Below are 143,084 nucleotides of genomic sequence, written 5' to 3'. Positions count from 1 at the left end.
ATAATTCAGGGAGGGTGCTGTGAGAGGGAGCCCTGGAAATCCCCCAGAATGACAAGATTATGAAAGCAAGGTGTGGTATGGGGCTGCCTTTCATGTTTGTTATCATGGCATTGCACAGCAAAAAGCAGAGAGAGGTGACTGCAGCTACAACAGGGAAGAGAGAGAGAGAGGTGTCAGATGGAGAATCCAAGCTCTCTTAGAGCTGCATGTAAGAGAGTAATAGCCACGAGAAGCCTTCAAAACTCATAAACACAACAAAGTATTCTTCCAGTAGGATTGATGGAATCAGAATATTTTGGGAATCCTTACAAGACTCCTTGGCTGGTGTGGGGAACTCTTTTACGTCTATTCTGTTAGGTGTGCTAAGGTTTTCTTTTCCTGCCTGATACTTACTCACCCTTTCTCCATTCAGAAGTCTGTGGCAAGGTTTTTTAAGTTTTGCTTGCATAGAGATGAGAAAGAGGTATAGAAACATAAATGAAGTAGTGATAGGACTAGGGGGAATGGATCCCAGCTAGAGGAGGGCAGGTTTCAGGTTTAGATTAGATATAAGGAAGAAGTTGTTCCCCATGAGGATGGTGAGACAGTGGCACAGGTTGCCCAGGGAGGTGGTGGAAGCCAGGCTGGTAAAGGCCAGGCTGGTAAAGGCCAGGCTGGATGTGGCTCTGAGCAATCTGAGGTAGTGTGAGGTGTACCTGCCTGTGGCAGGGGGTTGGAACTGGATGAGTCTTGAGGTCTCTTCCAACCCTGACAATTCTGTGATCACTGGAAATCTCTTGCATCCCCAGGAAATAGCATCTACTGTCCTGTTTTACACTTTTAGGGCAAATATACCAGTTCCAGGGCAGAAGTTAGGTGACTGTAGGTGTCTATCTTGCAGAATGATGAGCAATAATTGCCCCGCCCATAGGTCAAAGCCAGCTTTTGGCACTGCTGCAGCCTTACAGCCAGGCCTTTGACCAAACTGGGGTACATTCAGTTGGGTTTGTATGTTGGCAGCAGGCTCCTGGAAAAAAAAGTGTGAAGGGCCTTTAATCTCTCTGCCAGTTCAGTAGGAACTCTAAGTGTGTTCAGACCTTTGCAAGCTCAACCCTTGGCAGACCAATTAAAAGAACTCCCTGCCTGGATGCAGGTGTTATGGGCTATTGAAAATGCTTGCTGCAATTCCTTTTTATTGCATAAAAATGGATGAATTTTCAAAAGCCATTATCTTCATCAAAACCAACCTGTTCTAATTAGCCATACTTCACTTCAGGAGTAGCTGCTGCTCATTTGTTCCTGGTGCCATCTGCTTTTACTGCCACAATAGCTGTTCCTGGGAAATTGAATATGGTAATGCTTCTTGTCTTAGCCCTGGTGTAACAAGAACTTATTTTAACATCTTGATTGGGCTTTGTGTTCTAAAGGTGTTTTCCAGTTTGAACAATTCTATGGTTCCATGCTCATATTTGAAAACCTCTGTTGGAGAGCAGTGAAGGGGAAAAGGACCTGGGGGTCCTAGTGGATGGGAGGTTGACCATGAGCCATCAATGTGCTCTTGTGGCCAAGAAGGCCAATGGCATCCTGGGGTGGATTACAAGGGCTGTGGTTAGTAGGTTGAGAGTGGTTCTTCTTTCCCTCTACTCTGCCCTGCTGAGGCCACATCTGGAATATTGTGTCCAGTTCTGGGCCTCTTAGTTCAGGAAGGACCTCAGGGAAATGCTTGGGAGAGTCCAGCAGAGAGCCACAAAAATGATTAGGGCAGTGGAACATCTTCCTTATGAGAGACTGAGGGAGATGAGGACTCTTCAGAGAAGAGACTGAGGGGTGACCTCACTCATGTTGCTAAAGATATGCAGGGTGAGTACCCAGAGAATGGAGCCAGGCTCTGCTGGGGGATGCCCAATGACAGCACAAGGGGGGGTGGTGGAAGCTGAGGCATAGGAAGCTCCATGGAAACAGGAGGGAGAATAATTTCCCTGTGAGGGTGACAGAAGACTGGAACAGGCTGCCCAGGGGGGTTGTGGAGTCTCCCTCTCTGGAGATATTAAAAGTCTGCCTGGATGTGTTCCTGTGTGATATGGTACAGGTGGTGCTGCTCTGGCAGGGGGGTTGGACTGGATGAGCTTTGGAGGTCCCTTCCAGCCCCTAACACTCTGTGATTCTGTCATCCTTTTCTTCAAAGCAAAGGAGAAAATGTGTGAGAAGACTTTATCTCTTCAGCTGTCACTAGTAACCAGCTGCTCTAAGTAGTTTGAACTTGTGTGTTTTATTTCCTAAATATCTTGCAGCAGTCAAAAGTCTTATGAAAGATGTCAGGCTATCCATTTTTATTACTCCTAGAGGGTAAAGCCTCTATGTCTGTGTACCCTGACAGCTTTCCTCTTTAGACTGATGCGTATCAAATGCCCTTTCAGTGTGAAGCCCCAAAACAGATAGCTTTCGAGAATGTGAAGCAATGGAAGGGAGCACAAACCACATAGAGTAATAAATCAGCTGAGGCCTGGGACACTGTTACAGAAAAAGGAGATAAGTGATAAGGGCTGACGAAGTGAGCATGATTCAGAACCAGAAAGGTCAAACTGACCCTAACAGCCTTGTCCAGTCAGTAAAACTAAGCCAGGCACACCAGGAATTGACCACCAAGAAGATCCTCAAAAGAGATGTCCCTGCCCACGCTCCGCCTACACCACGCCTCTTATGAATATGTATGCAGAGATATGATTATGTATGTGATCTGATGCAATACCACATCCAAAACTGTATAAAAGACATGCTTTTGTTACGGGAAAGGCAGAAATCCATTTAGTGATTTCTCCAACGCGTTGCTAATAAAATACCTCCTGTCTATCTGACTTAAACTGAGTCTCTTAGGCAGTTATTCTTGCCTTTTGGGGCAAAATTCGGCATCAAGTGCAAGAGTGAAACTCTTCTGCTTCCACCTGACTGTTTTCAAGCTGGTTCATCTGAACACCTGATTCTAAAGGCCTGTAGTGATAGGATGAGGAGCAATGCCTTCACACTAGAGAAGAGTTAGGTTGCAATTGGATGTTAGGAACAAGTTCTGCACCATGAGGGTGGTAAAACACTGGAACAGATTGCCCAGGGTGGTGGTTGGGGCTCACATCCCTGAAGATGTTCCAGGTGAGGCTGGACAGGGCTCTGGGCATCCTGAGGATGTCCCTGCTGACTGCAGAGGGGGTTGGACTGGATAAGCTTTGGAGATTCTTTCCAACCCACACCATTCTATGGTTTTGATGTTATTTTTAATAGCTTCTGTTGAAGGCAGAGAGCAACATCACCATCTGACCTTGTAGCTAAACATTACAGTAAGAATTAATGTATATGAAGTTGGGAGGCAGCCACCAGTCAGATTGGCTGAATGCCTATAGCATCCATTGCTGGCAGGTTTACTTTCAGGTCATCATTTTTAACCAAAGGTGTGGGGGACCTTAAGAACTCATGATGCAAATCGTGTGGGCACCTTAAGAAATCATGATGCAAATTAATATACACAGCCTGATTTCCTAAGGGGAATAAAAAAACAATCAAAAAGGTTTCTGCATCAGACCACAAAGGAGGAGGCATTCATTTACCAACTGTTTGCTGTTCAGCTCCACTTCCACCTCTCCACATTGATTTTCTTTCACACTGACATACTCCTCATCACTGACAAGTCAATTCCAAACACCAAATCCACTTTTACAAGTGTTCAGCTCATGTTCCTCTTGGGCTTCAGGAATGCCTGGCTGGATTCAATATGAGGAGCTCAGAGTTTCCCTCTGACAGACCTGTCTGATTTGCTGATTATCTGGGATGCTCTGTCAATCACCAGGAGAAAAATTAACTTCCCATTTGGACAAAATACCTGATGAAATAAATGTGGGCTAAAAACAAATGAGTTAGCTCTAAGCTCAGTGGCGTCCTGGCTTGGATCATGAATAGTGTTCCCAGTAGGAGCAGGGAAGTCATTCTGCCCTGGACTCAGCACTGGTTAGGCCACACCTTGAGTCCTGTGTCCAGTTCTGGGCTCCTCAGTTTAGGAAAGATGTCAAGATGCTGGAAGGTGTCCAGAGAAGGGCAACAAAGCTGGGGAGGGGTCTGGAGCACAGCCCTGTGAGGAGAGGCTGAGGGAGCTGGGGTTGCTTAGCCTGGAGAAGAGCAGGCTCAGAGGAGACCTTACTGCTGTCTACAACTCCCTGAAGGGAGGTTGTAGGCAGGTGGGGGTTGGTCTCTTTTCCCAGGCAAGCAGCACCAGAACAAGAGGACGCAATCTCAAGCTGTGCCAGGGGAGGTTTAGGCTGGATGTGAGGAAGAAATTCTTCCCAGCAAGAGAGATTGGCCCTTGGGATGTGCTGCCCAGGGAGGTGGTGGAGTCACCATCCCTGGAAGCGTTCAAAAACAGCCTGGATGAGGCACTTGATGCCATGGTTTAGTTGATTAGATGGTGTTGGGTGATAGGTTGGACTCGATGATCTCTGAGGTCTTTTCCAACCTGGTTAGTTCTGTATTCCCATGTCAAGGTCTGGCATGAAAATGCTGTTCTTCCTGCACTGTCATTGACCCTGTAGAGCCTTCCAAAGCTTTAGGTTAGATTTTGTCAATTCCATATCCAAATAAAATGGGGCAAATAAGAGAAGAGGGGAAAAAAGAAGGGGGGGGGGGGGGGGCACAAATAAATACAGAGTTTGGCAGGTGGCAAAGTTCTGATCTTTTTCTGAAGACTTCTCCTGAATCTGGAATATTCAAATCAGAATATCAGAATTCTAGATGTGAAGGAGCTCTTGCTTTTAAACTTCTTTCTATTTCAATAGGATTATTGTCAATCAAACTCTGTGTTTCTGCTGATCGCTTTCACTCTGGTGTTTTTCATGCAAGTGTGGCTCCAGTTCAGGAATCCTCCAAAGCATGGCTCTGCTGCAATCTAGTTCAGTGCAACAGCTGCAATGGATTTTGAGATGACAGTTTGACTTGGTCATGTGCTTAGAGTGTGGAATTGTTTCATTTCCTTGACTTGCTGGTCTTGTTTGGAGTCTCCAGGCTAGCCTAATACAGAGCCACACCTCAGCCACCAGTGTGGGAAGCAGATATGGCTTGCTGAAGGCTGAATTCCCACCCTAGGACACTTGTTTTTAGGACATTTCCTAAAAAATTCCTATTACAGGAAGGATCTGGAGGTGCTGGAAGGTGTCCAGAGAAGGGCCACAAGGATGAGCAGAGGGCTGGAGCTGCTCTGCTATGAGGACAGACTGAGGGAGTTGGGGCTGTTCAGTCTGGAGAGGAGAAGGCTCCGAGGAGACCTAATTGTGGCCCTCCAGTATCTGAAGGGGGCTGCAAGAAAGCTGGGGAAGGACTTCTGTGAGTGTCAGGTAGTGATAGGACTGGGGGGAATGGAGCAAAACTAGAAATGGGTAGATTGAGATTGGATGTTAGGAAGAAGTTCTTCCCCATGAGGGTGGTGAGAGACTGGCATAGGTTGCCCAGGGAGGTGGTGGAAGCCTCATGCCTAGAGGTGTTTGCAGGCAGGCTGGATGTGGCTGTGAGCAACCTGCTGTAGTGTGAGGTGTCCCTGGCCCCAAGAGTACCAGAGACTGTGCCTTCAGAAGGGCATACACAGAATGGCTCAAGCTGGAAGAGACCTCTAAGCTTTTTGAGCCCAACCATTAGCCCCACCTTACTAGATCACCACTATCCATGCCTCTCAGGACCACATCTGTGTCTTTGTCAAATACCTCCAGGGATGGTGACTCCACCACTACCCTTGGCATCCTGTTTTCAGGGCTTGAGAATTCTCTTGGGGACGAAATTTTTCCTGTTGTCTGACCCAAACCTCCCCTGGTGCAACTTGAGGCTGTTTTCTCTTGTCTTGGGAGAAGAGACCAATCTCCACCTTGCTCCAACCTTGTTTCAGGTAGTTGTAGGGAGCGGGAAGGTGTCCCTTTTCTCCAGGCTAAACAACCCCAGCTCCCTCAGCTGCTCCTCAGGAGCCTTGTGCTCTAGACCCTTCACCAGGATTTGTTGCTCTTCTTTGGATGTGCTCCAGTGGAAGGATGGGTAAGGAATGAGTGTAAGACTGTCCAAGCACCCCTTTTTTCACTCAAAAGCTGTGTTTTCTCATAGTATGAAAAAGAAGCATGGTGATTCTCAGCAAGTCTGTGTGAGAGAGCCTTCTCCTGGACACGGGTTTTTCTTCATTAGTGTAGTGAGACCTTCTCTTCCCATTGCCTCCTGGCTTGCCCTGCAAACTCAGGGTGGCTGTTCTCATCACTGTGGGGGAAAGCCAGAAAGAAGCAGCAGGGCTTGGATCTGGGAGAAGAGCCACTCCTCTCCCACACCATTCCACTGGAGTGCTGTCAGGAGCTCTCACAGGGGCAACACTAGCACTAGTAGTGTGGTCACCAATCATTACAGGCATTTTCTTCCCACTGGATAAGCTGCAGTCTCCAGTAGCTAGGACAATTGAGGCAGTTGTTCCACATCTCTAGTATTTAAGCTGGATTTTCAGTGTTAGAAAGTGATTGTCACACTGAAAGCCCTTGATGACTGTCACTGAGGAACTTCCTGAATGAAAAGCCCATTGCAGACCTGAGCCTCGTTAAAGGCTGGGAATGCCGAGCACTCTTTCTAGCTCAAGAGAAAGAGCAATCAGGACCCATTCTATAGGAAAATCAGCAGTGGATTGCAAGAGTGGGGCAGAGTTAAATGCTGGAAATTCACAAACCAAGCACTTTCTCAGACTGGGCAGAGGCAACCAAGTAGGGGCTGGCCAACCAAGATGCGTAGCAGCTAGTGTCAGAGGATAGGTCATGGCCACTCTCTGCTTTAGCCAGCATAGTGACAATCCTAAAATGCATGAGATCACCCTCAATTGCTCATCTGAGAGACCAAGTGCTGGTTGAGGTGGGCTGGAAGCTGGTAGGGCACTTGATGATGCAGCTGGGAGCATGCACAGCAGGTGGAAGATAGACTTCCTGGTACCAAACAGGCTTGTTTTAAAGATAGTTCTAGTTGCTACCTGAGAAAGTCCAAGGGAGGGCTACAAGGATGAAGAAGGGATTGGAGCACTGCCTTAGGAGGAGAGGTTGAGAGACCTCGGGGTGGTTAGTCTGGAGAAGACTGAGAGGGGATCTGGAAGGAAGAGACAGGGACAGACTCTGCTCAGTTGCACCCTGTGACAGGACAAGGGGCAATGGATGGAAACTCCAGCACAGGAGGTTCCACCTCAACATGAGGAGGAACTTCTTCACTGTGAGGGTCACAGGGCAATGGAACAGGCTCCCCAGAGAAGTTGTGGAGTCTCCTTCTCCAGAGACTTTCAAGAGCCATCTGGATGTGTTCCTGTGTAACCTGTGCTCTATGGTCCTGCTCTGACAGAGGGGTTGGATCTCCAGAGGTCCCTTTCACCTTCTAACATCCTGTGATCCCTGTTGCTTTCAGGTTGTGTTTATATGGAATTACAATGAACCTACTTCTGTTTGTTTGTTTTTATACTGTCACATCAGAGTTGTGCTGCTGGATGCACTCTTAAAAGAAGCAGGAGGAGGTACTGCTGTCTGGTTTCAAAATAAGTAATGGCCCTAAAGCCATACAAAAGAACATACTCAAAGAAACAAATAACAACCAAAAAACCCCCCACCCAAACAAAACCACACACAAAACCCCCACCCAACCCCAAACCACCAGACAAACCAAACAAAAAGCCAAACCCCCAACCAACCAAAACCAAAACCCAAACTAAACCAAATAAAAAAAAGCCTGAGCCAATCTTAAAATGCTCCCATTAAAAGGAAAACACACACACACACACAAAATAAAAGTCAAACCAAACCCCTGGAACAACTATAAAACAACCTCAAATAAAGAGAAACTCAGGTGAAAAATTCTTGCGTGTAAACCAGGTTCAGCAATGCCTGCTCAGGAGCTTTTTGTGCTCCTGTTCTTCCTTCTCTTTGGCACAGGTGGGCTCCTGTTGGTTTCAGCTGCCTGTTCTGAGGGCAGCTGATTCATGGAATCATAGACTGCTAGGAGTTGGAAGGGAGCTCGAGAGATCAGAGTCACTGCAAAGCAAGGGTGCTTAGGGCAGGTCACACAGGAGTGCAGCCAGGTGGGCTCTGCAGATCTTTAGAGGTGGACTCTACATGGCAGGTGTGCCTCTGCTTTGGGGTTTTCAGCCTTTGCTCCTGGATGTGGTGGAGATGTGGTGCAGTGGGCATGGTGGTGTTGGGCTGACAGTTGGATTTGATGATATTAAAGGTCTTCATGACTCCAGTCTTCATGACTCTCTGTTGAGCTCTCTGAGCTCAGCCATGGAGGAGTGCAAGGCAGGTGCCTGCTAGTGTGCCCGGGTCCTATGGAAACACTCCTTTGCAAAGCATGCACTGAAGATGAGGTTCAGATCAGACATTGACTTGAACCTCCACACCACCTATGGTCTGCAGCGGGGCTGTGGCAGAAAATCTGCTTTTGCTGTGGCAGGGAGCAAGCTCCTTTTGATCTGGTCCTCAAACCTCTGGTGTGGAGACCCCTGCCAGTGACTTCGAAGGGCATCCTATTCCAGGATTAAGTACTCTGGTGAAAAACTGTTCATGGTAAACACAGACATGTTTCTATGACATTCAGAGGGGGAAAAGATGAAGTTTTAACTATGGCTTTCTATGCACACACTGCACTGTGTGGCCAGAATGCAAAAGCTCTTGCCCCAATACAGTAAACTTCCCAGCTAGCAGAAATATGGATCAAAGTCATCCCTGTGCTGCCTGCTTTTCCAGAGGTCTCGAAAGCACTCAGTGTGGATGTGTTAGGAGAATAAGAAAGCATTTCAAAGGTTCTAAAAAGAAATCTGGCAAAGTCAGAGGCATTCCAAATCCACCTCGATGTGTTCCTGTGTGACCTGCCCCAGGTGATCCTGCTCTGGCAGGGGGGTTGGCCTGGGTGATCTTTCAAGGTCCCTTCCAATCCCTAACTGTGATTCTGTGAAAGCCTTATGGCTTTAGATGTAGGCTTGCAGGCTGGAGTTATCCAATGTGTGTCTGGGTCACAGGGAGTTCGCTTTTACTTAGACTAGGGTTGGTGTAATAAATACTTGCTATATAGGGTAAAACTGTAGTGCTCTTACAACCATTTTTGTGGCTGTTTATTCAATGACACACTGAGAGTGGCAGGTGTTTGCTTACTGATCAAGTGTGTAGATCTGTCTGCAATGGATATAAACTCCAGCACAGGAGGTTCCACCTCAACATGAGGAGGAACTTCACTGTGAGGGTCACAGAGTACTGGAACAGGCTGCCCAGAGAGGTTGTGGAGACTCCTTCCCTGGAGACTTTCCAGCCCTCTCTGGATGTGTTCCTGAGGGACCTGTGCTGGATTCTATGGTCCTGCTCTGGCAGGGGGGTTGGACTTGAAGGTCTCCAGAGGTCCCTTCCAACCCTTAACATCCTGTGATCCCTGTTGCTTTCAGGTTATGTTTATGTGGAATTAAAATGAACTTGTATTTTCTTTGTACTGCTACTTCAGACTTGTTAGAAACACTCTCAAAGGAAGCAGGAGGAGGAGGTTCTGTTGCCTGGTTTCAAAACAAGTCAAGGCACTAAAGCCATTCCAAAGAACATACTTGAAAAATAAAGAGCCCTGTGCACCAATTTCTCTAGAAGCAACTAAGTATTTGATTAACTAGAAATGGTTGTGGAGCTAATTGTCCAAAGGACCTTCCACTGAGCACAGGAAAACTTTCACCCCACGACAAGTATTCTCACTGGCCAGCTGTACAGCTCCTGTGCTCAAGTCCCCTCAAGCAACCTCCAGGGTACAGCCAGTGTCTCTGGAAGGCTTTTGTGTTTAACATATAGCCCCTCTCAGCCACTCTTATCTGATTCAATTTCCTTCTGACGTTCTGGCTCTGGGACTTTTTAATTTTCCAGGATGTGGGTTTTGTCTTTCAGCAGCCTATCGCTCATCACAGAGAGCTGCACTCCATATCTCTGTGTGCAATAAACCTTTGGGGCCGAAGGGAAGAAGCATCCAGCTCTCGGTGACACTTCCTTTCATCAGCTCTGCCAGCTCCCTAAATATCCTGAGTATTCATTGAGTCATTCCAGCTCATTAAGGGTCTGTGACTTCCTCGTAACCCAAGGCTCCACTTTCCTCAGTTCTCTGCCAGGTACCAACCGCTTTGCAGCAGCTTTCTCAGCTTTTCACGCAGTTCCCCTGCTCTTTGAAAGTCAAATTTGATTCTGGGCTTAAAAGCACTTCCCCCCACCTCCACCGTACACAGAGAGGTTTTTCTATCAGTGGTAGTTTGAAATAATAAGAATAAGATTAATAACAACTGGAGGAAGAAAATGGCTTCTGAAAGGGTTGTGTTCCCATCATATCTATTTGCTGCCAGTCTCTTTTGTAGCCTGACTGGCATGAAAGTCACCTGCTGGCAATACTATCTTGTTGTTAATGCCTCTTTCATTACTGCCTCTGTCAACACCTTCAGAGTATTCAGCTGATTTCCTCAGTGGAGGGCTGTGGTCCCCACTGCTGCAGACTGATCTCTACCAGCCAGCTCACTGGCAGGTCTGAAGTCATGCCAGCAGTTCTTTAATAGCCATTTATTCCTGCTTATGCCCACAGGTGACACCTCCAAAGCTGTACTGTTTTGTGTCATTGATGCTAATTGATTCTCCTAAGCTCCTGTGGCATAGTTAAGAAAGCAGAGTGCCACCTCTGCCTCAGACTTGCAGGAGGCAGGGGATTAAACCAACTTGCTCTCACCAAAATTCTGCATTCATACAGCAGTGACCAATGAATGCTGCTTGCTCCAGGGCAAACCCCTTCCAGACCCTCAGAGTCTGAAGGTGGTGAATCCTCATTCCTTCTGAAACAGATCCAGGTACATGGGGAATACTCTCAAGACTATCATCATCTTTGGCTTTCAGCAGTGATAAGCCTTTGGCAGAAGCTCCTGTGGAAGCCACACTGCTGCTGGCTCCCAGGGACTACCTGAGGTGAAAGCTGGCTTAGATGTCTCCAGCCACAGTGGTTTGGAACATTCTGTCTTCTGTTTCACTGTATCAGACAGCTCTGCATTGCCATCAGAAATCTTTTTTTCACTGGTAACGATAAGAAAAAAGATCTATTTGGATAAGCAAAGCAGTGAGGAGTAGATTTTAATTTTTGGGGTCACATTTTGCACTAAAGCTGATCAGAACCAGAGATTTTTTTCTTCAAGATGAACCCTATTTTGATGGCACTTCCCACACCCCTTTTTTTTTTTCCAGGAAGGTTTTCCACATCCAGGATGGATAAAAAATGAAAGATAAAAAATGAAGTAATCTGACCCCAAAAAATCCAAGACTACTGCTGCCTGCTCAAACAGGATTTAACTGTTAACAGACACACACATATATCCAAATAAGAGCAAACCCCCTGCTTTGTTTGAAACCACAGCTTGCTAATTTCTTACTGGCTGTAGGGAGCTGATATAAAATCACAGAATTGTCAGGGTTGGAAGGAACCTCAAGGATCATCCAGTTCCAACCCCCCTGCCATGGCCAGGGACACCTCACAGTACAGCAGGTTGCTCACAGCCACATCCAGCCTGGCTGCAAACACCTCCAGGCATGAGGCTTCCACCACCTCCCTGGGCAACCTGTGCCAGTCTCTCACCACCCTCATGGGGAACAACTTCTTCCTAACATCCAATCTGAATCTACCCATTTCTAGTTTTGTCCCATTCCCCCTGGTCCTATCATTATCTGTCACAACAAAACATGCTGCAAAACCTAATGAAAGCAATTATTGGTTTAACTCTAGGTCAGTTATCACAGTCCTCTTGCATCCACAGGCACCAATGTGTGTGCATCAATATTGTCTGGCCAGTGGCATTGGTATGTGACACAGAGCAAGGTTCACCAATACCTACCAATCTTTTCATAGTATCATAGTATCATTCAGGGTTGGAAGGGACCACAAGGATCATCTAGTTCCAACCCCCCTGCCATGGGCAGGGACACCCCACACTAGATCAGGCTGGACAGAGCCTCAGCCAGCCTGGGCTTAAACACCTCCAGGGACGGGGCCTCGACCACCTCCCTGGACAACCCATTCCAGGGTTTCACCACTCTCATGGGGAAGAACTTCCTCCTCACATCCAGCCTGAATCTCCCCACCTCCAGCTTCATTCCATTCCCCCTAGTCCTATCACTACCTGAGATCCTGAGAAGTCCTTCCCCAGCTTTCTTGTAGCCCCCTTCAGATACTGGAAGGCCACAATTAGGTCACCTGGGAGCCTTCTCTTCTGCAGACTGAACAGCCCCAACTCCTTCAGTCTGTCCTCATAGGAGAGGTGCTCCAGCCCTCTGATCATCCTTGTGGCCCTTCTCTGGACACCTTCCAGCACCTCCAGATCCCTCTTGTAATAGGGGCTCCAGAACTGGACACTCTGTTCTGGAGCTCCGGCACATGGATATTTCCATTCCTGCTTTTATCCAGGCCAGTTCTAAGGTTTCTCATCTGCCTCTGTGCAATGCTATGATTTTCTCCACTGGTCAGGGCTAAAATCATGGCAAAGGAGCAAGGCATAACTTTCCTAACTAGGAAATGCTGTGCTGTACTGAACATCTTTTTATTGAAATAGGCAAAGAGGTGTAGGATGTGGTTGGAGAAAACTGCTGTCTACAACTACCCGAAGGGAGGCTGTAGGCAGGTGGGGGTTGGTCTCTTCTCCCAGGCAACCAGCACCAGAACAAGAGGACACAGTCTCAAGCTGCACCAGGGGAGGTTTAGGCTGGATGGTCGGAAGAAATTCTTCCCAGCAAGAGAGATTGGCCATTGGGATGTGCTGCCCAGGGAGGTGGTGGAGTCACCATCCCTGGAGGTGTTTAGGAAGAGCCTGGATGAGGCACTTGATGCCATGGTTTAGTTGACAAGATGGTGTTGGGTGATAGGTTGGACTCGATGATCTTTGAGGTCTTTTCCAACCTGGTTAATTGTATTCTATTCTAAAACTTCTTCTGGTTATAAAATGGGGGGGGGAGGAACCCAAAACCCACTTCAGGAGGAGACTTGACAGGGTGCATGGTTGCATGGTTTAGGTGGTTGGGTGTTGTTGGATGATAGGTTGAACGCAATGATCTTGAAGGTCTCTTCCAACCTGGTCTATTCTATTCTATTCTATTCTATTCTATTCTATTCTATTCTATTCTATTCTATTCTATTCTATTCTCAGAACTTATTGGTATTCCTAAATCTTTGACCATATTAGCACAAGTATCTATGAAGAGATTCTTTCTGTGCCGAGCAATTCACCACTAACACATCTGGACTGCCTATGTGCACTTATCCCTGAAAGCATGCCTTAGGCACAGGGATGAGTTCAGTGTCATAGATGCTTGGACAGCCCATCTCTTCCCTAAGGTCATAGACTCTTGGAATGTTTTGGGTTGAAAAGGACCTGTAAGTGTCATTTAGTCCAACTCCCTTGTAGTGAGCAGCAACACCTTTAACTAGATCAGGGTGCTCAGAGCTATACCCAACCTGACCTTAAATGTTTCCAGGGATGGGCCATCTGCCACCTCTCTGGGCAGCCTGGGGCAGTGTTTCACCATCTTTATTGTCAAAAAAAGGTATTGTGAAGTTCACTACATCAATATATATACAGCAGATTTGTATCTGCTTCTGTGGCTTCTGAGCTGGGTGTGTAAGATCCCACAGATTGTTGTGTCCTGAGCTACCTCTTCTGCATGTCCCTTTAACCTGCTCTCATCCACAAACTGGGAGGTTAAGAGAAGATCCTTGCTTGGTTCTGTATTCCTTGAACAGCCAGGGTGAATCAGATGCTTCCCAATGCCTGCTTTGGGGATGCTGCATCCTCTTGCTGGGAGGTGATCTGCTCCTCTCCCTCTCTGGCAGAGCATTTTTGAGCAGAACGAATCGCGACTTCTGCAGATGGCAGAGATCAGGGCTCAAAGCTTGTTTGTGTGATAAACCATTTTCATGTAATCAGTTTGCTGGCAGCAGCAAGTGGGACTGTGGGACAGGGCTGAGCTCTGCTGTGGCATGTTAAGTAAGGGATTGGGAAGGGAAGGGAAGGTTTTTAATTAGTGCTGATGACTGAGAGCTGCTGCAGCCCAAGGGAGTTTGTCTGCAATGAAAAAGCCAGTAAATGCCTGGTGAAAACAGAGTGCCACCCATACCAGGAGCTGCCTCACATCTCACCTCTCGAGTGTTAGGGGAATATTGGCCATTGGAATGTGCTGCCCAGAGAGGTGGTGGAGTCAACATCACTGGGTGTGCTTAGGAAGAGCCTGGATGAGGCACTTGGTGCCATGGTTTAGTTGATCAGATGGTGTTGGGTGATAGGTTGGACTCGATCTCAAAGGTCTTTCCAACCTGGTTAATTCAATTCCGGGCAGTAAAATACATTTGTTGGGTCTAGATGTCTTGGAGGATTTAGATTCAAAGTTCTCCCCTGTAGCTGTCATGGTGGGGGATTATTTTTTTGGTTTGGTAGGGGTTGAGGTGGCTTTGTTGGGGGTTTGGGTTTGTAGTCATCAGGTGGTTTTGTTTGGTTTTGTTTGGGGTTTTTTGTTTATTTTAGGAGGTGGGTTGGTTGGTTTGTTTTGTTTTATTCCTGAACCAGCCAGAGCTAATTCATTCATCAGCCTTTGCTCACCCTGAGCCTTCTGTAGCTTAAAAAAATGACAAAAATCCATTGCAAGACTTGTGATGGATGCACTCACAGCCGGACACAGTGTGGGCAGGGCTTTATCACGGTTTCTTAAGGCTAGGTAGAGGAGACTGTGTCATTTGTCTTTGTGGGAGGACTCTGCTGTCCTTTGAGGGGCCTCCTCTCATTAGGAGTGGGACCAGTGCTAGGGAGCATATATGAGAAGAGCCTGAGGGAGCTGAGGGCTCTTCAGCTTGGAGAGGAGGAGATTGAGAGGTGACCTCATTCGTGTTGATAGATGTGTGGGGTGAGTGCCAAGGGGATGGAGCCAGGCTCTGCTGGGTGATGCCCAATGACAGCACAAGGGGCAGTGGTGGAAGTAGAGGCATAGGAAGTTCCATGGAAAAAGAAAGAAGAATTATTTCACTGTGAGGGTGACAGAGCCCTGGAACAGGCTGCCCAGGGGGGTTGTGTAATCTCCCTCATTGGAGATATTCAAGACCTATCTGGGTGTGTTCCTGTGTGATCTGTCCTGGGTGCTCCTGCTCCGGCAGGGGGGTTGGACTGGATGGTCTCTCAAGGTCCTTTCCAGCCCCTGACATTCTGTGATTCTGTGAGGGTGTCCATGCTGTCCTTGACAGAGGTCACTTGGCCTCAGCTGGACACATAAATAACTGGTCTTCAGCTGCCATACTCAGGGCTGTGTGCCCAAGGTGGTGTCTCTTTTGGATGTACCAGCTGGTGCAATAAAAGTTACTGCATTTTCCTCCAAACTCTGCTTGCCTTAGTGTAAGGACATCTGAAGAGGAAAATAACAACCCCCCCAGCTGGCTCCCTATGTCTTTAATTAACACACATCTTCAGGCACTGTACCAAGAAATCCAACCTCCCCTTACTTTACTCTCAATACTCCTATTTGACTAGAAATTACTGTAATTAACTCCAGATTTCAAAATATCAACATGTGGAAGTGTTTGTGTACCCTCTAAATGAGTGTTGCTGGAAGAGCACAGCCATTACAAGATGCTGAGATAATTCCCATTCACCAGGCAAAGGAAGGCATTAAGGACGTGAAAAATAAATGGGAAAATAGAGCTGTAAAATTATCTTAAATGGGGAAAATCTGAAGGTAAAATGAAACCATTATACTGAAACAGAATTCAGCCTAATGGGGACACCCTTATTTGATTACAAAGCAAGCCAAGGCTGTTATTCATTATTGCATATGCCATTATGGTAGCACTGAGTGTATTTACCTTGAGTGCAGGCACAGTAATGAAGCTGAGAAACTGGCCAGGTCTAAAGGCTTGCTGTGTTCACTTTGGTGGAAAGATGTGGTTTTTATAGCTCCTGGAGACTTAGATATGAACAATCAATATGTAGTTGAATAGTGCTATGGCAGGGGGGGACAGGCAGAGATCCCAATCTCTTGCAAAGAGTCTCTGAGGCATCAGCCAGCTCAGGAAAGAGGCTCACAGCTAATGGCTTTAATTTGCTCTGCCTTTTCCTTCATGTTCTCTTCAATTCTTCCTGGACCTCTTTTCTAGGACCCAAAGCTGACCCTTTCATTTCACACCCTATTGGCAGGTCCCAGCTCTTTTGTGTATCTCTCACCTTACCTAGAACTGTAGGTTCAGGGGCTTGTACAGGAATAATCCCAGCTGAGGAGAGCTCACAAGTATCTTGGACACCAAAACTCTGGATCCTGGCTGTGGCAGACAGGAATAATTATAGTAGATGATGTAATAATAGCCACTACAGAGGTGTTTTGATTCCAATCAAAATATTAGCACAGAGAACAGATAAAATGGTAAAAAATGAAGGAGAGGGAGGGGGCTCAGAGAACACAGAGCTGGCTTCCATTATTGCATCTAATGGCTAACATATTTTATGAGAAATAAAAAGTGTAAAGGTGTCTGATATTATGTCTGCTACTAATGGTTGGGCATAAGGACTCCTCTGGTGTAAGGCCAAGCATCAGTTAGAGGAGCACAGAATCAGCTCTGCTGTTAATGATCTGGCTGGAGTGAGTGGAGTGGGAGAACTGGGGAGCTCTGTACCCAACAGGCAGCAGATGATGGCTGGATGAGCCAGCACTTGGAAGGAAAAGAAAATAACACAACTGAGCCACAACAAACAAACAAATAAATAAATAAATAAATCTGCTCTGCTTTCATATTGCTTTCCCTCTTGGAGGGGTAGAACTTACCACACTGACATCCTGGGTTTGATTTAGAAAACAATAATTAAAGCCTAAGCATCAGACTGACGCTGAGTGTTGCACCAGGCAGTTTTATTGTGACTGACAGAGCTACTTGATCAACACAAGGATCTGAAATCTCTCCAATGGCATGCAGGCCACTTGAGGTAAAGTAGTGGAATGAAAGATGGAGAGTAAGTGTTCCATTCCCTCAGGTGTCTGCTTCCCTTGGTCTACTTTTGAGCCTTCCCAGTGCTTTCAGCTGACACTTTCATGAGTTTTCTTCTCATGCTGATTTTCAGTATTGTCCTACCAGACATTTCCATTTCCTCTCCCACTGAAAAGTTTTTCTTTCCTGTATGTGCTGCCTAGAATCCAGCAATCTGCCAGCCTAATTCAGGGCAGCACAATGCCAGCCTGAGGCCACCTGAACTCATAGTGCTGTGCCTCAGATGTGAACCAATTTATCAAGGGGCACAGAGCACTGGAGCAGGCTCCCCAGAGAGGCTGTGGAGTCTCCTTCCCTGGAGACTTTCAAGGCCCATCTGGATGTGTTCCTGTGTGACCTGAGCTAGATTGTATGGTCCTGCTCCAGCAGGGGGCTTGGACTCGATGATCTCTTTGGGTCCCTTCCAACCCCTGACATCCTGTGAGCCTGTGAACTGAGCCACCACTGGCAGGTCCTCAATTCTCATTACTCATCTCTGAGACCAGTATAGAGGATGTCAATTCCTAGAGGAGGCTTTGGATGGAATCCAGAGGAATTGCACAGCTTGCTTTGAGCTGTTGCAGCCAGCACACGGCAGAGATGCTTGCAGGGCACGTGTCACTGTTTGAGGCTGTCCCCTTAAGAAAGGGAATATGGTGGTCGGAAGTTGGTAAACGAAAAGAAGGATCTAAACTAATTTCATTGGTAGCATGGCATGGGTAAAGCTCACCTTGTGTCTCTTTTATGTTGAGAATTGTCTAATGGAATGATGGTGGAACTCAAGGGCCAGCTTACAAGGTGCAGGAAGACTGTGTGACAGGGGGTGGAGTCATCCAGTTAACCTGCCAGGGTCTTTAGGGCATGTCAGAGAAACCTGGGCATGCAGTGTAGGAACTGTGGATCTGAATTCTTGCTCTGCCCCTGGCATGCCCTCCTGCTTCTGCTGCTGCACACAGAAAACAGCCAGCTCATGAATGCTCCAATGCTTTAAATGTGCAATTGCCATGGTTTAGTTGATTAGATGGTGTTGGGTGATAGGTTGGACTCGATCTCAAAGGTCTTTTCCAACCTGGTTAATTCTGTGTTCTGTAAAATGGAACAAGTTATGGGGGGAAAAACAGCAACACCCTAACAAACAAACAAAACCCCCACCAAAACCAAACAACAAACCCAATCCATAGTAACCAGTTCTTCATGAGTTCTGTAGACCTTTCCCATACTCTTTGTCATGGAAAGTTACTCTGAATGCAGAAGGGAAAAATATTATTCTTCTAGCCCTGTTAAACAGATTAAGTTCTAGGGTGTGGAAATGCAGAGCAAACACTTCTAGCCTCTTCAAGGAAGCTGTGCTAACAGGATTTTTTGGAGACTAGGGGTTTGTACACCATCTGCCCAGCCATTATCAACAAGCAGCATTCTACATGCACCAAGAAAGAACTGAGTATTAATGTGTGAGATTTAGCCTGGGTAATCCTCTTTGGACTTCTTTTGAAGTTCTGTGTTTCAATTCACATGCAGAAGTTGAGGAAAACTTCAGGTTTTTGCCATCCAGACAAACGGAAACTGTCCTGAGAATGAAGGACGCAGAGCTTGTTTGCAGCTCTGCATCTAATCTTCTTAATCAGCAGACAGCTCAGGAAAGCAGATTTCTTCAGTGGGTTTCTGGCTTTAATGAGTTTTCCTTGTGACAAGAGTGTCTCTCCTTTGCTGCAGATACTGCAGATGCTCAGCACACAACCTCGAAGTCATTGTCTGGTTGGGAAAACTGCATTTGAAACTGTTGAGCAAATAGCTTAAGGGCACAGCCGAGGAAGGGAATGAGCACAGATTTACAAGTGCTTTGCTGCCTGCTTTGGGGATAAAGACTCCTTCCCCTCCTGAAGTAAAACTGAATTGTTTGTAGCCCAAAAAAATGCATCCCCTTTCTGTTTCCAGGCAAGTTTTGGTCAATGTTTTTTGCTGGCTTTTTTAATATCTAAACTATTTTTACCCTACCGTATTTTTCCCCATGTTAATATCAAATCTTTCTTCCATGCCTGTGCTGTAGTTTCCACAGTGTTCATATGTAAGTTATTCTGATTCACCATTTAAAAACTGAAGCCTTAATGATAATTTAGCAAAAAGCTACAACGGGATGTTAGGATTTGGAAGGTCATCGAGTCCAACCCCCCTGCCAGAGCAGGACCATAGAATCTAGTACTGGTCTCACAGGAATGCATCATGACAGGGCTTGAAAGTAGCCAGAGAAGGAGACTCCACAACTTCTCTGGGCAGCCTGCTCCAGTGCTCTGTGACCCTCACAGTAAGGATGTTTCTCCTGCATGTTGAGGTGGAACCTCCTGTGCTGGCGTTTCCATGCATTACCCCTTGTCCTATCACAGGGTGCAAGTGAGCAGAGTCTGTCCCCTCCCTTTTGACCCCCAGCCCTCAGATATTGATAGACATTGATCAGATCCCCTTTCAGACTTCCCCTCTTCAGACTAACCAGCCCCAGGTCTCTTCAGCTTCTCCTCACAGGGCAGTCCAGGCTCCAGTCCTTTCATCATCCTTGTAGCCCTCCACTGGACTCTCTCAAATAGAACCCTGTATAAATCCAGTAATAGGTATGGGCGGCTCAGTTGGTAGTGCATAAGACCCTTAATGGGAAGGTCGTGAGTTCAAGCCTGCAGTGGGCAGTAGTGTCCTCCCTCCTCTAGTCATGAGGTCTGCGGTGACAGGTTGGACTCGATGATCTTTGAGGTCTCTTCCAACCTTAGTGATACTGAAATATGGAAATACAGCTCCTCTCACATTACTTTTCCTACACCTCTGGTATTTATCCCTGGAGCTCTGAAAGGACAAACTGTAATTCCACCTGCTGCTGCTTTCCTCAATTAAATTTCTTTGTCAGTGTGAGGAGGAAAGATGCCAAGCTTTATGGTAACTCACATCAGCAGCTAATTCAAAGCTGTCAGTATAGTACCACAAGTTGACATGGAGCTACCCCTGGGAAAACCTTTGTCTGCTTACCTCCTGAAGACAAGAGATGACAAACAATAATGAAGTGTACACTGTTGTCAAGAGCAGTCATGGAAGATCTTCTGCTAATTGCTTCCTCCCAGTACCTTCTGGAAAGCTATTTATTTATTTAGCCAGATAAACCAGCTGATTCTAAGTGGCTGGATGGAAGCAACATCATCATATCCCTACAGAAAGACCCTGAGTAGATTCATATTCAGATATCAACATGTGAAGGACAACCAGGTGAATGGGAAGTGTAGTGAGATATTTACAAGAAAAAAAGGCAAGAGTGTTCTTTATTCTCTCTCTTTATTCTTATTTTTGACCTCTTCAACTGGCCAAAAGATTCTTTGTGTTAACTTTCCCTGTAATGTTGCCTGGGATAGCCACAAGCTATGGTAAGAGCTGCAGGCAAGGCAAGGAAGGGAAAGTCGGGGCAGCTTCCCTTTACTTTATTAGAATAAACTTTATTAGAATAAACCAAACCAGGTTGGAAGAGACCTTCAAGATCATCGTGTCCAACCCATCAACCAATCCAACCCACCCAAACAGCTAACCCATGGCACCAAGCACCCCATCAAGTCTCCTTCTGAACACCTTCAATGATGGCGACTCCACCACCTCCCCGGGCAACCCATTCCATAGCGCAATCACTCTTTCTGTATAGAACTTCTTCCTAACATCCAACCTGAACCTCCCCTGGCACAGCCTGAGACTGTGTCCTCTTGTTCTGGTACTGGGTGCCTGAGAGAAGAGACCATCATCAGCCTGTCTACAACCTCCCTTCAGGTAGTTGTAGAGAGTGATAAGGTCACCCCTGAGTCTCCTCTTCTCCAGGCTGAGCAACCCCAGCTTCTGAGTACAAAGGCAAATCATCAGCTGTGGGAGTTAGTCCAGCAGATATGGAAGTCCAGGGCAGCTAGAGGTGAAAAGCATTGAAATACCTGACTGTACCAAGAGCTGCAACAAAGGTTTGCTTTTCAATCAAAATAATTAGTAGCAAAGCCCCAAACCATTGCAGCACAGAGGTTTTTTCCATCCTCCTTAATTACTTTCCATAGGGAAGGCATTAAAAATTCAAATGTTGCTTATCAGAAGGCTACAAAATTGATGGCACAAGCACCCCAGGCCTGGCTGCTCAAACACAGACTGCTACAGTGAGATCGAACCTTTTTGTCTCCAGCATTTTTCTTTCAGCTCTAGGCTGGTATCTGCTTGTTGGCTTCCATCCACGCACAGCCTCAGCATTTGCTTTCTGTGACAGGCAGGTTGTAATGAATGGCATTGGCACCTGAGAACTGAAATCCTCACTTTGTTTAAACTGAGAGCCCATCATCATTAGGCAAAGCTGTATCCCAGAGAAAATGAGCCATAGAAATACATAATCTGATGAGAAGCAATCAAATAATGCTCTAGAAATCTCCAGGGTGGTTAAGAGTGTAGTGTATGAGACGTGGAATTTGGCTTGTTTGGTGCTGTTCACAAGGGGAAAGCTTTTTGTTTGGTGGTTCCCAGCCATGCAGACAAATATGCCCTCTCCTGGAAAGCACATTTTGCAGCCTAATGACAAGGGGCAAGTAAATGCATTAATTAGCCATTGGAATGGCTTCACAGCCCGAATCAGAGCACATTGGAGGGGAAATGGAACAAAAGTAGGCCTGGGTAGATTCAGATTGAATGTTAGGAAGAAGTTGTTCCCCATGAGGGTGGTGAGAGACTGGCACAGGTTGCCCAGGGAGGTGGTGGAAGCCTCATGCCTGGAGGTCTTTAAGACCAGGCTGGATGTGGCTGTCATCAATCTGGTGTGGTGTGAGGAGTCCCTGGCCATGGCAGGGGGTTGGAAGTAGATGATCCTTGAGGTCCCTTCCAACCAGGGAAGATTTATCATAGAATCACAATCCTGTGATTCTATGATAAATCTTCCAAATGCAATTAAAATACCAAAGTTACATAGAGTGAGTTTATAGTTTTCCAAGTAACTATGGGACAGCAGGGATGGGATAGGAATAAACTCTAGTATTGCATCTAAATTGAGGAACTGTGGCTGCTTGAAGCAGAGGAGGACAATGAAGAGTGCAGGCTGCTAAGATGCTGGCAGCTGAATCAGAGCAAGCAGTTTTGTGTGGTTTGAAAGTTGTTTGTGTTACGTGGCCCCAGGAGAAGGATGCTGAGTGAAGCCAAGGCCAGAGGAGACCCCTGTGCCCCAGACTCCCAATATGGACTCCCAATGGAAACATGGAGTACTTCCTCCCTAAAGTCAGGGAGGGGTTATTGATTAACCCATTCTGTCCCCCTGGAAGAGCAGGGTTATAGTAAGGAAGAACTGCTGCTGCTTACCCATTTTAAGTTGCAGTCACAGTTAAAACGACAGAACCATGCACTGCTAAAACCACTTCACTGCTCAATTCATTTCTTGACCCCCATGACCTGTGAACATCAGAGATAAGCTCAAATCTCTGAAGTCCAGAAGAGAATTCTCCTAGAGTAAATGAGCCCTGACAGGAAAATCTGTGATACCTAGAGAATGAAGGAACCAAAGTCCTAACCACAATGCTTAAAAGATTATCTACTTATTTAGTTAGTTTTAATGGATGCCTGCCTACAGAAGAAAACAGCTCAGAGGATGTTAGGGGTTGGAAGGAACCTCTGGATGTCTTTGAGTCTAACCCCCCTGCCAGAGCAGGACCATAGAATCCAGCACAGGTCACACAGGAACACGTCCAGACAGGGCTGGAAAGTCTCCAGAGAAGGAGACCCCACAACCTCTCTGGACAGCCTGTTCCAGTGCCCTGTGACCCTCACAGTGAAGAATTTCCTCCTCATATTGAGGTGGAACCTCCCAGATACTCTCTTCATAATGAACATGCAACCATCTGTGGGTTATTTTTGTGTGCGCTGCTAATAATTCTATTTACCTAGCAGTCCAAAATATCTCCTTGCAGAGGTGTGTGTCTGAGGGCTATGGAGGTGGCAAACAGCTTCTCAGACACAGGATGCTCTGCAAGCATGAATGTAAAATATGCCTCTGGTTTATGTTACTTATTAGAACCATTGTGTGCTGCAGCTATAAAGCAACTCATGCTTCCTTTTGCTGGCAATTTTAAGGAGTGAGAGAGTTATGATGCTATTTACAGCCTCTGAATCTACATACACCAGATTACAAAATCCCTCAGCAGAACACGGCTCTAGCTGCTTGTGTCAATTCTGGCTTCCATCAGACTGCATCATGTTTAAATTCAAGATATGCTGAAAAATCTTCCCTGAGGGCAATAGTTCTAAACTAGAGCAGGGTAGATATTAGGCTGGACATCAGGAGGAAGCTCTTCCCAGTGAGGGGAGTGAAGTACTGAAACAGGTTACTCAGAGATGTAGTGGAGGTCTTCAAGGTCAAGCTTGATGGGGCCCTAAGCAACCTGATCTAGTTAGAGATGTCCCTGCTCACTGCAGGGAGATTGGACAATATGACCTTTGAGAGTCCCTTCCCACCCAGCATTCTGTGGTTCTGTGTCAGGAATTAAACTGTTAATGATCAATGACTGCTAGTTAAAATACAGCTTCCTCCTTGTCTTGGTATTTCTGTGGCTGGCTGCTCCGGGTTTGCTATCTCAGTACATCATTGCTCTGGGAAAGTGCTGCTGTTATTTTCTTGAAGGATGGAAGTGAGCAGTGAAAAAGAATGCTGGAAATAAGCAAAGATTCTCATTAAAAATATTCCTTTAAAACAAAACACCTCTCTAAACCTGAAGGCAAATAATTTTCCTGTGTCCCTGGCTCCGTGTGTGTTAGTCCAGAATCAACTGCATGTGACTTGTGCTTTTAATTATTACCTGATATGGGAATAACAGCATTGCAGCTGCACCTCATGCTTACTACAGAATCACAGGGGCTGGAAGGGTCCTCGAAAGCTCATCTAGTCCAACTCCCCTGCCAGAGCAGGATCACCTACACCACATTACACAGGAACTAGCGAAGGCTGAAACATGATTTTTGTTGCTGTTGTTTACTGCTTAATTACAGCAACTCCACACACTGATTTTGAATAGAAAACCATGCCTACACCTTTATTGCTTAAAGGGCAGGAACCCAGCTGAAGGTAGGAAAACAAGATCTGCACCAAGCAGTGCTGGGAGTCAGGGAAGAAATGGCTGTTTTGCTAATAGCATCATTTTGGCCCTCTTTTACCTTTGCCTTTGCCCACAAAGCCAGGTGCTGTGAACAGGAGCTGGTGGTGGGCAGTCAGCTGCTTTGGGATTATCAGTGAGTGGGTTTTAAGGTACTGAAAACAGAGAAACAAATGGGAGCAGTGAGATCCTGGTAAAGCAGGGGTCCATGGGCAGGCTCCAGGAAAGTGCCTGTCTTGAGTTTAGTCTAAATCTTTTCAGACTAAGAAAGTGGGGAAGCTTAAAAGTCACAAGAAGGTTCCATCCTTACATAAAACCCAGTACAGCCATTCTCCCTGCCTGTGGTTTTCATCTTTTTCTTTCTCTGCTTGAGCACTTTGTTGGTTTTCTTTCCAATTCTCTCTTTCCTTCCAACTCCCTCCCTTGGGCTATTTTTCCTTCTCTGTAAATTCTGTTGTTTTTGTCTCTTTTCACAGTCTTTCAAGTATATGTGATTTCTCTTGGTAGTTTAATCTCCACTTAGCCACCTTTTTTCTTTTCAATTATTTCCTTTTGCTTCTTTAAGGAGAGGTTTTTAATAGTGATTTTCAGGATTCCTGTCCAGAATCCTTCCCTTTTCCTCTCTCTCACCTTTTATTTCTCTCACCTCTTAACTCTGTCATCTCCTTTTCTTCTATGTAATTAACTTTATTTTATATACACCTATTTTATCAAGGGCCATAAGGATGATCAGAGGGCTGGAGCTCCTCTCCTATGAGGACAGACTGAGAGAGTTGGGGTTGTTCAGCCTGGAGAAGGGAAGGCTCTGAGAAGACTTCATTGTGGCCTTCCAGTATCTGAAGGGGGCTACAAGAAAGCTGGGGAGGGACTTTTCAGGGTGTCAGGGAGTGATAGGACTGGGGGAAATGGAGCAAAACTAGGAATGGGGAGATTCAGACTGGATGTTAGGAAGAAGTTCTTCCCCAGGAGGGTGGTGAGAGACTGGCACAGGCTGCCCAGGGAGGTGGTGGAAGCCTCATGCCTGGAGGGTTTTGCAGCCAGGCTGGATGTGGCTGTGAGCAACCTGCCGTAGTGTGAGGTGTCCCTGGCCATGGCAGAGGGTTTGGAACTGGATGATCCTAGAGGTCCCTTTCAACCCTGACAATTCTGTGATTCTATCTCCTTTCACTGCATTCAGGTAATTCCCATCTTCTTTCATTATGCATCCTGGCCATGCTGGAAGCAAACTGCATTCCAGAATGTAAAGGTTGTTTTGAATTCCACCTCCTTTGTCCTGTGCTGTGATTAATATGGTAGATATTTATTTTCAAGCTAAAGAATATTTTTGGCCTCCTCATAAGCTAAAGCATGCCTCAACTCTGCCTCAAAGCTAATAGAATTAAACAGGTTGGAAAAGATGTTTGAGATAATCATGGAGGAATTCTTGTGTGGCACCTCGTTCAGACTGTTTGTGAGGTTGTGACTCTAAATTATCTGGAGGGAGGGAGAAAGAAAAAAGAAAAGGAAAACCAGACTGGAAATTGTAGACAAATGACATTTGTCTTGTATTTGACTTGTTGGAGCGTGTCCAGAGAAGAGCAACAAAGTTGGTGAGAGGCTTGGAACACAAGCCCTATGAGGAGAGGCTGAGGGAGCTGGGGTTGCTTAGCCTGGAGAGGAGGAGACTCAGGGGAGACCTCATTACTCTCTACAACTACCTGAAGGGAGGTTGCAGACAGGCAGAGGTTGGTCTGTCCTTCCAGGCAACCATCACCAGAACAAGAGGACACAGTCTCAAGCTGCACCAGGGGAGGTTTAGGCTGGAGGTCAGGAGGAAGTTTTACACACAGAGAGAGTGATTGCCCTTTGGAATGGGCTGCCTGGGGAGGTGGTGGAGTCACCACCACTGGAGGTGTTCAGGAGGAGACTTGATGGGGTGCTTGGTGCCATGGGTTAGTTGATTAGGTGGTGTTGGATGATAGGTTGGATGTGATGATCTTGAAGGTCTCTTCCAACCTGGTCTATTCTATTCTATTCTATTCTATTCTATTCTATTCTATTCTATTCTATTCTATTCTATTCTATTCTATCCTATCCTATCTGGGGATTTAACTTGTTGGAACTTTAAAATTATCTGGTTCTGTCCTCCATCCCGATCAGCTCTCTGAAGCAAGTCTGCACAGCAATTTCTTCTTTGATTACTCTTTGCTCTATAGGAAATATTTCTGCATATTTGGTGCTTACTCTTCTGTGTCAATGGTGGAAGTGTAGCTTTTATATTACCTTGTGATCCTTCTTTAATATTGGTTTTTCTGTGATATCTGCTTGCCAAGCTTCTAGCTGAAAGTTAAGGCTGTAGTTAGATCACTATTATTACCACTTTTCTTACAAGGAGAGAAAATAAAGATGAAGTCAGTGCTGATTTCTCCAAGGTCAGGGGGAAAAGGAGCATACTGGGGGCACTTAAGGGATTAAAAATAAAGTAGAAGTCACCACAACTGACTTTCCACTATCCTGTTAAAATCACCAACCTGCAGCATCACTGATGCCATTCAGCCTCTGTGCAAAAAGGCCACTGATGGAATCACTCACTGAAAGCTGACAGCTGCCCTTTGAAGCTGACCTTTTGTTGTACCAATTCTCCCTGCCTCAGATGGTAATGCATGAACATTTCCCATTTCAGGCACCTGGATGTGGAGCAAAGAGTCCAGGAAGTTACTAACAGTGAGAAGAACCTCCAGCAGCAAAAGGCAACATTTCTGGAGTTGCTACTCAACCTTTCTTTTTTCTGGAGAGGTCAAAATTGGTGTTTTGTTTAGGTCAGGATTGAGCTTTTTGGAGAATAAATCTTATGTTTGGTTGGGAAAAGAGGAGGCTGAGGGGAGACCTCATTGTTGCTTATAACTACCTGAAAGGACATTGTAGAGAGGCTGGTGCTGGTCTCTTCTCACATGTAATTAATGACAGAACAAGAGGGAATGACCTCAACCTGCTGCTGGCTAGGTTTGAACTGGACAGTAGGAAACATTTTTTCAGGGCAAGAGTGGTTTGGGATTGGAATGTGCTGCCCAGGGAGGTGGTGGAGTCCCCAACCCTGGATGTGTTTAAAGGTGATTTGGATGTGGTGCTTGGGGCTGTGGTTTAGGGGTGAGCCTTGTAGAGTAGGGTTCTGGGTTGGACTTGGTGATCCTTTTCAAATAAATAAAAACAGGAGGTGTGCATTCCTAACACCAATGGGTGTCTAGTGCACTGCACCACAGGGAAGGATGTAGATTGACAACAGCAGATCCTCAGACCAACCACTCTGTTGTGGTGACCATCTCCCACTACATAGTGCTATTCACTGATGTAGACACAGACTGCAAAAAGAAAGTACCCAGCTCAAATGAGTTACTGAGTTTATAAGTGAATGATGTTCTTCATAGGCTCACAGGATGTTAGGAGTGGGAAGGGACCTCTGGAGATCGAGTCCAACCCCCTGCCAGAGCAGGACCTTAGAATCTAGAGCAGGTCACACAGGAATGCATCCCAATGGGGCTGGAAAGTCTCCAGAGAAGGAGACTACACAACCTCTCTGGGCAGCCTGCTCCAGTGCTCTGTGACCCTCATAGTGAAGAAGTTCCTCCTCATGTTGAGGTGGAACCTCCTGTGCTGCAACTTATGTCCATTGCCCCTTGTCCTATCCCAGGATGCAACTGAGCAGAGCCTGTCCCCTCCTTCCTGACCCCCAGCCCTCAGATATTGATAGACATTGATCAGATCCCCTCTCAGTCTTCTCTTCTCCAGACTAACCAGCCCCAGGTCTCTCCTCATCAGGCAGTCTCCAGTCCCTTCTTCATCCTTTTAGCCCTCCCTTGGACTCTCTCCAGCAGATCCCTGTCCCTCTTGAACTGGGGAGCCCAGAACTGGATGCAATATTCCAGGTGAGGTTTCTGCCTTCCTGCTTTGTTCTGACCTGCATTTGAACATGGTCAGTGTCTTACACAGCTTGTTGGGATGTGTGGAGAGTCATGTCAAGACTCTATAGTTTCTGGCAGAAACTACTTCCCAGGCACACGTTTCCTGTGCAAAATAGGAGCTGTAGATGCTTGCAGGTTGGGCTCAAAGTCTTTATGCTGTGTAAGAAGTAAGCTTAGGGTATCTGTTAAGCAGGCATAAGGCTTTGTGCCTGTTCTTCATCTGGCCTGTCCATGTTGCATGAACAAGCATGGAGCTGCCTCAAGAGACCTCAAACATTTTCCCTCTAGCAAGCTTGAAGGCTCGGGTGGACTGTACTGTGTGCTTACTACATCTGATATGGGTAATAGCACACAGCTGAAGCACATGGGAAAGGGCTCAGACTTCCATTTCAATGACTGCAGTGTCTTATTCAAGGCTCTCCAGTGAGGCCATTAACTAAAGTTGGAATGCAAGAAACATTTTGATCCAAAGGAGACAAAAATAGAGAAGCCTGCAAGTGTGACTGTGGCAGTTGGACACATCAATATTTGTCCTTTGGGCTACATCTTTGAAAATCTACTCTGACATATGTAGAGGAGCTAGGAGAGCAGGGCTGGCAGGGCCATCTGCTTGCCCTTCCACAGCAAACTACAAGAAACCTTCCCACTGGGCCTCTTCTGTCTCTCAACTCTGCTTCCAGGGAGGACACTGGGACTGGGCCAAGGCTTTGCAGTCTTGACCCAGATAACAACACAAAGAGGGCACTGACCTTGTGGTCAGATTGCTGCTTCTAAAGTTCTCCTCACAGTATTTGTGGTGTTGTTACTTGGGAAAAAAAAAATCCCCCCTCACTCTGTCTGGAAAGTGCTTCACAAAATCCCCCATGAATATGTAATTCAGGGAATTGTGTTATAAAAATGCTAGATTTCCTGATAGGACGAGGTAGGGAACGTGAGTGATGAATTCCTGGGGGTAATCTGTTTTACATGCAGTACTTCAAAGCACAGAGCATTACCAGCTGCCTCCTGTGCTCCCGGGAACTGCATAAATAACAACAATAATCGGGATTAGGGGAAACTAATGCAGTAAAGGTCACGTGTGCCTGAAATTACAAGGTAATACATCAGCCTGCAGAGCAAGACAATGCTTTAAGGTTGAAGGAATACATTGTTGTGAGCCAACTGCCCTGGAGGAAATGATCAGAACACAGAATAACTGGTGGTATTTATAACAAATCTTGTATATGAGAGAGCTGCAGCATGTTAAAATATAGCAATCAGTGTCTGGATCTGGCTTGAGACTGATGGAGTGTGGATGCTTGTACCCGGAGGTCTGTTCTGTATGGGTCCTGGGTGCAGATGCTTATTTTTTTTCCCCTCCTATTGATTTAAATAAGGATTTCTCAGCTCTTTTATGTATTCCCAAGCCTGATCTAAAGCACTCTAGAATCAATGGAAGTGTTTGAGAGGCACCAGATGAGACCCACTTGAGATGAGTCCTCCTCAGCTGGCCTCTTTTGGGGATGAAACTCTGATATTTGGGGGTGTCTCATTCTTGGTGGGGCTTGCTCTGCATGCCAGATTAGGGGGAATGGAGCAAAACTAGAAATGGGTAGATTCAGAGTGGATGTTAGGAAGAAGATGTTCCCCATGAGGGTGGTGAGAGACTGGCACAGGTTGCCCAGGGAGGTGGTGGAAGTCTCATCCCTGGAGGTTTTTGCAGCCAGGCTGGATGTGGCTGTGAGCAAGCTGCTGTAGTGTGAGGTGTCCCTGCCCATGGCAGGGGGGTTGGAACTGGCTGATCCTTGAGGTCCCCTCCAGCCATAACAATTCTATGATTCTAAATCAGCCTCATTTTAAACAAGGGCTACTTAACTCTTAACTGAGACCTAAAAGTCCAACACTGTAGGCTTACACTGCTACATCATTCAATATTCCATGTCTGCCACTTCTCAGATGTCAAGTGCTCAGTCCCTGTTGCCTGTAGCAGCCCTGAATTCAATCTTATTTGATGTGGATGTCTTCAAAGATTATGTTGTAAGGGTCAGAACCTCTCTCCTCTCTGGGGGAAGAGAACTGTGCTGTGCTGGTCAGTGTTTCCCTCTGCAGTGAATATCTATTCAATATTTCTGTTGTAAAGGATTCAGTCCAAGGTATGAGTGACATAGCCTTTGCTAATCAGAAAGTGCATTGAATGATGTCCTGGCTGACAAATGACAGCAACTTCTAATGTGGCTGGGAGCAAGAAATTTCAGTAAGTGCCAAGAGTTAATGATGTGAATAACTGGGCTGGGAGAGGAAAAGAGCAGTGTTGATGCACAGAGAACTGTGAAAATGACTACAGCTAAAGTAAGTCTTTGGGGAAAAGCTTGAGCTGGGAAGATTCTGAGCTAACAGAAATGGCCTCTGTCTGCTTGTAACAGGGAAGTGCTTTGGAATATTCGGAACATTTTCCTTACAGATGTCAAATGTTGTCCAAATGGACAGGTCTGGGAGTGGTATCAGGAAATCTCAATGCTGTCAGGGATCTTCTCCTCCTTTTATTTACCTATCTGCAGCTGTAGGTCACATCAGGGCTTCGTAAGTTTGTACTAGAACTTGGAGGAGGGGGTGGGGGGAAAGGGGGAGAAATGAGTAGAAGTGAAGGCAGCAGACAATCCTCCCAGGTTACCACTGACTGCCAGTAGTTGGTCTGACTTCTACCCTAAAGATAGTTCTGCCCCAGTCTCATGGCTTTATCCCTGCAGGCTCTGTCCTGCTGTCAAACTGTAGCTGTGCAGATCCACCCAGCTTCCATGGAGGTTTCTCCACTGCATGACCTGCACTTGCCTGAGCTTTGTTCTCCTGTAGGATGTCTCATGTCACAGTGAGGTTCCTTATGCTGAAAAGGCCACCCCTCTGCAGGCCATCCTTGGCCTCCAAGTTCTGAAGAGAAACTAAGGGTGAGCATGGAAATATTTAGCCCAGAGCAAGCTGCTGTGCAAGGAGATAGCTTCAAGGTCAGTGAGCTTTCAGAGAGATTCCTGCTTGATTGTGGAGCATCACATCTGGTTATAAACTAGGGAAGTCCACTGGTGAGACAGCACAGGTCATTGGCTGAGATCATACCTACCATTCCATCAGACCATTCCTTACCTTCACCAAGTTCAGTGCAGCAAAATTCATGATACTGCTGTTCTATGCATAAAGGAGACCTCTAATGCCTAACTAGTGCTCAGCTTCCAACCTTTCATTATCACACAGACAGGCAGGGGCAGATAGAATAAATCAGAAGCACTCTGGAGCAATCAGCAGAGGACCAAGGACTTGAAAGCAGGATTACTCACTCGCTTTATGTACTGCCTCTACATGACAGCTGAGGTGCAGCAGAGGAAAGCCGGGATGGGTTTCATGATTAGTAGCTGGTTTGTACTTGTCCTACACCTAGCAAATGCTTACTTCCAAAGTTCACAGTCCAGTGCCTTTCATTAGTGATACCTCTGTGTAGTTAGGTGTTAGCACAAGAGACAGCCTGGAGAGCTGAGATCTGTAACCACCTGTGAGTAATTTCCTGCGTGAATGCCTCGGTGTCATTTATTGCACTTTCATGGGCATGGCTAAGAACTGGCCAGGATCTTCACAAGATTTACTTCCCCACATTAAACTCTTGCAGGGTGAGCAGTGAGCATTGATTTTTGTTGTAACATCTCACTTGAGGATGTTCATCATATTACAAAATACAAGGCTGTGCTTATCAGAACCACCTCACCTGGACTTTTCACTGCCTTAGTCCAATTTGTCATTCCTCTAAATGTTTTCTATTGCTGTTCTGCAGTCCTTGCATACTGAAGGGCACTTAGAGTCTTTTAATCTGCCCAGCAGGAAAAAAGTTGATTAAAAAGAAAAAAAAATCATCTTTATTTCAGTCCCAAAACTCTTACCAATTATTAAATCTTTCTGGATCTCTCTACTTTACAATGGAATCAACAGAGCTCAAGCTATGCCTTCATAACTCAATTGAATTGCAGGCTGTAATTCTTGTGAAAACAGTTAACAACTCAGGCAATTTACTGTGGAGTTTAAGGAGTGGTTAACTCCTCTGGGAGTAGCTGTAAGTATAGGCTTTCAGGCTGTATAAAAAAGCAGCCACTCTGGAAACATCCAAAATACCTGGGAATGAAGGCTACACATCAAGGTATGACCAGGTGATCATGTAGGGCACCAGGTTCCACTTCCTCGTGGAAAGGGGAATTAGACACTGGGATGGAGTGCCCAGGGAGGTGGTGGAGTCGCTGTCCCTGGAGATGTTTAAGGAGAGACTGGATGTGGCACTTAGTGCCATGGTCTGGTTGATGTGGTGGTTTTAGGTCATAGGCCAGGCTTGATGATCTCAGAGATCTATTCCAGCCTCAGCAATTCTGTGATTCAGCTTTGCTGTGCTGTTCTGCTACGGGTTTCTCTTGGGAGGACTTTCACTCTGCATGCAGGAAGGCAAAAGCACATCCAGCCTGCTGTTTCTGAAACTAACAAAGCACAGAGATGTGCCTTTAGATTTTCCACTGAAACAGTGAACAAAGCTCACTAGCTTCCCCTCTTCCAAAAGCTGCCTTGGTTTTGATTCATGCTATTCATGGTCTCTCTTGAGGTTGTACTGTAGGAAAGTTTCCAGCTTCTTCCTGCACCTCCAAATACCTTTCCCTACTCCCCAGGATCCCCACTTCCCTCTCTTCTCTGAGATCAACTTGCTCAGCTAGTTTAGAGCTGTGCTTTTGCCCATCTGCTTCCCTAAGATCTCCACCTTTCATATCTCTGTGGGGCTCTGCTGAAGTCACAGTATCACAGTACATTAGGGGTTGGAAGGGACCCCAAGAGATCATCCAGTCCAAGCCCCCTGCCAGAGCAACATCACCCAGGGTAGTGCACAGGAATGCATCCAAGTGGGTTTGGAAAGTCTCCAGAGAAGTAGAGACCACAACCTCTCTGGGCAGCCTGCTCCAGGGATCCACCACCCTCACCGTAAAGGAGTTTCTCCTCATGTTGAAGTGAAACCTTTGCTGTTCAACTTTGTATCCATTGTTCTTTGCCTTTTCACTGTGCACCACCCAAGAGAGCTTGGCCCCCTTCCACTTGACACCCACCCCTCACATATTGATAGACATTGATCAGATTCCTTCTCAGCCTTCTCTTCTCCAGACTCAACAGCCCCAGGGCTCTCAGTCTCTCTTCACAGGGGAGATGCTCAAGTCCCCTGAGCATCCTCGTGGCTCTAATAAGATCTCTGATATTCCCAGCTGCTGGACTTCCTGTCATCTATTTAGTCATGAGTTCCCTGTCCCCTTGTTGCAAGCACCAGGAAAGACAACTGACAGAGCATGTTTCAGCTGCTTTGGGTGTCTCAGATTTGGTTTTGGGGTTTTTTTGTGGACATGTGAGAGAGTAACAGGGCCTGAAGGTGCAGAAAATCCATCCATCCTCTGCAAATTAGGCTTTAAAGTAACTTCAGGCTGGATAATCAGAAATGCCACTACCAATTTAGAGAGCTTATAGCAGCTTTCCAGCCCCCTACAAGAAAGCTTGGGAAGGACTTTTGACGAGGGCTTGTAGTGATGGGATGAGGGCCAATGGCTTTAAGCTGGAAAAGGGTCAATTTAGAATGGATCTTAGGAAGAAATTCTTTACAGTGAAGGTGGTGAGACACTTGAACAGGTTGCTCAGGGAGGCTGTGAATGTTCCCTCCCTAGAAGTGTTCAAGGCCAGGTTGGATGAAGCCTTGAGCAACCTAGGCTGGTGGGAGGCATCCCAGCCCATGGCAGAGGGGTTGGAACCAGATGATCCTTGTGGTCCCTTCCAACCCTGAATGATACTATGATACTATGATACTATGACCTTTAAGGTCTACTCCAACCCAAACCATTCTATGATTCTATGACATAGCCTCTGCCCTTACACCTGTAAATTAGCAGTTCTATGTTCTGGCTTTTTCTGTGTGGAAAAGGAGAAGCAATTGTGGCTCAATACACCTCACAAATGTGCTTCTCTGCTTTGCTAGCCTGCTAACTCTTCTGTAGCTGCTGCTGCTCCAAGGGCATCTTCTCCCCCTCCAAGTCATTCTGCGGCTCTTCTGCATGTCTTTGGCTTTTGGAGCTTAATTTCCTCCAGCCTACTGCTCTTGCCTTTGCGTCTCCTGACCAATAAAAGGAGTGTATAGCTTCCCATTAACCAGATCACAAGCACTCATATTCCCAATGCCAAAGACATTTCCGAGGGCAGACTTTGAATCATATGATCAAGTAGTGGCTAAGGTCAAAAACTTGTGGCCAAACAAAATACTTAGCACCTTTTGTTTACTGTACAGATGTTCCTTTTTAAGATGCACTTCTGTGGAGAGAGATTTATAGACTTCACTCCCTGTCATAGCTGGCTACCATTAAAGGGGACTTATGCTGAAACCCCCTCCAGGCAGCAAGGGCTCATAGGTAGTGTGGCTCACAGCAGAGAAATCCCAGGGTTTGGAGGGATATGTGATTCCAGCTACTTAGGTCAGTTTCTGCTGTCCTCTTCTGCAGTGTATTTTTGCTTGATTGAGATGTCATACTTTATTTGATACTCCAGCATGGTCAGAGCTAACAAATTACGCCTTTATTCCCTCCTGCCCTTTGCAGTCTCAGCTTTAATTCTGAAGATTTGGCCTATAAGCTTCAAGACAGATAAAGAAGAGAGTCTCCAAGATCAAAGAGGTGGTAGCAGATGAAAAGGGAACTAGAGAATGCCTTTAGGGATCAATGAGGAGTCTTGAGGAAAAAGGCACTGAGAATCCAGTCAGTCACTACCAAACTGTGTAGAAATATCTTCTCTGTGGGGAAAAAAATATAAGCAGAATTACATAAAGAAGAATGATTGCTATTACTTAGGCAAAAGCTGAATTTCTGATGATGGTGTGAAAGAGAGAGTGAGGATACACGGGAAGAAAAACGGGGTCTGCCATCATCCTAGAGATGAAAACAGACAAGCAATGCTCAGGGAGGAAAGCTAAAGGATTCATTATTTATAACTCTCTTGAGACACCATGTAAAACAGCTCGTGTTCTCCATGTATCCCTGTGATTTGTAGCAAAGGGAATGAGCTTCCTCTCCTGAGATGCTCAGGCTGTGCTGAGAAAAGTTAATGTTTCTGTAAGAAGTCCACTAGAGATGCATGATCCTGGGCTTCACTCAAGCAGGAGAGGTCCCCATGCTGCAAGCATGTAAGAATGACCCACTGCTGACCTGCACTGAATCTCTCCAAACCCTGTGCTTGGGTAATGAGCATGTGAAAATCCTAATGTGGAGCTCATTACTTCATTACTTATCACTTGTATTCTTCCTGCTGAATTTAATTAGCTTTCATAGGCTATGGGAGAGGAGTGAATATCTGCTATCAAATTCTGGGTCATGATTGTATCTTTCTCTGAAGTATAATTAGAGAAGCTATCCACAGGAGTCGATGGCAATAACCTGTCCTGCATCACTGGATGTGTGGAGTCCAACCACAGCAGCAGGGAGTTGGACTTGATGCTCTTTGTGGGTCCTTTCCAACTTGAAATAGTCTGTGATTCTCACAACTTTGCCATGTGGCCACCTGAGAGCATCCTTTGGCTTGCTGAACACACAGAGTCAATAAATGCTGAGTAAAAGCCTGTTATTACAGGACAAGGGGTGATGGTTTTAAACTAAGAGAGGAGAGATTTAGGCTAGACAGAAGGAAGAAATTTCTTGTAATGAGGGTGATGAGACACTGGCACAAGTTGCCCACAGCAGTGTTAGACACCACACTGCTGAAAACATTCCAGGTCAGGTTGGGTGAGGCTCTGAGCAGCCTGATCTAGTTGAAGATGTCTCTGCTGACTGCAGGAAGTTGGGCTGGATGACCTTTAAAGGTCCCTTCCAACCCAAAACAATCCATTATTCTGTGATTCTAGAATTTCTCTGAAACAAACTCCGCTTGCAGCAACTCAAGCTTGGGTGTGCGAAAAGGTTCAACCCAGGTCAGACTCTTCTGATAAGAGGGATGAGAAAATGATGTGTTGTCTAGTTTGATAAAGGAGAGACAGGTGGAGGACTGGTGGATTAGGAAGGTCAGAAAATCTTAAAGCAAGCTTTGGCAGACAGCATTAAGATGTTGGTAGCTGGCAGGCTTGCATAACCTGAAGATGAGGTCAGTTACTCCTTGCCTAGCTGTAGACTTGGTGGAGATTTGGGATAGTTACAGAATACAGAATTAACCAGGTTGGAAAAGACCTCAGAGATCATCAAGTCCAACTTATCACCCAACACCATCTAATCAACTAAACCATAGCACCAAGTGCCTCATCCAGTCTCCTCTTAAACACCTCCAGTGATGGTGACTCCACCACCTCCCTGGGCAGCACATCCCAATGGCCAATCTCTCTTTCTGGGAAGAATTTCTTCCCAACATCCAGCCTAAACCTCCCCTGGTGCAGCTTGAGACTGTGTCCTCTTGTTCTGGTGCTGGTTGCCTAGGAGAAGAGACCAACCCCCACCTGGCTACAACCTCCTTTCAGGGAGTTGTAGACAGCAATAAGGTCTCCTCTGAGCCTCCTCTTCTCCAGACTAAGCAATGCCAGCTCCCTCATAGGGCCCTGCCGCAGTCCCTGCAGCCTGGGTCAGCTTGCTCCTTGGCTCTCCTTTACTTCAGGGGAAGTCAGGAAAGCCTTTGATTTAGCACCAGCAGGGCAGATACAGACTCTGAAAGGGCTAAGGACAACTAAGGATTATGGTAGTGTTCATTTCTCATATTTCTGGAATTCACTAGGACTTTCCCATGGTCCCAGGATGCTGGAAAAGCTTTGTGACACTCTGGTGCCTGTCTCTCAATGGTCAGGAAACCACTGACAGTATCTCATATGGTCCAGTTCCATTGCACCTTGTAAAGCTCACACCTTAATAGGCACGGATAGGTCCCTTCCAGCCTCAGGCTTTTGAAGACTGGACAAAGTTTACTACCACAAATGTCATCCCAACCAGGTAGTTGGGGGTGCTGGTGGACAAAAAGCTCAACATGAGCTCTCAATGTGCACTTGCAGCCCGCAAAGCCAATCAGATCCTGGGCTGCATCAGGAGAAGTGTGGCCAGCAGGTCGAGGGAGGTGATCCTCCCCCTCTACTCAGCCCTGGTGAGACCCCACCTGGAGTACTGTGTCCAGTTCTGGAGCCCCTATTGCAAGAGGGATGTAGAGGTGCTGGAAGGTGTCCAGAGAAGGGTCACAAGGATGATCAGAGGGCTGGAGCACCTCTCCTGTGAGGACAGACTGAAGGAGTTGGGGCTGTTCAGTCTGGAGAAGAGAAGGCTCCAAGGTGACCTAATTGTGGCCTTCCAGTATCTGAAGGGGGCTACAGGAAGGCTGGGGAAGGACTTCTCAGGATCTCAGGTAGTGATAGGACTAGGGGGAATGGAATGAAGCTGGAGGTGGGGATATTCAGGCTAGATGTGAGGAGGAGGTTCTTCCCCATGAGAGTGGTGAAACCCTGGAATGGGTTGTCCAGGGAGGTGGTCGAGGCCCCGTCCCTGGGGGTGTTTAAGCCCAGGCTGTCTGAGGCTCTGGCCAGGCTGATCTAGTGTGGGGTGTCCCTGCCCATGGCAGGGGGGTTGGAACTAGATGATCCTTGTGGTCCCTTCCAACCCTGAATGATACTATGATACTATGATAGTTATCAAAGCACAGTACACTGCCCCCTGGAAAGGCAGCATACTGCAGTGCTGGCTGCCACTGGCTATTCTGGGAGAAGAAAACAGCCTAGTGAAAAAAAATCCAACAGGTTTAGAAATCATTTAAGGGAAACAACAAAAGCAATCCAAAAGTATATATTCTTGGGCTGTTAAATTATAGTAAAAGCCTGAGTCCCAGGTCATTATTTTGTCATTAGCCTAATGTAATTGGTTAATGAAGGCTTCCAAGAATATATGGCTTGGATAAGAGATGCAATTAAATTGCTGCCAAAGGTTCTGGGCCCCTCAGTTTAAGAAGGACATCGAAACACTTGAGTGTGTCCAGAGAAGGGCAACAAGGCTGGGGAGAGGCCTTGAACACAGCCCTGTGAGGAGAGGCTGAGGGAGCTGGGATTGTTTAGCCTGGAGAAGAGGAGGCTCTGGGGTGACCTCATTGCCCTCTACAACTACCTGAAGGGTGGTTGTAGCCAGGAGGGGGTTGGCCTCTTCTCCCAGGCAACCAGCACCAGAACAAGGGGACACAGTCTCAAGCTGCGCCAGGGGAGGTTCAGACTCGAGGTGAGGAGGAAGTTCTTCACCGAGCGAGTCATTCGGCATTGGAACGGGTTGCCCAGGGAGGTGGTTGAGTCATCGACCCTGGAGGTGTTCAAGGGGAGATTGGACGTGGCACTTGGTGCCATGGTCTAGTCATGGGGTCTGTGTTGATAGGTTGGACTCGATGATCCTTGAGGTCCTTTCCAACCTAAGTGATACTGTGATCTTTGCAGCAAAGGTTTCCAAGTGGCTATCAGTGTCCCAACAGCATGGGGGGCAGGGGCTGGTGAGGAGAAGTAGTTTTCATTTTACCCAAACATGAAAGTTTTCCATCATAAACCATTTACTGATCACAGGATGCTAGGGGTTGGAAGGGACTTCCAAAGGTCATTGAGTCCAAACCCCTTGCCAGGGTAGGACTGTAGAATCCAGCACAGGTCACACAGGACCAGATGGGTCTGGAAAGTCTCCAGAGAAGGAGACTCCACAACCTCCCTGGGGAGCCTGTTCCAGTGCTCTGTGACCTTCACAGGGAAGAAGTTCCTCCTCATATCCTTGTAATGCAATCCCCTCCTCCTTCCACGTTTCAGGAAGGTGTATGTTTAACATATGTGACTGAGAAGGAGCAAATGCAATACTTAGGAAAGGACTAAACATGGAAATGATAATAGCCCTCTAGCAAAATTCTCATGCTCATTTCCATTTGGTTGTTTGTGTTTTGTTCCCCCCCCCTCATCCCACATACACTTTATTTTTAGTCTTGGGTCTATAATTTGTTTCAAGAGCAGCTGTATCAGGCTCCAGAATATACTGACTACACCTGCAAAACAAAGCTTTAGCATCTGTCTACCAATACTATACATTTTTAGCAGGGAATTAAGGCATAGGTTTCATGGAATCTCAGAACTGTCAGGGTTGGAAGCGACCTCAAGGATCATCTAGTTCCAATCCCCCTGCCATGGGGGATCACACTAGATCAGGTTGCTCACAGCCACATTCAGCCTGGCCTTAATCACCTCCAGGGATGAGGCTTTCACCACCCTCACCTTACCTTTATCTTGTTACATTTCATTATAGGGAGGTTGAGCTCATAGTGGAAAAGATACAAATTAATTAAACAGAGCTGTCTGTATTTGTTCCTTGGGACTGCTTCAGTAGGTATAGAAGAGCTCCTTTCATTATTTAAAGACTAGGCAATCCCAATGAACTGGTTAACATTTGCTTGTTAACAGCAGAGAGTGCCACTGGTACACCATAGCTGGAAAACATTGAACATTAGCTGCAGTTTCTACATGTCTGCTACCATTTCAAGCACCATGAAGTCCCCTGAGGGAAACTGTAGAAAGAATTGTTAGCTGTGGAAAATCCCCTTGGCCACCCTTACACACCCCCTCAATCTCTCTCCAGCCTGAAGTATAAACAAGCTGCAGCTCAGTTTCACTGTGACTTGCTCCAGAAATCTAAATCTGCTCTTTGGTTTTCGACACAGACTTGTCCTGAATACCCAAATTGAGATGAAATGGCAATGGATTCAAACACAAGATGTGTGTACCCAATGTTTCTAATGATATTTCCACCTGTTGATCTTTTTTTCCTCAATCACAAAAACACTCAGGTTGGAAAAGACTCCTGAGATCACCAAGTCCAACCCAGAACCCTGCTCTTCAAGGCTCACCCCTAAACTATAGCCCCAGGAACCACATCCAAACCACCTTTAAACACACCCAGGCTTGGGGACTCCACCACCTCCTGGGCAACACATTCCAATGCCTGACCACTCTGTGACAAAACATTCCCTACTGTCCTGTCCAAAGCTACCCAGTGGCAGCTTGAGGCCATTCCCTCTTGTTCTGTCACTAATTACCTGTGAGAAGAGACCAGCAGCAGCCTCTCTATAAAAACCTTTTGCAAAGGTCATGATTTTGCATGAATGTTTATGGATGAAGCCCCACAACTGGGCCATCCTAGCTTTTAAAAGCATTTTCAAGTGACAAGTTTCCTGGAGAGGAATCTAGCAGCTGCTGGAAACTATGGAATTGAATTAAAGGGGGTTAACTCCTACTTTTCATACAGAAATTATTCTGATTCACCATTTAAAAACTGAATCCTTGATGATAATTTAGCAAAAAACCTGTCACAGATCACAGCATGTTAGAGGGTGGAAGGGACCTCTGCAGAGCTTTGAGTCTAAGCCCCCTGCCAGAGCAGGACCACAGAATCCAGCACAGGTCACACAGGAACACATCCAGATGGGGCTGGAAAGTCTCCAGAGAAGGAGACTGCACAAACTCTCTGGGCAGCCTGTTCCAGTGCTCTGTGACCCTCACACTGAAGAAGTTCCTCCTCATGTTGAGGTGGAACCTTCTGTGCTGGAGTTTATATCCATTGCCCCTTGTCCTATCACAGAGTGCAACTGAGCAGAGCCTGTCCCCTCCCTCTTGATCCCCAGTCCTCAGATATTGATAGACATTGATCAGATTCCCTCTCAGTCTTCTCCTCTGCAGACTGACCAGCCCCAGGTGTCTCAGCCTCTCCTCACAGGGCAGTGCTCCAGTCCCTTCAGCATCCTTGTAGCCCTCCCTTGATGTCTCTCCAGTAGAACACTGTTGTCTTCAGCTTGTTGAGGTTAGAGAGAAGATTCCTCCCACCTCTACTCATGCTTCCAGCACAATGCTGAGACAGGACAGAACAAAGAGGCTGCCAAGGTCACTGGCCAGGTTGCCAATCTTTCAGAAGGTATAAATGGATTTCCCCAAACCCGAGCAATTTAATCAAGAAGCCTGTAGTGCTTGGGGGATGCACAAACTGTTCTTGTGCTGAAAGGGTACAAAACATTTCTGGAGAATATGAAGATTAATTTGCCCCTTGTTTCTCATTCCTTATGAAACCAGATGCTGGACTTTTGGAGTTGTCAGTGTAGAGAGCTGGGAACTGTGCCCTCTGGGGTGGGGTGTGTGTTCATATGCCCTATGCCCACCCCATGCATCATTTACCAGCATCATAGAATCAATAAGGTTGGAAAAGACCTCAAAGGTCACCTCTCCCTTCCATCCTCCCTGCATGCACACACCTTGAGTAAGGCAAGCTGCCGGTGGCTGCTGTTACCTCTGCCATTGCCTGTTTGGTATTTCCTGCCTGCAGTGCAGGAGTGAGGTCCTGGAGAGGGAGGTCACTGATTGCTTTGATCACCAGAAGTGGCAGCAGACACACTGCTGGGGCAGCCAGCCTATAGTTGTCATTCACCTTACCTGCGGGCCGGGGATCTGTACTCTGGTACTGACAAAAAGGGCAAATCTGAGCCAGCTCACCTGAATTAAACTCTGACTTGCAAGTAATGTCCTGAGGCTTTCAGCAGCTCATCTCAGAAAGAAAAAAAGGGGATTTTTCTTGATGTTCTGCTCACTGTCCCCCCACCCCCCGAGCTTTCTTCCTAATCTAAATGTTGGATTCTGTGTCTCCTAATGGTATCTGTGCCACACAGCCAGCACTACAAAAATGTGCTCTCCAGACTGGCAGAAGCTTCTCATAATTAACCCAGTTTTCAGCCAAAGAAGGAAGCCAGGATTTTTCAGACTTGTGTACTGAAGAAGAGCTACAAATACAGCCCATGGCAGGATGGTCTGCTCTTCAAAAGTGCTAAGCACAATCAATAACTTTTAATGCAAAGGGGAAACCAGCTCATTTGAACTCAGCAATCAGGGCTGGCTTCACTCAGCTAGGGAAAGCAGCCTGGATAGTCACTGTTCTGGGTTGGTAGCAAGGAGTAGAGGAAAAGATAAGTTGGACTTGATGATCTCAAAGGTCTTTTCCAACCTGATTAATTCTATTCTATTCTGAGAGAGGAGAAGATACTACTGGGACAAGATCAGGTAGGTGCATACTGCAGCAGCACAGAGGTTTTATTGTTTTGGAGGGATTTCAGATCCTCATCTGTAAGAGAGAGAGTTTGCATGGTTTTGGTGCTGACTGTAGGCAATTCTTAGCACTTTCTATAGTTTATTCACAGGATGTTAGGGGTTGGAAGGGACCTCTGGAGATCTTTGAGTCCAACCCCTCTGCCAGAGCAGGACCATAGAACACAGGTTACACAGGAACACATCCAGATGGCTCTTGAAAGTCTCCAGAGAAGAAGACTCCACAACCTCTCTGGGGAGCCTGCTCCAGGCCTCTGGGACCCTCACAGTGAAGAAGTTCTTCCTCATGTTGAGGTGGAACCTCCTGTGCTGGAGTTTATATCCATTGCCCCTTGTCCTATCCAAGGGTGAAACTTAGCAGAGCCTGTCCCCTCCCTCCTGATCTCCAGCCCTTAGATATTGATAGACATTTATTAAATGCCCTTCTCTGGACATATTCCAGCAACTCAACATCTTTCCTAAACTGAGGGGCCCAGAACTGGACACAGGACTCAAGGTGTGGCCTAACCAGTGCTGAGTACAGGGCAGAATGACTTCCCTGCTCCTGCTGGCCACGCTCTTCCTGATGCAGGCCAGGATGCCATTGGCCTTCTTGGCCACCTGGGCACACTGCTGGCTCATTGAGTCTCATTAAGTCTCATTGAGTCGAAGTCCTCCAAAGGGATTTGCATTCTAGGCAAAAAAGAGAAATGTGTGTAAAGATATCCTGAGTTTTGTAAGCTTGTGCTTCTTGAATAGAATAGAATTAACCAGGTTGGAAAAGACCTTTGAGATCGCTGAGCCCAACCTATCACCCAACACCATCTGATCAAATAAACCATGGCACCAAGTGCCTCATCCAGGCTCTTCCTAAACACCTCCAGTGATGGTGTAAGCATCAGTTCATAAAATTCTCTCTGGCTGAAGAGACTTTATCATATACATCATTATTATGTTATTGTTATCATTACAGCAGTAATATTAATAAAGAAATTGCAGGGTGCTGCCACAGTGAGCTGCAGGTTGTTTCCTCTGCCTGATTATTTTGGTGAGGAGACACTTAATTTCTTCCTACCACTTCATTTCTTGCACCTTTTATGTTCTGTGGAGTTAAGGCGCTTTCTTTTGCTGACAGTATCACAGTATCACAGTATCATTAAGGTTGGAAGAGACCTCAAAGATCATCGAGTCCAACCTGTCACCACAGACCTCATGACTAGACCATGGCACCAAATGCCACGTCCAATCCCCTCTTGAACATCTCCAGGGACAGTGACTCCACCACCTCCACGGGCAGCCCATTCCAGTGACAAATGACTCTCTCAGTGAAGTACTTTCTCCTCACCTTGAGCCTAAACGTCCCCTGAAGTGACAATAAGGATATTCTGTATTTTCTTCATGATAGTATTAGAAGAAGTAATACAGGTTTGCATTCGTGCTTAAAACCAGATGAAGTAGTCCAACCTCAGAAAGTGAATTCACAATGCATTATATCCTGGCTCTGATATCTTGGCTCTGATCTGAAACATTACAGTATCACAGTACATTAGAGGTTGGAAGTGACCTCGAGAGATCATCCAGTCCAACCACCATGCCAAAGCAGCATCACCCATGGCAGACTGCAAAGGAATGCATCCAAGTGGGTTTGAAAGTCTCCAGAGAAGGAGGCTCCACAACCTCTCTGGGCAGCCTGCTCCAGGACTCTGTCACCCTCACTGTAAATAAGTTTCTCCTCATGTTGAGCTGAAACCTTGTATATGTTGTTTCTTGTCTTACTACTCTGCACCACCAAAAAGAGCTTGGCCCCCTCCACTTCACACCTACCCCTCAGATATTGATAGACATTGATCAGATCCCTCTCAGCCTTTTCTCCTCCCGAATAAACAGCCCCAGGCTCTCGGTCTCTCTTCACAGGGGAGATGCTCAAGTCCCCTAAGCATCCTCCTGGCTCTCCCTTGGACTCTCTCCAGCAGGTCTTTGTCTCTCATGAACTGGGGAGCCCAAAAGGAGACCCTTATGAAATCCAAACTTTTAACTCCAAGATATTAAGGAATAGTAACAGATGGCTTATCCACAAAACACAGCAAAACAGTCAGCCCCTTGTTGACTTTATGGGGAAAAATAGAGCAAGGGAAAACAACAGACATATTTGACCTAGCTTTTTGGAAACCTTTGATTTATCACTACAAGAAGTGGCTGAAATTTCATTCCTTAGTCCTTTCTCTGTTCTTTTTCTTTCCATTTCTGCCCTGCTTCAATTTGTGATCTTTCTTTCCCTATTCTTTGACTTCTAGAAAAGCCAATCACATCCTGGGCTGCATCAAGAGAAGCAGAGCCAGCAGGTCAAGGGAGGTGATTCTCCCCCTCTACTCACCTGGAGCACTGTGTCCAGTTCTGGAGCCTGTATTACAGGAAGGATCTGGAGGTGCTGGAAGGTGTCCATAGAAGGGCCACGAGGATGAGCAGAGGGCTGGAGCTCCTCTGCTATAAGGACAGACTGAGGGAGTTGGGGCTGTTCAGTTTGGAGAAGGCTCTGAGGAGACCTAATTGTGGCCTTCCAGTATCTGAAGGGGGCTGCAAGAAAGCTGGGGAAGGATTTCTGAGGGTATCAGGGAGTGATAGAATTGGGGGTATGGGAAAAATTTAGCAATGGGTAGATTGAGATTGGATGTTAGGAAGAAGTTGTTCCCCATGAGGGTGGTGAAAGACTGGCACAGGTTGCCCAGGGAGGTGGTGGAAGCCTTATCCCTGGAGGGTTTTGCAGCCAGGCTGGATGTGGCTGTGAGCAACCTGCTGTAGTGTGACGTGTCCCTGGCCATGGCAGGGTGGTTGGAACTGAATGATCCTTGAGGTCCCTTCCAACCCTGACAATTCTGTGATTCTATAAAGCCACAAGAGCAATGAAGCATAATGAAACTCAAGTTAAATTAATTTCTAAATGGTATATTTTCCCTCAACCACAAACTTGAGTGGATTCATTTTCAATGTGCTCCGTGCTGTTAGTTAATTAGGAGATATCACTGCCTACAAGGACCCCAGGTGGTACACTCAACATTCCAAAAAGCCTTTGCCTGCTGCTAGACAGCCTTGAAAAATGTATCCCTGCAGTGATCAAATGGATCAAAATAGGCAAAAATAGAAAAGCTGCAAGGGAGCTCCATTGTTTAATCAAAGAGATGGATAGGAACTGTAAATGGATGAGTCTTTGGGAAAGGCTACAGTAAATATGGCAGCGTGCTCCGTGCCAATGTGCTGACAAAATCCACTCTCCTCCAAGAGGCAGGTAGGTCATCACCTGCCTGGTGCAAACCTGGTATTTTCATAAAGGCTTTAAGGTTGGGCATGCTGGAAGGTGTCCATAGAAGGGCCATGAAGATGAGCAGAGGGTTGGAGCTGCTCTGCTATGAGGACAGACTGAGAGAACTGGGGCTGTTCAGTCTGGAGAAGGCTCTGAGGAGACCTAATTGTGGCCTTCCAGTATCTGAAGGGGGCTACAAGAAAGGTGGGGAGGGATTTCTGAGGGTATCAGGGAGTGATAGGACTGGGGGTATGGGAACAATTTAACAATGGGTAGATTGAGATTGGATGTTAGGAAGAAGTTGTTCCCCATGAGGGTGGTGAGAGACTGGCACAGGTTGCCCAGGGAGGTGGTGGAAGCCTTATCCCTGGAGGTTTTTGCAGCCAGGCTGGATGTGGCTGTGAGCAACCTGCTGTAGTGTGAGGTGTCCCTGGCCATGGCAGGGGGGTTGGAACTGGATGATCCTTGAGGTCCCTCCCAGCCCTGACAATTCTGTGATTTTATTTTGTTTTAAATCTTGTATTAAATATTGTTCTTTGACCAGAATTAAATCTGCATTTTCAGTCTTCACTCACACCATCTCAGTAATTAGTTCCAGCATCTCTCTGTGCCACTCACTGCCACCATCATTTTTGTTAATTAAAACCAGCCACGACAAGAGGAAATTAAAAATGTAAATGCCTCAAGTTTCATCCCAGTTGCTGTTGTGGAAATTTGGAGGCTTTGAGAAGGCAACAATTCATTTGCTGCTGTTGTACTTTGTTTTTTTGGAGCAGAATGCTAAGGCTGAGGTTAGTTAATCTCATAGATATTAACATGTAGGCTGCTTTTCAGCAACCCATGAGCAAATTAATCAAATGCTGCTTCCAGGCAGCATCTCTTCTGCTGAGGAGAGAGTGATTGGCCAAAGTTGCATGGCAGCAGCGTTCTTATCCTTATCTGTGGGCAACATCAGCTGCACTTCCACTGCAGCTTTCACTTCCACGGGGTGTGAAACAACCCAGAAGAGCTAGAACTGCTTGTTTGTTTTCCCTTCTCTTTTACATCGATTACTTTTCTTTGCACCTGCTTTCTTCACTGCTGCTGAGAGGAAAAGGGGAAAAAAAAAAGGATCAAATTCATCCTTGCAGTAAATCCACTGATGTGAGCTCACATCAGAAGACTTCATTCTTTTCAAAGGCAGAATTATCACAAGCAGTGAGCAGGGGTCCGCGTCACATTAGGGCTTTGTAACAGAGCCAGAGTTCTCATCCTTTATTAATGAGGATTTTCTTCTGACAGATGCAGCTGCAAGTGGTTTCAGTGTTACAAGAACTTTTATGGGAGGTGCCTGAGTTACTTACAGCTAAACATTGATTTTCAAAGAGGAGTTGGTACCAAATCCACAGCGCAGCAGTTAATGAGGAGCTTTTGCTACACAGCCTCCTGCTGCTCCTGAATCCTTTTGTTTGTGGGAACACGGATAGGGCATCACACTGGGACATGACAGGCTCACGTTGTTCCTAGCTGTGCCACCAGTCTGCTGGATGACCTGGATGAGCCTCTTCATCTGCCTGTGAGACAGTTTTCCCTACAGCAAAAGTAAGCATCGTGAGACTTCTTTCTTTTAAAAGGTGTATGGTGAGGAATGTTAACTGCAGCACAAGACAGAAGGATTCCTGACTCAGTTATAAGATGATGTGCTTTTTCAAGCAGATATCCATTGCTGATCTCTTCTGGTTAATGGTTTTGCCAGGCCACTAATACTAGGGAACATCAGCAGCAAACACTTAACAGGAATAATTGTCACTGTGGGGACCATACAATTAACCAAAGGAAGGCTTTTTGGTATCTAGGGTAATGTTGCATTTTGACCAGCAAAGGCTTCCTTTATGTAAATGAAAATCACAGGATGTTAGAATCACAGAATCATAGAACTGTTAGGGCTGGAAGGGACCTCAAGGATCATCTAGTTCCAAGCCCCCTGCCATGGGCAGGGACACCTCATACTACAGCAGGTTGCTCACAGCCACATCCAGCCTGGCCTTCAAAACCTCCAGGGATTAGGCTTCCACCCCCACCCTGGGCAACCTGTGCCAGTGTCTCACCACCCTCATGGGGAAACACTTCTTCCTAACATCCAATCTGAATCTACCCATCCCCCACAGCAAACTCCTGGCCAAGCTGTCAGCCCATGGCTTGGACAGGAGCACACTGCATTGGGTTAGGAACTGGCTGGAGGGCCAAGCCCAGAGAGTGGTGATGAATGGTGCCACAGCCAGCTGGCAGCCAGGCACTAGTGCTGTGCCCCAAGGATCAGTACTGGGCCCCATCCTCTTTAACATCTTCACTGATGATCTGGATGAGGGCATTGAGTCCATCATCAGTACATTTGCTGACAACACCAAGCTGGGGGCAGGAGTTGATCTGCTGGAGGGTAGAGAGGCTCTGCAGAGGGACCTCGACAGGCTGGGCAGATGGGCAGAGGCCAAGGGCATGAGATTGAACACATCCAAGTGCCGGGTTCTGCACACTGGCCACAACAACCCCATGCAGTGCTACAGGCTGGAGTCAGAGTGGCTGGAGAGGGGGCAGGTAGAGAGGGACCTGGGGGTGCTGGTCGATGGTAGGCTGGACATGAGCCTGCAGTGTGCCCAGGCATCCAAGAGGGCCAATGGCATCCTGGCCTGCATCAGGAAGAGTGTGGCCAGCAGGAGCAGGGAGGTCATTCTGCCCCTGTACACTGCACTGGTTAGGCCACACCTTGAGTACTGTGTCCAGTTCTGGGCCCCTCAGTTTAAGAAGGAGGTTGACTTGCTGGAACGAGTCCAGAGAAGGGCAAGAAAGTTGGTGAGGGGTTTGGAGCACAAGCCCTATGAGGAGAGGCTGAGGGAGCTGTGGTTGCTTAGCCTGGAGAAGAGGAGACTCAGGGGTGACCTTATTGCTCTCTACAGCAACCTTAAGGGAGGTTGCAGACAGGCAGAGGTTGGTCTCTTCTCCCAGGCAGCCAGTACCAGAACAAGAGGACACAGTCTCAGGCTGCACCAGGGGAGGTTCAGGCTGGATGTCAGGAAGAAGTTCTATACAGAGAGAGTGATTGCCCATTGGAATGGGCTGCCTGGGGAGGTGGTGGAGTCACCATCACTGGAGGTGTTCAGGAGGAGACTTGATGGGATGCTTGGTGCCATGGGTCAGTTGATTAGGTGGTGTTGGATGATAGGTTGGACACAATGATCTTGAAGGTCTCTTCCAACCTGGTCTGGTCTATTCTATTCTATTCTATTCTATTCTATTCTATTCTATTCTATTCTATTCTATTCTATTCTATTCTACCCACTTCCACTTTTGCTCCATCTCCCCCACTCCTATCACTCCCTGACACCCTAAAAAGTCCCTCCCCAGCTTTCTTGTAGCCCCCTTCAGTTACTGTATGGCCACAATTAGGTCTTCTCAGAGCCTTCTCTTCTCCACACTGAACAGCACCAACTCCCTCAGTCTCCAGAGCAGCTCCAGCCCTCTGCTCATCCTTGTGGCCCTTCTCTGGACACCTTCCAGCACCTCCATATCCTTCCTGTAATACAGGCTCCAGAATTGGACACAGTGCTCCAGGTGGGGTCTCACCAGAGTGGAGCAGAATGGAGAATCACCTCCCTTGACCTGCTGGCTATGTGTCCTGAATGGACAAAAAGCCTCAACATTACTCTGAATCAGACAGTGAGGCAGAAGTTAGTAGATCTGGTTCTTTAGGCTTTCCTGAACATGTTTCAGAGCCAGAATGAGCCAGGTGGGCATGCTTTTGGCCACGTTTGGAAAGAAGGCTTTCTATAGGTTGCGATACCAGGGTTTTATCCCTAGCTCTGTGTTGCTACTGGCCATTATTGCCTCGGGAAATCTATAAGTATCAGCCCAAAGAGCCAGAGCGTCGTCTTGCAATTGTCCACACTCTGGAAGGAACCACAAGCTTCTCTTGGAAGCTGAACTGTGTTTCAGTTTACCCAGAGAAGACAGCAAGGACCCCTCTCTATTTCCAGCGTTGTGAAGCCCAGAGGACAGACACACGTCTTGCCGGGCCGAGAGGCAAAACCCAGAGGAACTGAGTCCCCAGGACAGTTTTGTTTGACTGGAGAAAGGAGTGAGCGCTGCTACAAAAGGATTACAGCCATGGAACCTCCTCTCTACAAAGCTTTCAGCTACAAATCCTTTGGGAACAAATCCTGCCTCAGTAATAAGCTGCAGACACCAACAGAAAGTGAAACGGTGCTCCTGCAGCTTCCACATGGTCGGGGCCATTTTGGTCTGTCTAGATCTTGATGATCTCTGAGGTCTTTCCCAATCTGATTGATTCTATGATTCAGATCTTAACGTGTGCCATGAGGTATCAGGATCAGTGAGGGACTACAGTATCTGATTTTTATAAGCATCTATTGCAGGTCTGTTGCCTGAGGGAATTCTAGAGTGCGTGTGTGTGTGTCCCCTGTTGGGGGCAATCGCCGGCTTCATTGCCGAGGTTGCTTTTCTTTACAGTTTAAAGTGGTGTTTGTTGTTTCTAGGTTTTTGTACATATTGTTTAAATTGTGTGGCCATTTGAGGCTGTGCCTTTAAAAAAGGGACAGTGCTGGGACACTCTGGCTGAATGTTTTGGAATAATAACGAAAACAATCAGATATTCTAAACTAATTTCATTGGTGGATTGGTAGAATGCAGTTTTAAGTTTTGTGCAGCTGGGATTTTCTCTCAGTTCGCTCCTTTCCTTCTCCCTTTCCAGCTCGTCTGCTTCTGTGCTCCCTGCCAGAGCGACCCTGAACAGATAAGCAACTAATTCACATGAGGCCTAACTAAGATTCTGCTTTATTAATTTCCTGCCTTTTTCTCTCTTTCTAACGCTCTTAGGGAAAAAGGGAGGGAGGGGGAGAGAAGGGGGGGTACAGAGGGGGCACACTCCTCTGCCATGGAGGAGGGAATTTTCATTCCTGTATTCTTGTTTTTGTTACTTTGCTGTATATTTCTGTATATATTGTAAATACTGAATATTTTGTGTACATATCTTGCATTTTCCACATTGCTTGTAAAATATAGCATTTCCCTTGCTTCTCCAGCTGGGTTAGCTGTGGTTTTTCTTCCTCTTTGTAGTGGAGAGGAGGCTGGGCCTTCTCTCTCAACCCACCACAAATGGTTACTTGTTCCTGCTGGTGAGGTATCTGTTCCACAACTGAACCCCTCGAATCTGTAAATAGGTTTTGATTAGTGTTTTATTGAACTTATTGAACATTAATTTATCCTTTTATAGACCACAACACTATGCTTCTCTTGATGCAGCCCAGGATGTGATTGGCTTTCTGGGCTGCAAGTGGTCACTTTGGGCTCATGTTGAGCTTCTCATCCACCAGCACCTTCAAGTCCTTTTCTTCAGGGCTGCTCTCAAGCCAGTCCCTGCCCAATCTATATTGGTGAACAGTGTGGCCAGCAGGAGCAGGGAGGTCAGTCTGCCCCTGTATACTGCACTGGTTAGGCCACACCTCGAGTCCTGTGTCCAGTTCTGGGCCCCTCAGTTTAGGAAGGAGGTTGACTTGCTGGAACGTGTCCAGAGAAGGGCAACAAAGTTGGTGAGGGGTTTGGAACACAAGCACTATGAGGAGAGGCTGAGGGAGCTGGGATTGCTTAGCCTGGAGAGGAGGAGACACAGGGGTGACCTTATTGCTCTCTACAACTACCTGAAGGGAGGTTGTAGACAGGCGGATGATGGTCTCTTCTCCCAGGCAGCCAGCACCAGAACAAGAGGACACAGTCTCAGGCTGCGCCAGGGGAGGTTCAGGTTGGATGTTAGGAAGAAGTTCTATACAGAGAGAGTGATTGCCCATTGGAATGGGCTGCCCGGGGAGGTGGTGGAGTCACCATCACTGGAGGTGTTCAGGAGGAGACTTGCTGGGGTGCTTGGTGCCATGGGTTAGTTGTTTAGGTGGGTTGGATCGGTTGATGGGTTGGACACGATGATCTTGAAGGTATTTTCCAACCTAGTTTATTCTATGTAATTTTATGGTGCCTGGGATTGCCCTGACCCAGCAGCAGGACCTTGCACTTGGTCTTGTTGAACCTCATGAGGTAGTCATGGGCTCACCTCTCCAGCTTATCATTCCTGCTTGAGGAAATGCATAATTTTCTCACCCCTACATATTTCCTAGTCTGTTGTGGTCTATCTACAAGCTGACAGTGTTGCCTAGTACTAAATATTGTCTCACACTAAGCTGTCTCAGACAGGGACTCACTGAACCGAACACAGCAGAGATTGCAAAACTGCAAATCAGATTGTTTTTTAACTAATCACAGAGGCAAGAACTCATTTTCCCAGTAGCTCTTCTGAGGATTGAGAAGATCCATATGAAAACTGGAAAGGAAAAAGCCCCCAGGCTGCTGGCTGTTAGGAATGCAGTTGTGCTTTTCATTGAACTTTGTAATGAAACGAGGGAGATGCTTAATTATACAATCCCAAAGGTAATACAGGAAATAATCAAGTTTCTGTTTGGTTGTCTTCTTATTCCTCTCTGCCATCATCCCTGTGTAATTTCTAATCTTGCTAAAATAATTGTTGCATTACTGTCTTGATGTTTAATGCATAAATAAGGATAGGAAGTAGGTGAGAGCAGAGCTGATGTTCACAGTGCCAGAGTAATTAGCCTCATCTGTTGCACAGCCACTTTCCTGTCAGTCACTAACCAGTCCTTTCAAGTTCTAAAAACAGGGGAAACAAAGCAAAAACTGAAGAAATGTGGTATCATCTAGAGGGGGTGGGGAATGGCTAAGGCTTTTTTGTGTTTGGTTTTTCTTTCTTCTTTGTAAATGAGCAATCCTTCCACAGTAAATTGTAGCACAGTGGATTACTCCTACTTGCTTCTGTATAAATTGCTTAACAAAGGACTACCAGCAGGAGCAGGGAAGTCATTCTGCCCTGTACTTAGCACTAGTTAGGCCACTCCTGGAGTACTGTGTCCAGTTCTGGGCTCCTCAATTGAAGAAAGACATTGAGGCACTTGGAAGGTGTCCAGAGAAGGGCAACAAATCTGGGGAGGGGTCTGGAGCACAGCCCTGTGAGGAGAGGCTGGGGGTGTTTAGCCTGGAGAAGAGGAAGCTCAGTGGAGACCTCATTGCTCTCTGCAACTTCTCTGAGGCAAACAGCACCAGAACAAGAGGACACAGTCTCAAGCTGCACCAGGGGAGGTTTAGGCTGGAGGTGAGGAGAAAGTTCTTCCCAGAAAGAGAGATTGGCCATTGGAATGTGCTGCCCAGGGAGGTGGTGAAGTCACTGTCCCTGGAAGTGTTCAAAAAGGGATTGGATGTGGCACTTATAGACATGGTTTAGTTGTCAGGTGTTAGGTATTAGGTAATAGGTTGGACTTGATGATCTCTGAGGTCTTTTCCAGCCTGGTTGATTCTATGACACTTTGGCATCAGCCTGTCCCTCCTTGTGTTATTCAAAGTGTGACAAGGTTGTGTCTTTAGTGATGTGGCTGGGTAGCAGTGTTTGACAAGCTGCCACAGACATTCCCTGCCCAGATCTGAAGCCTACAGAAGTTAAGGAGATCCTAAGCTGATGGCTATCTGCATGACAACCTTTGTCCTTGAGCTTTTTCATACCTTCTGCACTGGAAGTTTGAATTAAGCTCCACTGCCACAAGTGTCATCAGGTTGTATTTTCTGTGGGTTTGAAAACTGGTTTTCTTCCTTTAAACTGAGCAAGAAATCATACCCCTACTGGCCAGGCAAATCATCTGCATCTGTCCATTTTGTTGAGTTTTGGATACCAAGCAGCGTTTCTACACTCTGGAAAGTCTGGAAACTTAAAATGTTCTGCTGTTTATGGCTTCATGGTTAAAACACTTTTGACAAATGCAAAACCTTATGGATCTATGCTCACCTAATTTCTGTAGCACATTTGCTGTTCTCAACAATATTGCATTTAGGGTGAGCATAGAAGGGTCTTGTATTCAAATAGTCATAGAATCATGGTGTGTTTGGGGTCAGAAAGAACCTCTGAAGGTCTGACCCCTGCAGTGAGCAGGGACATCTTCAAATAGAGCAGTTTGCTCAGAGCCCCAACCAACCTGTCCTGGAATGCTTGCAGGCATGGGGCATCTACCACCTCTCTAAACAACCTGGGCCAGGGTTTCACCACCCTCATTGTAAGGAAAAAAACAAACAAATAAATTTTATCTTAGAAAATCTAAAATCTACGCTCCTTTAATTTAAAACTATCACCTCCTCTCTCTCTGGACAAATAAGAGGAGGATTAACTAGTGCAAGTACATTCTCTCTGGAATGTTTCTGAATGCTGTCCTCTTGCAGAGAGAAGGCAGCTCTTGTTCTACTGAGGAGATAATGAAGGAATGAGCTTTGCACCTGAGCTCTCTGAAGCAAAAACCTCAGCACCTAATGGTGGCGAAGTAAGATTGATTGCCAGAGACAAGAAAATTGTGGCTGCCACTAGGCTGGAAATGGCCCTGCAAAGGCCATCACCTATTAGATTTGCTATAATCAGAAAGCCTTAAAAAGGGCACTCATAGCTATGAAACACAAGAAACTTAAATATGAAGTGTGCTTTTATCCTGTCTAAAGCCAAGTCAGAAGTTTTGAGCAGTACCTATTACCATTTCTTCTCCCAGGCAACCAGTACCAGAACAAGAGGACACAATCTCAAGCTGTGCCAGGGGAGGTTTAGACTTGAGGTAAGGAGAAAGTTCTTCCCAGAAAGAGAGATTGGCCCTTGGGATGTGCTGCCCAGGCAGGTGGTGGAGTCACCCTCCCTGGAGGTGTTCAAAAAGTGATTGGATGTGGCACTTGGAGCCATGGTTTAGTTAGTCATGAGGTGTTGGGTGATAGTTTGGACTTGATGATCTCTGAGGTCTTTTCTAACCTTATTGATTCTATGATTCTATGATTTCAGAGAGATAGTCTACACAAAAAAATAAAGAGGAAGATACAGGAACTTGTGGATTTGTTTGAGAACTTCTTAACAGGTTAAACAAAATCAAGAAGGCTTCGTAAATATCACTGCTCTGACTTCAAATCTCCTTTGGTTTTAATATTGTATAGCTCGTGCTAAATATTTCATTATTTTTGTAATGTCTTCTGCTCTGCAGCTTGCACCCCCAGGATGTGATTCAGATTGATAACTCTGCCCTCAAACTGGGGATATTGTATTTAGAATTCAGTAGAGAATGGGGAGCTAGAGGACTGTTTTATCAATGAAAACTCATCTGCAATAACCCACTCTGTGAAAAAAAAATCTGTATTCCCCAGCACATGCAAAATGTACCAAGGAGAAAGAATGTGAAAATACAAGGATGAAGATGGAACTGAATTGGTAAGCAGGGGAAAAGTGCCTTGGGCTCATAGATTTAGCTCTGCTGATCTTCACAGAACCATAGAGTGCCAGGGGCTGGAAGGGACCTGGAGAGATCATCCAGCCCAACCTCCCCCTGCCAGAGCAGGATCACCAAGAGCAGATCACAGTGGAATATATACAGACAGGTCTTAAATATCTCCAGAGAAGGAGACTCCACTGACTCATCTTGCCAGTGAAAAAGTGGATACGCAATTTGTATCACAACTGAGTATCAGATCTCTTCTCATAGATGAAATTCCAATGTTACTGGAAGAAACAGCTTGGAGGGGAATAGGAAATAAAATGAAGGAAGCCTTTCATGAGCAGCTGAAGAGCAAGCAAATTGAACCAGGGGACGTTCAGAATCGATATCAGGAAACATTTGGTCGAAAGGGTGGTCAGGCATATGAAAAGGCTGCCCAGGGTGGAATCACCGTTCCTGAAGGCATTCAAAACTTGTGGATGTGGAACTTGGGGACATGGTTTAATGGCCAGGGAGGTGTTGGGCTGATGATTGGCCTACAAGAAAGCTGGGGAGGGACTTTTGAGGGTGTCAGGGAGTGATAGGACTGGGGGGAATGGAACAAAACTAGAAATGGGTAGATTGAGATTGGATGTTAGGAAGAAGTTCTTCCCCATGAGGGTGGTGAGAGACTGGCACAGGTTGCCCAGGGAGGTGGTGGAAGCCTCATCCTGGAGGTTTTTGCAGCCAGGCTGGATGTGGCTGTGAGCAAGCTGCTGTAGTGTGAGGTGTCCCTGCTGTGGTGGGTTGGAAGGGTAAGGCCAAGAAGCCTCCTTCCTTCCCCCTTGTAAGGTAAAGGGAAAGAAAATTGAAGGGAAAGGAAAAAAAAACTCACAAGCTGAATTAGCAAAGCAGTGGAGCTTTATATTTACAAAGCAATGTAGGGGATGCAGGGGAATATTTACAAATTTACAATATCTACAATATATACAAAGATATACAATAAAGTAACACAGAAATGAGAGTAACCCCCCTTGCCGAGGGGTTCCCCACCTCCGCTCTCCCCTCTCTCCCCCCCTTTCCCCAGAGTAGGTCAGAAAAGGGAGAAAGAAGAAAGAAAGAAGTTAAAAGCAGTTTTGTGTTAATTGGAAGCAGTTAATACAGGCCTTATCAGGTTTGTCAGTTTGAAGGCCGGAGCCTTGGCAGAAAGCCCAGCACAGAAAGCTGCTGCCTGAAGAAGAGGCGGAGGCAAGACTGACAGAGAAGTGCTGGAATGCCCAGTTCACTCCCAGTTCAGAAGGTGCTTCCTCCCACTCTTCCAATGAAATTAGTTTAGATTATTCCTTCCATTTACCAACTTCCGTCCACCATATTCCCTTTCTTAAGGGGACAGCGTCAACCGGCCACACCTGCCCATGGCAGGGTGGTTGGAACTGGATGATCCTTGAGGTCCCTTCCAGCCCTGACAATTCTATAATTGGGTTCAATGATCTCTGAGGGCGTTCCCAACCTCAACATTTCTATGCTGCTGTGATTTTCAGAGTAACAGGATCCCAGACAATGCCATCAACTTTCAATTCCTCAGCCACATTCCACTTTGGAAAAACCTGACTTCTTAAATGACCTCATGCAGTGTGGCTTTTAAATGTCACTTCCATATTAATTGGTCTTGAAAGAAAACCCAAATAAATTGTTGGCTGCTTCCAAATATTACTTGTGTGAAAAAATAATCACCTTAGGTTTGTGCATCCCTCTATAAATTGCCCTGCAAATTTCCCACATGCATTTCACAGAGCTCTGATCTATGACCCCACAGTGAGTGGAGTTAAAAAGAGAAAAGTAAAATGAAGACAAATTCTCAAGTAGTTTATCTTCTCTGAAGTTTTGCCACACTGATTGGGTCACTTCAGGCAAGCTTAATGAGGTGTGGAAGAAAACTGTATCCTTTTGGAAGCAAGTCCTAGATTCCAGAGTTTTCTTAGCCTTGCATTTTATCCTAACTCCCATTTGAACAGGTCATACTTCTGAGGCATGAGATGTCTTTAACTAGTAAAACTCCTTAAAAAAAAGAATTTTATGCAAAGTCCTGGAGGGACTTTTCTTTGGATTTGATATTTTTTGTGTGTGTGGTTTGGGGTTGGCTGGGGTTTTTTTTTGTTTGTTTTTTGTTTTTTTTTTTTTTTGTTTTAAATTTCCCTTTGTTTTTCTCTTGTGCTGAAGACAGAAAAGTCAAACAGAAAGATAAATACAATCAAATATGGGAATATTGCCACAGTGTGGAAGGCCTTAAAATCAATTTATCACATGGATGAAGCCAGTCAAACTGTCTCTTGTGTATATGAGAATGATCAAACCCAACAGCTCTATTTGTTGCTCTGGCATCCCCTGAATGTTGGGAGAACAGCTTCACATTTTGAAGACTGTTTTTTTAAAGAGGAAGACGTGAACATTTTAGAACATCACCAATAAAGCCAAGACACAACTCTCTCTCTTTCCCAGGGGAACAAGCTCGAGCTGTGCCAGGGGAAGTTTAGGCTGGAGGTGTGAGAGACCAAAAGTTTGTCTCTCTTGGTGTGAGTCAACAAAGATAAAATCACTTGCTGCTTGCGCAGACAATAGCTGACAGAGCCACTGGAACGACTCTTGGAAGGTGCAAAAACATTGCTCATTGGGCCACAGCTGGCCTACAAAAACGACCCAGCCATTCACGCCTTCAGGACATGATAATCTCCACCCATCAAGTACCCTGGAAAGGGTAGACAATGATGTGTAATGAGTGTGGGGGGGTTGTCTGGATGGAGGGCCCCCCCTCCACCCCCCATCCAGATCTCTTGCCCAAACACACAGAAATGCACAGAAAGATTTCCGGGGAAACGACCTAAGGATTATTTCCTGGTCCTGGAATTCCTGAGGGACAAGATTTGGACACATACTAAAAACTGTATAAAAGACTGGAGCCACTATTGGCTAAGAGGAGAAATACGTGGAAGGAAAATGTGGGGGACTGTATCCCCCGGGCTGGCTTAGAGGGAGAAAAACAGAGATGAAGGAAAACACAGGAGACGGACCATGCCACTGAGAAGGGAAAGCCGGGACAATGCTGCTCCAGAGAAAAGAGGCTGCCCAGAGGACCACAGCTCTTCTCCAGCCAGAGCCTCAGCACTGTTCCTGTACCAACCCAACATCTCCCCAGAGGATCACATCTCTTCTCCAGCCAAAGCTTCAGAACCCTTTCTCTACAGACCCAACATCTCCTGCAGCACCTTTCCTCCACAGACTCAAACTGTCTTGGGGGGGATGAGGGGTGTGGTAATATAATTCCTTTCCTCTTCTCTCTCTCTCCTCTCTCTCCCTCTCTATTTTCTCCCTCTCCCCTTCTTATGTCCACTTTATTTATGTAATAAATAGTCTAGCTGTTGATATTTTGGCCTCGTTTGTGCCTCTAATTTCACATCACAGGAATGTTCTAAAAGAACTTGAGTCTCTTTCCCTCTCTGGACCGAGACAGGAGGTGAGGAGAAAGTTCTTCCCAGAAAGAGTAATTGGTCATTGGAATGTGCTGCCCAGGGAGGTGGTGGAGTCACCATCACTGGAGGTGTTCAAAAGAGGCTTGGATGTGGCACTTGGAGCCATGGTTTAGATGTCAGGAGGTGTTGGGGACAGGTAATAGGTTGGACTTGACGATCTCTGAGGTCTCTTTTCAACCTGGTTGATTCTATGATTCTAATACTGCTGCTGCCACAAAATAGAAGCCAACATATACAGTTCAGGCTGGACTCTGAAGGAATGCATTTTATTCATAGGGCTATAATCCCAGTCAGTTTTGGGTTTTTTTAATAGAGTCTTTAGAGGCTGATTTTCACATCTATGGATTCATGGCATTTGTCTCTTAATAGGTACTGTATTTCAGCCAAGTCATTTCCCACCCTGTAGGCATTTTGAAGAACAGGACCCTTTATATGTCAAAAGTGATGGGCCTTGGGAGGCTTTTTAACATCACCTTACTTTTATCAGTGATCATAAAACTTGCTTTTTCAGCACTATTTCAAAGTCAGATCAAATAATTTCTGTACTTAGGGGAAACATTTACATAAGCTCTTTAAAACCTGAACAGCAACACATCACCACAGAAAAAACCCAAAAGGTAAGGTTCATTTGATTTCTTTCAGTAGCTTAATGCCACATGAGAAAGCAATTTGAAGTGTGAAAACCAGCCATGGCCTTATTGAAGGAAAAGCTCCTGTGACCTGCTGCCGCTCCACTGGCCACAGATTTTTCTCTGTCCCATGGTTCTCAGACCTAATTGCTGTCAAGTGTCACTTTTCTCCACTTCTCACACATGCGAAGTTTCTGCAGAGCTGCCTTTTACCTGCTCTGACCAGTCTGTCCCCCAGGCACAAGTGATTCCTTCTGTCAAGGTGGAGGCCATCCAAACTGTGCAGCTTCTCACAGCCAGTGATCCATGCTTCTGGGCTGCTCACTTTCCTGGTTTACTTTCAGAGATTTTGACAGGGTTTTCTTTCCTCCTTCAACCAAGTCTCAGAGGCCATTTGCTAACCTTTCCTCTATGATGCACAAGTGCTTTTCCCCTGTCTGCCTGAGAGCCACAACCTCTGAAGCAGCCTGTAAAGCATCACAGTAAACCAGCTTCAGAGGCTGATTTGTAGAACATTTTTTAATTAGCATTTGGATTCCAGCAGCTGTGTAGAATTTCTCTCTGACTGTCACAAATCACAGTATCACAGTATCACTTAGGTTGGAAAGGAGCTCGGGGATCATCGAGTCCAACCTATCAACACAGACCCCATGACTAGACCATGGCACCAAGTGCCTCGTCCAATCTCCCCTTGAATGCCTCCAGGATCGGTGACTCAACCACCTCCCTGGGCAACCCGTTCCAATGACGAATGACTCGCACGGTGAAGAACTTCCTCCTCACCTCGAGTCTAAACCTCCCCTGGCACAGCTTGAGACTGTGTCCCCTTGTTCTGGTGCTGGTTGCCTGGGAGAAGAGGCCAACCCCTTCCTGGCTACAACCACCCTTCAGGTAGTTGTAGAGGGCAATGAGGTCACCCCTGAGCCTCCTCTTCTCCAAGCTAAACAACCCCAGCTCCCTCAGCCTCTCCTCACAGGGCTGTGCTCAAGGCCTCTCCCCAGCCTTGTTGCCCTTCTCTGGACACGCTCAAGTGTTTCGATGTCCTTCTTAAACTGAGGGGCCCAGAGCTGGACACAGGACTCAAGGTGCAGCCTAACCAATAAAGAGTACAGGGGCACTATGACTTCCCTGCTCCTGCTGGTCACACTATTCCTAATGCAGGCCAGGATGCCATTGGCCCTCTTGGCCACCTGGGCACACTGCTGGCTCATGTTTAGGCAGCTGTCAATCAGTACCCCCAGGTCCCTCTCTGTTTGGGAGCTCTCCAGCCACTCTGACCCCAGCCTATAGCTCTGCATGGGATTGCCGTAGCCAAAGTGCAGCACTCGGCACTTGGACTTGTTGAAAGCCATCCCATTGGACTCTGTACATCTGTCCAGTCGGTCGAGGTCCCTCTGCAGAGCCTTTCTACCCTCTAACTGACTAACATCTGCCCCTAACTTTGTGTCATCTGCAAACTTACTGATGACTGACTCTACCCCTTCATCCAGATCATCAACGAATATGTTAAAGAGGACAGGGCCCAGCACTGATCCCTGGGGGCACCACTGGTGACTGGCCTCCAGCTGGATGCGGCACCATTCACTACCACTCTCTGGGCCCGGCCCTCCAGCCAGTTCCTAACCCAGCACAGAGTGTAATGGTCCAATCCACGGGCTGACAGCTTAGTCAGCAGTTTGCTGTGGGGGACGGTGTCAAAGGCCTTGCTGAAGTCCAGGTAGACCACATCCACAGGCCTCCCTACATCCACCAGACAGGTCACCTGATCATAGAAAGAGATCAGGTTGGAGAGGCAGGATCTGCCCTTCCTGAATCCATGTTGGCTGGACCTGAGCCCTTGGCCATCCTTCAGGTGCGCAGTTATTGCCGCCAGGATAATCTGGATTATTAGTTTTTTCTTCTGCTGCCTATATACCTGCAGAGCTCTGCCAGCCTGCTGCATGACTTTGTGACTCTTACAGAGGCGTTCCTAGGTGATCATTCTTTGCTTTATTTAAACTGGAAAAGTGGCAAATCCCAAATCAAGATCAACAGGAACTCTGGTGCACTTACATCTTGTGTTCCAAACCCACTATCTCTTCTTCCTGCCTGTGATCAATTTATTATTGCTCTAGAGGAAAAAGAAGTCATGGCACAGCTAGGTGAAAAGTCACAGGTCATCACTGTGCCAACTAAGAAGGAAAGCAAGCTTTGTGCCTTTTATTTCCAGAATTTTCCTGGTACTTCCGGTTTTTGCTTCTGTTTGTCTGTAAGGCTTTGGTCCTCCACCTAGTAAATATCAGTATACCAAAGAGATCAGAGCATTTTGCAGTATGCTTTCCTAAAAAGAGCAGTAAGGTTCACCAAGGAACCCTCAACCGATAACAAAACATTGCCTAACATTCCAGAAGTTGTTTTATTAGGAAAAGAATGAGCAATTACAAAGCTGCTACTGAGGCTGAGTATGTAATGCCTTATCAAAAACTACTACATGGAACTGCTCATATTTCTCAGAGGAGCTGGAAGGTGTGCATTCATAACCTGCAAAAGCATTGGTCACCTACAGCACCAAGTGAGAACCAAATCACTGCCATGGGAACTGAAGATCCATTAAATGTTGTGAACAAAACCTTACTCTGATGTCTCTGTCTGCTTGCTGATGCAATTTGTGTTTAAACAGGGACTTTTCGCTTTCACAGGATGCCTAGGCCTTTGATTTGATTCTTAGGTATTTCATTATCACAGTATCACAGTATCGCTAAGGTTGGAAGAGACCTCGAGGATCATCGAGTCCACCCTGTCACCACAGACCTCATGACTAGACCATGGCACCAAGTGCCACGTCCAATCTCCTCTTGAACACCTCCAGGGATGGTGACTCCACCACCCCCCTGGGCAGCACATTCCAATGACGAATGACTCTCTCAGTGAAGAACTTTCTCCTCACCTCGAGTCTAAACCTCCCCTGGCACAGCTTCAGACTGTGTCCCCTTGTTCTGGTGCTGGTTGCCTGGGAGAAGAGACCAACCCCTTCCTGGCTACAACCTCCCTTCAGGTAGTTATAGAGGGCAATGAGGTCACCCCTGAGCCTCCTCTTCTCCAGGCTAAACAATCCCAGCTCCCTCAGCCTCTCCTCACAGGGCTGTGCTCAAGGCCTCTCCCCAGCCTTGTTGCCCTTCTCTGGACACGTTCAAGTGTTTCGATGTCCTTCTTAAACTGAGGGGCCTAGAGCTGGACACAGTACTCAAGGTGTCGCCTAACCAATGCAGAGTACAGGGGCACAATGACTTCCCTGCTCCTGCTGGCCACACTATTCCTAATGCAGGCCAGGATGCCATTGGCCCTCCTGGCCACCTGGGCACACTGCTGGCTCATATTCAGACAGCTGTCGACCACCCCCCCCAGGTCCCTCTCTGTTTGGGAGCTCTCCAGCCACTCTGACCCCAGCCTGTAGCTCTGCATGGGGTTGCTGTAGCCAAAGTGCAGCACTCAGCACTTGGACTTGTTGAATGCCATCCCATTGGACTCTGCCCATCTGTCCAGTCTGTCGAGGTCCCTCTGCAGAGCCCTTCAACCCTCTAACTGACCAACATCTGCTCCTAACTTGGTGTCATCTGTAAACTTGCTGATGACTGACTCAACCCCCTCGTCCAGATCATCAGTGAAGATGTTGAAGAGGATGGGGCCCAGCACTGATCCCTGGGGCACACCACTGGTGCCTGGCTGCCAGCTGGATGTGGCACCATTCACCACCACTCTCTGGGCTCAACCTCCAGCCAGTTCCCAACCCAGCACAGAGTGCTGCTGTCCAAGCCACAAGCTGACAGCTTAGCCAGCAGTTTGCTGTGGGGGATGGTGTCAAAGGCCTTGCTGCAGTCCAGTCAGACCACATCCACAGCCTGCCCCACATCCACCAGGCAGTCACCTGATCATAGAAGGAGATCAGGTTGGAGAGGCAGGACCTGCCCCTCCTAAATCCATGCTGGCTGGACCTGAGCCCTTGGCCATCCTTCAGGTGCAGTTATTGCCCCCAGGATAATCTGCTCCATCACTTTCCCTGGCACTGAGCTCAGGCTGCCAGGCCTGGAGTTTCCCCATCCGACCCTTCTTGTGGATGGGGACCACATTGGCCAGTTTCAGTCACCTGGGACCTCTCCGGTGAGCCAGGACTGGAGGAAAACGATGGAGAGTGGCTTGGCCATCTCATCTGCCAGCTCTCTCAGCACCCTAGGATGGATCCCATCCAGTCCCATGGACTTGTGAGTGTCCAAGTGGCTCAGCAGGTCCCGGACTAATTCCTCATGGATTTCCGGGGCACTACACTGCTCCCTGACCCCATCGCCCAGCTCCGGAGGCCACTCGTCCTGAACTCCTCCTGCCTTGCTGTTACACATTGAGGCAAAGAAGGTGTTCAGGACCTCAGCCTTTTCCTCCTCTTCAGTCACAGTGTTCCCCTCCAGGTCCAATAAGGAGTGCAGGTTCTTCTTGCCCTTCTTTTTAGTGTTAATGTATTTGCAAAAATTCTTTTTATTATCTTTGACAGAGGTGTTCAGCTTCAGTTCCAGCTGGGCCTTTGCCTCTCTAATTTTTTTCCTACATAATCTAACAGCTTCCTTAAAGATACCTGGAGAAGCCTTCCCCTCCTTCCAAAGGTGATGCAGCCTCTTTTTTTCACCTTAAATCTCCAGGACCTGCTTGCTCATCCAGGCCGGTCACCTTCCCCACTGGCTCATCTTTTGGCACATGGGAACTGCCAGTTCCTGTGCCTTCAAGAGCTCCTCTTTGAAGTAGCTCCAACCCTCCTGGACCCCTTGGTTCATGAGGGCTGCTACCCAGGGAATTTTACAAATAAGTTTCTTAAACAGGCTGCAGTTTGCCCTCCTGCAGCCCAAGGTGAAGGTCCTGTTGGTGCTCCTCCCTATCTCCCTGCATACTGAAAACTTCACTATCTCGTGGTCACTGCACCCTAGGCAGCCTCCCAGGTCAAGCAGAGCCTGGCCCCTGGTAGGCTCACTCAACAGCTGCATCAGGAAGCAGTCCTCCATTCACTCCAGGAATCTTCTGGACTGCCTCCTCTCTGCTGAATTAAGGCAGGCTTCCATTGAAACCCTGGAAGGAGGGCCACACTTTGACATCAACTGCCAAACCTCACTGGTGCTTGGGAGGAGACAAGTTCTAACATATAATTTTCTGAAGAATGTGGAAAACATTTAATGAAAATGTTCTACATGACCAAATCAGAATAACTGAAGGCTTATGGCCTCATAAGAATAATTTGTGGGGTTTATCCACCCTAGATATTGGTTTGCAGGATACATGACATGCACCAGCTAACACTGTAGTGGATACCCATGTTTACTGAGGTGACTCTTGACCTTAGATACTTCTCCTTTAAGAAAACCCAAACAACAAACTAACCCTGCTTGCTTGATTTTCAATAACAAGGTTTCACTAACACTCAAAACAAGGGAAGGCACACGGGGATTCACTGAGATGTTTCCATTCCCTTCCTGCAGTGCAGCTCTAGGAATACCTGCAGTGTTTCAATGCACAGCATGCTTTGCTTGATAAGAATATGCTTGCTCATGCTTCTTTGTTGGAGAGGAGTGCTTGGCTGAAAGAGGATCCAATTCTCTGCTGATGCTGACAGCAAAATTCCTGTCTGTCTTCTTGAGAAATGACAGTGTCATGTCAGGTCAAGTGCTGGGGAAACTGTCTTCTTTCCTGAGCTGTGATGTGGCATAGCTGTACCAAACCTGCCTTTATGCTCCGCTATCTCAAGCTGCAGGTGCAGAGGGACAGCTTGTTTAAGATCAGTTGTCTGCCATTTGAAGAGGTTGCAGCTGTGGGGGCAGGGGACACGACATGGAGCTGGGTTTGTGTAGGGCAGACAATACTGTGAGGCTGTACAAGGCAAAGGACAACTGTGCAAAATGTGCTTTGTGCCTGAGTCCTGATAGAATGCCATCAGTGAATAGTTTTTTATTATCAGCCCCCATTCAGCAAGGGACACTTCACTAGTAGAGAACTTAAGGAGGCTTAAATGCAGAGAGTAGAAAAGATAACGCTAAGGCAACAGCAACATAATTTGTAAGTCAAATATAACCCTGCCCCACAGCAGATATGAATTGGTTACACATCCTGACTTCAAACTGGAGTTTGTATAAGGGAATGTAACAGTGCACAGTTTAGGACTGTGGTGGCTCACTGGTGGCTCCTGGAGCTCTAACTTGAGGCAATGGTAATTAAATATGTCCCAGAAGCTTCCACAGGATTATTCCTGAAGTAATTACTACATAAAAGAGAAACCTAAAAGAAGGAGACTGAACATGTGTCTACCTTGGTCCCACTTCTTCTTGTTCAAACACTCAAAAAAAAAGAAGAGCCAAAAGTTATTAAAAAATCGTAGTTCTCATTATTTATTTACTAATGGATTTATTAAAATGGGTTTAATCATCAGCTTCACAACCTCATTCTCCACATATACTTTGTGAGGACAACTGGCACTCAAGCTGTGTGGAATGAAGGCTCTCTCACTGGCTATCTTGTCCTGACCGTTTGCTGCTCCCAGAGGTTTAGTGAGTTTCACATTCTTCCTGACCAGGCAGCTGAACTGCTTGCAGTTTGATATTTGCTGTTTGTACAACTGCGACCGTTTGAGGCTGTCCCCTTAAGAAAGGGAATACGGTGGTCGGATGTTTGTAAACGAAAGACGGATCTAAACTAATTTCATTGGTAGATTGGGAGGAAGCACCTTCTGAACTGGGAGTGCAGCAGAGTATCCTGGGCATTCCTGCACTTTTCTGGTCAGTCTGTCTTCCCACTCCTTCAGTGGCTTGCAGCTCGCTGCTTCTGGGCTTTTGGCCAGGCTTGACCTTGAAACTGATAAACTGCAAGGCCTGTATTAACTGCTTTCCAATTAACACATAACTGCTTTTAATTTTTTTCTCTTTTCTCTCTTTCTAACCCTCTCTGGGGAAAGGGGGAGAGAAGGGGGAGCAGAGGTGGGGAACCCCCTCAGCAGAGGGGGGAACTCTCATTTCTGTGCTACTTTATTGTATATTTTTGTATATATTGTAAATATTGTAAATTCTGTATATTCCCCTGCATATCCTGTATTGCTTTGTAAATATACAGCACCCACTGCTTTGCTAATTCAGCTGTGAAGTTTTTTTCTTCACTTTCCAGGGGGAGGAGAAGGCACGGCCTTTCCCTTCCAACCCTACGACAACAACAGACACAACTGTGTCTCTGCATTTACAGAGGAATGAGAGGACTCAGTGCCTTAATGCATTTTGCCTTCTTGCTGGGAAAAGACTTAAATGTACAGTAAGGGGTGAAAGAGGGCATACTGTTAACCAGCTCAAAACAGCCACAGGCAACTCTGGTTTTAGTTCTCAGCCACTTGCTGTGCATCAGTCTCTGGGTCAGTGAGTACCTACAGATGGACCCCAGGACTCACACATAGTTCCCCCAGGACATACCTCTTCTTTCCCCCTGACATCTCACATTCCTTTGCCTTTCAGCTCCTCCAATGCTCCTTATCACTGCTCACAGAACTTTTCCTCATCTCGTCTCCCTCATCTCCTCTCTCTCCCTCTGATGAATCTTCAGTACATATTTGTCTGGCTGATGCAGCCTGATTTTCACCCTATCTGACTCTGAAGCCCACTCTCAGATTCCTAATTTTTCAACCAATTTGGTTACACAGACCAGATTTTCTCTTTGGTTTCCCTTTTTCTGCTACCTTTCTATTCCCTTCAAGCATTTTGTTTATCCTTTGGTTGCCTGGGGATGTAGTAGAGGCCCCATCCCTGGAGATATTCAAGGTGAAGTTCAACAGGGCTCTGAGCAACCCGATCTAGTTGAGGATGTCCCTGCTGACTGCAGAATAGTTTGACTTAGATGACCTTTGGAGGTCCCTTCCAACCCAGACCATTCTATGATTCTGTGGTTTTCTGATACCAAGAAAGTTGATGGAAAACTGTCAAGAAGAACCCCTGCTTCTATTGTGTAAAACAAAAAAGGTCCCAAAGCACCCTGCTTGAAATCCAACAAAGCAAGCAAACAACCAAACCCCTCCAAAACCCAGAGCAGCAGCAGGTTATCCAAGGACATGGTAAAAAGGCAGAATTAGCAAAAAATAACTGAAATGAATGAAACTAGTGTCTGTCTCAGGCTCCTGCAAAACTGACCCCTGGAGGTGTAGATCATATTGAATCATAGAATCAAAAGGTTGGAAAAGACCACAGAGATTATCAAGTCCAACCTATCACCCAACACCTCATGACTAACTAAACCATGGCTCCAAGTGCCATATCCAATCCTGTCTTGAACACCTCCAGGGATGGTGACTCCACCACCTCCCTGGGCAGCACATTCCAGTGGCCAATTCCTCTTTCTGGGAAGAACTTTCTCCTCACCTCCAGCCTAAACTTCCCCTGGTGCAGCTTGAGACTGTGTCCTCTTGTTCTGGTGCTGGTTGCCTGGGAGAAGAGACCAACCCCCACATATCTATAACCTCCTTTCAGGTAGTTGTAGAGAGCAATAAATCCTCAAATGGTAGGGAAAAAAAAAGAAAGGAAAAAAAGCCTCCTTCTTCTCCAAACAGTTCTTTATCAGCTTTAAGAGCAGAGGGAGAGATTTTAGGAGGAGGTTTTGAAAAACAAGCTTCAATATTAATGTGACTTGAAAACAGCTTTGAGCAATGCAGCGTGTTCCAAGAGCAGATTTCTGCGAGAGTGTTGGAAAAGATATTGGGGGGGAAAAAACAGAGGAACAGCAATATTGCATCTTCTGTGACAAAGTGACACTGCAGCATTGCAAAAACCATGTAGCTGGCATTATGATCTTGCCATCTTTGGCCATCTAGTGGCATCTTTTTCACTGTGAAAAGTAACAAGCAATTGTTAGCTGTTTTGAAAAGAAATAAAGCTCCAAACAGTGCATGTATGTCAAGTAATGTGCCTGGAACTGTACTGTTCAAGCCATCCTACTAATGCTGTAGGGCAGAGGGAAAAGTTCTGGATGCTTCAATGCTCTGCAGCCCAATGTGCCCCAGTGTGAATGTGCAGTGTTCTTGCATGTGGATGTATTAGCTGGGGTGGCCTTGCCAAGCAAGAGTGACAGCTTGGGGGCAAGATGGAAGATGGGCTGGATTAGGCAGGACTCGATGCCTTAGGGTGCAATATATCCTGGAAGTGTTCAAGGTAAGGTTGGATGAAGCTTTGAGCAGCCTGGTCTAATAGAAGGTGCCCCAGCCCATGACAGGGTGGTTGGAACTAAACGATCTTTAAGGTCCATTCCAACCCAAACCATTCAATGGTTCCATGACTGAGGCATGCAGCAGCCTCATAGTAGTTAACACAGGAGGGCTGCACTGTTGTGTTTTGCCACGCAAGAGGTAACTTTGGAGAAGAAATTACTACAGTAAAAGAAATTCCTGGCACTAGTAGCAGGTCCAGCAGGATGCATACACCTGGCAGGGAGCCCTTTGCATGGTGAGGTGTTCCAGGAATGCTGCTTGCACTGCCAACACGCACAGGTTTCCTTGTGCAGCCAAGGCAGACCAGGCACAGAATCATTTTGCTGGGAAAAGGCTTTTATCAAGTCCAACTGTTAACCTCACCCTACTTAGATCACCACTAACCCATGATCATCAGCACCACATCTACATGCCTTTTTAAATACCTCCAGGGATGGTGACTTAAGTGCTTCCCTGGGATTGTCCCATGGTACTCAGCTCTGGTGAGCCACACCTCAAGCATTGTGTCCAGTTTTGGGCACCTCAGTCCAAGAGAGATGTGGAGGTGCTGGAGCCAAGGCAGAGGAGGGCAATGAAGCCATCAAGTGTCTGGAGAATAAATCTGATGAGGAGCAACTGATTTTCTTCCCAGCAAGAGGGGTGAGGGAGTGGAATGAGCTGCCCAGAGAGGTGGTGAAGTCCCCAAGCCTGGATGCATTTAAAGGTGGTTTTGATGTGGTACTCGGGGCTATGGTTTATGGATGAACTTTGCAGAGTAGGGTTCTGGGTTGGACTTGGTGATCCTGAGGCTCTTTTCCAACCCGGATGTTTCTGTGATTCTGTGGCAGCCTGTTCCAGGGCTCGAGAACAATTTCGGGGAAGAAATTTTTCCTATTGTCCAACCTAAACCACTCCTGGTGCAGCTTGAGGCTGTTTCCTCTTGTCTTATCGCTGGATACTTGGGAGAAAAGCACAACCCCGCTCTGCTCCATCCTCCTCTCAGGCAATTGCGGGGAACGGGGGAGCCTCCCTTGCGCCTCCTTTTCTGCAGGCTGCCCCAGCTCCCCCAGCTGCTCGCTCCAGGCTGCGTGACTCAGAGCCAGCGCGGCAGCAGCCCTGTCCCCAGGCCCGGGCGGCTGTTCTGCGGTTGCCCGAAGGCACCGTGGGGCGTGCTGGGCAGCGGACACCTGGGACCGGCGCCTGACGCCGCTGCAAGCAAACCGCCGCCGCGCTGAGAGGGGCCCGACCCAGCCCAGGCTCCCCGAGCGGGGGCGTGCGCGGCCTGCCCCGGAACTGCCGTTCCCGAGCCGCGAGGCCCCGGCGGACCCCGGAGGCACGGACCGGTGGCACCACCGCGGCGGCGCTTCCTGTGCAGCGGCGCTGGGCAGGGCCGAGGCGCGCTTGGCCAGCGGCTGCCCGGGCTGGGGCCGCTCCGCCGAGCCCGGCGTTTCCCGGCCTCACCATGCAGCGCTTCACGGTGAACATCAAGCTGCCGGCGCGGACGCTGACGGGAGCCCTCAGCCCGCCGAACAGAGGGGCGGCCGACTGGTGAGGGGCCGGGCCGCAGGCGGGCGGGGCGGTCTGCGGCGCTCGGGGAGGGGAGAGGGGCGGCTGAGGCGGCCCCGGGCACTCCCCGCGGAGCCCCCCCGGGCCGCCCCGCGGCTCCTTTTCCTCAGCCGTGGGTTGGGCTTCCGCTGTCCGGCCCGGGTCTGCTGCTTCCCGCGGGGGCGCCGCTCTTTGAACCGGAGAGATCCCTGTGGGCAGCTGGCTGTGTCCTCATGCGAGGGAGTCGCGTCCTGTCGTGCCAGGGTGGTCACTGGAATACTCGGGTCTTTTTCTGTTAGTGGCAGTGGACATGTAGAAGGGTTGTGTCCAAGGCAAGCTCCCTTCTGCTGGGCATTGGCTTCCAGCTGAAATCCGCCTCCGCTCCCAGTTGGTTGCTGTCAGAGCGCGGGCAGGGAGCCGCTGTGGAGTTGCTGTTGTCCGGATCCCAAGCAAGAGCAAAGCCATGGCCATAGATGAACGTGACTCAGTCCCCCCTGGCAGCGACATTTAATTTCTCTGAGCAGAGGTCCTGGGGCAACACGCTGTAGAGAGCAGAGCATCCACTTCAGGTTTCTATTTCAGATGTTTTGGAGGCTGGATGTGCGTATTTGGGGGTTTGTGTTCATTGCTCTGAACGCTGAATTCACACAGCTCTGCTGTGGAGCATTGCCCTCTGACTGCAAATCTTCAGGAGAGAAAATGATTGAGCTGAACCAAGTCACTTTTTTCTTTGACCTGTGGCCTTTAGGTTGTCATCTTGCAAAGCAGTGAACGTGGAAGTTCTTAGTTTGAAACCTTGCCTTTCTCCTTTAACTGTTGCCACTTGTTTGGTATGCACCGTAGCTATATAATTGTCATCAGTGGCCTCATTAACCCCTCCTGAAGTTAGACAGGCCTCAGTAGGCTTCCAGTACTACTGTAATCATTGTTCAGATGCTCTGTGATTGCCTAAGAAATAAAATAGGGGAAGGCAGCTGGTATAATTTCAAATACATTGCTTATCTGCATGCTTCTATCCAGCATTTGGGAGTGCACTTCATGAACTCCTAGATGCTGTCTTAAAGTTGCAGGAGAGAATTGTTATAACTGAAGACAAAGAGATGCTTTGTGGTAGCTTAGAGTTCCATCAGCAAATGGTTCAGCAGGGACTGCAGCAATAGCATTTTGTACAGCTTTTGAGTTTTATTTAATCAACTTTTGCTGCTTGATGTTTGTGTCTAGTAGCACGCATCCAGCTTACAAAAACACAAGTCTCTTTCTTGCTGTGAAGTGCCTTTTGTTCTTTTCTGCTTGATTGATGATGATATATGATTTTCTAGGGGCTGGCAAGGTTTGATTGCCTATGGATGTCATTCGCTTGTGCTGGTAGTTGATGCCAATACTGCTCAGACTTTGCAGGTTTTGGAAAGACACAAAGGTAGTGTTGTCAAGGTGAGATGTACATTTTTTTTGAGGTCTATTACTTGATTCTAGTGCATATATTATTTTACTAAGTCATTGTTCAATACTTGACATTCTCTTGCACTTGATTTTCACATAAAATCTGTTGTAAAATGCCTGTTGGTTACATGATTTCTTTTGCAGCTAAATCAAACCATACATGCTGAAGTTTGAGCATGAGATTGATGGCATACCTTTATAGAAGGTATATTGTTTAGCCTGGAGAAGAGGAGGCTCAGGGGAGACCTTATTGCTGTCTACAACTACCTGAAGGGAGGTTGTAGCCAGGTGGGGATTGGTCTCTTCTCCCAGGCAACCAGCACCAGAAGAAGAGCACACAGTCTCAAGCTGTACCAGGGAAAGTTTAGGCTGGAGGTGAGGAGAAAGTTCTTCATAGAAAGAGAGATTGGCCATTGGGATGTGCTGCCCAGGGAGGTGGTGGAGTCACCGCCCCTGGAGGTGTTCAAGACAGGCTTGGATGTGGCACTTGGAGCCATGGTTTAGTTAGTCATGAAATGTTGGGTAATAGGTTGGACTTGATGATCTCTGAGGTCTTTTCCAACCTGGCTGACTGTATGATTCTATGAAGGTAGAGAAGTATGTGGTAGTGTTATAGACACAGAAGTGTGCAAGGGCAGAATTTCAGATTAACATTACAAAATACCAGCTGAAAATCTTGGTTGACCTTTCCTTTTGAGGAGGTAGCCAACGCACCATTTGACTGGAAAATTAGTTCAGAGCTTTTACTTCTGTTCTTGCCTATGAAAAAAAAAAAAGGAACAATACCAGACAAAAGTGAACCTTTTACTTTAGGAATGAAAACAATGGTTAAAATGCAAGCTGGAGTGTAGGGGAGCTGTATTTTTCCTTTGAACGTCCTTGACTTGAAATGTCAGAGGGTTTGACTTTGGGTCAAGTGTGGAACACCATGTATTGCTTTGATGCCTTGTTTCTTTGAGAGGTTGTTTCTTTCATACCAATGATTTCTTTCAGATGACATTTCTTTCATTCTGCAGAATGACAAACTCAGTCAGGGCTTAGAAAAATAGTTGGCTGGCAGATAAAATAATTGGTAGCCCTTAGCCCAAATGTTATATTAGAAAGTTTTGTGAAGAAAACTAGATTATTTTAGAAGAAAAAATATATATATTTTAGATAGATTTATGTGTTTTTTAGATAGGGAGATCTGGGGATTTTTATTTTTTCTGTAGTAAAAGAAAAAGTTTGAATGCACCTTCTGGAAATCACAGAATCATAGAATTGTCAGGGTTGGAAGGGACTTCAAGGATCATGCAGCCCAACCTCCCCTGCCATGGGCAGGGACACCTCACACTACAGCAGGTTGCTCACAGCCACATCCAGCCTGGCCTTCAAAACCTCCAGGCATGAGGCTTCCACTACCTCCCTGGGCAACCTGTGCCAGTCTCTCACCACCCTCATGGGGAAGAACTTCTTCCTAACATCCGATCTGAATCTACCGAGTTCTAGTTTTGCTCCATCTCCCCCAGTCCTGTCACTCCCTGACACCCTCAAAAGTTCCTCCCCAGCTTTCTTGTAGCCCTCTTCATATACTGGAAGGCCACAGTTAGGTCTCCTTGGAGCCTTCTCTTCTCCACACTGAACAGCCCCAACTCTCTCAGCCTGTCCTCAGCAGAGCAGCTCCAACCCTCTGCTCATCCTCATGGCCCTTCCAGCACCTCCAGATCCTTCCTGTCCTAGGGGCTCCCAAACTGGACACAGTGCTCCAGGTGTGGTCCCAGCAGAGTGGAGCAGAGGGGAAGAATCACCTCCCTTGCCCTGCTGGCTATGCTTCTCTTGATGCAGCCCAGGATGTGATTTGCTTTCTGGGCTTCAAGTGCTCACTGCTGGCTTCTGTTGAGCTTCTCATCCACCAGCACCCCCAAGTCCTTTTCTTCAGGGCTGCCCTCAAGCCAGTCCATGCCCAGCCTATATTGGTGCCTGGGATTGCCCTGACCCAGCTACAAGACCTTGCACTTGGTCTTGTTGAATCTCATGAGGTTGTCATGGCATGCTATTTTTCCCTATGTGTAATCTTCAGACCATCTTCATATGGACACACTGATACTACAGCAAATGTGGCCACTCTGGTGTTTTAAAATTAAACACAATTATTTTGCCTTTGAGTTTGATAATCTACTGACTTCTGAGCCATCATGTTCTGATGATGTCTTTCTTCCTATTAAAGGACTCAGTTTTTTGGTGAGTGCCTTTGAACTTTCAGTAGTTACCCAGGTGGCCATGTTTGTTTATATCTGTTTATATAGTGTAATGTATTTCTGTGCTAGAGAGTCCAATTGAGTGCACTTTTTATGCTGTAATAAATATGGGTGAAAATATTGGGTGGGTGAAAAGTGATACAGATCCACACAAGATCCCTGACAATATTCAAGGTGAGGCACAGCAGGGCTCTGGGCAGCCTGATCTAGTTGAGGATGCTCCTCCTTACTGCAGAGGAGTTGGATGGCCTTTGGAGGTCCCTTCCAACCCAGACCATTCTGTGAAGGTCTTGGCCAAAAGCCATGGATTGTAGCTTTTAAAAATGGTTGTAAAGTTTAGAAGTTACTTGTGCTTGATTGGAGAGAATTTTGAAACTCACTGGGTTGGGTTTCAAACCAGAAATACACAGAACATTTATGTTGCAGGAGGCTTGTGAGCTGTGGCATGTTTGGAAGTAATGCTAAGGGGCCACAAAGGACTGGAAGGTGATTTCTTGCAGCATGTTTGTCCACTTACCCAAGTCTTTCACTGAATGTTGAGGCCTCTCAGAGTTGCCCAAATATTGCTGTCACCTTAGAACTTGTGCTGCTGATATGAATAATCTCTTTGGTGACAAATGTGAGGTGACTTACTTGACCCTGAGTAAGGAGAGGTTGTTTTTGTCAGTTACCTCAGAGCAAAGGTATGTATATGACAGGTATCATGGAACAAGCAGTGCCCTGTGAATCAATACTGTTATAGATGACTCCTGGTAGAAGTTTTTGGTAACAGTTTTATTGGCACTAAAAGATCCTAAGAAGGTAATCAAAGGCAATAAAAGGAAGCAAAGCAACTGGGTGGGCATGCGAGGGTACAAAACTTCACCCCACAGCAGCTTTACAATAGGTTTCTTCATCTTATATGGTTACATCACCTACATAGTTTCATAGTTTCAATCAGGGTTGGAAGGGACCACAAGGATCATCTAGTTCCAACCCCCCTGCCATGGGCAGGGACACCCCACACTAGATCAGGCTGGACAGAGCCTCATCCAGCCTGGGCTTAAACACCCCCAGGGACGGGGCCTCGACCACCTGCCTGGACAACCCATTCCAGGGTCACACCACTCTCATGGTGAAGAACCTCCTCCTCACATCTAGCCTGAATCTCCCCACCTCCAGCTTCATTCCATTCCCCCTAGTTCTATCACTACCTGAGATCCTGAGAAGTCCTTCCCCAGCCTTCCTGTAGGCCCCCTTCAGATACTGGAAGGCCACAATTAGGTCACCTCAGAGCCTTCTCTTCTGCAGACTGAACAGCCCCAACTCCCTCAGTCTGTCCTCATAGGAGAGGTGCTCCAGCCCTCTGATCATCCTTGTGGCCCTTCTCTGGACACGCTCCAGCACCTCCACATCCCTCTTGTAATAGGGGCTCCAGAACTGGACACAGTACAACAAGCTTATGCTAAATAGAAGGCAGGCATATGATAATGAGTCTTCAGAATAGGTGATCAAATCCCTTCTCCCTACATTGGGTGTGGTAAGGGTCAAAGCATCCCCTTTCACGCATGCTCAGTTGTCCAGGCTTCTGATCTAGAGAAAACAAATTCTCAGTTCTTCTCCTCAGCCTTGGTGTCTCCAATTAGCCAAACACAGTGTCCCTGTTACTTAAACAGACTTGCTGTAAAATATGCAGCTCCCCTTTTGTCCTCAAAACAGGCTCCTGCAAGCTTCTGACCCTCAGTCCCAGTGCACTCTGAATTCTCTACCTTTAACACAAATCACAGATCACCAGTATATTCATAATGATACCATGCTTGCCTTTTGGGTAAAGCCTAGCCTTAGTTGTCTTCAGGCTACCCTTTAAAATGGGCAAATCAATTCCAATGGTGTGAAGAAATAGAAGATGAAAGTGGTATGGCAGTGGGAGCTGTAATAATGACTTTGCTTTAAAACCTCCACTTAGCTTGATAATGACTTGTAGCAAAATTAGTTTTTCATCCACATTGTGATAGCATTTTAATGTCCTGCAGTTATGCTCACTAGCATTGAGAAGGAACATGATTTCAGTAGGAAAGCAAGTGCTGAAGTCCAAGTAGTTTTTATTTAATTTATAAGATAATTTTTCAGACCCACTCTCTGGTGCTTTGTTAACAGAAATAGACTGTGAGGAGATGACTGGTTTATGAGGAGAAAGAATGAAGAGGAATTCTCTTTCTAGCTTTGAGAAGTAGTCATCATATGAGGAATTACTGAGCCCAGGATCATTGCAGATATCTTTGCATGCATTGGTCAGACATCCTCAAGCCCAAACTGAGTTGTGGTTTGGTATGTAAATGCTGTGAGCCTAAAGAAGCTGGGGGTGCATTGAGTGCATTGGTGCAGCAGACACGCTGGAGGGAAGGGATCCATCCAGGGGGACCTTGACAGGCTGCAGAGGTGGGCACAAGCCAAACTCATGAAGTTCAATAAGAGCAAGTGCAGGGTCCTGCATCTGGGTCGAGGCAATCCCAGGCACAAATCCAGGCTGGGCAGGGACTGGCTGGAAAGCAGCCCTGAGGAGAGAGACTTGGGGGTGCTGGTGGACAAGAAGCTCAACATGAGCTCTCAGTGTACACTTGCAGCCCACAAAGCCAATCAGATCCTGGGCTGCATCAGGAGAAGTGTGGCCAGCAGGTCGAGGGAGGTGATCCTCCCCCTCTACTCAGCTCTGATGAGACCCCACCTGGAGTACTGCCTCCAGTTCTGGAGCCCCTATTCCAAGAGGAATCTGGAGGTGCTGGAAGGTGTCCAGAGCAGGGCCATGAGGATGATCAGAGGGCTGGAGCACCTCTCCTATGAGGACAGACTGAAGGAGTTGGGGCTGTTCAGTGTGGAGAAGAGAAGGCTCCGAGGTGACCTAATTGTGGCCTTCCAGGATCTGAAGGGGGCCTACAGGAAGGCTGGGGAGGGACTTCTCAGGATGTCAGGTAGTGATAGGACTAGGGGGGGTGGAATGAAGCTGGAGGTGGGGAGATTCAGGCTTCTTCCCCATGAAAGTGGTGAAGCCCTGGAATGGGTTGTCCAGGGAGGTGGTTGGGGCCCCATCCCTGGAGGTGTTTAAGCCCAGGCTGGCTGAGGCTCTGGCCAGCCTGATCTAATGTGGGGTGTCCCTGCCCATGGCAGGGGGGTTGGAACTAGATGATCCTTGTGGTCCCTTCCAACCCTGAATGATACTGTGACACTGATACTATGATGCTATGAAGAAGTCTGCTGTGTGTGACTTAAACATTTGCACCAGCAAATTTGGTCTACAGGGGATCCTCTCTCCACAGAACCATTGCTTCAGCTGGGAAGATTTTCAAATCATAGCCACTCTCTGCAACAACAAAAAAACCCCAACCAGCCAACCAAACAAAAAGTGATTGGTTCATAATCCTCCTGCAGTCAGTTCAACTGATTTTATTGAAGTACTTCCTGGCCTTTGGGTCTTTTTTAAACTGTCTGCAATGTGTAATGGTTTCACTGAAAACAGATCCAGATTAGTTGTCCACATGATGTTTGTGGGATGCTGATAACTTTATATGTCATGGGTTAGGTCTGATTTTTTTGATTGGAATGTTACAAAGAGTAACTTTTAGGAAAGAAAATGTACTTACAGGAACAGTGTTTTGCTTGAGGCTTGAAATTTCACTCGTGTGTGTTCTGAGATGCTAATAAAAGGTGATAATAAGGGGCTTTAAATTAGGTGAGACTGTGAAAACCTTCACCTCTGGTTCTCTGTTTCTGACCAGGGCTGCTGCATTTTGAAATCAGGATAGAGAGTCAGTGACCAGTACAGTAAGAAAAGAAATTTTTCAGCAGGGGGATCATGTGTAGGGACTTTGTTGGAGCAGTGTGATTACAATGAGAAAAGAGGGCTTGGGGAGCACCATGAGCTCTGCTTGAGACTGGCTGCATTAAAGATCTCCTTTTTGTTGTTCCTAACTTCATGGCAGCTCCTCCCTTGGGAAATGAAACTTTCCAGGCTTGGGATTTGCTGCAGAGTAATACATATTGAACTGAGGAACTGACAACTTTGCAGGTTTCTGTAATTACTTTTTTTTGATAGTAACATGCAGGTCTCCTCCTGAACAGCAGGGAAGCAGGAATTGCATCACTGAAATAGGAGAGGCTCCCAAGAATTCTTCCTTATTCTGGTAGAAAGACACTTGGAGTTTATAGCTGGACCTCTTCAAAGGCTTTTTGCTATGTATAATTTATTCAGCTAGACATTTGAGATGCATCCTGGTCACAGCTCTGAGACAGGTAGTGCAAAGGTGGCTACAGTCTTCTGAATGCTGTGATAAACCTAATTCATGTTGTAGAGGTAGTGGTGCCTAAATGATAATCCTATTTTTGTGGGTTTTTTTCAGTGACTTTCAGTATCTGCAGTAAGTGGTGTGTTTAGCCTTAGCCTTTCTCTGTCAGGTGTGAAAGAACACAGCCAGCTACTTAAAGTGTCACTTTGGTGATAGGTAAATTCCCACTAGCTTAGCATTCAGGTTTCTTTATTTTGCTACCTTCAGCCTCTCCTAGGGGCATAAGTTCACCTTTAAAGCAGACTGCAAAACAAATCCACGTTGACTAGGTAAGGAAGGAGTCAGACTTACCTTTTTATCACCTCCAGAGTCTTGTAGACAATGTCTCAAACTTCAAGACACACAGTTTTCCTAAGTATTGCCAACTTGCAAGCCCTTGCAGTTGAAATCCCAAACCAGAAAGTGATATGTCGAAATGAATGCAGAAGAGGGTGGTAAGGATAACAAATGTCAGGACTAGCTTGACGTGAGACATCATACATGTTTTAATAGTTGGACTGCATGATCTTAAAGGCCTTTTGCAACCTAAGTGATTCAGTGTGGAAGAAAGACTAACCTTCCTTCCTCCCCAATACACAATATACTTACTTTCACCAGATTAGGAAATGCTGTGTTTCAGGATGCATGTGCAAGTTGGATTGTAAACTTACAGCTTCCAGGTTGTTTGGGAATCAGTGAGTCTGAGTTTGTAGATGCAGACAGAACCTCATATATTGCCATTGAGTTTCTTTTCTTCTACATATTTGAGTCAGATTTTTTTGTATACAGTTGCATATGTTTATGGATTGTTGTAGTCACCTTCAAGAGCAAGGGTTGTCAGTTGATTTGGTCTGAAAATATCAAGCATGCAGTCGTGCAGCACGGTGGCAGCACACCTTACATTGCACAACCGATGGTAGCTTAAGTGTGTGGTTACACAGATGCTATTGATGTTAATTGTTGCTGTGATGCTCAGTTAATTATGATTTGTTTATCCATCTGGAAAATGTGTAGTATGATGTGAACAGTTTGCCTCCTCTGACCACTTTTCACCTGTCTCTTCAGGTTAAATGGGCTAAAGAAAATTACCATCACAATGTCGGCTCTCCGTACTCCTTACGTTTAGCTTCTGCTGATGTTACTGGGAAAATCATTGTGTGGGATGTGGCCACGGGGACAGCTCGTTGTGAGATACAAGAACATGCAAAACCAATTCAAGGTAATGACAGCATGCTCTTTGTGTGGAGGTTACTTTATGGAGCATGGTTACAAATCCGTCACCTCTCTGTGGCAAACTCAACCCTGCCATTGAATTCTCCTCTTGAGATGACTACCCTTCTCTCTCTGCTCCTTGTCCCTGTAGGCTCCCTGTCTCCCAGAGAGATGCTGTGAGATATAATTCATTTTGGTAATATTTCCTAGAACCTTCTAATGAAAAGTTCCAATCTGATGTTATTAATGTGATGGATTGAAATAATGTTTACAGTATCAAGCTCATCTTCCTGCTTTTGAATTGGTGATGTAGTGCACTTTGCATTGCACCTGGATGTGAATGCCAGCTGTAGCTAAGAGTTCTGCTTATGCATATATGCCTTGACAGTTATTTAGATAGCTCATCATTGAATGTACTAGCATCATAACATACACTTGCAGTATAACTAGAGAGCATCTGTGCAGTTGTCTTGATTCATAGGAGTGAAGAGATTTTTGTTTGCATACCAACATTGAGATGTGAGAAGTGGCTGTGTACCTCTTAGCAGAGAAGACTCTTGTAAATAAGGCAGGTTTCACATGGGATTGGAGCTAGCAGGATGAAGACTTGGAACTGAGTAGCACACCTTTGAATTAGGTTTCCAGTGTCATATCAGTAAACATACAATGCAAGGATTAAAACAAACAGTCAAGAGAAGGAGAAGATTTGGAGGTCGTATAAATAACTGGGTTTAGCTTTCCTGTGAGAAGATAATTTGGTGTTGGTGTTTGCTGCTTTTGTTTCTGTTCTGTGGGTGTGGCACAGTGCAGCTGGGAAGGTCTCTGATAGTTATATAATTCTTTGGGCTGGAACAAGCTGTAAAGGTCATCTATTCCAACCCTACCTGCAGTAAGCATCCCCAACTAGATCAAGTTGCTCAGAGCCCTGTCAAGCCTGACCATAAATGTCTCCAGGGATGCAGCTTCTGCACCTCCCTGGACAGCCTGTTCCAGTGTTCCACCACCTTCATGCTGATTTCTTCCTGGTGTCCAGTATATCCCAAATATGTCCAGTATAGCCCAAAAAAAATCTTCAAACAGTTCTGGGCAGCTGGATGTTTGAAGATTCTTTATCCATTTCCCACAAAGTCCTGATAGCAGTGTCCAGTTCTGTGCCCCTCAGTTTAGGAAAGATGTTGAGTTGCTGGAAGGTGTCCAGAGAAGGGCAACAAAGCTGGGGAGGGGTCTGGAGCACAGCCCTGTGAGGAGAGGCTGAGAGAGCTGGGGTTGCTTAGCCTGGAGAAGAGGAGGCTCAGAAGAGACCTTATTGCTCTCTACAACTACCTGCAGGGAGGTTGTAGCCAGGTGGGGGTTGGTCTCTTCTCCCAGGCAACCAGCACCAGAACAAGAGGACACAGTCTCAAGCTGTGCCAGGGGAGGTTTAAGCTGGATGTTATGAAGAAATTCTTCCCAGAAAGAGAGATTGGCCATTGGGATGTGCTGCCCAGGGAGGTGGTGGAGTCACCATCACTGGAAGTGTTTAAGAAGAGCCTGGCTGAGGCACTTGGTGCCATGGTTCAGTTGATCAGATGGTGTTGGGTGATAGGTTGAACTTGATGATCTTGAAGAGCTTTTCCAACCTGGTCTGGTCTTTTCTTTCCTTTCTTTTCCTTTTTCCTTTTTCCTTTTTCCTTTTTCCTTTTTCCTTTTTCCTTTTTCCTTTCTCCTTTCTCCTTTCTCCTTTCTCCTTTCTCCTTTCTCCTTTCTCCTTTCTCCTTTCTCCTTTCTCCTTTCTCCTTTCTCCTTTCTCCTTTCTCCTTTCTCCTTTCTCCTTTCTCCTTTCTCCTTTCTCCTTTCTCCTTTCTCCTTTCTCCTTTCTCCTTTCTCCTTTCTCCTTTCTCCTTTCTCCTTTCTCCTTTCTCCTTTCTCCTTTCTCCTTTCTCCTTTCTCCTTTCTCCTTTCTCCTTTCTCCTTTCTCCTTTCTCCTTTCTCCTTTCTCCTTTCTCCTTTCTCCTTTCTCCTTTTTCCTTTCTCCTTTCTCCTTTTTCCTTTTTCCTTTTTCCTTTTTCTTTTTTCCTTTTTTCCTTTTCCTTATTTTTGCTTGTGCTGCTAGAGGCTGGAAGCCTGGCTTAGGTGTAAGTGTTGTCCTGATTGTTCTGATGAAGGGTAGAGAATGGAAGATGTGGCCTCTGGCCAGGTACAACACAGTTAAGATAATATGTTGGAAAGGAATTATTAAGTGGCTTTTTTCCTTCATTTTTGTGCTTATCTATTAGTAGTGTCATCCAGCAAATATTCCCTTTCATTAGTTAGCAGCTTTTGCTCCATCAGTGGAAAAGTTGAGGTAGTGGTTAGAAAAAAAGCATCAGAAGATCCAGGACTTAATTCTGTGTTGCATCTCACACTCAGTAGCACTTTTACTGTTCCTTTCATTGGTGCAGTTTGCAGTAGGTAGTAGTACTCTCCTGCATTAGTAAACCTTGGTGTCTTGGTTCTGCTTATTTGTGGTTGGCACTTTTCTGCCTGGTGTCTGGAGCTGGCTAAAGCACTGGAATGTGGTTAGCTTTGTGCCTGCACTGCTCTGGCTGGTCTGCTTCCAGTGCCTGAGCTCCTGCTGCTGGTGGACTGCTTCCAGCTTTGGGCTGGCTCTTTCAGAACTAGCTGGGAGGGATAACTCTGCATGTTCTGCATTTCTGTTGTTTTTTTCACTGCTGTTGTCCACACTAGCAATATGCTTACAGATTATTTCTGAAGTTAAATTTGGAACTCCATTTATTTTTCCCTTCTTTTTTCCCCCTCTGAGAATCAATCTTAGTGAATTTCTAAGAACAATTTATGTTGGTCTGTAATTGGGGTTTTTCATTTGGAATTGCATTACTGTGAAAACACACCTAGGTTGTCTTATTAATACTCTGGTTTTATTTGTCCTGTGAAACTAGGTACAATATTGAAAGTCTGCTGGTGTGGCACTGCAAATTTATTCACAGTATCACAGTATCACTAAGGTTGGAAGAGACCTCGAGGATCATCGAGTCCAACCTGTCACCACAGACCTCATGACTAGACCACGGCACCAAGTGCCACGTCCAATCCCCTCTTGAACACCTCCAGGGATGGGGACTCCACCACCTCCCTGGGCAGCACATTCCAATGGCGAATGACTCTCTCAGTGAAGAACTTTCTCCTCACCTCGAGCCTAAACTTCCCCTGGCGCAGCTTGAGGCTGTGTCCTCTTGTTCTGGTGCTGCTTGCCTGGGAGAAGAGACCAACCCCTTCCCAGCTACAACCACCTTTCAGGTAGCTGTAGAGGGCAATGAGGTCACCCCTGAGCCTCCTCTTCTCCAGGCTAAACAATCCCAGCTCCCTCAGCCTCTCCTCATAGAGCTGTGCCCCAGACCCCTCCCCAGCCTTGTTGCCCTTCTCTGGACACGTTCAAGTGTCTCAATGTCCTTCTTAAACTGAGGGGCCCGGAACTGGACACAGTACTCAAGGTGCAGCCTAACCAATGCAGAGTCCAGGGGCACAATGACCTCCCTGCTCCTGCTGGCCACACTATTCCTAATGCAGGCCAGGATGCCATTGGTCCTCTTGGCCACCTGGGCACACTGCTGGCTCATGTTTAGGCAGCTGTCAATCAGGACCCCCAGGTCCCTCTCTGTTTGAGAGCTCTCAGCCACTCTGACCCCAGCCTGTAGCTCTGCATGGGGTTGCCATGGCCAAAGTGCAGCACTTGGCACTTGGACTTGTTGAATGCCATCCCATTGGATTCTGCCCATCTGTCCAGCCTGGCAAGGTCCCTCTGCAGAGCCTTTCAACCCTCTAACTGACCAACATCTGCTCCTAACTTGGTGTCATCTGCAAACTTGCTGATGACTGACTCAACCCCCTCATCCAGATCATCAATGAAGATGTTAAAGAGGATGGGGCCCAGCACTGATCCCTGGGGCACACCACTGGTGCCTGGCTGCCAGCTGGCTGTGGCACCATTCACCACCACTCTCTGGGCTCAACCTCCAGCCAGTTCCTAACCCAGCACAGAGTGTTGTGGTCCAAGCCCCGAGCTGACAGCTTAGCCAGCCGTTTGCTGTGGGGGACGGTGTCAAAGGCCTTGCTGCAGTCCAGGTAGACCACATCCACAGCCTGCCCCACATCCACCAGGCAGTCACCTGATCATAGAAGAAGATCAGGTTGGAGAGGCAGGACCTGCCCTTGCTAAATCCATGCTGGCTGGACCTGAGCCCTTGGCCATCCTTCAGGTGCAGTTATTGCCCCCAGGATAATCTGCTCCATCACTTTCCCTGGCACTGAGGTCAGGCTGACTGGCCTGGAGTTTCCAGGTTGTCCTGTGATACTAGGTGCAATATTGTAAGTCTGCTGGTGTGGCACTGCAAATTTATTCAACTGACTGCAATTCATTTGCTTAGTTTTATTTCTTTTTGTGTGTGTGTGTGTGTGTGTGTTATAAGTTGCTTTTCATTTACACCAATTCACTGAATGTTTGATGGTTTTGACCATGCTTTTGTAGGATTTCTCCAAGTTTCAGACCCCCTGGAGGCTTTCCAATCTGCCAATTTCCTTCTCTGGGTTGGGAGAAAAAAAATAAGCAACAGAATTAAAATTTCTGTTCTGTCCTCTTGATTTGGTTCATCAATAAACTGTAAACCAAAAGCAGCTTTATTATGCTTTCCATCTGTTTCTGAGGCCCCTGGTTTTTTGGAAGCCTGGAGAAAATGGTGCAAATAGAGAGTTGGAGCACCAGAGTGATCTGCAGGTTCTCTGTGTGTTATCCCACAAAGCTCTTGCAGGTAACAGCTGGAGCCTCACTGTTTCAATGAGGAGAAAAGGGACGCACTCATTATTTGATCCAAACTCATCTGAAGAGGAGTTAACCTTTTCTTAACACACAGTGTAACTAATCAGGACACACATGGCTGGATTGCCTTTCTTTCCCTCTGAAACCCAGTGAGAAGCACTTAGCAGCTGAGCTGATAAAACAGAGGAGTGACTGAGGAGGGAAGAGAAGCTGGGATGTGAAAAGGTCATGCAGCGAGTGGTAGGGGCTAGACTGGGGGCACTTAATCTATTGCCTGCCTTACCCATTCTGTTGTCTAAAACACTGCCCCAGGGAGCACATTGGTGGCTCTAATACAACTCCATTCAAGTTGCTGAGGTGTCTCTGGTCTCATTGACTGAAATCATAAGTCCATTTATCTTGAATCCTTCAAAGATGCCCAGACATGATGATTGGCAATCATACCTCTTCAAACCGCCCCTAGCATTTCACCACTGCACTTGTATTCTTGATTGTGTGTTACAGGAAGCTTCCTTTGACTCTTGAACTTAAGAATGTGTTTAAGGAGTGTTTGAAGTGGAGAAGACATTTATTTCCAGCTCCAATACTAACACCATCTCCAATATTCATTTGGGATGGTGTTATGGTTCATGATGTTATCCTGAATATTCATTGGAGTGGTTTATGATTCCTTTCATTTGGACTCTACAGATAGGAATTCACTGTCTGAAAAGATCTGACTTCTTCAGCTGGAATGTGAATTCTCTGCATATGTTTAGACAGGTGTAACCCAGTTTCTTGCCGCTTGTTAAAAACAGAAATCCAGGCCATAAGAGAAACGTAGCTTTTAGAGCTGTGAAACAGAAGCCTCTTGTTCTAAACAAGTCCTTGTTCGTTTCATTAAAGAGAAGGTATTGCAGAAGAAGAGTTTTAAAATGGAATAAACATGGTTTGAAAATTTATTTCATTGCTGTTGCTTCTTTCTTTTGACAGACATGCAGTGGTTGTGGAACCAAGATGCTTCTAGAGATCTGCTGCTTGCAGTTCATCCACCTAACTATATTGTGCTGTGGAATGCAGACACGGGCACCAAACTTTGGAAGAAAAGTTATGCTGAAAATATCCTCTCTTTTTCATTTGACCCCTTTGATCCATCACACTTAGCTTGTAAGTTGATTTGTACTAGTAGTCACTAGTAGTGTGACCTGAATATGTGGCCAGGAAAAATATAAAGCTGCAATGTTAATATTGAGACTAAAAGTAATGGGTTGGAAAGAACACAATCACAGAATGTATCTGGTTGGAAGAGACCTCAAAGATCATCCAGTCCAAGCCTCAACCCAGCACTGAAGGGCTAAGTGCCAGCTCCACAGGCTGCTTAAACATCTCCAGAGATGCTGACTCCTCCACTGCCCTGGGCAGCCTGTTCCAATGTTTGACAACCCTTTCAGTGAAGAAGTATTTCCTAATACCCAGCCTGAACTTCCCCTGGTGCAGCTTGAAACCATTTCCTCTTGTCCTGTCACGTGGCATCAAGGAGAGGAGGCTATCCCCTCCTCACTCCAACCTCTCTTCAGGTAGTTGTAGAGAGCAGTGAGGTCTTCCCTCAGCCTCCTCTTCTCCAGACTGAGCACCTCCAGCTCCCTCAGCCCCTCCTCATAGCCCAGGTGCTCCAGGCCCTTCTCCAGTGACTTCTCTGGACACACTCACGGCTCCTCAATGTCCTGCCTGGAGTGAGTGGCCCAGAACTGAGCACAACACCTGAGGTGTGGCTTCACTAGTGCTGAGCACAGGGGGATGATCCCCTCCCTGTCCCTGCTCGCCACCATGTTTCTAATCCCATCCAGGATGCCTTAGGCCACCTGGACACACTGCTGACTCAGGTTCAGTTGACTAACAACCAGAAAAATGTCATAAATGCCAAGAAGACATCTCAAAACCAAGACAGGGGACAGGGTGGAATCTTCTATAATATGATGCCATTGTGTGGGTGAACAGAAGAGCTAGGCACAACTAGAGAAGTTAGAGATCTGAAAAGGAATGTTTTAGGCTTTACAGAAGTTGTAAAGTGTGTAGCTAGGGAGCTGGAGGAAGGCCACCGTGGAGAGCCCTGTTAAACTGACATTAGAAGCCGTGAAAGGATCAGTGCTGAGGAATCAGTGAGATGAGCAGAGCAAGAGTAAATGTGGTTTCCAACAGAAAGGACCTCAGCGTGAACTGCGGTTTGAGAAGCAGTTCAGACATCAAGGGGGATGTAGTGCAGAGCTGTACACACTTTAGCAGAAAGAAACTAAGGGAAAAAAGAGTCACTATTGTATTCTTTAGGTTAGCTTCATCACTCCTGATCTGTAATGAGACAGTGCACTTCCCAGGCTTTGTGCTTGTATCAATCTGTCATGCCATTCAATTTTCTGCAAAGACCCTGAGTACAGTCTTAGCTACATCTTGCCACTTAGCTGAACCTTTGTTCTCCAACATAAATGAGTTAATTGTTCTTTGAGCCATAGAATCAGAGGATCATTAAGGTTGGAGAAGACCTTTAAGATCATCAAATCCAACCATCCTTTGCATGAGAACAATAAATGGTGACACATAGTGGTCAGAGTGTGGGCAACCTTGCATTTTAGAATAGAATAGAATAGAGTAGACCAGACCAGGTTGGAAGAGACCTTCAAGATCATCACGTCCAACCTATCATCCAACACCACCTAATCAACTAACCCATGTAACCAAGCACCCTGTCAAGTCTCCTCCTGAACACCTCCAGTGACCTCCATTGTTTGCATTGTGGAGCTTAGAGGAAGCAGTTGGTGAGGCAGAGTAACTTCTGAACAGCCAAGAGGTTTCTGCCAGGAATTTCCACACTATTTTTTTGGTATTGGCTTAAAACAATTGCATTTTGTGGATATGAATTAATTGTAATGGCCCACCTGCTGCATTGAAGTAGAAGGTACTGGTTTTCTAGGCTGATGGATTTTCTACCTGATAGAACATTATTGAGCTGAAATGTCATTAAAAATGGAATGCTGCATTCAAGCTGTGGGTTGTATTTTGCTACAGTAAAACTTGTTTCTCTTGGTACAGTGCTCACCAGTGAAGGAATAGTGTTCATCTCTGACTTCTCTCCTTCCAAAGCTCCTGCCAGCTCAGGGAAGAAAGTTTACATCTCTAGTCCCCATTCCAGCCCTTCTCACAACAAGCTGGCTGCTGCTACAGGGGCCAAAAAGGCCCTTGATAAAGTAAAAATCTTAATCAGTAACGAAAAGCCAAGGTGGGTTGCAAATATTTATCCTCAGATAATGTTTTTTTGTGCCTATATATATTACATCTATATAATTAGGAGAAAGCCTGTAAGTTAATTAGTTGAAAAAAGAAAATTCATGGGGGTAGGCAGATAGATCATAGAATGGTCTGGGTTGGAAGGGACCTCCAAAGCTCATCCAGTCCACCCCCCTCTGCAGTCAGCAGGGTCATCCTCAACTAGATCAGGTTGCCCAGAGCCCTGTTGAGCCTCACTTTGAATATCTCCAGGGATGGGAGCCCCAGCCACCTCCCTGGGCATCCCATTCCATTCCACTACTCTCATGGTAAAGAATATGTTCCTAATATCCACTCTAAATCTGCTCTTCTGTATTTTGAAGCCATTGGTATCCCAAGTGTGGGTGTTATTTAGGAATATAATATTGACAGTCATTCATCCAGGTCTGTTCATAAAACAGCCACATCATCCCAGCCTGCTTCTACAAGTTAATGACATCATATTCTCCCTCCACTGAGAGATTTTGATGCAGGTGTGAATTCAGAAATGTCTACTCAGGGGAAAAAAAAAAAAAGACAAAAATGGGCTGACATGATTAAGTTCAGTTGTGGAATGAGAGGGGCTATGATAAAAGCATAAAGGCTTTGTCAGTGCTGTCACACCCAGATCAGAGTTGTTCTGATGTACATAACCCTGCAGCAGAAGGTGGGTTTTTTAAGTGAATAGTGTAGAAGTTAAATCAGAATTCATCCATCCCCTATTTGTGTCTTTTCTGACCTTATGATAGTAAAGTTGTTGCATTTTGAATGGGTTTTTTTTTGGTGGTTGTTAGAAATCCTTTAGGCCACTTTCTTATGTGGTGTAATTCTGCTTCCCCCCCTCCCCTATATTTTCTATTTGAGTAATAAACATTCTTCTCCAAGCTCTAGTGTATCTGAGAATAAACTAATCAGGCCATTATCAGTTAGCAGATATGAAATCTACACTGTGTTTTAATTAGATGTTTAAAATGCAAACATGTGAGAAGACTTGATGCCTTCTCTGGTAACCAGGTAAGAAGCTCTGGCTTTTATGTGAAGTTGATGGGCATAGGCCTTGTAATTTTGTGGTCTGTGTTGCCTGACTTGTGCTGCACTGGGCAGAACACCTCTGCAAATGCTGAGACAGCACAGCCCTTTGGTATGCCCTGTAATAACAGCAGATCATTTTTTCTCCCATCTTTTCCATCCTGGAAAGGCTGGGATGAGGAAATTTCCATCCTGACCAGTCTGGAATGAGGAAAAGGGAAGAAAAAGTGTAGCAGCAATGATTTATCTGGGTTTCTGTGAGTTTAGAGAAACTCAGCAAGGAGGAGCAGGAGGAAAGGTGACTCATACTCCTCAAGCAAGGAATGAGATGCACAAGCCACCTGTGGGGGTTTGGGCTGTGGAATCATGAGGAGATGAAAAACAAAAGCAACCCCACAAAAGGTGTGATACCTTAAATGAGTTCAGAGGCTTTCAAAGCTGAGCACAGTGGGAGGGGGATTTTCTTCCAAGGGACACAGTTCAGTGCATGGCATGTACCTTCTAATGAACCTCTTCAGCTTGAAGCCAGTCTCCTGTTAACAGTGAATCAAATGATGGAGAGTCCTGCTCTTTGCCTCTTTGTTTGAGTCTGGGGAGTGGTAGTCTTGGTAGACTGGTTCTGTTCATTTCAAAATAAAGCCATGTGCTTAATAATGCAAAAATGGCAGTCAGCAATATGTTTAAGGGTAATTTCCCATGAACAGCAGTAAATGTCATGGCAGCCACTGCATTGTTCATAATGGAATTGCTCTGTGTGTGAGATGTGCAGGAGCTGGGTTGTTCCAGTTGAATCACATACCATGGTGAAATTACAATCTTCCATAGACAAAAGCCAACAGACTGTGTGGCTTGTGAAGGTCAGTGATGCTTTGTAGCAGTTACATGGAATTCTGCAGTGGCCCAGTAATCAAAGTAGGGAATGCCTGGAAAAGATGCAGCTGCAGGCAGATGTGTCCTGTTCATTGTAGTTGAAGGTATTTGTTGGCACAATGTGATTGAAGGTTATTTCTGATGTTTTTCAGTGCTGAGTCTGTAACACTCAACGACTGTCTCCAGTTGTCATTTTTGCCTTCCAAAAGAAACTACATGCTCCTGTTGTATCCCAGAGAAATCCTGATCCTTGACTTGGAAGTGAACCAGACTGTGGGTGTCATTGCAATTGAAAGGACAGGTGTGCCTTTCATACAGGTAATGGCAGTTTGATTGCTCTCTACCATTGCGATAGTTTCCTGAGATCATCTCTGAGTTTGTGGTGAGGCCACATCTGGAATTTTGTGTCCAGTTCTGGGCCACTCAGTTCAAGAAGGATCTCAGGGAACTGCTTGAGAGAGTCCAGAGCAGAGCCACAAAGATGCTGCAGGCAGTGGAACATCTCCCTGCTGAGGACAAGCTGAGGGAGCTGGGGCTTGGAGCTTGGAGCAGAGGAGCCTGAGGGCTGCCCTCTTTCATGTTGATAAAGATGTGAAAGGCAGTGTTGGGAGGACAAAGCCAGGCTCTGCTCAGGGATGTCCAGTGACAAGACAAGGGGCAAAGGGGGCAATCTGAAACAGAGGAGGGCCCATGGGAACAGGAGGAAAAACTCTTTTACTGTGAGGGTGCTGGAGCCCTGGAGCAGGCTGCCCAGTGAGGTTGTGGAGTCTCCTTCTCTGGAGACATTCAGAACCTGCCTGGATGTGTTCCTGTGTGACCTGCTGTAGGTGGCACTGCTCCGGACTGGATGATCTTCCAAGGTCCCTTCCAACCCCTAATGTTCTGTGATTTGTGATCCACTGATAGTTGTGTTTTGATTAGTTCTGGAGGATGGAAAGAATTTAACTCATCAGAGAGACAAATGTCCTCAGAACCAAGCATTGTTTAACTCAAGTTTCCTGAAGCCTGCAGCAAACCCAGTTCAGTTTGCAGTGTTGCACAAGTTGCCAGTGTGGAAACAGTGCTGTGGGAAAAGTGCATTTCATTCTCTGGCCATTGGGATGTGCTGCCCAGGGAGGTGGTGGAGTCACCATCACTGGAAGTGTTTAAGAGGGGCTTGGTGCCATGGTTTAGTTGCTTAGATGGTGTTGGGTGATAGGTTGGACTTGATGATCTCTGAGATCTTTTCCAGCCTGGTTAATTCTGTCCTGTTCTAATGTGGTGTCTCTTTCCCCTAGGTAATTCCTTGTTTTCAGCGTGATGGCTTGTTTTGCCTGCATGAAAATGGTTGTATCACTTTGAGAGTTCGTAGATCTAACTGCAGCATAACTGGGACTCCAAATGAAGAGCCAGGTATGTTTGTTTTGTGGCAGAAATGTACAGAAATGCCCTTTGGGACATTTTGATTCATACTTTACCCCCCATATTAACCATCACACCTCACAGAGGATGGTCAGTTGCACCCTTTCTGGTGGTGGCTTTTTTCCCCCCTTCTTGTCCATTAAATAGAAGTTTATGGTGCATTTGCCCCAAAATAGCTTTTAAGTGGTCAGTGCAAAATACGATACATTAATATCCTGAAAATCTTTGTATCACTAAATAATACTTTAATTATGAGATGGCTTAGTAGTCCCATATTCAGGAAGTTGATGAATCTGCTCTCTTTTATCATAGAATCATAGAATCAATAAAGTTGGAAAAGACCTCAGAGATCATCAAGTCCAAGCTGTCACAAAACACATCCTGACTAACTAAACCATGGCTTTAAGTGCAGTGTCCAATCCTGTCTAGAACACCTCCAGGGATGGTGACTCCACCACCTCCACAGGCAGCACATCCCAATGGCCAACAGCTCTTGTTGTGGAGAACTTTCTCCTCACCTCCAGCCTAAACTTCCCCTGGCACAGCTTGGGACTGTGTCCTCTTGTTCTGGTGCTGGTTGCCTGAGAGAAGACATGAACCCCCACCTGGCTACAACCTCCCTTCAGGTAGTTGTAGACAGCAAGAAGGTCTCCCCTGAGCCTCCTCTTCTCCAGGCTAAGCAACTGCAGCTCCCTCAGCCTCTCCTCACAGGGCTGTGCTCCAGAGCTCTCCCCAGCCTCATTACCCTTCTCTGGGGAGCATCTCAATGTCCTTTTTAAATTGAGGGGCCCAGAACTGGACACAGGACTCAAGGTGTGGCCTAAGCAGTGCTGAGTCCAGGGCAGAATGACTTCCCTGGTCCTGCTGGCCACACTATTCCTGAGGCAAGCCAGATGCCATTGGCCCTCTTGGCCACCTGGGCACACTGCTGGCTCATGTTCAGCTGCTGTCAACCACTACCCCCAGGTCCCTCTCTGCCTGGCTGCTCTCAGCCACTCTGACCCCAGCCTGTAGCATTGTATGGGGTTGTTGTGGCCAATGTGCAGAACCCAGCACTTGGATGTGTTCAATCTCATGCCCATTGGACTCTGCCCATCTGCCCAGCCTGTCGAGGTCCCTCTGCAGAGCCTCTCTACCCTCCAGCAGATCAACTCCTGCCCCCAGCTTGGTGTCGTCAGCAAATTTACTGATGATGGACTCAATGCCCTCATCCAGATCATCAGTAAAGATGTTAAAGAGGATGGGGCCCAGTACTGATCCTTGGGGCACAGCACTAGTGACTGGCTGCCAGCTGGCTGTGGCACCATTCACCACCACTCTCTGGGCTTGGCCCTCCAGCCAGTTCCTAACCCAATGCAGTGTGCTCCCATCCAAGCCATGGGCTGACAGCTTGGCCAGGAGTTTGCTGTGGGGGATGGTGTCAAAGGCCTTGCTGAGGTCCAGGCAGACCACATCCACAGACCTCCCCACATCCACCAGGCAGTCACCTGATCATAGAAGGAGATCAGGTTGGTCAGGCAGGACCTGCCCTTCCTAAATCCATGCTGGCTGGGCCTGATCCCTTGGCCATCCTGTAAGTGCTGTGTGATTGCACTCAAGATGACCTGTTCCATGATCTTGCCTGGCACTGAGGTCAGGCTGACAGGCCTGTAATTCCCTGGCTCATCCAACCGGCCCTTCTTGTGGATGGGCACTACGTTGGCCAGCTTCCAGTCCTCTGGGACCTCTCCAGTGAGCCAAGACTGCTGAAAAATGATGGAGAGTGGCTTGGCCAGCTCATCTGCCAGCTCTCTCAGCACCCTAGGATGGATCCCATCTAGTCCCATGGACTTGTGGGGATCCAGGTGGCTGAGGAGATCTCTAACTAGCCCCTCCTCCTGGAACATAGGGAAACTCTGCAGCTCCCTGGCTCCTTCTGCCAGCTCTGCAGGCCAGCTGTCAGGAAGACATTCTGTCCTGCTAGTAAAAATGGAGGCAAAGAAGGTGTTAAGTACCTCTGCCTTTTCCTCATCCTTTGATACAACATTTCCCTCCATGTCCACCAAGGAGTGGAGGTTGTCCTTGCCCTTCCTCTTGCTATTAATGTATTTATAGAAGGACTTTTTGTTGTCCTTCACAGCAGAGGCCAGTTTAAGCTCCAAATGTGCTTTTGCCTCCCTAATTTTCTTCCTACATGATCTAGCAACATCGTTAAACGTTCCATGAGTTGCCTCCCCTCTCTTCCAAAGATGGTACACCCTCTGATTTCCCCTTAGCTCTATTAAGAGTTCATTACCCATCCAGGCTGGCTGTGTGCCCCGGCGGCTCATCTTCCGGCACATTGGCACAGCCTGTCCCTGAGCCTTCAACAGTTCTTCCTTGAAGCAGGTCCAGCTCTCCTGGACCCCTTTGTTTTTAAGGGCTTTATCCCAAGGAACCCTCTGCATTAGTTCCTTGAGTGCCCTCTGGAAGTCCAGAGCGGAGGTCTTCTTGCTACCCCTCTTAGCTCAGTCATGCTGCAGCTTTACCTCAGTGTATTAATCATGTTGCGTGCTTGCCACTCTCATGCTTTGCCTTCTGTGGGATGTTGATGTTACAGATGCAGACCCTGTTCAGGAGCTGATTTACGATTTAAGAAGTCAGTGTGATGCAATCAGGGTAACCAAAACAGTTCGGCCCTTCAGCATGGTTTGCTGCCCAGTGAATGAGAACTCTGCAGCTCTCCTGGTCAGTGATGGCAGAGTCATGATCTGGGAACTGAAATCCAGCCTTTCTGGCAGAACTGCACGCAGCAGGTAATGGGATTTATTTACCTTATCAGAGCTTTCCCCTGGTAGATTTACAAGTGATGTGTGCTATTTAAATACAATGCAGAAGCAGCAGTGATGCCCTTGTGTATATGGCAGTGTGTGATTGAAAGGAAGAGAAGCAAAATACATCATCCAAGTAGATTAGTTCCCTTGCTTTGGGAAAATGAAGGAACTGTAGTTACTCTTCTTTCTTTGAAAAATAATTCCATTCTGAGTAGTTGGAATAAGAAAAGACAGGATCAGAGAAGGTCAGAATTTCCAGGGGCTGGAAGGGACCTGGAAAGATCATCTAGTTCAACCCCCCTGCCAGAGAAGGAATAGAATGGACTTTCACATTCACACAGAATCACCAAGGTTGGAAGAGACCTCAAAGATCATCAAGTCCAACCTGTCACCACAGACCTCATGATTAGACTATGGCACCAAGTGCCACATCCAGTCCCCTCTTGAACACCTCCAGGGATGGTGACTCCACCACCTCCCTGGGCAGCACATTCCAATGGCGAATGACTCTCTCAGTGAAGAACTTTCTCCTCACCTCCAGCCTAAACCTCCCCTGGCATAGCTTGAGGCTTTGCCCTCTTGTTCTGGTGGATCATTTCATTTGGCTTTCTTCAGACTGTATGATTTTTCTCAGGAATGGATCACTCACTTTCAGTGACGTCAAAAGACTTCACCATGAGCCTGGGAAGGACTGGTTTTAGCAGGGGAAAGGTTTTCTACCAGATCAGTGTGAATTTGCCACAGAATAGTATGAGGCTGCACAGCAGGTGGCTGGAGCATGGTGGTGTAGACAATATTTTCTTATATAAAGCTCTGAGAGCTTTGGATTTTGTGCAGTCTCTAAAATGATACATGAGCATTTAGTGTATTAAGGTCTTCTGCAATAAAGCTGTGATGAATAAAATAATTAACTTAGAGCCATAAGAGAAATACTGAGTCCTTAGGACACTTCTAAAAGTCAGTAGTGCTGGATTTTCAGCCCAGCTCCTTTTGTTGTTCATCTGTGAGTTAATGCTTCTATCCTTGGTGTTCTCAAAAATGCTGTTGGGTGGATTCTTCTCATGCATATCCAAGAGAGCTGTTTAGGATCTGCATCTTGCTGGGGTTTACTTCTTGAACTCTTGGGCTCCATTCTAAAACACTGGGTTTTGTCATGATTATGCAACAAGGGAAAATGGAATAATATACGACCCACTGAGCTCAGAGGATTCAGATTCTGGATGTAGTTAGATTGTACTGAAAAGGAAAGCATACTTCTAGTTAGCAGAGAGTCTTTAATGGTATTTCTTTAAGGAGTCTTCATCCATTAGTTCTTAATCCTGCCAGATTTGATGGTCTTAATTAAAATTTTAACTCAAAGTCTGTTAAAATAAGATTCTTAAAGAAAAAGGCTTTGTACCTGCCTTAGCTTAATTTTTACATACAGATACATGCAGGCAGTAGTCTTTAGTCTTTGCTTATGACATCAGTCTTCCCTCAGCCCTGCAAAATACAATTGCCAAGGCTACAAGGGCCATTTGAGTCCCTTCTAAATGGAGGCTGCACTGAAACCCAGTGACAGACATTTTGGGGGGAAAAACTAACACAACCCCGTGATGAACAGATACCTCCCAAGGCTATAAACCTAGGTAATGCTGTTAGTTTTCTGCTGTAGCTTTGTATATGCAAAGGCACTCAGGTTTCATATGTTTAGGTGAAGAGCATTACTTCAGTTCAGGCTTTCATCATCTGGAATCTATATAAGAAGTTAATCCAGGTTAGGAAAAGCCCTACCCCAAGCCTGGGAATCTGTTATCATAGAGTCATAGAATTGTTAGGGTTGGAAGGGACCTCAAGGATAATCCAGTTCCAACCCCCCTGCCATGGGCAGGGACACCTCACACTACAGCAGGTTGCTCACAGCCACATCCAGCCTGGCTGCAAAAACCTCCAGGGATGAAGCTTCCACCACCTCCCTGGGCAACCTGTGCCAGTCTCTCACCACCCTCATGGAAACAACTTCTTCCTAACATCCAATCTCAATCTACCCATTTCTACTTTTGCTCCATTCCCCCCAGTCCTATCACTCCCTGACACTCTTCTCCACACTGAATATCTCCAACTCCCTCAGCCTGTCCTGATAGGAGAGCAGCTCCAGCCCTCTGCTCATCCTCATGGCCCTTCTCTGGACACCTTCCAGCACCTCCAGATCCTTCCAGTAATAGAAGCTCCAGAACTTGACACAGTGCTCCAGGTGTGGTCTCAGCAGAGGGGAAGAATCACCTCCCTTGCCCTGCTGGCTATGCTTCTCTTGATGCAGTCCAGGTTCTGGATGGCTTTCTGGGCTGCAAGTGCTCACTGCTGGCTCCTGTTGAGCTGCTCATCCACCAGCACCCCAAGGCCCTGTTCTTCAGGGCTGCTCTCAAGCCAGTCCCTGCCCAGCCTATATCATTGCCTGGGATTGCCCTGACCCAGCTGCAGGACCATGCACTCACAATTGCTTAGCTGCATTCATCAGCAGTTTAATATTAAAGCACTAGCTCTACATACGAATCCAAATACAGTGTATTTGAAAGCCTCTTTTCAATGCTTACTTTAGAGCAAGGGATACACCTGTCTATTATTCTGTTACAAAGCAAGGTGAAATTTATTTTGAATTCTGTATGTTTTTCTGTGCCTTATCTCCTGGAAAAGTTGTTCATGGAAGCTGAGAGTGGGAATAATCTTCTTAAAGTGTTCTCAAATAGGTAACTTTTCAGAACACTGAAAGAACATCCTGAGGAACTAAAAGAGCCCAAGAAAATCAAGAATTTAAGTCAGCAGATGATCCAGGTTTTACTAGGACCTTGTTTTCATTTCTTTTACAGCAGTTCAAGTGCATCACCTTTGTATTCTCCTGTCTCCTTTTGTGGAATTCCTGTAGGAGCATTCCAAAACAAACTCCCTGACCTCTCATTGGACAACATGATTGGTAAGAATTTCTTCCTCTAATATTACTGCTACTCATTACTAATTTTTTTTTAAAGCTAAACATCTACCAACACCTCAGTGTTGAGAAACATTCCAGAAAAATGGTTACCTTTCCATTCTGAAACTCATTTTTTGTTGGAAAAGTGACCAGTACTGCTCAGAGATAAAAAGGTGCAGGTTTGAAGTTGCTTTTGGGGAAACCTGGTGGAGGCAGCTTACCATGGTGGGAGGTTCTTCTGCACTTTTGTGATAAAGAGGATGTTTGGGGCATGATTTTTCTCTTACCTGCATTTACTGTAGTCATTTATGTCATAGAACAGAAATAGAATAGAATAGAATTAACCAGGTTGGAAAAGATCTTCAAGATCAAGTCCAACCTATCACCCAGCACCATCTAATCAACTAAACCATGGCACCAAGTGCCTCATCCAGGCTCTTCTTAAACACCTCCAGTGACGGTGACTCCACCTCCTCCCTGGGCAGTACATTCCATTGGCCAGTCTCTCTTTCTGGGAAGAATTTCTTCCTCACATCCAGCCTAAACCTCCCCTGGTGCAGCTTGAGACTGTGTCGAGGGGAGGGGAGGGGAGGGGAGGGGAGGGGAAGGGAAGGGAAGGGAAGGGAAGGGAAGGGAAGGGAAGGGAAGGGAAGGGAAGGGAAGGGAAGGGAAGGGAAGGGAAGGGAAGGGAAGGGAAGGGAAGGGAAGGGAAGGGAAGGGAAGGGAAGGGAAGGGAAGGGAAGGGAAGGGAAGGGAAGGGAAGGGAAGGGAAGGGAAGGGAAGGGAAGGGAAGGGAAGGGAAGGGAAGGGAAGGGAAGGGAAGGGAAGGGAAGGGAAGGGAAGGGAAGGGAAGGGAAGGGAAGGGAAGGGAACAGACCACAGCACACCATGTTGGAAACACGCGAAACCTCAACACAGGAAACCTCCCCTGGCCCAGACACGGACAGGATTGACAGATTGAGAGCTCTTTCTCGATTCCGTGGGTGGTGGTGCATGGCCGTTCTTAGTTGGTGGAGCAATTTGTCTGGTTAATTCCGATAACAAATGAGACTCTGGCATGCTAACTAGTTACGCGACCCCCGAGCGGTTGGTGTCCAACTTCTTAGAGGGACAAGTGGCGTTCAGCCCCCCGAGATTGAGCAAAACAGGTCTGTGATGCCTGCCCTTAGATGTCCGGGGCCGCACGCACGCTGCACTGACTGGCTCAGCTTGTGTCTACCCTCCGCCGGCAGGCGCGGGTAACCCGTTGAACCCCATTCGTGATGGGGATCGGGGATTGCAATTATTCCCCGTGAACGAGGAATTCCCAGTAAGTGCGGGTCATAAGCTCGCGTTGATTAAGTCCCTGCCCTTTGTACACACCGCCCGTTGCTACTACCGATTGGATGGTTTAGTGAGGTCCTCAGCTCAGCCCCGGCAGGGTCAGCCACAGCTCGGCCCCGGCAGGGTTGGCCACAGCCCTGCCGGAGCATCGAGAAGACAATCAAACTTGACTGTCTAGAGGAAGAACCTGCACTCCTTATTGGACCTGGAGGGGAACACTGTGACTGAAGACGAGGAAAAGGCTGAGGTCCTGAACATCTTCTTTGCCTCAATGTTTAACAGCAAGGCAGGAGTTCAGGACAAGTGGCCTCCTGAGCTGGGTGATGGGGTTGGGGAGCAGTGTAGTGCCCCGGGAATCCATGAGGAATTAGTTGGGGACCTGCTGAGCCACTTGGACACTCACAAGTCTATGGGACCGGATGGGATCCATCCTAGGGTGCTGAGAGAGCTGGCAGATGAGCTGCCAAGCAACTCTCCATCATTTTCCTCCAGTCCTGGTTCATGGGCGAGGTCCCAGGTGACTGAAACTGGCCAATGTGGTCCCCATCCACAAGAAGGGTCGGATGGAGGAACCTGGAAACTCCAGGCCAGTCAGCTTGACCTCAGTGCCAGGGAAAGTGATTATCCTGGGGGCAATAACTGCACCTGAAGGGTGGCCAAGGGCTCAGGTCCAGCCAGCATGGATTTAGGAGGGGCAGGTCCTGTCTCTCCAACCTGATCTCCTTCTGTGATCAGGTGACCCATCTGGTGGCTGTGGGGCAGGCTGTGGATGTGGTCTACCTGGACTGCAGCAAGGCCTTTGACACTGTCCCCCACAGCAAACTACTGTCTAAGCTGTCAGCTCGTGGCTTGGACCGCAACACTGTGTGCTGGGTTAGGAACTGGCTGGAGGCTGAGCCCAGAGAGTGGTGGTGAATGGTGCCACATCCAGCTGGCAGCCAGGCACCAGTGGCGTCCCCCAGGGATCAGTGCTGGGCCCCATCCTCTTTAACATCTTCATTGATGATCTGGATGAGGAGATTGAGTCAGTCATCAGCACATTTGCAGATAACACCAAGTTAGGAGCAGATGTTGGTCAGTCAGAGGGCAGAAAGGCTCTGCAGAGGGACCTCGACCGACTGCACAGATGGGCAGAGTCCAATGGGATGGCATCCAACAAGTCCAAGTGCCGAGGGCTGCACTTTGGCCACAGCAACCCCATGCAGAGCTACAGGCTGGGGTCAGAGTGGCTGGAGAGCTGCCAAACAGAGAGGGACCTGTGGATGCTGATTGACAGCTGCCTAAACATGAGCCAGCAGTGTGCCCAGGTGACCAAGAGGGCCAATGGCATCCTGGCATCCTTGGAATAGTGTGGCCAGCAGGAGCAGGGAAGACATTGTGCCCCTGTACTCTGCATTGGTTAGGCCACACCTTGAGTCCTGTGTCCAGTTCTGGACCCCTCAGTTCAAGAAGGACATTGAGACACTTGAATGTGTCCAGAGAAGGGCAACAAGGCTGGGGAGAGGCCTTGAGCACAGCCCTGTGAGGAGAGGCTGAGGGAGCTGGGATTGTTTAGCCTGGAGAAGAGGAGGCTCAGGGGTGACCTCATTGCCCTCTACAACTACCTGAAAGGTGGTTGTAGCCAGGAAGGGGTTGGTCTCTTCTCCCAGGCAACCAGCACCAGGGGACACGGTCTCAAGCTGTGCCAGGGGAAGTTTAGACTCGAGGTGAGGAGAAAGTTCTTCACCGAGCGAGTCATTCGTCATTGGAATGTGCTGCCCAGGGAGGTGGTGGAGTCACCGTCCCTGGAGGCGTTCAAGAGGGGATTGGACGTGGCACTTGGTGCCATGGTCTAGTCATGGGGTCTGTGGTGACAGGTTGGACTCGATGATCCTCAAGGTCTCTTCCAACCTTAGTGATACTGTGATACTGTGAAATGACCTTTGAGATCATCCAGTCCAACCTATCACCCTACAGCATCTAATCAACTAAACCACGGCACCGAGTGCCTCATCCAGTCTCTTCTTAAGCACCTCCAGTAATGGTGCCTCCACCACCTCTCTGGGCAGCACATTGCTATTGTTCTCTCGTACCTTGCATCACTCAGACTGGTACACAGCAGTGGAATTACATTGTTTGTGTGCTCATCTTTATTGTGTCTGAGCAAACTTGTGGTATTGCTAGCATTAGACTGCACTGAGGTTTTTGCTGTTTGGAGTTAGACCTCCATAAGGCTTTGAATTGGACTAAAAAACAAATGCAAGTAAACAAATGCAAATATTTAAAAATAAATATCTTTAAATCTATAAAATAAATAAATAAAATATTTGTAAATAACCTTAACCCCTCCACAGCATCTCTGGGCAAACTCTGCCTGTGTTTCACCACCTTCATTGTGAACACTGTCTTCCTTACATCTAGGAATCTAAGGAAGATTCCTACATATAAGAAATACTTCTTCCCTGTATCTAGGAGTCTCCCCTCTTTCAGTTTCAGGGCATCACCCCTTGTGCTGCTGAAAGGATTGTCCTCATCTTTCTTAAGAGCCCCCTTTAAGTAGTGAAAAGGCACAGGAAGTTCTCCTGGGAGCCTTCTCTTCCAGGCTGAAGAGCCCCAGCATTCTCAGCCCTCCTTCATGGGAGCAGTGTTCCATCTCCACTTAAAGTTTTATACTAACAGGAGGCTTAATTTTTCAGCAGGGCAAGGCACAATTGCTGGAGAAGAACAGTTGAAGAATTCTGTTCTGCAGGAGGTGCACCTCAAATTTCTGCTGACTGGGCTTCTTTCAGGCCTTCCTTTGCCTCCCTTTGCCATCCGCATGTGCCCACCTCTCACAACCAAAAACATCAAACAGTATGAACCAATCCTTGCTGTTGGTAAGTGCCTTGAATAGATTATTCTTTGCTCTGAAAAGAACACATTCTATACTAAGTAAAAATACAGTTTCTACTGAAGAAAGATGTTTTGACCTTGTGTAACATGGATATCAAACATTGTACTACTTTGCCTCCATCATAGTCTTCAGAGTCTTTTTCTCCTGCCCTGGGTTTAAGTAATGCTACAGAATCACAGGATTATTGAGGCTGGAAAAGACCTCTGAGATCATCAAGTCCAGGCTATGACCTAGCACCATAGTATCAGTTAAACCATGCCACCTAGTGCCACATCCAAACTTATCTTAAATGCCTCCAGGGATGGCACCTCCACCACCTCCCTGGGCAGCCCATCCCAGTGCCTTCCTTAAGAATTGCAATATATTGGCAAGGTAATGGTTAAGCTTGATGATCCAGAGGGTCTTTTCCAACCTAAACCATTCTAGAGGTTTGTATTTATCCTTTCATGCACTCTGACATTGGCCCATTGTTACACTTGCTGTTTCACATGCTGCTCTCACTTCATCCTAAGCATCAATAAACAGGGTTTGCTGCAGCACTGAATTCCTAGAATAAATAAATGAACCTCATAGACACTGTGGTTTTGTTCTGATGTTGGTACCTAAAAACCACACTTTCAGCATGTTGTATTTCCTGAGGGATTCTGCTCTGCCTCGTTACAAATGTAGTTAAGCTCATCTAGATGCTAGAACAGTTACCTGTGAGCCCCTGATTTATTATTGCCTTAGCTTCTGATTTTTCCTGACATGCCCTTTCAGACCACAACAGGGATTTCACAGTGTGTCCATACAGGCTGCTGTCTTTGCAGACTGGAACAGTAGACACAGAGATTTAAAGATTGTGATAAGTTGGTAAATTAGGCCTCCAGGTCTGGGTTGATGTATGTAAGCTATCAGTTGATTCTGGGCTGTGCCAGCCACTTGGGAGATTCTTCTTATTCTTAAGGTTGACTGCTCTCTAGAGCCTTCTTAGATTTCTGAACAGGGCTGAGGTCTACCACAAAGCAGAATATTATGCAGGGGCTTGTAAAGAGGCTATCACTCCAGTAATGAAAGTGCCATAATAATGCATGAATGTATTGTGTACTTATTGTAATACTGCTATTATTACTGAGCTACGGGTTGCACCAATAGCTGTGCCTTAAACTGGGGGCAAGCTCTCAGTACATGATGTGATGCTGCTAAAATGTAATTTCTGAGTTTTATATGAGCTGTAGCAGTTAAAACAGGTGAAGCATAATGATCAGGAAACTAACAAGTGTGTATAAACTGCATGTCCAGCAAGGCCGGGCTGCGTTCCAGGCTTGAGGTACCTGAATGGTGTCCATTGTTGTATTTAGTAAAGTTGATATGAGTGTAAAAGAAAAAAAGAGAAGAACAGCTAAGTCTGAAAGAAAATTGTAGCTTTCAGCACTACAGAAGACTTTTTTGATCTAGTTGAAGCTGAAAGCTGCTAAGTTACTGATGTGGCATTTGGAAGAGCTCATCATTTCAGGGATCAGAAAGCAGAATTGCGTTAATGATTTGGCAAAATCTACTCATGAGCTTCCCCTGAGATTGTTGGTGCATAACAGTGAATACTTGATGCATTCCTTCCTCTTTAGCCATCAAAACAAAAAGAAACATTCTTTACCTGCCACTGCCTGTGTTCTGAAAATGCAAGAGCAGTGAGCATATTTTCTACAGACTCCCCAAGTCATAGTATCATCATAGTATCATAGTATCATTCAGGGTTGGAAGGGACCACAAGGATCATCTAGTTCCAACCCCCCTGCCATGGGCAGGGACACCCCACACTAGATCAGGCTGGCCAGAGCATCATCCAGCCTGGGCTTAAACACCCCCAGGGACGGGGCCTCAACCACCTCCCTGGACAACCCATTCCAGGGCTTCACCACTCTCATGGGGAAGAACCTCCTCCTCACATCTAGCCTGAATCTCCCCGCCTCCAGCTTCATTCCATTCCCCCTAGTCCTATCACTCCCTGAGATCCTGAGAAGTCCCTCCCCAGCCTTCCTGTAGGCCCTCTTCAGATACTGGAAGGCCACAATTAGGTCACCTGGGAGCCTTCTCTTCTGCAGACTGAACAGCCCCAACTCCTTCAGTCTGTCCTCATAGGAGAGGTGCTCCAGCCCTCTGATCATCCTTGTGGCCCTTCTCTGGACACCTTCCAGCACCTCCACATCCCTCTTGTAATAGGGGCTCCAGAACTGGACACAGTACTCCAGGTGGGGTCTCACCAGGGCTGAGTAGAGGGGGAGGATCACCTCCCTCGACCTGCTGGCCACACTTCTCCTGATGCAGCCCAGGATCTGATTGGCTTTGTGGGCTGCAAGTGCACACTGAGAGCTCATATTGAGCTTCTTGTCCACCAGCACCCCTAAGTCTCTCTCCTCAGGGCTGCTTTCCAGCCAGTCACTGCCCAGCCTGGATTTGTGCCTGGGATTGCCTCGACCTAGATGCAGGACCCTGCCCTTGCTCTTATTGAACTTCATGAGGTTGGCTTGTGCCCACCTCTGCAGCCTGTCCAGGTCCCTCTGGATGGCCTCCCTTCCCTCCAGCGTGTCTGCTGCACCACACAGCTTGGTGTCATCAGCAAACTTGCTGAGGGTGCACTCAATGCCACTGTCCATGTCACCCACAAAGATGTTGAACAAGACAGGTCCCAGGGCTGATCCCTGAGGGACTCTGCTTGTCCCTGGCCTCCACTGGGACATGGCAAAATGTGTTGATCCACATAGATCTTACTGCCTGCAGAGAATCTTGGAGGATTTTATATTTGGAGTTTAAGCTCTAGAAATCAAAATACCTTTTCTCAAGTTAAAAATGTAAGTCAGAGGTGTTAAAAAAAAAAAAAAAGAAAAAGAAAAGGGGGGTGGAGGGGTAGAAAAAAAATATAAATAGCTGTAGACCCTGCATTTTCACTGGAGTTTGAAGTGGAACATAAGCCAAGTCTGTATTTACTGGTTTGGGTTTTTTTACACCACTCTTTCTAGGTACAAGTAATGGCTCTGTCCTGGTCTTTCATCTTACAAGTGGACTCTTGCACAAAGAGTTAAGCATCCATTCCTGTGAAGTCAAGTAAGTTTTCAGTCTTGATTCCTACTGTAATCCTTCTGGGAGAGAAATATCAACACATCTAACTAATGTTGTACCAGCAAGGTGCGTGGCTTGCTTCATTGTTTATGACACTCAAGAAAATCAGCTGTTGAGTGGTCTGACCTAGCAGTATCCTTGCTGTGTATGAGCAGAAACAAGCTGTCAAAACTGGAGTGAAAATGACATTGAACTAAATATTTGTGTTGCATCTATGCACTGCTGGGCTAGGATGCATATCAAGTACTTCCAGTTTCTTTAGTGCATGGTAGTACACAGTCTTTTTAGGGCAGGAAACTTTATGACAGTGTCTTCCCAATCTAACAGTGACTCACAGATGGTGTGCTTTGAAACAGGTTGCCCAGGGAGGTGGTAGATTCAGATTGGATGTTAGGAAGAAGCTCTTCCCCATGAGGGTGGTGAGAGCCTGGCACAGGTTGCCCAGGGAGGTGGTGGAAGCCTCATCCCTGGAGGTTTTTGCAGCCAGGCTGGATGTGGCTGTGAGCAACCTGCTGTAGTGTGAGGTATCCCTGCCCATGGCAGGGGGATTGGAACTGGATGATATTTGAGGTCCCTTCCAACCCTGAAACAACTGTAGTTTGTACATCAAGGTTTATTTGCTTTGCCCCATTGGGGCTGAAATTGCTACTGAGAGTTCTAGCCCTAACTGAAGTAAAAAAAGAGGTTTAACACCAAATACAGGGCTCAGTATTTATCCATGCTGAGAACACTGATAGACAACTCGTGTCAGAGTTGTGACTTGAAGTCTTCATCAGGTTGTGGTCTCCATCTCAATGTTGACTTGGTGCAAAGTACAGGTGACTGAGAATGGGTAGCTCTGAGAATTCATTATGGAGAGAATTCATTATGGAGAGACCTGCTTTGAATCTGCCACCAAAATCCCAAAAGTACATTTGTGGTGTGATTAGGCAGCACTCTAAGAGTAGAATTCCCCTTTCTGTTCTAAACCATTTGAGTTTTTGGTTTCATACCATTAGCTACGTACTATTTTCAGTTTATTTTCTATAAGGCAGCACAGGGTATTCCTGCTTCTTTTTTCTTCTCATTAAGGTGACTAGAGAATTCAGAATAAAACCCCCTGATATCATTTCACAGTTGTGGGAAACAACAACAGCAGAACAACCAAACATTGGAAAACTGCTTTATCTTTTAGTTAAGTTTTATGTATTCTTAGTTTGGGGCTTGCACTTTGTAAATGTTCTGATGCTTTTGGAAAGCTTCAGGAAGATGTTATCATAGTATCATAGTATCATTCAGGGTTGGAAGGGACCACAAGGATCATCTAGTTCCAACCCCCCTGCCATGGGCAGGGACACCCCACACTAGATCAGGCTGGACAGAGCCTCATCCAGCCTGCTCTTAAACACCTCCAAGGACAGGGCCTCGACCGCCTCCCAGGCAGAGAGGGACCTGGGGGTGCTGGTTGATGGTAGGCTGTACATGAGCCTGCAGTGTGCCCAGGCAGCCAAGAGGGCCAATGGCATCCTGGCCTGCATCAGGAAGAGTGTGGCCAGCAGGAGCAGGGAGGTCATTCTGCCCCTGTACGCTGCACTGGTTAGGCCACACCTCAAGTCCTCTGTCCAGTTCTGGGGCCCTCAGTTTAGGAAGGAGGTTGACTTGCTGGAACGAGTCCAGAGAAGGGCAACAAAGTTGGGGAGGGGCTTGGAACACAGCCCTGTGAGGAGAGGCTGAGGGAGCTGGGGCTGCTTAGCCTGGAGAAGAGGAGACTCAGGGGTGACCTTACTGCTCTCTACAACTACCTGAAGGGGGGGTTGTAGACAGGCAGAGGTTGGTCTCTTCTCCCAGACAGCCAGCACCAGAACAAGAGGACACAGTCTCAGGCTGCCCCAGGGGAGGTTCAGGCTGGAGGTCAGGAGGAAGTTTTACACAGAGAGAGTGATTGCCCATTGGAATGGGCTGCCCAGGGAGGTGGTGGAGTCACCATCGCTGGAGGTGTTCAGGAGGAGACTTGACAGGGTGCTGGTTTCAACTCTGACTCTATCTTATCACCCCCAGACTCTTGCCTAAGGGGACTAGTTTCATCCCCTTCCCCCTTCAAATCTAGTTTAAAGCCCTGTCGATGAGACCTGCCAATTCCCTTCCCAGGATCTTTTTACCTTTGGGGCACAGGCCGTTCTCATATACTGTGACCTTTCCCCTTCTCTGGGACAGATGTGCTCTATCTGTTGCCAGCTGGCCTGGTGCAGTGGAAAGTTCCCCAAGATCAAAAACCCCAAAATTCTTTTGACTGCACCAGCCTCTAAGCCACTTGTTGACTAAGCTGCTGACCTGTTCCTTCTTGTATTCCCTCCTGCAGCTAAGGGTATTGATGAAAAAATTATTTGTGCACCTGACCCCTCAACCAGGTCTCCCAGGGTCCTGAAGTAATTTTTTATAGCCCTGGGAGTTCTGGTTGCAGCATCATCATTCCCTAACTGCATAACTAGTAAGGGATAGTAGTCAGAGGGCTGCACCAGGCTAGGCAGCCTTCTGGTAACATCATTAACTTGGGCTCCTGGGAGATAACAAACTTCCCTATGAGATGGGGCTGGCTGACATATGGGGCCCTATGTTCCCCTCAGGAGGGAATCACCAATAACAATTATCCTTCTCTTTTTTTTGTGGGAGCAGGTCCTGATGCCAGGGGAAGGCTGCTTAACCTTAGGCTGCTTTGCCTTAGGTTGTTTAACCTTAGGCTGTTTAACCTCAGGGAGAACCCCAGATGGTGTGTCCTCCGGCATCAGGATCACCTCACCCTCGATCTCCAGTGCCCCATACCTGTTTTCCAAGAGCAGTGGGGAAGGTGAGGGGAGGCAAGGAGGTTTTACTTTGTGTCTTTTGAGAGGAACCTGCGTCCATTCCCCTTTGCTTTTTGGATAACCAGCCTCTGCTGGGAGAGCCTGCAGAGCCTGCTTACTCTGGTTCATCTCCTTCCTCCTCTGGTTCATCTCTTTCCTCCTCTGGTCCATCTCTTTCCTACATTCCCTTACACATGTCCCTGCTGACTGCAGGGGGGTTGGACTGGATGAGCTATGGAGATGTCTTCCAACCGAAAGCATTCTGTGTGATTCTGTGAATTAGAAGGACCACAGAATAACTAAGTCTGCTACCTGCTCTAAGTGGAGCACTCTAAGCTGTTGTGGTGTGAAAGGAGATGATAATGTAGCTTTGGTGCAGAGGAGAATATATTGGAGATGTGGTGTAGCTTCTGGCTGAGCACAAGTGGTGCTTTTGTAATGCCTCTCAGTGCTGATTTTGTGTATTCTGATAACTGTGAGCAGAGCAGTGCTTGTTGTTCCTTTCCACTGAAGCTTAACAAGGTCAAGGTTGCAGCAGGTTTAATTTTTAGAATGAAAATCTGGTTACAAGAAGAATGTGTATGGCCTGCAGACAAAACTTGGACTTGGCTGCATTACAAACAAGCTTTAGCAGCTGAATTTCAGTTGAGCCTCCTTGGGGAAGCTGCTTTACAAACATTCATCGCCTACTGGGAAGAAAAAAACCTTCCTCACCTGCAGGAAAGATGACTGAAAAATGGCAGCCACTTGTGTCAGCCAGGTTGGGATGCGAGCTTTATTTCTGTGCAGTGGTAAACACAGGTTGCCTGGCAAGCATAAACAATGCTGCAGTGAAACCCTGTGTGTTTGGAATGGAATCCTGATGCCCCCATGATGAGATCTGCCATTAGCTCAGGCACACCACGTTCAGCACTTAATTGTAATTTCTTCTTCTTAACCTTCCTCTTCTTAAAAATCTGCTTTGACTGCTGATTTTCACTTGGGGACATGTGCACCATACAGATACTTCTGAAGTACCAGGAAAATTGTTTTTGGATAATGAAATTGGAGGCTGTGCTTTCTGCTAATATGATTGAGACCTTAATAGCATTTTCATTTGAGATATGATTTGATTTCCAGTTTTCCCTTTCTCTTTTAAAGTCATAGGATCAGAGAGTCTTGCAATTATTGAGTACCAGCTGCCTTCTCATAAAGTCATAACCACCCATGCTCAACTAGAAAAGTCATTTGTGTTTTAAGCCTCTGTCATTTGTTTGCATTGGAAACATTAATCCAAATGACTGAACTTGACCCCTGAAGTAACTGAGGCAAGCTGAATACATAGAATCCTGAACTTCATATTTTTGAGAGTGGATCCAGCCTGAGAAATAGTTTACAGCTGAGTGTAACCCTTAATTCTAGTAGGCAAGGTGTCTTCTGTTGGGAAGTGTGTCCAGCAGATCAAGGGAGGCTCTCCTCCCCCTCTACTCTGCCCTGGTGAGGCCACACCTGGAATATTGCATCCAGTTCTGGGCTCCACAGTTCAAGAGGGACAGGGATCTGCTGGGGAGAGTCCAACAGAGGGCTACAAGGATGATGAAGGGACTGCAGCACTGCCTGGTGAGGAGAGGCTGAGAGCCCTGGGGCTGGTTAGTGTGCAGAGGAGAGGACTGAGAAGGGCATTTAATAAATGTTTATAAATATCTGAGGGCTGGGGGTCAGGGAGGAAGGTACAGGCTCTGCTCACTTGCTCCCTGGGATAGGACAAGGGGCAGTGGATGGAAACTCCAGCACAGGAAGTTCCACCTCAACATGAGCAGGAACTTCTTCACTGTGAGGCTCACAGGGCACTGGAGCACAGAGGTTGTGGAGTCTCCTTCTCTGGAGACTTGCAGGCCCCATCTGGATACATTCCTGTGCGACCTGCACTAGATTCTGTGTTCCTGCTCTGGCAGGAGGTTGGGCTTGATCTCCAGAGGTCCCTTCCAACCCCTGACATCCTGTGAGCCTGTGAAATTGTGCAAATGGGCCTTCAATGGGGAAGGACATTACTTGTTTCCTTCATTAAAACTTGAATCTTCAGATTCTCAGGTGCTGTGAGTGACAAGAAGAATGGTATTGTTTCAGGGGCAAGCAGTTAGCTAAGGTTTCCTTTTCCCTGTGAGTATCTTGGGTTTCTGTAGCTTTGTATTGGTATTGACAGATGGCTAAAGAACAGCAAAGTAAAGGGCATGTCCTGTTACATCTGAGCTGGTGAGAGAAGTGTAGGAAATGCCTCTGGTCTTTGGGAATGGTGGATAACTCCTGGCAGTTAGAAGGCATTCTGAGCATTCTGTGCTTTTTCCAAAACCACAGAGCAGAATAGCTGATAAAGATCAGATAGGTGTCAGAATTCCACCTTCTTTCATTTCAGAAAGCTCCCTGTGTTTGCAACCCTGCAGAGACTCCAGTGTCTCTGCAGTGTTATTGCAACTGTAGGCTTCTATTCAGTCATCCCTGTGATGTTTCAATTAATAATTGAATACACCTCTTCTTGATTGAAAAACTGTAGGCTTCTATTCAGTCATTCCTGTAAGGTTTCAATGAATAATTGAATACATCTCTTTTTGATTGAATGAACTTTCATAGCTCCTGTTAGGAAGATGAGTGACTTTGCTCGAGGACTTGGAATAAAGCTTGCTGCTTGGGTTTTATTTGTTTGTTTTTAAGATAGAGCTACACTAATGATGAATATGTCTGTACTTTGTATGTGGAAAGTACTGTGGGAATGATTTATTCCCTCCTGCCCTTTCGTTGCATTGCCTTTGGGAACCTTCCCCTTAATACAATGTGAGCTGGATTTACTGACAGAAAATCCTAAGTACTGTTGTTTGTCTTTCTCATATTTCAAATATGTTCATGCAAGACAGACCATGATTGTACTTTTGATGTAAGGGAAGAATTAGCTGTCCTGGAGATGGTTCTTGAGTAATCTATGTTAGAAGGATTTGAGGAACACCTAAATCCTCTTATCCATGTGAAAATGAACTTGGGCATCTGTATGTATTGGAGCAGTCCCAGTTTTCTCTTAGATTAGTTCCTTGATTTATTTCACAGATGAAGCAGTTGGCAATTTATGCTGGCACAAAGTGTGTGTGGGAAAGGGGAGCAGAGGATTGTCTCCTTTTGGAGACACCTAGTGCCACCTAGTGCCACTTTCTCTCTTTCTGTGGCCTGTGCTGTATTTGAGGGATTTGCTCAGAATCCATTGTGGTGACCATGTGTTGTACGCAGTGTAACCTGACATCCTTGCAACACTTCAAGGTAATTTGGTTTGCGGATGCCTAAGAAAAAGGCCAAGATTTTAGTCACTGTGTGATAACCTTTGACATCTGTTCAGACCCTCTCTTTCAGTTTCATCTTTCTTTCTTCTCTCTCTGTGCTCAAAGAATGAAGTCTCCTCACTCTACTATCCGTACAGCTATTTTCCTATATCCTGGCAGATTTGAGTTACTTGGTTGTTCTTCCCATTTGGTAGAGCACTGATTTAATCAGTGCAGGGCTTTTAGTCTGCTCTAGTGCTGAGTATCTGTGATGGATTTGCACAAAAGCTGCCAGTGTTTCCAACTGAGATTTTGAGCAAGAGCTCGTGTAGTCTGAGCAGAGAGCTCGTAGTAACTTTACATTGTAGTTGTAAACGTGTAGTTTCTTTTTATGCTTAAATATAGTGTTTCCATCAAGTGTATAAAACTTGCTTCTGGGCTGTTGTCAAATTGAAGAATATGCATAGAAAAAAAAAAAATAAGTAAAAATTGTGCTTCAGTCCATTTGAATATTTTGGATAAAGTGCTCCTTTTGCTCTCTCCTGATGACAGGGGGATCGAGTGGATAAGCTTGACCGGCTTTATTTCCTTTGCCACATCAACACCTAACAATCTGGGACTAGTAAGGAATGAGCTGCAGCTGGTGGACCTACCAACAGGTCAGTATCTCCTGAGAAATCTGTAGAAGAGGCTGACAGATTTGCTAGGGAGTGACAAACCTAAGTTCTTACTGACTGTCATGACAAGACAAAATAATACAGAGGAGTTTTCACTGGTTCTGCTCTTCTGTCCTTGTGAAGCTGGGTAATGTGTTCCATCTGGTGCTCTCCAGACAGACTTGAAACAAAACCTTTGCAAAGATGTCTGTGGTTGGGACTTACTGGCAGGATGAATATTATGTCAGCAGGAGGTAGAGAGGCATTCACACAGCATGGGTATTAGTCAGATATTTTGTCCACAAAATGCATAGGTTTCCAAATGTGTTTTGTCTCAACCTGCACCCAATCTTTCATGTGCACCTGAAATAGTGTGGAGCCATTTTTTGTGGTTTGGAGCAGCAAGAGATAATTTTTCAGAATAGGCCAGGCATGTGGCCAGAATCTGAGTGTGTGTATGAATGTAAAATTTGTGGATTCATGGAATAGTTTGAGTTGGAAGGGACCTTAAAGATCATCTAGTTCCAACCCCCCCTGCTATAGGCAGGGGCACATTCCACTAGACCAAGTTGCTCAAGGCCTCATCCAGCCTGGCCTTGAACACCTCCAGGGAGGGGGCAGCCACAACCTACCTGGGCAACCTGTGCCAGTGTCTCCCCACCCTCACTATAAAGAATTTCTTCCTAATCTCCATTCTAAATCTACTCTCCTCAGGCTTCAATCCATTCTCTCTCATCCTGTCACTAGAAGCTCTTGTAAAAAGTCCATCCCCAGCTTTCTCGCAGGCCCCCTTCCAGGTACTGGAAGGCTGATTTAAGGTCTACCCAGAGCCTTCTCTTCTCCAGGCTGAGCAGCCCCAGCTCTCTCAGTCTGTCTACATAGAAGAGGTTCTCCAGCCCTCTGATCATCTTTGTGGCCTCCTCTGGACCTGCTCCAGCAGTTTGATATTCTTATGCTGGGGACATCAGAACTGGATGCCGTAGTCCAGGTGTGACCTCACGAGAGCAGAGCAGAGTAAAGGGGAGGACTCTTTTGTAAAGGATTTGTAAGGTTAACAAATAAAAGCACTGTTTAAAAGACACTGTTGATAGCAAACCCAACAGGTTATGTGTGTTTTTCATCTCTCCTGGCCTTCTAATGCATGGTTTGTGATTGAGCTCAATATTTGCACAATACTAGGAGGTGTAATTTGGGAGATTAGATAGCCCCAAACAGGAAGCACTTCAATAACTTTAAATTAGTTTTGAATGTGAAAAGCTGAAGTCACTTCATCTGTAATTGAAGAGCCTGAATCTTCCAACATGTGGCTTATTCTGAATTGGTTTGTGCAGCATAAAGTGGCTTTGCACATTCTTTTCTAAAGAACAGGGAGAAGACTCAGTTTTTGTGTTTACAGGGTGCTGCACAAAGAGGCTGTCATTTTAATGTCACAATACTGTAATTTTTTTCCTGATGGTGTCTTTTGTTCACTTGTTTCAAATGAAAAGAGAAAAGGCATGTGTGCTTCGTCAAATTCCTTTTCATGTAAAATGGGAGTTTGATTTTTCACTCAGCTTGTAAATCAGTATTGGAACAGTGATAAACAGAAGTGAGGAAAGGCTCAGTATTTCTACAGGCAACCAAGTTGCAAATAAATGTGAGCACTGATCTCTACAACTACCTGAAGAGAGGTTGTAGTCAGGTGGGGGTTGGTCTCTTCCCTCAGGCAACCAGCGCCAGAACAAGAGGACACAGTCTCAAGCTGTGCCATGGGAGGGTTAGGCTGGAGGTGGGAGAAAGTTCTTCCCAGAAAGGGGAATTGGCCATTGGAATGTGCTGCCCAGGGTGGTGGAGTCCTCATCTCTGGAGGTGCTCAAAAAGGTTTGAAGCCATGGTTTAGTTGTCAGGAGGTGTTGGGTGATAGGTTGGACTTGATGATCTCGGAGGTCTTTTCCAACCGTATTGATTCTATGATTCCCTCACAGTGACACCACAGTGTATATTTTGCTTAAAAAGCATAACTTTTCCTCTTTTAAAACTTAGAAGAAACTGCATAACTGTTTGACTGTGGGTTCTTCCATCACTAATTAGCCCAGTTTTCCATTCTGGCACTCAGGAAGCTGTGCTGATTTGTATTTACTTCATGAATACTTCGGCAAAATTCTCATTTTCCTTTCTGAACAACAAGAGGGAAGAAAATTCCTGGGGTGTTTGATCACTAATGAAGACAGTAGAGGTGGGAGGTTTGCTGTAGCCTGGCCTCTGACATGAGAGCACTAACAGCGTTGTTGCTGACTAGATTCATTGACATTAATTAGTGTAAGATCAGTAATTGAGCTATGAGCAGCCACAGGGGTGGCTGAAGTGTGAAAATTTGAATTTGCTTTGAATGCTAAGGAGAATGAAACTTGCATCAGAGGTGTTGTGATACCCTGGTGTTTGTAGGTCATTGTTTTCATGATATGCACAATACCTTCAATTCTACAGCTGATTGTCCAAGGGGATACAATTTTGGAAGGTAGGATGCTAAGTTTTTAAGCCTGGAAAAGAAGAGACTGGCTCTGCTGAGTGTAGAATGAGTTAGTGCTTCATCGTGGAAGGATTTTCTGATGTGGTTCATGGCAGAGTGAATTTCTCTTAGAAAACTTGAAATCTACTGATGAGTTTCCAGCTTGTGGAATTGAGAGTCTAGCTCATTGGCTTTGAGTGGAAAATAATAACCCTTTGAACTCTCTTTGTATATGTGTGTAATGTTCATGATGCATCAGTTTCAGTTGTGCTCCTGAAGCAAGTCAGATATTATATTGGACAGCAGAGTTGGCATTGCTTTTGGTCCTTTGAAAGGCAGTAAAACTTTGACAGTGACAAGTTAAATGTAAGGTCTGGTAGGATGCTTGGAGGTGTTCTATTTACAAACAGAATAGTTTATAAACTGCTTCTATGTTTAGTTTAATAACTATTTCTGTTTTCCCCTTCTCCATTTTGGTGTTGCAGGCAGGAGCGTTGCATTCCGTGGGGAGCGAGGCAATGATGAGCCAGCTATTGAAATGATAAAGGTGTCTCATCTGAAGTAAGTAGATGAGCCTGGTGAAGTTCATAAATGATACCTTAACTCATGAAGATCTCCATGACTTGACAGAAATAACAGAAATTCCAGGAAGTAAAAGCAACAACCTTCTCTGAGAGCATGGAAAAATCTTACAACAGCATCAAGAGAAAAATCAGAATATTAGTTCCAAAATGTTAATATCTGTCTGGTTCACTTTGTCTCATCAGGATCATATCACATTGCAAGCTCAGTCACTAATATTGTACTTTGCTTAAGGACATTTTGATGATATTAGGGAGAACAAAAATCCTGAACAACTTTTGTCAGCTTTGATTACGTGATGAGTGAATTCCCTTTGCTGTGGCTTAGGCCTGACTTAAAACTACAAGATTGGCATTAAAGGTGGGATGGATTTTCACATTTATTCACTTGTCCAAGTAATATTTCACACCTGTATAATAACTGTCTGCTGGAAAACCAGATGTGAGGTATGGTTTGAGAAGTCACCTCTCCAGTAAAGACAGGCTGAGAGAGTTGGGGCTGTTCAGTCAGTAGAAGAGGAGGCTCTGAGGAGACCTAATTGTGGCCTCCCAGTATCTGCAGGGGGCTACAAGAAAGCTGGGGAGGGACTTTTGAGGGTGTCAGGGAGTGATAGGACTGGGGGGAATGGAACAAAGCTAGAAGTAGGGAGATTCAGATTGGATGTTAGGAAGAAGTTCTTCCCCACGAGGATGGTGAGGCACTGTCACAGGTTGCCCAGGGAGGTGGTGGAAGCCTTGTCCCTGTAGGATTTTGCAGCCAGGCTGGATGTGGCTGTGAGCAGCCTGATGTAGTGTAAGATGTCCCTGCCCATGGAACATGAGGTCCCTTCCAGCCCTAACACTTCTATGATTCTAAGTCAGCTGATGAATGACCAAACTGTTTACCATCAAATCCCCATTTTGACTTCAGGCTTGTGACAGGAGGCCCTGGTCTTTGTGTTATCAAAGCTAATAATAGTAGTACTCTGTACTTTCCTGTGTAAATGAAATTAAAGTAGTGTTGATTTGAACAAGGCATTGTCTCTAAATTTTAGTAGGTTTCTTTCTTTAGAGAAGGAAAAAAAAACTTGTGTGCGTTCCAGAGAATTTGCAGGAATTCAACCACACAACGAACTTATTACTGCATTAAAAATTAAGGAGTGCCCTGGGCTTAGATGAAGAGAACAGAATGTTGAGAAGAAGACAGACTAATGCAGTTGTGAACAGTAGCTGCAGAGCCTCTCTTGATTTTCAAGTTGAATGTGAGAAGTGGTAGACTGAAGGTGTTTTGCTCATCTAGCTCTGCAGATGAAAGGTCTGAAGTCGTGAACGAGAAGTGGTTTAGAGTAAGAGTATTTTATGTTCATTTATCACTGGATTAGGAATGTGTTATGCATCTGGAGTGGAGGGAAGAAAAAATGTGTCCAGCCACAGCCTTGGCATGTCTGTCTACTATCTTATGCAGTCATCAGCTCAGGTTAAACATGGCTAAACTAGAGGTGTTGCTGCTTTCCCTGTATTCCTGCCCTTGGCTTCTGTATAGCAATTGAGCAGTACCCCTTGACAGAGCTGTCTAATTCTTCTAGCTTTGAATCATAGACTTGTTTTGGGTGGAAAAGACTTGTAAGAGCTCTTTCAGCTTTGAAGGAGGACTGTATTTCAGAAAGACTCTCTTTCACCTCATTAACTCAGAGAAAATCACAAGTTTCAGGGTGAGATTTGAGTCATGTGAATTTTCTCTGCTTCCTCGGGTTTTGAGCCTTTCCAAAGTGCTGATACTAACATCACTTGTGAAGTAAAATGCTCAAATTAAAGGGTAATGACTACTTTTGATGAAGTAAACTCTTACTTGTTTTAGGCAGTACCTAGCTGTAGTATTTAAAGACAAACCACTGGAGATCTGGGATGTCAGAACATGCACTCTGCTCAGAGAAATGTCCAAAAACTTCCCAACAGCAACTGCTCTGGTAAGGAATAACATCTGTTACTTACTGTTTAGTAAATGTAGTGTGTAGAAATCTATGAACAATTTTGCATCAGAGTATTACTACACCTGTAGCACACAGATAAGTGCTTTCACCCTTCTGTTTTCATTTGTCATCAAAGAGAGGCAAGAAAAACAAAAGGCAATCCTGGTATAAAATTCTGATCGACTGCTTGGGTGGTGGAGGGAGCAGTATCATAGAAAGCAATCTTCATTGAAATCATTATAATGAACAGGAAAAAAAACCAGCAGTAAATTCAGAGAATAAATCTCTGTGTTTTCCATATTTTCCTGGACATTTATTTCACAGGAGTGGTCACCTTCTCATAACCTGAAAAGCCTGAGGAAAAAGCAGTTAGCGGCTCGCGAGGCCATGGCCCGGCAGACAGTTGCATCAGACACTGAAGTTAGCAGTGTAGAATCTTCTGTGATCAGGTATTTCTCACTCTCATTTTATGAGATTTTTATTCAGTTGCTGTTTTTTTACCACATGCCATTGTTCTGTAGAGCAGAATATTTTGGAACCCATTCTTGGGGCCATGCTGTTTGTTCAGCCTGGAAAAGAGGAGGCTGCAGGGAGATCTAATAGTGGCCTTCAAGTATGTGAAGAGGGCTACAAGAAGGATGGAAAGAGACTGTGTACAAAGACCTGCATTGATAGGACAAGGGGCAATGGCTTCAAACTAGAACAGAGCAGATTTAGATTGGATGCTAGGAACAAGTTCTGCACCATGAGGGTGGTAGAACACTGGAACAGGTTGCCTGGGAAGGTTGGGGCCCCATCCCCAGAGATAATATGAGTGAGGCTTGACAGGGCTCTGGGCAACCTGCTCTGGTTGAAGATGTCCCTTATAACTGGATGACCTTTGGAGGTCCCATCCAACCCAAGTCATCCTATGATTCTAGGAAACCAATTTTATGGGCCTCCCTTTAGCTTTTAGGTGTGGAACTTTGATTTACTGCTGAACGAAAGAAATGGGGTACCTGTGTCTGCCAAGTGTGTCTGTAGCAGTCTAGTAGTTACTTGGTCCTTGTAGTAAAAAGCTCTTTATTTGCCCCTGAACGTTTCCACAAGTGTATGAATGAGTTAACTGGTGCTTCTGTGATGCACTGAATTTAGGGAGCAATGCTCAGCTGATAGAAGGAAATATTTTAGCCCCTGTAGGCCACAGACCTTGGGAACAAACTGCAACTATGTAGAGAGAAAAAAGCCTTTAGCTAATTACCGACGGCCATTGTGACTCAGGAAGCCCCACAACTACCTGAGAATTAGAGCTGGTAAACATTGCAAGAGAGTCTTTTGTTTTCTCTCTGAACTTAGATAAGAGATGCTTCATCGTTTGCCTTTTGTCTAACACCTGCCTGGGCCTTCCCCAGCGATGTGTGTTCCCTGGTATTTTCTCCGCAGCCAATCATGAATCTGTAACTGTCGGATGGACGCATTTAATTGCCAATCACTAGTTACTTCTGATTATGTTAGCCTATATAAAGAACATACTTTGTACAATAAAGTAGACACTTTGCTTGCATCAAGCTTTGTCTCCATCTCTCAATCGCGGTACTTCTGGAGAAATGGCTCTGCAGGTTGTACACGGTTTTGCTCTGCCTATGTGCATTAGTTGGGGAGAATTTGCCTTGCCATTGTAATTTCAAGAAAGAAATATTTGTATCTCCTTGTGTTCTCTTTCAAGTTTGTTACAGGAGGCTGAAAGTAAATCAGAGCTGAGCCAGAACATCTCTGCCAGAGAGCACTTTGTGTTTACAGGTGCTGATGGGCAAGTTTATCATCTCACAGTAGAAGGAAACTCTGTAAAAGACAGTGCAAGAATTCCTCCTGATGTGAGTTTCAGTTTTCTGTATCGTTGACGCTTTAGTTCATTTCTTTTTTTCTTGGCTATGATTGCCTGAAAAAATACCACAGGATATGCATTGTAGGGGTGAGGAGCTAGTAGTGGTAGATGGCCATTGCATCAGTAGTTTGAAATGTGAAATAAAAATTCCAACTTAAACACTGCAGCAGTTCTCTTTTCACAATCTTGTGTATTGCTACTGAGAACACCATGGAAAGAAATGGGTTGGGGTTGTGTGTTTGGTTGGGTTTTGTTTCACAAGTTAAAATCTACACAGGGTCTCTCAGAATAAATTCCATGACAAGGATTTTATTAAAGCACATATGAAAAAGAAACTTGCATGGGAAAAGGGGGTGGTATGGAAACATGGTTGTGTTTTGTTAGTGGATGTCTCTTATGGCTTAGTTGATTAGATGGTGTTGGATGATGGGTTGGACACAAGGATCTCGAAGGTCTCTTCCAACCTGGTTAATTCTCTTCTATTCTAAAAGCAGTAAGTCTGCATTCAGTACAAGGGTTGGGGTGATGCGTGGTAAACGCTCCTCTTCCAACCTGGTTTATTCTGTTCTATTCTCTTATGTCATAGGGAGAGCTTGAGTGGGCCAGAGCTCTCTTTTGTGAGTGTTAAGTTTGGGTTTTCCCCAGTTATTCTGAAGAGCAATCTTGCTTCTTTTTTTTTCTTCCTTTTTCCACTTGCTCTTGAAGGCTTTGATGAATGGAACTCACAAATAGGAAATCTTTTATTATTGCTTAGTGTTGTGATTGATGAGCTCTGTCATGTCGCTGTTCCCTTGCAGCAAGAGACAGAGAAGTGATTTGCATTGCTTTAAACCCAGAATTTCTCACAGGGAAATTTCTTTTGAAGCACATTGAAGGAAATGTGTCTGACTGGATAAATGCTTCTATTCAACAGAATTATTTCCTTTCCTCAGTGGGCAGAATTTGGTCTTGCACATCATGTCACATATTTATTTTTCTGAGAAAGAAATGCTAGTGTTGAAATGTTTGTTCCTGTGTTTGGCTCTGTTAATCACAATATTTCACTCTGCTTCTTAAATACTTGCAGGGCAGTATGGGTAGCATTACATGCATTGCCTGGAAAGGGGATATCCTGGTTCTTGGAGATGTTGATGGAAACTTGAACTTCTGGGATTTGAAAGCTAGAGTGTCCAGGTATGAGTGCAAATTCAATCTGACAAACATCAGATGATGAGTGTTAGAATGTTTGGGGAAGGTTTTTTTTGCCCCTCCTCATTTTTAATCTTCACTATGAGAGGTCTGCCCAGGGAGGTGGTGGAGTCACCATCACTGGAAGTATCACAGTATAACTAAGGTTGGAAGAGACCTCGAGGATCATCGAGTCCAACCTATCACCACAGACCTCATGACTAGACCATGGCACCAAGTGCCACGTCCAATCTCCTCTTGAACACCTCCAGGGATGGTGACTCCACCACCTCCCTGGGCAGCACATTCCAATGACGAATGACTCGCCCGGTGAAGAACTTTCTCCTCACCTCGAGTCTAAACCTCCCCTGGCGCAGCTTGAGACTGTGTCCCCTTGTTCTGGTGCTAGTTCCCTGGGAGAAGAGACCAACCCCTTCCCGGCTACAGCCACCTTTCAGGTAGTTGTAGAGGGCAATGAGGTCACCCCTGAGCCTCCTCTTCTCCAGGCTAAACAATCCCAGCTCCCTCAGCCTCTCCTCACAGGGCTGTGCTCAAGGCCTCTCCCCAGCCTTGTTGCCCTTCTCTGGACACGTTCAAGTGTTTTGATGTCCTTCTTAAACTGAGGAGCCCAGAACTGGACACAGGACTCAAGGTGCAGCCTAACCAGTGCAGAGTACAGGGGCACAATGACTTCCCTGCTCCTGCTGGCCACACTATTCCTAATGCAGGCCAGGATGCCATTGGTCCTCTTGGCCACCTGGGCACACTGCTGGCTGATATTTAGGCAGCTGTCAATCAGCACCCCCAGGTCCCTCTCTGTTTGGGAGCTCTCGGCTACTCCGACCCCAGCCTGTAGCTCTGCATGGGGTTGCCATAGCCAAAGTGCAGCACTCGGCACTTGGATTTGTTGAATGCCATCCCATTGGATTCTGCCCATCTGTCCAGTTGGTTAAGGTCCCTCTGCGTGTTTAAGAAGTGTTTAAGAGGAGCCTGGATGAGGCACTTGGTGCCATGGTTTAGTTGCTTAGATGGTGTTGGGTGATCGGTTGGACTCGGTGATCCCAGAGGTCTTTTCCAACCTGGTTAATTCTGTATTCTGTCATCTGTGAGTTTTGAGGTAAAAAATGCAAGGATTTTGAAATAAATTTTCACAGAATGACAACTGTGTTACCATTCTCTTGCATTCTCAGCTGAAGTAAAATATTTTATCAGCATTTTTGAGCCAGCTAAGTGCTCCTGTTCAGTCTGCAATGACTTCTAACAAAGTGTTAAGCGTTGTGTTTATTTCAAGCATTTCATCTGTTTAGGATACCCTGGAAAGTTGTTTGTGTCTGTAGAGAGAGAGAGAGATAGATTGTTCTCAGTCTGTACAGTGTCAGGATCTGCAATGTTCATGAAGAGGATTTAACTGCCTCTCAGTATTAGGTGTGGAAGGATTGATGCTGATGTTGCCCTTTTCTTTCCTTAGAGGCATTCCCACGCACCGGAGCTGGGTGAAAAAGATCCGGTTTGCCCCGGGGAAAGGCAACCAGAAACTCCTTGCAATGTACAACGATGGAGCAGAAATCTGGGACTCAAAAGAGGTAAGTATCTCCTGCTTTCATGTGCTCTTCATTGCAAAATACACATTATTTCTCAAAACCAGAACAAGTCAGGGGTTAAGTTTGCCTTTGTTGTGATTTCTTGCTGACAGTTGTGTAATGAAGTGGCATGACATTGCCCTTGTAGTTGCAGCATTTTCAAGCTGCCATCAGTGCAAAGTTCTTTTCACTCATAAAGCTGACACTGTCTCCAGCATACCCTTTGTCATTCTTCTGTAATGGTTATTGAGGCAGGCATGAAAAGTTTAATGGGGAGTCCTCAGTCTTACAGTCTATGGACACAAGAGTATTTTTCCTTACAGATTTCATGTGTTAGGGAGTGCCAGAAAGCAGGAGACACTTTGTTACTTAACATTCTTAGAAGGGAATGGGATGGGATGGGAGGGGAGGGAATGGGATGGAATGGAATGGAATAGAATAGAATGGAATGGAATAGGATAGGATAGGATAGGATGGAATGGAATGGAATGGAATGGAATGGAATGGAATGGAATGGAATGGAATGGAATGGAATGGAATGGAATGGAATGGAATGGAATGGAATGGAATGGAATGGAATAGAATGGAATAGAATGGAATAGGAATAGAATGGAATAGAATAGAATAGGAATAGAATAGGAATAGAATAGGATAGAATTAGAATAGAATAGACCAGGTTGGAAGAGACCTTCAAGATCATTGCGTCCAACCTATCATCCAACACCACCTAATCAACTAAACCATGGCACCAAGCACCCTATCAAGTCTCATTCCCTCAGTGCCCTAGAGGTCTCATACCACCCTAACTCCTTCATGCTTATATGCTCAATTAGGGACTGGAATTAAAGAGGGAACAGAAATTTCCACAGTGAAGATCATAGAATCATAGAATGGTCTGGCCTGGAAGGGACCTACAAAGGTCATCCAGTCCAATTCCCCCCTGCAGTTAGCAGGGACATCCTCAACTCGATCAGGTTGCCCAGAGCTCTGTCCAGCCTCACCTTGAAACAGGGATGGGACCACAACCACCTCCCCAGGCAAAGCTATTCCAATATTCCACTGCCTGTTCCTAACATCCAATCTCAATCTGCTCTGCTCTAGTTTGAAGCCATTGCTCCTTGTCCTGTCACTGCAGGCCTTTGCAAACAGTCTCTCTCCATCCTTCCTGTGGCCCCCTTCAGGTACTGGCAGGCTGCTATTAGGTCTCCCTGGAGCCTTCTCCTCTCCAGGCTGAACACTCCCAGCTCCCTCAGCCTGTCAAGGTAACAGAGATGCTCCAACTCCTTGATCATTTTTGTGGTCCTTCTCTGGACCTCCGTCAGATCCATGTCCTTCCTGTACTGGGGACTCCAGACCTCCAGATACCAAAAGGCAGCAGTAGAGCTGTATCAAAAGGGTCTTTCTCACCTCTCAACTGGGAAGAAGTGTTATTTGAGGGCAACCATGTGCCTCACTCCAAAGTCTCTAAGTTGCCCCCTCTTTAGAAAAGCCCATCATTAAACGGATTTGTGACAAACTTCACCTTTTATTACCAGTTTTGTGGTGTGCCTGAGGGGTACCTGCCAGAGCTTTACAGAGTGTGATGGAGAGCCTAGTAAAAATGAGCAATCACTCCACTTTTCCAGGTGCAGATGGTGAGCAGTTTGAGAAGTGGGAGAAACGTCACTTTCCGAATCCTGGATGTGGATTGGTGCACCTCAGACAAGGTGGTGCTGGCGTCAGATGATGGCTGCATTAGGGTCCTGGACCTGTCCATGAAACCTTCCTGCTTTAGAATGGATGAACAGGATTTAATAGGTATGTTGATTGCTTTGGGGTTTTGTTTTTTTTCCTCTTGACCCAGTGAAATGGGTAGCTTCAGATTGGATGTTAGGAAGAAGTTGTTCCCCATGAGGGTGGTGAGAGACTGGCACAGGTTGCCCAGGGAGGTGGTGGAAGCCTCATCCCTGGAGGTGTTTGCAGCCAGGCTGGATGTGGCTGTGAGCAACCTGCTGTAGTGTGAGGTGTCCCTGCCCATGGCAGGGTAGTTGGAATTGGATGATGCTTGAGGTCCCTTCCAACCCTGGCAGTTCTGTGATTCTATAAAGCCACAAGAGCAACGAAGCATAATGAAACTCAAGTTCAGAGCACTGTCACCTATAGAGGACTAAGTGTCCCCATAGTGCTTTTCATATCTGCAGATAAATTGTGTAGGCTTAGGGCATAGAAGTGGTTTCCTCATACAAGTTTAATCTCCTGGATAAACTATACTTTTCAGAACCTTACTTGGAATGTAAATTAGCAACCTAAGAGCTTCTTGTACAGCTGGCTAGCAAGCTGACCTAAAAAGCATCAGTACATCAGCTGGGTGGCAGTACCTTTATTAGAATAAACCTTTATTAGAATAAACCAAACCAGGTTGGAAGAGACCTTCAAGATCATCGTGTCCAACCCGTCAACCAATCCAACCCACCCAAACAGCTAACCCATGGCACCAAGCACCCCAGCAAGTCTCCTCCTGAACACCTGTAATGACGGCGACTCCACCACCTCCCCGGGCAACCCATTCCAATGGGCAATCACTCTCTCTGTATAGAACTTCTTCCTAAATCCAACCTGAACCTCCCCTGGTGCAGCCTGAGACTGTGTCCTCTTGTTCTGGTACTGGGTGCCTGGGAGAAGAGACCATCATCCGCCTGTCTACAACCTCCCTTCAGGTAGTTGTAGAAAGTGATAAGTCTCCTCTTCTCCAGGCTGAGCAATACCTGCTCCCTCAGCCTCTCCTCATAGGGCTTGTGTTCCAAACCCCTCACCAACTTTGTTGCTCTTCTCTGGACTTGTTCCAGCAAGTCAACATCCTTCCTAAACTGAGGGGCCCAGAACTGGACACAGTACTTGAGGTGTGGCCTAACCAGTGCAGTATGACACTGATACTCATCACATGGATTTGATACTTTTATTAATGTGTGAAAATGGCTTTTCTGACCTCTCAACATACCAAAGGCAGTCTGTAGACAGATTCATTTCTTTGCAAAACAGATTGAACTCCAAACCAGCAAAACTAGTGATGGTTGACTGCTTTGTGGCCATATTTGAGAAAGGAATTTATATCATTAACTGCTGAAATAAGTTAACTAAGCTGAAATCTTCTCTTCTTTATTTCTAGTGTTCCAAATAAGTGCTTCTGGTTTGGTCCTTTATCGTCTGTCCCGCCGTTGCTCACACAATGTCCCTAAGATTCTCCCTCAGACACATCTAACCAAAGGGGGATGTGAGCTGTGGTGTGGGATGGTTGAAGACACCATTTATCACAGCTATTTTATTACTGTCCTCTGAGTGCTCTGTAATATTAAGCTGTAAAAACCAATGTTCTGAAACCAAGCGCACTCCAGTCGAGATCCAGCAGGGCTGAGGTCACTTGTGATTCAGCTCTCCTTCTGCCCCTGCACTCTGATCATCTTTTAATTAAAAAATCACATGTACAAGGTTCCTACATTCCTCAGTGCCTGTGGAGCAGAGGGAATTGCTGAGTGTTTGATAAACTAGCTGCCTGGTGCTTGGTTTCTTCCTGAGGCACCAAGGAGCATTTACCACACATCACCCCAGCCCTTGTACTGAATGCAGACTTACTGCTTGTAGAATAGAATGGAGTTAACCAGGTTGGAAAAGACCTTTGAGATCATCAAGTCCAACCTATCACTCAACACCATCTCATCAACTAAACCATGGCACCAAGTCCCTCATCCAGTGATGGTGACTCCACCACCTCCCTGGGCAGCACACGCCAATGGCCAATCCCTGTGAAGAACTACTTCCTAAGATCCAGCCTAAACCTCCCCTGGTGCAGCTTGAGACTGTGTCCTCTTGTTCTAGAGCTGCTTGCCTGGGAGAAGAGACCATCCCCCACCTAGCTACAACCTCCCTTCAGGTAGTTATAGACAGCAGTAAGGTCTCTCCTGAGACTCCTCTCCTCCAGGCTAAGCAACCCCAGCTCCCTCAGCATCTCCTCACAGGGATGTGCTCCAGAACCCTCCCCAGCTTTGTTGCCCTTCTCTGGATGCCTTCCAGCATCTTGACATCTTTCCTAAACTGAGGAGCCCAGAACTGGACACAGGCCTCATGGTGTGGCCTAACCAGTGCTGAGTCCAGGGCAGAATGACTTCCCTGCTCCTGCTGGCCACACTGTTCCTGATGCAGGCCAGGATGCCATTGGCCTTCCTGGCTACCTGGGCACACTGCTGGCTCCTGTTCAACTGCTGTCAACCAGCACCCCCAGGTCCCTCTCTGCCTGGCTGCTCTCCAGCCACTCTGACTCCAGCCTGTAGCACTGCATGGGGTTGCTGTGGCCAGTGTGTAGAACCTGGCACTTGGATGTGTTCAATCTCATGCTGTTGGACTCTGCCCATCTGCCCAGCCTGTCGAGGTCCCTCTGCAGAGCCTCTCTACTCTCCAACAGATCAACTCCTGCCCCCAGCTTGGTGTCATCTGCAAACTTACTGCTGATGGGCTCAATTCTAAATGTGTATGAAAGCAGTTAGTGGTATTATTTTGATTTGATTTTAATTGTGTTTCTTGGGTGATACAGACATGTTAAACTTCACCTGCTGCTGTTTGGATGATGGGAGTTAATGCTTGTATTACAGTGTAGAAACTGCAATTGCAAAGGAAAACTAAAAGGTGCCTGGTGGTGTGGCTGTACTTACAGAATCACAGAATTGTTCTGGCTGGAAAAGACCTCTAAGATCATCAAATCCAACTGTGTCAACACCACCATGGTCATTAAACCATGTCCCCAGGTGTCATGTCCACAGGTTTCTTGAACAACACCAGGGATGGTGACTCCACCACCACCCTGGGCAGATTGTTCCAGTGCCTGACCACACTTTCAGTAAAGAAACTTGCTAATGTCCAACCCAACCCTTCCCTTGCACAATTTCAGGTCATTTCCTCTTATTCTGTCACCTGATACTGGGGAGAAGAGATCAATCCCCATCTCACTCCAACCTCCTTTCAGGGAGTTGCAGACAGCAATGAGGTCTCCCCTCAGCCTCCTCTCTAAACAACCTCACATCCCTCAGCAGCTCCTCACCAGCCCTGTTCTCCAGACCCTTCACCAGCCTCGTTGCCCTTCTCTGGACACAATCCAGCAATTCAGTGTCTTTCCTGTAGTGAGGGGCCCAAACCTGAACACACAAGTCAAGGTGCAGCCTCAACAACAATCATCATGCACAGCTCTGTTTACTGCCAGTGTAATGTATGCCAGAAATCTGTGGCTGAATGCAATGTGGAGTGTCCTGAAATCCTCCTTTGAGCATGGTGGCTAAGCCTGCACCTTCTCTGAGATGGTTTTGCTTGCCTGTAAAGATAAGCTTTTATGTCTAGTAACACATGCTGTGTTTGTAAGAAGCCTGTGATTGATGATTTGCTACTGGTGCTTACAAACAAGGTGGTCCATTTAATGGTTGCTGCACACAGTGTTCCTGCACACCAGCCACTCAAAAATGAATCTTTTCCCTTTTGTTTCAGAGCCTGCATGGTGTCCCTATCTGCTTGTTCCAAGGGCTTCATTAGCTTTAAAAGCTTTCTTATTGCATCAGCCATGGAATGAGAAACACTCCCTGGATATTGCAAGCATGTAAGAAGAAATATCTGTCTATCTCTCCATAAAATATTATGACTTTTTTGAAATCCAACATTTTTATTAGTCCTTCACTGCAAATAACTGTTAGATGTACAAGGTTCATCTCTCTCAGACAGGCAGAAAGATAATAGCTTCACTAAAACTAACAAATAGGAAAGGTTTGAAGATCAAGCATTTTATTTCTTTTGACTTTCATGAGCCCTTGGCTGTTGAAAGCTGCTGTCTGCTTTAAGCTACTGGCAATATTTTTATGTCCTGTCCAGGTTATATTGTTTCAGAGAATAACTGTGTGTTCTCTTTTTTCAAGAAATTAATGTAAGAATGGTCAGAGTTGGTTCCTAAAGTGTAATTGGAAGTCTGACAGACCTGTCTTCACTTTTAGTGAGCCATGCTTCACACCATAGTGGGAGTACTTTTCTTTGTCACAGAAGCACAGACTCATAGGGGCTGTAATGGACCTCTGGGGATCATCCAGTCCAACCCCCCTGCCCAAGCAGGATCACCTAGGGCAAGTTGCACAGCACAGCATCCAGAAGAGCTTTGAATGACTCCACCACCTCTCTGGGTAGCCTGTTCCAGTGCTCCACCACCCTCAAAGTAAAGAAGTTCCTCCTCATGTTTAGATGGAACTTCCTATGTTCATGATTGTGCCTATTACCTCTTGTCCTGTTGCTGGGCACCACTGCAAAAAGACTGTCCCCATCCTCCTGACACCTGGCCCTTAGGTACTTATAAGCTTTGTAAAATCCCCACTCAGTCTTGTCCAGGCTAAAAATCACACAATCATAGAATTGACCAGGTTGGAAAAGACCTCAGAGGTCACCAGGTCCAACCTATTACCTAATACCTAACACCTCATGACAAGCCCCAAGTCCCTCAGCCTTTCTTCACAAGACAGATGTTCTAGTCCCCTAATCATCTTTGCAGCCTTTTGCTGTAGTTTTTCCAGCAGTTCCTTGCCCATCTTGAAATGGGGAGGCCAGAACTGGTTCTCCCTGCCTCTGCCCTGTGAGGCTCACCTGGCAGATGAGGCAGGTGGATGCATCCGTGTGTTGTCTGTGGCTAGGCTTTGCCCTTTTCTTTTATTGATTAACCTTGAAACTAATTAAAAGTGAGAAGTGAAAGATTGGTGGCATTGACTCCAAGGTAGAGAGGAAGCAAACCTACTACTTCACTGGTGTTTTGGAACTAGTAACTAGACAAAGAATATTGGATGGGTGGCTTAGCCTGAGAATATGCAAGGTTGATTCCGTGTATGCAGTTGTGTGTGTTCTGCTGCCAGTAACACTTTTCCATTTCAGATAATTTTGTCATTTTGCTAATATGGGAAACTTCTTTCTGCATTTTTTTCATCCAGTGATTATCCAGAGAATGAAAATATTAAAAACCTCCTTCAAGAGCAGTTGAATTCGTTGTCCAAGTAAGGCAGTTCCTATTCTTATTTGAATAAGCTAGGGAGAAGAAGAATTGCCACTAATTGAATTCTTTGTTTTGCCTTCTCTAGAAGGCAAAGCAGAGAAGGCAAATCAAGGAATTCAATTAGTGGCAATTCACATCTTAATGAAGGAATAATGCTCTGTCTTTCTGAAGATAAGCTTGGATAATGACAGCTTGTAATGAGTTCATTTTGATTTTTATGGGCCTCTTCAAGGTGGTGCTTCATTCATTTTAAATAAGCAAAGTTTGTTAAACACTGACTCTTCAAAATGTTCTTTTTTGAGTATCTATAAAGCATCATGGAAATCAGTTATTGGCATTTTAACACCAACAGTGTAGCAGTGACTGACAGCTAGGGACTTCAAGATACTACTTGGCTTAGTTCATAATTTGTGATTGACCAGTGAGCATTTGTCATTTCCAAGCAGTTCTTCGGTGAGGTATAGTTCTTTGATGCTGGTCACAGTATCACAGTATAACTTAGGTTGGAAAGGACCTCGAGGATCATGGAGTCCAACCTATCAACACAGACCCCATGACTAGACCATGGCACCAAGTGCCACGTCCAATCTCCTCTTGAGCACCTCCAGGGATGGTGACTCCACCACCTCCCTGGGCAGCACATTCCAATGACGAATGACTCGCTCGGTGAAGAACCTCCTCCTCACCTCGAGTCTAAACCTCCCCTGGCACAGCTTAAGACTGTGTCCTCTTGTGCTGGTGCTGGTTCCCTGGGAGAAGAGACCAACCCCTTCCGGGCTACAACCACCCTTCAGGTAGTTGTAGAGGGCAATGAGGTCACCCCTGAGCCTCCTCTTCTCCAGGCTAAACAACCCCAGCTCCCTCAGCCTCTCCTCACAGGGCCGTGCTCAAGGCCTCTCCCCAGCCTTGTTGCCCTTCTCTGGACACGTTCAAGTGTTTCGATGTCCTTCTTAAACTGAGGGGCCCAGAACTGGACACAGGACTCAAGGTGCAGCCTAACCAATGCAGAGTGCAGGGGCACAATGACCTCCCTGCTCCTGCTGGCCACACTATTCCTAATGCAGGCCAGGATGCCATTGGCCTTCTTGGCCACCTGGGCACACTGCTGGCTCATATTCAGGCAGCTGTCAATCAGCACCCCCAGGTCCCTCTCTGTTTGGCAGCTCTCAGCCACTCTGACCCCAGCCTGTAGCTCTGCATGGGATTGCCATGGCCAAAGTGCAGCACTCGGCACTTGGACTTGTTGAATGCCATCCCATTGGATTCTGGTCCAGGCTGGGGTGGACACTCTACTGAAATACTCCAAGGACAGACAATTGTAGAATCTTTTACTCAATTACAGAACCACAGAATGTGCTGGGTTGGAAGGGTCCTCCAAAGGTCATCCAGTCTAACCCCCTCTGCAGGAAGCAGTGGCATCCTCCACTAGATCAGGCTGTCCAGAGCAAGGTGGCCAGCTGAGGCTCACATTCTTGATCAGTGTCTGCTTTTAGAAAAGCAAAGCCTATAAAGCAAGCAGCCAAAGCCCTGCACCAAGCCTGCACCAACAGAGGGGCACAAAGCCACCTCCACCTCCCTTTTACTTTATTGAAGATAAACTTGGCATGTTTTGATCCAGCCTGAAGCATCTGTAGAAAAACTGACTTCTGATGTGTGGATCTCTTGTGCTGGCCACTACAGAACTGCAGGATTCTTTCTGATTCTGATCCTGTCATTTGTAGAATCGCTGCAGACTCATTGATATCTTTGTATACACCCTTCTGGGTGTTCCCTTCACTACAAGAATAAGGAACTCTTGATGGCCTCACTGTCTGTATTTGGACTGGAGCTCAATCCTATTTGAAGGGATGTGTGCATGCTGTTATAACAGTTTTGCTAGATGTGTGTTGTGTTGTTTTGGTTGTTTGGGGTTTTTTTAATGTCAGAATAGAAATGGAGTGTGTTGGGGGGTTTATATCAGCAGGTGATTTATCATATTTGTGTTCAAAGCCAACCAAAACAACCTGCACCGCAATTTACAGAGTATTTATGGCCTTTTCTCTTTGCAGTGACATAAAGAGACTTTTGCTTGATCCAGATTTTACTCTCTTGCAAAGATGTCTCCTGGTTGCCAGGTAGGAGAGATTCAGGGAGCTTCATCAAATGTTTCCTAATAAAATGCTGATCCCATTAGTGCTGAACTGCTCAGTGCAATTCCTAAGCCATGTTGTTACCCACGTATCAGAGTGTTGCCAGGACCAGGAATGGAAAGGTTATCTTACTCAGACACTTCTTATTTGCTTGCTGGATGCAGAGAGCTTCCTTCAGTTTTGGTGGTACTCTCCTAAATGCACTTCTGCTAACTACATGGCCTTGAGTCATACAATGTCCAAAACTGTGCTTCAAAACTCCACAACACTCAATAGGTTCTGTGCAGACAGGGCAAGGCCTGTCTTTTATTGCAAATGGATTTGTTCTGTGTTCTTCTGCTGCCTAAACTGTAGCTAATTTTAACCTGTCTGTATTCAGAGATGTTTTTCAAACTTAGTTAACTTTCTTGTAGTTGAAAGGGGACATTAGTGATTAATAATGAAATAGCAATTTCCACATATATTGATGCTGAACATTCATTAAGGGTTTCATTGCTGTTGTAACAGTCTTCTGGCCAACCTCTTACTTCTCCAGCTTGCCCAATGACATGCCAGAAGTCTTTTTTTCCCCATGTAGTTTGTCCCATTGATGATGCAAAGTATTTGTGGTGCCCACAGGAGCATGTGGTCTGGGTGAAAAGCTCTTTTAAAGGTGTCACGTTTTGATGGGGCATATGAAAAAAATGCAGACATTTCACACCTGGAGTTCTGTCTTCTCAGGCTGTATGGAGATGAGTCTGAACTGCATTTCTGGACCGTTGCTGCCCACTATTTGCACAGCTTATCCCAGGAGAAGCCTTCACAGCCAGCAGACACAGCCATCCTGCAAGAACCATTGGTTAATCCCTTGGATATATGCTATGACATACTGTGTGAAAATTCTTACTTCCAGGTATTTCAGGTTGCTCAGAAATATGTTTAGTAAGGTTGTGATCAGCACCATAAGCACTCAGCATTTCACACCTTCTGCTCGTCTTGCCCCACTCACTTTTTTTCAGTGATATACCTCTCTGGATTGAACCAGTCCCTGTCATTTAAAAATAAGGGGTGCTCTAGAAACTCTCAGCATACTTCTGTCTCTCCTTAAATGCTTGGGTTCATTTCTTGTGGCAGTCTGACCTCTCAGCACACTTCTCTCTCTCCTTAAATGCTTGGGTTCATTTCTTGTGGTAGTCTGACCTCTCAACATACTTCTGTCTCTCCTTAAATGCTTGGGTTCATTTCTTGTGGTAGTCTGACCTCTCAGCATACTTCTGTCTCTCCTTAAATGCTTGGGTTCATTTCATGTGGTAGTCTGACCTCTCAGCACACTTCTCTCTCTCCTTAAATGCTTGGGTTCATTTCTTACAGTAGTCTGACTTTTCAAATCCTTTTCCTATCTTGTGCAGAAATTCCAGCTTGAAAGGGTAAATCTTCAGGAAATGAAGAGGTCAACATATGATCATACTAGGAAATGTGCTGATCAGCTGCTTCTCTTGGGCCAGGTTTGTGGGTAATATTTGATTTTTTTTCTTCTTTTTCTCTCTCCATTTTACCTACTTACCCTATTGAAGCAGAGTTTTATCTAACTCATCTGTGGTGTTTCCTCCTGCTAGTCACCCAGTGCCTAGTTTTTTGCTGCCTTAATCTGCTATTAGACTGTAAACTCTGTGTCATTACATGGTATACAATAGTGTTTGTTGTTACCTGTATCAGATGATTGGGAAGCCTATAAAAACCTTTCTCTCCATCTTGTGGCTAGGAAAGAAAACTTAGCATCTTGAGTATCCCATTGTGGTAGTTTTGAGCTAGGCCCTAACTCGGGGGGGGGGGGGGTCTGTAATTAGATGATCCTTGAGGGCTCTTCCAACCCTAACAATTCTGTGATTCTATGAATAGGAATTAATTCAGCCCATAACACCTAGAACAAGTATAATTTAACATCTTTGGGATAAGTCAGTCTGGAGCATAAGTCAGTCTGCACTTGCTGCTCTCATTTTATCTAACACAGGATGTCTGTGAGCTGTTGGCAGATCCTTACTGAGCAGTGAGACTGCCCAGACCCGCTCACTGGGACCCTGACAAGAGTACTGTTGCCTTTATACAGCATCACAGTATCACAGTATAACTTAGGTTGGAAAGGACCTCGAGGATCATCGAGTCCAACCTATCAACACAGACCCCATGACTAGACCATGGCACTAAGTGCCACGTCCAATCCCCTCTTGAACACCTCCAGGGATGGTGACTTCACCACCTCCCTGGGCAGCACATTCCAGTGACGAACAACTTGCTCGGTGAAGAACTTCCTCCTCACCTCGAGTCTAAACCTCCCCTGGTGCAGCTTGAGACTGTGTCCTCTTGTTCTGGTGCTGGTTGCCTGGGAGAAGAGACCAACCCCTTCCTGGCTACAACCACCTTTCAGGTAGTTGTAGAGGGCAATGAGGTCACCCCTGAGCCTCCTCTTCTCCAGGCTAAAGTGAAAGATGCCAGAAGTATTTCGTCTGTAGCTAGCCTGTGTAAAATGCCACTTCATGGCAGTCAGAAACTGCCCTGCCTGCAGCAGTTCAGAGCCAGGTGTCTGCAGCCAGTGTCCTGAGCCTCACACATCAGGTGCTCCACTGCAGCAAACCTTTTAAAGGGCTGAGTCCTACCAATGGCTGAATTAATCCATGAGGCTTTGTTTTAAAGTATCAAGCATTGAATCAGCCCTTGGGATCCCAGCATCCTCACAAATTTATTTCTCCTCTGCTTATATGAAAGGCTTCTCTTCCTTTTTATAACTCTGCAAAATATTCTGTAAACAAGGAAAGTGTAATGCCCCGGAAATCCATGAGGAATTAGTTGGGGACCTGCTGAGCCACTTGGACACTCACAAGTCCATGGGACCGGATGGGATCCATCCTAGGGTGCTGAGAGAGCTGGAGGATGTGCTAGCTAGGCCACTCTCCATCATTTTCCTCCAGTCCAGGCTCACTGGTGAGGTCCCAGATGACTGGAAACTGGCCAATGTGGTCCCCATCCACAAGAAGGGTCGGATGGAGGAACCTGGAAACTCCAGGCCAGTCAGCCTGACCTCAGTGCCAGGGAAAGTGATGGAGCAGATTATCCTGGCGGCAATCACTGCACACCTGAAGGATGGCCAAGGGCTCAGGTCCAGCCAACATGGATTCAGGAAGGGCAGGTCCTGCCTCTCCAACCTGATCTCTTTCTATGATCAGGTGACTGCCTGGTGGATGTGGGGCAGGCTGTGGATGTGGTCTACCTGGACTTCAGCAAGGCCTTTGACACCGTCCCCCACAGCAAACTGCTGGCTAAGCTGTCAGCTCATGGCTTGGACCGCAACACTCTGTGCTGGGTTAGGAACTGGCTGGAGGCTGAGCCCAGAGAGTGGTAGTGAATGGTGCCACATCCAGCTGGCGGCCAGGCACCAGTGGCGTCCCCCAGGGATCAGTGCTGGGCCCTGTCCTCTTCAACATATTCGTTGATGATCTGGATGAAGGGGTAGAGTCAGTCATCAGCAAGTTTGCAGATGACACAAAGTTGGGGGCAGATGTTAGTCAGTTAGAGGGTAGAAAGGCTCTGCAGAGGGACCTCGACCGACTGCACAGATGGGCAGAGTCCAATGGGATGGCATTCAACAAGTCCAAGTGCTGAGTGCTGCACTTTGGCTACGGCAATCCCATGCAGAGCTACAGGCTGGGGTCAGAGTGGCTGGAGAGCTCCCAAACAGAGAGGGACCTGGGGGTGCTGATCGACAGCCACCTGAATATGAGCCAGCAGTGTGCCCAGGTGGCCAGGAGGGCCAATAGCATCCTGGCCTGCATTAGGAATAGTGTGGCCAGCAGGAGCAGGGAGGTCATTGTGCCCTGTACTCTGCATTGGTTAGGCCACACCTTGAGTCCTGTGTCCAGTTCTGGGCCCCTCAGTTTAAGAAGGACATCGAAACACTTGAACATGTCCAGAGAAGGGCAACAAGGCTGGGGAGAGACCTTGAACACAAGCCCTATGAGGAGAGGCTGAGGGAGCTGGGATTGTTTAGCCTGGAGAAGAGGAGGCTCAGGGGTGACCTCATTGCCCTCTACAACTACCTGAAGGGTGGTTGTAGCCAGGAAGGGGTTGGCCTCTTCTCCCAGGCAACCAGCACCAGAACAAGGGGACACAGTCTCAAGCTGCGCCAGGGGAGGTTTAGGCTGGAGGTGAGGAGGAAGTTCTTCACCGAGCGAGTCATTCGTCATTGGAACTGGTTGCCCAGGGAGGTGGTGGAGTCATTGACCCTGGAGGCGTTCAACGGGAGATTGAACGTGGCACTTGGTGCCATGGTCTAGTCATGGGGTCTGTGTTGATAGGTTGGACTCGATGATCCTTGAGGTCCTTTCCAACCTAAGCGATACTGTGATACTGTGAAATAAATATCCTGAATTACATTTTTCTTGGTGCTCTTCTAGAAATGTTCGTCAGTGATTCATGGCCTTCATGATGGGTATTTAAATGCTATCCTTACTAAGGATGCCTTTGTAGAAGAGAATCTTCATTATTGCTATGCTGGTAGAGACTTTTCTAGTCTGTTTTAGAGTAACTCTCCTTGTTGCTTGTTTCACATCTTACAAAAAGGGTCAATCTATCAAGACTTTGGTTTCAAAGTGCAAGTATTGATCACAGTTGCAGTTGGTTTATTTCTCTCTTGCCAGACTGACCGAGCAGTACAACTCTTGTTAGAAACCAGCTCAGAGAATGCACATTACTACTGTGATTCACTCAAGGCTTGCTTGGTCACAACTGTCACCTCATCAGGGCCATCTCAAAGTACCATCAAACTGGTGGCAACCAACATGATAGCCAATGGAAAGCTGGCAGGTGAGATGTGACTTGAATTTTCCCTTTGTGTCTCAAGTACTTAATCTCATCTTTATTAAGGCTGCTGAGGGAGATGGGAGAGGAGACAATCCTGTTGTAATAGATGTTATATGTTGTAGCATGCACTACCTGGGGTAGCTGACACAAGAATGATCAGTCAGTTACAAAGCTCTACTTGTTTTGGTTGGTTTTCATTGGAAAGCATACTTCTAGAGTAATTCTCTGACACTCAGCTTCTGTGGAGAGAAATTAGGGTTTATCATTTCTGTATGCTAAGAAGGATACAGAGGTGCTTTTTCTGGGTATAACTATGCTGCTCCATACTTATTTAATAATCCCTTTCTTTAAATACCTTTGATATATTGTACCTTGTGTCTTGCAGAGGGGGTGCAGCTGCTGTGTCTGATCGATAAGGCTGCCGATGCCTGCCGCTACCTGCAGACCTATGGGGAATGGAATCGTGCAGCCTGGCTTGCAAAGGTAGCATTTCCCACTGTTTAGTCTGCTAACAGAAATGACCTGCTTAGCTGGGAATGCTGATGAGGGTGCCCAAGCTCTCCAGAGTTAAAAGCCTGAAGCCTCAGTCTGAAATACCATCACCAGTTCTTTCTGTGTGGTGAGCTGTACCAAGCCGATCCATTCACTCACCGTGGGCAGCTTCTTCAGCCTTTTGACTGCAGAGGTCTGCCCTGGTTGTCCAAATGGCATAAGTGGAGCCTAAACATGGTTGGAGTAGTCTCTTTTCTAATTGTTGAGGAGTGCTTTGTAAAGTTGCATGTAGCTGCAGCAGCACAGAGATCACAATAAACTACAAAATGTCACTCCTGGAGCTCCTTATCCAGGTCAGTCATTAGTGACTTTGTGTGAGCTCCATGTAGCTGGTGTGCTGATTTTGAACTTAGCACCAGCCACATACATTTGGGTCAACTTCTGTTTTGATATGCAGATGTGATTGCAGTAAAAGCAATGACATGAATTCTCCAAATTGTAATGGACAGCAGTGAGTGAGGGTAATGTTTCAGTGTCTCTAAGTAAAGTTTCTGCTATGCCTTCTGGACAAAGTTGTGCTCTGTGGTGACAGGTTGGACTTGATGATCTTTGAGGTCTCTTCCGACCTTGGTGATACTGTAAATGATTGAATCCCAGTCCCTAGAAAAATAGAGATGTCTTGGCCCTGAGTCTTTAGTAAAGGTTAGAGATTTCTAACTTATTGATACTTGGTGTTTTAGAAAAGTATTGTGGTAAAAATGATGTCTGGAGCCCCTATTACAGGAAGGATCTGGAGGTGCTGGAAGGTGTCTAGAGAAGGGCCACGAGGATGAGCAGAGGGCTGGAGCTGCTCTGCTATGAGGACAGACTGAGGGAGCTGGGGTTGTTCAGTCTGGAGAAGAGAAGGCTCTGAGGAGACCTAACTGTGGCTTTCCAGTATCTGAAGGGGGCTACAAGAAAGCTGGGGAGGGACTTTTGAGGGTGTCAGGGAGTGATAGGACTGGGGGGAATGGAGCAAAACAAGAAATTGGATGTTAGAAAGTAGTTCTTCCCCATGAGGGTGGTGAGAGCCTGGCCCAGGTTGCCCAGGGAGGTGGTGGAAGCCTCATCCCTGGAGGTTTTTGCAGCCAGGCTGGATGTGGCTGTGAGCAACCTGCTGTAGTGTGAGGTGTCCCTGGCCATGGCAGGAGGGGTTGGAACTGGCTGCTCCTTGAGGTCCCTTCCAGCCCTGACAGTTCTATGATTGTATGTTAATCACATGTAAAAGCAGTATTTTTATACCTCTATCTTTCTAGTTTTCCTTTCTAGTGTATTAATTCAGGGTATGATGTGCATTGCATAGTAAAAGTGATACTTTCAGATGCTTTTACTTCTGCTCCAATGTGTTTCTCTGAACAAATAAACAAACCAGCAGCTCTCTCTAGCTGGCAGCTGAGAATTCACAGGTGGCTTTCCCATCTCCTGAAGGTCCGTTTGAGCTCAGAGGAGTGTGCTGATGTGTTGAAGCGTTGGGTAGATCACCTGTGCTCTCCACAAGTCAACCAGAAGTCCAAAGCCCTTCTTGTCCTCTTGTCACTTGGGTGCTTTACAAAAGTTGCAGAGATGCTGCACAGGTAAAGATGAAGCAGTGCAATCTGTGTTTTATCTTGTCCAAAAGGGTTGTTTAAGCATTTGTGAGTCTGGAGCCAGGGAGGGAGTCTGCAGCTTCTGATGTTTGTTTCTGTTGCAGCCTATGGAATGAACTTTAACCTCAGCAGTGTGTTGTATTTGTGTGCCAGAGCTGATGTTTTTGTTGCCATTTCCATAAAACAGACTGGGACTGGAATTTTCTGCAGCCTTTAAGATTGCTGGGGAGCATTGATGTGGCTCAGTTGGTAGTGCAGAAGACCCTTAATGGGAAGGTCGTGAGTTCAAGCCTGCATTGGGCAGTAGTGTCCTCCCTACTCCAGTCATGAGGTCTGTGGTGACAGGTTGGACTCGATGATCTTTGAGGTCTCTTCCAACCTTAGTGATACTGATACTGATTGGCCAAGCAATAGCAATTTACAGGAGCTATGATTATTTCTGAGTAAGCTGAGCCTTGATCTTGCAAAATTTTTGCATCAATTCCTTGAGTGCAGGAAGGAAGGAGAGATGCAAGAAGCTTGGGGAGAGGGCAGTGCCATACTAACAGATGTGAGGGAAGCATGAGGGAACACATGAGGATAGAGTGAGGTGTTCTACCCACTGCCTGGGAGCAGGGTAGCAGCATTCAGTGCTGCTGTGATGTACAGAGTACCCAAGGTGTATGAAGCATGAAGATGCAGAGAAGCTGTGGTGTGGGAGTGTGACTGTGTCACAGTGGTGATACAGTTTCACCCTGACGATGATCTGAAGCCTTCTCTTGATTTGCCGCTCCAGACCTAGGTGCAAAGTCTGTTACAAAAACCTCTCTGCAAGTGTTTTGATGCAGTGCCTTGGAATACCTTTGTGTTTTCCTGACCTAACAAATGATTCTCTTTTTCTCTCTGTTTCCCAGCATGAGGTACTTTGACAGAGCAGCTTTGTTTGTTGAAGCTTGTCTGAAGTATGGGTCATTTGAAGTTAATGATGATACCAATATCCTTTTTCTGACATCCTGGCTTGGCATCTAGGTCCTCATACACAGTGAGTATGTGTGAGCCACCCTTAGGTGAACTTGTCTGAGCAGGACCAGGGGTTCCTGTTTTTATTTTCCAGGTTGGGTAGGTTGAAGAAATTATCATAGAATTAACCAGGTTGGAAAAGACCTCAGAGATCATCAAGTCCAACATATCACCCAACACCTCTGACAACTAAACCATGGCTCCAAGTGCCACATCCATGCCTTTTTTGAACACCTCCAGGGATGGGGACTCCACCACGTGCCTGGGCAGCACATTCCAATGGCCAGTCTCTCTGGCTGGGAAGAACTTTCTCCCCACCTCCAGCCTAAACCTCCCCTGGCACAGCCTGAGACTGTGTCCTCTTGTTCTGGTGCTGGTTTCCTGGGAGAAGAGACCAACCCCCATCTGGCTACAGCCTCCCTTCAGGGAGTCGTAGAGAGCAAGAAGGTCTCTCCAGAGCCTCCTCTTCTCCAGGCTAAGCAACCCCAGCTCCCTCAGCCTCTCCTCATAGGGCTTGTGTGGAAACAAGTGATTTATTTGCATAAATCCATAACATTAACATTTCATTCCCAGAAAGAGTAATTGGCCCTTGGAATGTGCTGCCCAGGGAGGTGGTGGAGTCCTCATCCCTGGAGGTGTTAAAAAAAGGCATGGATGTGGCACTTGGAGCCATGGTTTAGTTGTCAGGAGGTATTAGGTAGGACTTGATGATCTCTGAGGTCTTTTCCAACCTTATTGGTTCTGTGATGTTATGATTACCTCTTTTCTGATGCTCTGTGAGGCCACTGTCATTGGAAAGCAAACTAAAAGTGAGAAAAATAAACACAGGAGAGAAAAGAACAATTGCTAAACTGTTACTGCTGCCAACTCTGTAGTGAAACCAGTGGGTCTTTAAGCACTGGATCTGAGGAAAAGAAGATCCCTTCATTGAACCCCTTTATACACCAACACTGTTCTAGTGGTTGAAGTACTTTATGAAGGAGTCACTTCTGAGGCAGCAAAACCAAAGAAAATCAAAGGTCAGGATCAGATGAGCTGAAAATGTCAGAAGTATTTTTAAATGTATCTGAAGTGTTGTTCAGTACAGGCTGCACATCTACCCTGGTGTTCTGGGAACTCTGAAAAGGGACTCTAATTTTTGTATTACCATAGAATCATAGAGTGGTTTGGGTTGGAAGGCACCTCCAAAGTCATCTAGTCCAAGCCCCTTTCAGTCAGCAGGAGCATCCTCCATTAGATCAGGTTGCTCAAAGCTTTACTAAGCCTGACCTTGAATATCTCATGGGATGGGGCCTCAGCTACCTCCCTTGGCAACCTATTCCAGCATTCCAATACCCTCATGGTGCAGAACTTGTTCCTCACATCCAATCTAAATCTGCTCTGCTCTAATTTCAAACCATTGCTCCTCATCTTATCACTGCAGGCCTTTGGAAACAGTCCCTCTGCAGCCTTCTTATAGGCCTCCTTCAGGTACTGGAAGGCAGCTCTAACAATAAATAGTAATGCACATGTGAGTGATAACTGATTGTGTTTTATGGAGTCATCACTGATGTCAGCTTGTAAATAAAGAGAGCCACTAAGTCATCATGTAGATAACTCCAGGCCTCATTTCATGTAGACAACTCCAGCAAACAAATCTTTTAGTCTGACTTAGAGTTTCTTAGTTTCTTTTGCAAGCTATGACTTGGTATTATGGTTGATTTTGGTAGGATCTGGAGGTGCTGGAAGGTGTCCAGAGAAGGGCCATGAGGATGAGCAGAGGGCTGGAGCTGCTCTGCTGTGAGGACAGACTGAGGGAGTTGGGGCTGTTCAGTGTGGAGAAGAGAAGGCTCCAAGGAGACCTTATTATGGCCTTCCAGTATCTGAAGGGGGCTACAAGAAAGCTGGGGAGGGACTGTTTGGGTGTTTGGTAGTGATAGCACTTGAGGAAATGGATCCAAGCTAGAGGAAGGAAGATTTAGATTAGACATTAGGAGGAAGTTCCCCATGAGGGTGGTGAGAGACTGGCACAGGTTGCCCAGGGAGGTGGTGGAAGCCTCATCCCTGGAGGTGTTTGCAGCCAGGCTGGATGTGGCTGTGAGCAACCTGCTGTAGTGTGAGGTGTCCCTGCCCATGGCAAGGGGTTTGGAACTGGCTGCTCCTTGAGGTCCCTTCCAGCCCTAACAATTCTATGATAGTAGCTACTTGCACACATCTGAAGTGTGTCTGAGTTCATAGCACTCTGCATATTGCCTAAGAAGTGCTAACATTTGAGTAGTAGAGTTTAGAGCAACTATTAATTTGTGTTTTCCTTAATGCTTCCTTCACATAAATTGATCCATGCTATATATGCAGATTATGCCAGAAGCTTGAAGCTCCTGGGCTTTAAGCAGGGAGCTATTCTTTTTGCCTCAAAAGCAGGAGAAACTGGCAAAGAGTTACTGACTGAGCTCAAACAGCCTAAGGAGGAGGTGACACAAGAGTAAGAATTCTCTGTCTGAGGAGACTGGGTTAACTGTCAGCCTGAGGTTCTGCTGTGTGAAGCTGCATTTTGCCCTGGATCACTGCAGCAGCTGATACCTGTGATTTGAGCAAAGGTTGCTGGATGTGTGTGGAGGAAAAATTAACAGCTGGCTGATGTGTGGGGTGTGGTGCAGTTATTTTCACTTTCAGGAGAAAGGAGCCTGTGCTATAGAAGAATATTTCCAGCTGTAGCAGGAGTCAGATTTCAACTCCTGCTGAGTTCTCTATGTAAAACTCTCCTCCTGTTCCTTCTCAGCAGTCTTCGTAGCTCTTCATTCTTGTTGTATTTATCCTGTACAAATGATTCAGTCTGTACTACAAAAATATAAATATGTGTAAAGAATAAATGCAGATCACAAAGCACACTTTGCTTTCCTGGGACATTGTGTGTCCTCACCCCAGTTCTTCTGTTGCTTTAGAGCGGTTCACTGGATTGTCCTTTTCCTTTAGCAGGTTTACTTATGCCTCCTAGCATTCCAGAAGTTCTTGTAACCTCTTTTTGTTCAGTGAAAGTGCTGCTATAGCCTTTGGTACTCGCTCCCTGCACACCTTAGGAACTAAACTCTGCCTTGTGTCGACTGGTTGATGGGATCAAAGGATGGGAGAGGATCTTACCTCATGGGCAGCAAGGTAGGCTCCTGCAGAATATTCAGGAGACTGCTAATGCTGTCTCCACACACAGTTAATGTTTTGTTTGTCATTTGAATTTGTTGGTAAAAATGGGGCTTAGAAAAAAGGCATTTTGCAAAGCTCAAGTCTGGCTCTTTACTTAGATGCTTTTATTACTAACTTGTCTTAAGGTCTGGATACTTAAGGGTGCCACCAAGTACAACTTTTCTCATCTTTGTGCCAGTATTTCTGTATTTGAGTGCTTGTTTTCATGGCTGTTTCCTATGTCAGAGACATCTTTCCTGCTTGCCCCTGAGTGACTGAAATTTTCCAGCTGAGGAGCAGATGCTGAGGTTGAATTGCCCTTGTAGATGGAAGCTCAGGGCCTGTGAAAATGAGTGTTGGCTGGGAAAATAGCATTCTTCTTTCTGCCAAGTTGTTGGAGCTACTGAAGTTTAGTGCACAGCAATGAGAAGAATCATATCATGTGCAAGGTCTCTTACTTGAGTGTAATTTGTGGCTTGTCTACTTAAGTCATAGTTCATCGAGTTCTCCTTATGTTTGGGTATTTGTGGGTACCAATTCCATGCTCCTTCCTAGAGGAGCACCTCCCTTGGCACTCCTAACTCTATAATCCACCTAGTTCAAGTCTGAAGTAGCATCTCTGAGCAAATTTGAAGGGTTAGGCTTTCTCACCATGATGGGGTTTATATCCATTCAAGCTGTGAGTTTCAGTGCCCAGTGAAGAACAGTGTTTTATCTCATTTCTCCTTGGTCACATCTTCCACACACCACAAAATGCTTTCTGTTCAGTGTGTTGCAGATAATGCTGATGTAGTTACTTTAGCTTGGGAAAATAACTATACATGGAGATTTGCCTTAAGTATTAACTGGTGAGCAACAGAGTGGGGCACAATTCACTGCCATTACCAAGGAGCTGAATTCTGGCTGATGTTTACCACTACAACACTGCTCTATTGCTGCTCTTCTCTTTGGTAGCAGTCTCCATGGAGAAGGTTACTACAGAGTTAATGCAAGCACACACAGACTTGTTCTTTGAGTGATCATGTAGAATTGTTTGCTGGAAAGAAAATCCTGCTTTAATATACACTTGGGTTTATAAATCTAATGTTTGTACCACATTGCAGAGGCCTTTTAATACTGAATGTTTCTCTGTACTTTGAATTGTGAAGGTTGCAAATGCTATGTGGCATTCCCTGTTGAAACCTTTATAATGCAAATAGTCTGCAGGAGTGATTGTAAAGTTTATTTAGCTAGCAATGCAGCCACGCTCTAGTAATAAAACCAAACTTGTACATCTCCCTGTGTCTGTGTTCAATACAAAAGCATCACCTGCTGCACTGGGATCGAATCCTGGCTGGCTGATGGTTGTTCTTTTTTGCCTTCCAGCCTGGCCCAGGGCTGGTGGTAGTGGAGGAAGTGATTGTCCCATGTTCCATACTAGTACTGATGAAGTGTTGCCTTTGGGTAGTAGTAATTCCCAAGCTTTACTAACACCCAATTGGTACAGGTTCAATTAGAGCGGGACCTTGGTTCTGCCTTCAGTTTTTTAGAAGCATGGAAATAATGGAATCATAGAATGGTTTGCATTGGAAAGGACTTAAAGATCAGCTGGTTTCAACTCTAGTTCCACAGGCAAGGACACCAACTAGACCAAGCTGCTCAAGGCCACATCCAGCAGGGCTTTGAACACTTACAGGGTTGGAGCCTTCACAACTTCTCAGAGCAACTTGTGCCAGGGAAGAATTTCTCCTCGAGTCTCATCTCGGTCCAGCTTGTTCCAGTTGGAAGCCAGCCACTACAGGCCTTTATCAAAAGTCCCTCTCCAGCTAAGTGACAAAAGCAAACTTTGTTTCCATTGTACCCTGCACACTTTTCCTGGCTTCCCCTCTGAAGCCAGGGAGCATTGCACACCTTGGTTTTCCCTAGGAGGCAGCTACAGCTCCATCAGTGGAGAGAATCAGCTTCTCAAAACTGGGAATGCAGTCAGCAGTGCTGAAACCTGTGCCACTCCAGTCTTGTCCTGCTCCTTCACAGACCTTTCCTCTTAGTATGCTTTTGTCACTGGGACTTAGAAGTTGCTTTTAAAGCTACAGGTAAGTGATGTACACTTGGCTTGGACAGAGTGAAATAGGAGCTGCTCACTGGGATGGCTGAAGGGCAAGCCTGAAAGTTTGGAGCATACACAAAGCTGAAGTGAGTGAATTCCAAAAGTTTCCAATTAATAGAAGCTTAACTTTAAATCTCTGTGAGATTTCTTTCCTCCAAACACTGTGAGTACTTCAGGCAGCAGCAGTTTGTATTCTGCATCTTACGGATTTTGCATGGGGAAGCTTTTGGCTGCAGTCTGTAACTCAGCCATAATCCTTCTGGGACCACATAAGGACAGCACAGTTTACAGTCACAGCATGGGCTGGGTCGGAAGGGACATCCAAAACCCATCCAGTCCAGCCCCCTCTGTAGTCAGCAGGGACATCCTCAACTAGACCAGGTTGCCCAGAGCACTTGGACCAGGTTGAATCTGTGGCATGATGTGGTGTGGAACCTTTGCCTTTGAACATCCAATTCAAAACTGGTAATCTGGGAGCTAAGAGAAGCTGTGATTCGGTTTCAATTACTTCAGAAGATGCTTTTACTCCTTCATAGGCAGATAGAATCTCTTTCTATGTTGGGGTATAATTAGCCTCTGAACCTCTGTAACCTCAACTCCAGAAACCAAGAGGTCATCCTCATGTCTCGCCTGGATCTATTTGCCACAAGCACCAGGTTGGACCATTGTCACTTGCAGCCGTGTACAAAATGTTCTTAATGTCTGGACCATCTCGGACAGGTCCCAGACCCATTGCTTGAATCACCTCTTGCTTTATCTGGTCAAAGGCTGCTTGTTGTTCAGGTCCCCAGTGGAAACTGTTTCTCTTTCGAGTCACATCATACAGAGGTTTCACAATCTGACTGTATCCAGGAATGTGCAGTCTCCAAAATCCCACTATCCCCAAGAAACGTAGGGTCTCTTGCTTGTTTGTGGGACTTGCCATGGTAGAGACTCTATTTACCACATCCACTGGAATGTGTCGGCGTCCATCCTGCCACCGCACTCCCAGAAACTGAATCTCTGTG

The 143,084-nt window shown here is 46.3% G+C and overlaps 1 protein-coding gene across 3 annotated transcripts; it reads left to right on the top strand.

Annotated features, from left to right (window-relative positions):
- The first annotated feature begins 69,549 nt into the window (after nucleotides 1-69,549).
- Nucleotides 69,550-141,266, top strand: WDR11 (WD repeat domain 11). Of its 3 annotated transcripts, none has more exons than XM_068166129.1 (29): nucleotides 69,552-69,751; nucleotides 71,068-71,179; nucleotides 78,789-78,942; nucleotides 84,700-84,873; nucleotides 86,791-86,977; nucleotides 89,055-89,220; nucleotides 90,180-90,294; nucleotides 92,882-93,077; nucleotides 95,942-96,045; nucleotides 100,044-100,220; nucleotides 103,234-103,318; nucleotides 109,986-110,092; nucleotides 113,063-113,138; nucleotides 114,996-115,104; nucleotides 115,432-115,556; nucleotides 116,813-116,960; nucleotides 118,038-118,144; nucleotides 119,607-119,721; nucleotides 121,344-121,515; nucleotides 125,224-125,332; nucleotides 126,696-126,758; nucleotides 128,806-128,871; nucleotides 129,607-129,778; nucleotides 130,275-130,370; nucleotides 133,557-133,722; nucleotides 134,105-134,202; nucleotides 135,679-135,824; nucleotides 136,730-136,812; nucleotides 139,146-141,266. In XM_068166129.1, exons 1-29 carry the CDS (start codon nucleotides 69,666-69,668, stop codon nucleotides 139,298-139,300), a joined length of 3,669 nt encoding a protein of 1,222 aa, XP_068022230.1. In that variant the 5' UTR covers nucleotides 69,552-69,665; the 3' UTR covers nucleotides 139,301-141,266. The 3 variants fall into 3 exon arrangements, with proteins under 3 accessions (XP_068022231.1, XP_068022230.1, XP_068022229.1); XM_068166128.1 differs by having other exon boundaries at nucleotides 100,041-100,220; XM_068166130.1 differs by lacking the exons at nucleotides 134,105-134,202; nucleotides 135,679-135,824; nucleotides 136,730-136,812; nucleotides 139,146-141,266 and having other exon boundaries at nucleotides 69,550-69,751; nucleotides 100,041-100,220; nucleotides 130,275-130,378; nucleotides 133,557-133,684.
- The last annotated feature ends 1,818 nt before the right edge of the window (nucleotides 141,267-143,084 follow it).

This window comes from Melanerpes formicivorus, unplaced genomic scaffold (genome assembly GCF_026170545.1).
Source record: "Melanerpes formicivorus ecotype bairdi unplaced genomic scaffold, bMelFor1.0.p_v2 SCAF_97, whole genome shotgun sequence".
NCBI lineage: Eukaryota > Metazoa > Chordata > Aves > Piciformes > Picidae > Melanerpes > Melanerpes formicivorus.
This window is presented reverse-complemented; position numbering and strand designations above follow the sequence as displayed.

Bases quoted from the DNA above. Each gene is read 5' to 3' on its own strand.
- WDR11 (XM_068166128.1), top strand. From the start codon at position 69,666: ATGCAGCGCTTCACGGTGAACATCAAGCTGCCGGCGCGGACGCTGACG. The intron at 71,180-78,788 runs GTGAGATGTACA...CTGTCTCTTCAG, and splicing joins ACAAAGGTAGTGTTGTCAAG to GTTAAATGGGCTAAAGAAAA. The intron at 119,722-121,343 runs GTAAGTATCTCC...CCACTTTTCCAG, and splicing joins AAATCTGGGACTCAAAAGAG to GTGCAGATGGTGAGCAGTTT.